Below are 144,179 nucleotides of genomic sequence, written 5' to 3' on the forward strand. Positions count from 1 at the left end.
ATCCAGGGGTGGCTTCAAAAATTGCAGCAATGGGTTCGTTGCCCCATTGCTGGGTGGCCATGGCCGGGGTGGGCATTGCCTGCTTGGCCTCCTGCACCATGGCGGGGAGTGGTGTTTTTCACCCTCCCCAGGATCTGGAGGCTTTCCTCGATCCTCTGGGAGGGTGAAAACCTCTTCCCTGGGCTCCAGAGGTCCCCTAGAAGCCAGAAACAGGCCCATTTCCGGACTTCCAGAACCTCCGGTAGGCCCGTTCCCTCCCCCTCCTCCCCAAGCATCCATGCAGGCCATACAATTACCGGGCATGACGAACGGGCCACATGGACACTCCTGGGAGGGGTGGAATGGGGGGAAAGGGGGAATGGGTGTGGCCAGCCAGGGGTGACATTTGAGCGTTCGCTGAATTGAGCAGAACCCTAGCTAGAGGTTTGCTCGATCCCATGCGAACCCCCAGCAGCCCACCCCGTGTGTATCTTTGAGTCAATGTTGACTCCTGCAGGCTTCCCCGACAAATCCATGCAGTTTCATTGGCAAGATTTCTGAAACGGCTTGTCCTGGCTTCCTTCCTAGGACAGAGGAGGAGTGACTGGACCAAGATCACTCAGTTGGCTTAGTCTAAGGCAGGACTAGAACTCTCAGTCTCCTGGTTTCTATCCTAATGCCTTAATCACTAAACCAAGCCGACTATCAATGGGGTGTTATTCTGGAGCAAAACCTGAATGAATACAGAAAGCTACCCACCCATGGGTTGAATGGCAAGAATCCCAAAAACGTATAGAGTATTGACAAAGGGGAAGGTTCACGTACAAGAAATCCCCAACCTGAGGAAGAGATGTTGTATCTAGGCTGAACAGGTTTGACATCACTTGAATGAGCTGCCCAAGGTGGCCTTAGGAGGGTGCAACAGGTATTTGCCATGGTAACGGAGGTAGCTACTAACTTGGGTTGTGATAAAAAAAGGATTGATGAATTCATGGAAGATAAATCCACCAAGAGCTATTGAAGGTGTCTTGCTAACCCCTACGCTGGGAGCAGTTTCCTGACATATACTTGGTGAAGGAAACAATAGTAGTTATATTATACCAAACTAGGTATTGTCATCGGTGTTCGAAAGGAACAGGATCTGCTCTTATTTTATATACTAATAACTTGCCTATAAAGGATTGAAATGAGGGGTCCTTGGTGCTCTCTGAACTTGTTTCCTTGCAGTCATTTCATTACCCAAACTAGGTAACATCAGTGCTAGTGACTTGGTTTTGTCAATGTTGGTGGGCGTGGTCTTGTTGGTTCCTTGATTGGGCTGTTGTTTACTGTTAGCTTGTTTGTCTGCAGTGGTGGTTCCTTGATTGGGGTATTGTTGTTTGATTATTAGTCTAGTGCCTATGTTATGTTAGAAGAGCCGAGGTGGCGCAGTGGTTAGGGTACAGTACTGCAGGCCACTTCAGCTGACTGTTATCTGCAGTTCAGCGGTTCTAATCTCACCGGCTTAAGGTTGACTCAGCCTTCCATCCTTCCGAGGTGGGTGAAATGAGGACCCAGACTGTGGGGGCGATATGCTGACTCTCTAAACCGCTTAGAGAGGGCTGAAAGCCCTATGAAGCGGTATATAAGTCTAACTGCTATTGCTATTGCTATTAATTTCTGCTCATTCAGGTGTTGATTGATAGTACGGTGGTGTTTTGGTTTTTTTTGTTTCCCTTTTAGCTTTGATTGTCTCTTTTGAGTGGTATGTAGATGTTGTTTATCTCTATGTGCCTGTCGATGGCTGATTAATCTGAGTGGCAAGCTTCCTGGAATTCTCTACCATTTTTGGACTTAGCTTGATCTAATGCGCGCAGTTTCCCAGTTAAAACCATGGTTGATTCTGTGCATGCTGTGAAATTAGACTTTTCAACAGGTCTTCTAATTGCCAGTTGGTGTTCATGGATGCACTCTTGTTTCTCCTACATAGTGACTGATACAGTCCTTATGCTCTATGTTGTATCTGAGGCCTCTTTTCTTCTGGAGCTAAGATAAATAGACAAAACCAATCAAGAAACTACCAATTTGGACAAATAAGCTAAGAATAAACAACAGCTTCATTAAGAAATCACCAAAACTACTCTCCACCAACACCGACAAGGCAAGTCACTAGTGTATAAAACAAGAACAAGCCCCACTTCCTTTCAGCACTGATGATGTTACCTAGCTTGGTAATGAAACATCTGCAAGAAAACCACAAAGCTCAGAGAGCACCAAGGACCCCACAGTTCAACCCTGAACTACAAATATCTCTTCTCTCAAGAAGTATACGATCATTGTGACCATTTTGAAGAGTATACGGAAGCTTGTGCAAATTTTCAGAGGTACTATGGCAGTATTGGCAAACCTTTTCGCACTGACTGCCAGAAACCGGAAGAGCAGCCGCCCGGTGAGCATGCGCATGCCGGGAGGTTGCTCTTCCGTGTGTATGGTCTTCCAGCTTCTGGGGCATATGTGAGCGTGAAGATCGCTGCCTGGTGCACACGCATGTGCCGGAAACCAGAAGAGCAGTCGCCCAGTGTGCATGCGAACGGCAGGAAGATGATTTTCCAGTTTCCAGCGTGCGCATGCGCATCAACCAGCTGGTCTTTACACGTGGATGTGTGCCAGAAACTGGAAGACCAGGTGGCTGTTGCATCTGTGCATGCCGGAAGCCAGAAGAGCGCTGCCTGTCATCCAGTGGTGGGATTCAAATAATTTAACAACCGGTCCTCTGTCCTAATGACCAGCTGGGTAGGTGTGGCTTGGTGGTCTTGTGACTGGGTGGCATGGCCAACTCAATGTCACTCAGGTCGATGGGCGCTTGCCTTAGCTGTTACAATGTAATAAGGGTTAACCGGAGAGGCAGTTTCTGTAAGCAGGGCAATGAAGATTAGGCTAGAAACAACACCAGAATGTTTCCTTCCTGCCTTCCTTACAGGATTAGCCCTGTAAAGTGGGGAAAAAACAAAAGGAGATTTCTTCCAACCGCCGGTTCTCCGAACTGCTTAGAAAGTTACCAACCGGTTCTCCCGAATAGGTGGAACTGGCTGAATCCCACCACTGCTGTCATCGCATGTACACCGGGTGGCTGTTTTTCAGTTTCCGGAACTCCTGCACGAGTTAAGACCACCAGAACCCAGAAGAACAATGACAATGGCTCACGTGCCCGGGAGATGGCTCTGTGTGCCACTTCCGGCATGTGTGCCATAGGATCACCATCATGGTACTATAGGAACCTAGTGGCTCATCTTGTGCACCTAAATTCCGAATGTTTCATGGGTAAATGGGGATTTTAAGTCCAGTCGTTTCCATCCTCATCCAATGCTTTAACATGACGCCCGGAAAAAGCACACCGTATAAATTGGCTTCTGTCATATAAATTCAGCACATCCCTTCTTGGCATGTTTAATGTTCTTTTCCTGTCGACTCAGTACTCGTTTTAGAAGTTTTCAATGAAATGGAAGTTAAACCAAAAAGCAGAAAGCCGAAGGTCACATCAAAAACATCACCAATGCCTTCGCTGATAGCATTCATATCACAACAAAACGACACATGGGATTGATACACAAACCAAAGAAAAAGGGGGGGGGCGAACCCCAGAGCTAGTCACACTAACTTTTTCCCAGGAGAAAAATTTATGCCCTGCAATAAACTGAAGCCTGGCACTTGGTCGTAACTCTTGAACAAGGCCATCGTTTGCATGCACCAAGCATGCCAAAAGAAATCCTTGTTAGTATCCTTTGACATTTTTTTCCCCAGCGTGTTGGCACCATTAAGTTGCATCCTGCATGGCATTTTTTCCTCTCTACCCCAAATGACAAGCATCTTATTTTTTCTTCTTCTTCTTCTTCTTTTTTACACAGAAGTGAACAGAACCAAACAAATGGAAAAAAGTCTATGGAGCAAAGACAACTAAAAATCAGTACACCCCTGGTGCTCATCCCTCAAGTGAATCCTATCTAGCATAGCACCTTGTGGTTATCCATAGTTCCACTCTGAATCTTAAGTGCACGGGAATTTCTCTTCCCCACTTGGCAGTATAGGCAAAAGAACACTTTGATTCAGGGCTGCCCAAATCTCCATGAAAAGACAACAATGACCTTTAACCATTTAAGAAGTTGCAGTTAATGCTTGAAATCTGCTCCTCCAACTTCTAGCTTTGGACCAGGCCAGTTTTAAAGGGTGTACCCTTTTCTTGAATCTCCTTGCAGGGGAGTCCTGCTGAGGATGTTGTGTCGGTAGCAATGTTTCCGCTTTTCTTCCAGCTTCTACAATCTTCCTTGCTTGCTAATGAGTTAATATCTCAATGCTAACCCTGTCTGTTCCTGTGTTTGATAAGAATCCATGTTGCTCCATCCACATACATGGAGAAAGCCCGCAGCAGTTTGGACTGAATCTGGAATATTGCACATTCGGTAACCTTTTAAGTTTAACCTGCGCATTAAGTTAAAACATATGGGGGAAAAAATTGTTTCAGAAGCAACGGAAAATGATCCAGAACATGTTACATTTATGCACATTATTAGATTGTCCCTTTGAGGTGCCACCCCGAGTTGAGTTTGGTCCTGTTATTAACTTTAAAAAAATTGATCAAGAGTCCAAACAAGACACTGCAGGTTCCTTAAGGCTATGTTTCCCCAGAACTTCTGGATGTAAAATATACATATTTTTTTTCATTTGTCCATGTACTGCAAAGCAGCTCTTGTCCATGGCAAATCGGAAAGCAGTTAACGAAAACCAAAAAGAAGGGGGAGAGAATTAAAATCTGAAGCCGAGGAAGATGGATGCAGCTTTTTACAGCTTCATCTGCAAGAAAGAGAAAGAAAAATATGAAATAATAGTAATATTTGGTCCCCTTTGGAAGAATAGCAATACCTTAATAACCTTAATATTTGTGAAAATACATTTATTTCCATTTCATTCCATACCATCACATGTATACTGTGCATAACCGGGGCATATAACATTGAATAATAACACAGCCCTCACTTTTATAAACAACACCCCCCAAAATACAAACCCAATATACCACCTTGACCCACCATACACCCTCTTTCACCCCCCTCCAACTTTCATTCTTCCTTCTGACATTCCCCTCTACCTACTTCCCCTCCCCCTCTAGCACTCCTCTCTCCCAATACCTTCCCTCCCTTCCTTCTCCTCCTGCCTCCAATCCTCTCTCCCACCCTCTCTACCCCTCTTAATATTGATAGTTCACCAACCTGTTGTTATTAAACAATGATACAATTCAGTGAAAACATTCTCAGCTGATTAGTTATATTTAGCAGATTCACTCCTAAAATCAGTATTTCTCAACCGTGTCAACTTAAAGAAGGTGTGGATTTGAATTCCCAGAATTCCCCAGACAGGGCATACTGTCTAGGGAATTCTGGGAATTGAAGTCCACACATTTAAGTTGCCAAGATTGTCAAACATTGCCTTAAATAAACCAACACTTATGTAAAAAGTCTTGAACCCAAAGTATCCTTTGATGTAGTCAAAATGTATGAATGCTGCACATAGAGGCCTTTACATATATTCTTTTTTCCCTGAAAGTAAATTTTCACTCAGCAATCCTAGAGTTTTCCAATATAGAAGAAAGCTCTGATTCTGAATGTTGCGTAAGATTTTAGTCAGATTTTAATCTTTTAAACAGACAAACCTATTTGCATATTACATACTCTCAAGCTACCTATGCCCATCTTTGCATAACCTGATCTAGTTACATCCTTTATTCTCCCATTCTTTGTCTTCACTGACTGCATTGTGTTGTATGATTAGATTAGTTATATTTGAATTATTGCACCGTACCATGTGTTTTTTATTGCCATTAATTTGACACTGAATGCTTTCTGAGTGGATCCCTCTCTTTTTAATTTGTTTTCATTTTGCAGAAACATACAAGTCTTTAGGAGACAAAACAGCCCTGGGGTTCAATCACTTTCAGTAGCCCTGAAAAGCTGGATGACTTTTAGGATGAAGGATCAGACAGGAGACCAAACAAAATTCAGAATAAGGAGCATCTCACTTTGCAAATGTTATTTTGCAGGGGTCTCTGTGGAATCAATCAGTCAAAATCAATCCATCAACCAACCACAATGCAGTTTCTCCCTTTCAAGAGGGAACTAAAAGCACTGGATTGGTTTCATATTTAATTTACTTTTTAATTGATCCCCATGTTAATCATTTTCAGCTACTTAAATCCTTTTGTTGGGGGGAAAAATCAAATAAACTTGAGCCTTGCAAGCTTCCAATTTGTCAGTATCTTAACTGGAAGCTTCAATAATTCTAATTGGCGCTCTACAACATATATCGTGCATGTATGTCACTTTGAGTTCTTGAATGAAATGAAGGATACACGTCCCATCAATCAATCGATGGATACAAGATGATGGCAAGAAAATTGGATGGGATCCCTTTTCCACCATTTTAAAGAAACAGGATTAACTTGTAACTTTCCAACCTGGCCTTTGGGAAGTATTTATTTATTTCATATGTAGGTATGTAGGCCAAAAAAGCCAACACAGTTCTAGGTTGCATAAACAGAGGGATAGAATCAAGACCACGTGAAGTGTTAATACCACTTTAATGCCTTGGTAAGGCCACACTTGGAATATTGCATCCAGTTCTGGTCGCCACATGTAAAAAAGATGTGAACTCTAGAAAGAGTGCAGAGAAGAGCAACCAAGATGATTAGGGAACTGGAGGATAAAACATGAAGAATGGTTGCAGGAACTGGGTATGTTTAGTTTAATGAAAAGAAGGACTAGGGGAGACATGATAGCAGTGTTCCAATATCTCAGGGGCTGCCACAAGAAGAGGGAGTCAAACTATCCTCTAAAGCACTTGAAAGCAGGACAAGAATGGGTGGAAACTAATCAAGGAGAGAAACAACTTAGAGCTAAGGAGAAATTTCCTGCCAGTCAGAACAATTAATCAGAGGAACAACTTGCCTCCAGAAGTTGCGAATGCTCCAATGTTGGATAACCATTTGTCTGAAGTGGTGTAGAGTTTCCTGCCTAAGCAGGGGGTTGGACTAGAAGACCTCCAAGGTCCCTTCCAACTCTGCTATTCTGCTCTGCTCTGCTCTCTACTCTACTCTCTACTCTTCTCTTCATGTTATATCCTGTTGGTTTTGAATTGACTTTCAAACTACTTAGAGTACCTTTCTTGGATAGAAAGCGGATATAAACAAATAACACAAGAGAAGCTTAAGCTCTTTAACTCACAACTGAATGAAAGTCCATTTGGGTGGACCCTTATATGCTTGTCCATCCTATGGCTCCCTCTGGTGGTGACTATCATGGAAAGGAGCCATCTCTGGTAGGATCTTTCAGCACCCAGAGCTTTTTAATGGTCCTTAAACATTTCAGGAAATTGCTTTGTGGTTAATTTGGCTGCTCATTAACAAATGCAAATCGACAATGTACTGTGTTAACACTTTCCTTTTTTTAGCAATGTTCACTGCTGTTGCTGTGCAAATGTTTTCTCTCACTTACTGGAAGATGTTTAATAGATTAGCTGTTTTGCCCCTAAGAAATGTAATAATGTAAGTATATCATTGTATATTGCTTTTTTTTGGTGGTGGGAAATGGAGTGAAGCAGGCTGCCTTGATGCAGGTTTCTGGTCTCTGCTAGGCATAGCAGAGTGTGGCAGCAGCCAAAAAAGGCAATGCAATCGTAGGCTGCATTAACAGAAGGAAAAAGCAACATCTGTGAAGTATTAGTACTGCTTTATAAACTTTAGTAAGACCACACTTAGAATACTGCATCCAATTTTGACCTTTTTTTAAAAAAAGTAGAAACTCTGAAAAGAGGGCAGAAAAAAAGCAGCAAAAGTGATTAGGGGGCTGGAGGCTAAAACATATGAAGAACGGTTGCAGGAACTGGGTATGTCTAGTTTAATAAAAAGAAGGACCAGGGGAGACATGATAGCATGTTCCAATATCTCAGGGGTTGCCACAAAGAAGAGGGAGTCAAACTATTCTCCAAAGCACCTGTGGGCAGGACAATAAGCAACGGATGGAAACTAATCAAAGAGAGAAGCAACCTTTTGTAGAAAATGTCTTATAGATGGCATCTGCCACCGGCACGATTGGCAAAGATGTTTAAAAACCAATCCGTTAAATGTTGGAAATGTCATCAGACACCTGGCTCGTAGTATCATTGTGGTGGACATGTGTAGAAGTCAAAAATACTAGGTGGTTGGAAAAGATGATACAACAACATATTGACTTGAAATCTGAAATATTCCAGTTGGAGATTTTACCAGAAAATTATAGCAAAGAAAATGTATATATGATTATCCATGCAATAACCGCAGCTAGAATTGTATTTGCACAAAACTGGAAAAGAAAATGTATATATTTATCCATGCAACAACCACAGCCAGAATTGTATTTGCACAAAACTGGGAAAGTGAAGAGATTCCCACAGAGGAGAATGTGATTAGGAAAATATTAGAATGTGCAGAAATGAACAGATTAACACTGGCAATTAAAGAGAAAGAACAAACTGATTATTATACTATATATGGGAATCATTTTATCGAGGGTTAGAGAATAAATATAAGAATCAGAAATAAAAGTAGATGAATAAAATAGAAAAGGTATTAATAGAGTTAAACAAATCAAGGGGAGGATTGTTATAGCATTAGATATTTATATTGGTATTAAGCTAAGAATAGATTAAATAATGAATGTGATTGTAAATTCTAACTGTTGTTACACAAAACAGTTGTACCCAGATGACACACTGTTTAATGGAAGATGGACTGTTTGCATTAAAATAAAAAAATTTAATAAATAAAAAGAAGAAGAGATGCAACCTAGAATTAAGGAGACACTTCCTAACAGTGAGGACAATTAACCAGTGGGACGGCTTGCCTTCAGAAGTTGTGGGAGACTGGACATTTATTTGTCTGAAATGGTATAGGGTTTCTTGCTCACGAAGGGGGTTGGACTAGATGACCTTCAAGATTCCTTCCAACTCTGTTATTCTGTGAAGGGCAGCCTGTAGCTAAGGTTAGTTTATGGAGTTTTACTGCACAAGCCCAGAACAGTATATAAAGACCTCGCAGTAATATTTATGGCTTTGCCGCAAGAATGAGCCCATGGGAAGACAACCAGCCAGGTAAAGGTTCTCAACTTACCACCTGTGACCTGGAATTATGACTTGCTGACATTCTCATATATGACATCGCTAATGCAAAACTGCTGTTTCTTCTTTAGCCACATCAGTTGCACACACTGGTGAATAAAATGTATTGTTCCTGTAGAGAGGAGAGAACCAAAAGACCTCCAGTCACCCATATATATTTTGATAGGTCCCCTGCTTCCCAATCCGTTTGGGCCGCTGTCCTTTAGCCAGTTTTATTACAAGATTTTTCATCTGTTTTCCTAGAATTGTCAGCACCAGAAACAAAAACAAAGCCGAAAAAGTATTGGCTTTATTCCCTCCAGAATTCAGATAGGAACATGACTTTTATGATTTCATTAATGCTCTGATCTCTTTAAAAAAATTTTTTTGTCAACCAGCATTTCCCAACCATAGCCATTTAAACATAGGTTGACTCAGGGGTGAAATGCTACCAGTTCGCCCGAACCGGTAGTAAAAAAAATATGCTACTAGTTCTGGTGAACCGGTATTTCCGACGATCAGTTGTGACGCACGATTTATATTAGCTTTGTAGCTAATCTTAAATCGTGTGGCACAGCAGATCCCGCCTCCCCCTCGCTGTTTGCTTAACTTTGCAGGCGTTGTCAGCTTCTGCTTCGCTTACTATCGGCTGCCATAAGAAACGGGGAGGATGGAGGTATTGCTGTTTGGGATGGCGCAGGATGATATGAAAAAGGGAGTTTTCTTCTCACCATCTTCTGAGCATGCTGGTGGCCGGTGTTTGGACTTGGTCAAGGCCAACTGTCCTGCATACCAACATGAGGATGCCTTTTGGAGATGCACCCCACATGACACCTAAGGGCGTTGCAGATTGGACACTGGGGTGGGGTCGTTGGAGGGAGGGGGCTGGGTTATCATTTGATTATTTGTTCGTGCCTTCCTGGCTCAGATCTTGCCTTACTTTCGCTGCTGACTTTTCATAACCAGTAAAAGTATTTTTTAATTCCACAAACAATGGAGTTAGTAGTTTTCTTTCTTGGTTATTGAGGGAGGCATGCTCTGCCCACCCGCCTGCACATCATCATGTCCACGTTTGATGCTCTTTGCATGCGCGCATGCTCACATTTGCGAACCGGTAGCTAAGATAAGTAGATTTCACCCCTGTGTAGACTTCAACTCCCAGAATACCCCAGCCAGCATTGCAAGATTTGCAGGACCATTTAGGTATTACAGTTTTGGGGGAACTTCAAAAAAAAAAAACATCCTTCAAAGTGCCCATCTACTCTTCGTGAGCTTACAACATTTGCTTCTGTTTCCTCAAGGAGGCTTATGGGCCACGTGGTGAACCAGGAGGATTAATTTCCCACTGTATAAAGAAACCTGAAACCAGGTGGAAAAAGAATGATGTTTGCTTTGCAGGTTTATATTGAAATGAATTCAGAAGAGCTCCTTTAAATTTGCTCCTTAAGGGAAAAGTGACATCTAGCGGCCAAACAGATGCGTTTTCACAGCTTGTTCTGGATATGGGAATGCATGCACTATATGCCTGAATAAATGGATGAAGAGGTTAGAACAGGGGTCTCCAACCCAGTCTGTGGACTGACACCAGTGGTGGGTTTCAAAAATTTTCGAACCTACTCTGGGTGTGGCCTCCTTTGTGGGAGTGGCTTGCTGGCCATGTGACCTGGTGGGAGTGGCTTGCCAGCCATGTTTCTCTCTCTCTCTCCTCTCCTTTCCTTCCTTTTTTCTCTCTGTCCCTTTTTCCTTTTTTTTTTTTATCGCTCTCTCACTTTTTTTCTTTTTTCCTTTCTTCCTTTCTTTCTCTTTCTGTGTGAGTGTGAGTGTGAGTCTGTGTGTGTGTGTGTGTCAGTGGTGGGTTTCAAAAAAATTTTGGAACCTCTTCTGTAGGTGTGGCCTGCCTTCCGGGTCCGCTGGTGGAACCTCTTCTAACCGGTTCGGTAGATTTGACGAACCGGTTCTACCGAACTGGTGCGAACTAGTAGGAACCCACCTCTAACTGACACCAGTCCGTGCCATGCCAGCAACAGGGCCCAGCAAACAAGCAGAGCGTCAGCTGCGGGATGCAGGCCGCACACAAAATCATGCCCCGTCCAGTCCACGGAAAAATCTCTTTCCATGGAATTGATCCCTGGTACCCAAAAGGTTGGCTGTCACCTTTTCCCATTTTGTGTTATTCTAGATTTAGAACTATCATATCTCGACTAGAAAAATGCAGATGACCAGCAGGTGGCAGCCAAGGAATACGTTACCCCTTTACTGCCATCACTTGGTGGTTCTGCATATTTGCAGCCCAAATCTGAATGGTGATCTGGCACTAACCGGCTGCGTTGCCTGCGTTGCAATTGAGCTGTCACACTGGGAAACAACTGACTTGGAATTGTTGCTGGAATGTGAGACAATTCAATAGGGCATGAAACAGAAGGGTTATCCAAAGAAACAAAACTCAGGAACAGTAAACCTGCACATCCTAGTGTTGGGAATACAACTTCCCAAATTGTAAGCTGTGATAAAGCATGTTTTTAAATCCCTTTCCAACTCCACCATAACTCTTCTTCTACTATTCCGATCCTAGCAATCTAACACATTGTATCCTGCTCTTTGGGGTTTCAAGCTGCCACACATTTGGGGCATTCAATAAGCCAGACCTGATTTGCTGAAGCATGACAGCACCCTACTGTGGTTGTGTGTAAGAAGAGAAGGAGGCAAGACATAACATGGTTTTGCCAGAGGAACAGGAGGTTTGACCAGCTGGCAAACAGCAGGGTTTTAGCATCCTTACAAAAGTTGGCAATATCTCATCCGTGGATATTTTGGAAGAAAGGTTAATCAAAGCAACTCAACAAGCAAATGGAAAATGAAGATATCTAAAGGGACCAGCATCAGACCTGACCTTCAAGGTTGTAACAATGACTTGGATGCATAATAAGGAACAGCCAAGAGAATTATTTTTGCAGAAGTGGAAAAGTACTATTATCCCACATGAAATACTGGATTTAAGGAAAGCTTCCCTTTTTTTGAAAAGGTTTTTTTCTAGTAATCAAAAAAAACAACAACACAATAAATTTCCTTCTGCTTTAGTTTTTGTAACTTTTTACAAGAACGAATAATTTTATGCCTAACTTAATACAATGTTATGAATATTTTAACGGATATATATCAATTTAGTATGTTCCCGTTTACTGTTTTTTTCCTATTTGTTTGTTGACTGTTTTTTATGCTTGATGGTTTTGTAACTAAACAAAAATTAATTTGTACTTAGTCGTTCTGTATATTGTTACCTCTGCATTTCTATTTTAAAAATGATAGTACAATTATTTCTTTAAAGAGCCGAGGTGGCACAGTGGTTAAACGCAGCACTGCAGGCTACTTCAGCTGACTGCAGTTCTGCAGTTCGGCTGTTCAAATCTCACCGGCTCAGGGTTGACTCAGCCTTCCATCCTTCTGAGGTGGGTAAAATGAGGACCCGGATTGTTGTTGGGGGCAATATGCTGACTCTGTAAATCGCTTAGAGAGGGCTGAAAACCCTATGAAGCAGTATATAAGTCTAACTGCTATTGCTATTTTAAAAAAAACCACTTGGATTACGATGCAAATAGCAATGTAAAATTGCTGATGGACTGTACCATCTCAGATTGCAGTTTGGTGGGGGGGAGTCATGTTTGAATTCTCCTCCTTGAATTCTCCCTCCGAAATTAATACATGAAAAGAACTGCACATAAAAAACAGCATGTCCAGGAGCTGGTTGTAGACTCAGTGTGTCTGAACTGTATGTCTGTCTCGGGGGGTGGGTTGTTCCTGGCATTACTGCCAATTTGGTGCACGCAAAAGTTTTGTGTGCGTGCTCACTTCACTCGCGCACAGACATGTGCTTTGCACGTGTGTGCATTTGCGCCAAAATTGGTCTCCGCATGTGCATAATGTTAAAAAGGAGAAAAATTTAATTTCTGCAATTACAATTGTTCTGCGCATGCACAGAACCAAGAATCAAGATGGCGGCCCCATAGGAGAACCAGTTCAGGGGCGTGGCAGGCCTGGGTCGCTACTGGTTCCAGTGACCCAGGCTGCCAAATCACTACTGGTTTGGCTGAACCGGTCCGAGCCAATAGGAGCCCTCCTCTGGTCTGTCTGGACATGCACCAGTGGTGGTTCCGGATCCTGTCGCAACTGATATGATGCAACAGGGCCTGGCATCCTCCACATGAATGCGTGCAGCGCACACATGCATCCTTACCTCCTGCAACACTCTGCGATGCTCCAGCTGATCCGCGACACTCCATCTGCTTGACAGAGCGCTCCGTGCGCGTGCATGGAAGCACCAGAGAGCTCAAATTTCTATGAAGTGTAGGCGGGCGGGTGGGCCCTCCGGAACACCGTACCAGAATGGTACCCGGTGCTCCCGGCCACCGGTACGCCTGTACCAGGGCGTACCAGTTGTAACCCATCACTGACATGCACCCACAGAGAATGGCCCAAGTCCACCTCAGTAGTGATATCTTTGCATGTTAACCCTTTGAGACAGACCAAGAAACAGGGCATGGTTCCTACCATGGTTTTTATAGTTGCAGGATAGAATAACAGAACCTTGAAAGGCTGCCAGAATTTCCTTCTGCACCATCTTATATTTCTTATTATACCAAATCAAGGTGGGGGTATTGAGCTTTTTTTCTCATGTTACCCTCTTTCTTAGGACTGAAAGATCTTTCTTAAAAGTTCACTCCTTCTGTCTGCATTCCTGTTCTGACCTAGGCTTCATAAAATCATGAAACGGACTCCTTGTCCCGAAAAAAAACCCCATTTTATTTGGCTAATGTGAATTCCTAAGTATTCACATACAGAAACATCTCGGCAATAAGCCTTTCAAGGGTGAACTGCAAGAACAGACCTTATCAGTCCTTGGATAAGTGCCAGCCCGAGCTTCCAGTCGCAATGCTGTAAAATGGCTCTTTGAGGCCCTAACTCAGATAAGCAAATCTTCACATTAATAAATGAACTCATTGTCTCCGGCAAACACCACTCCCCTTTTCCTCCTATTTATTCCCCATGGGAGGGACCATTCAGTGTCCACTTGTGCCTATATTCCCGAGTAAACCCTGTTCCTTAATTGTTCCCTTCTCCTGACAGCTCTGTGTATACCCGCATCTGAACAGGCTCCAGTTGTTCTTCTGCCCCACTTATCTCCGACTCCGAAGGTAGCTGATAACTGTCAGGCGGCCCTGGCCACATCTCTGCCTCCGATGCAGAGCCCTCGTCAGAGCCTTCCCCAGACTCCAGGACTGGCCCGTGTTCCTCCCCAACCTCCTCACTGTCCGATTCTGCTGCCAGCTCCACTGACTGCTGGTGGGGGGCACAACAATTCCCAAGACTAGGCCTACATTCCTTCCCACTGCGTGATTGAGGCTCTTTTCTCTCAGCCTGACCCACTACACAAGATTGTTGAGGCAGAAAGAGCTCTGTGTACATTGCTTTGAACTCCTGAATGAAAGTTGGGATAAATCTAATAAATAAATAGGCAAAAAAAGGATAGTGGCAATCTATGTTTGCACTCTCACAGATGTTCACCCTTTGTAGCCGCAGCTTTTATCTTCTCCTCCTGGTTTCAGTTCTTTCCATTTATGCTAGTTACTTCTTTTATAGTGTGATGCTCAATATTCTATACTTTCTAGTCATCATTCTAACCATTGTCTATCCACTGCAAGATGAAGGCCTACCATATTTTTCAAAATATAAGATGCACCAGAGTATAAGATGCACCAAGATTTTACAGAGGCAAATTTTTAAAAAGGTTTTGTACTCTGCAGGCCTCCCAAACCCTCTGCACACCTCATTTTTGTGAAAAATGTGTCATGGAGAGTTTGAGAGGCTTGCAAAGTGCTCCTAGGGGCTGGGGGGAGGGATGATCAAACAAATGGCCATTTTTTTTGCAAAAACAGGCCCATTTTTTGCCAAAAAAGGGACATTCATAGCCTTTAGGAGACTTGTAGAGTGCTCCTGGGGGCTGGGGGCAAAACATGAGCAAAAAGTGGCCCATTTTTCACTAGTTTTTGCCTTCCCCAGCCCCCCGGAGCACTTTACAGGCCTCCCAGGCCTCTCTGCATGTCCATTTTCATGAAGGCGGCGGGGTTTTAGGAGCCCAAAAATGCTGTATTCAGTGTATAAGATACACATAGATTTTTCACCCTCTTTTTTGGGGGGTGAAAGGTGCGTCTTATACTCCAAAAATACAGTATATGTTTCTCAGGAACCAAAGGGAAGCCCCAAACAAATAGATGAACCAAGCTGGCTATTTGAAACATGCATAAGTAAAAGTCATACCTCTGTCTGAACCATGGACATCCGATAAGACCTCATATCGGACACCATTCCCAATATATCTACAAATTCATGATCATGAATGTGTTGTAAAAGTCGGTCTAATGCTATGAAGGTCCCGGTTCGTCCTACACCAGCACTGTAAAACAAAAAAGGTTACACTCTATTGCTTCTGAGGTGAGAGATATGGTTACTTTGCATACTGTTCTGGGAAATCTTATAAACTGCATAAGAACAGAATATTGTCACTTTGAATGTACACTAATTGGCATACATTAAAATGAAGTTGCGTCACATAAAGCTCTCAAAGGGTCTCCACCTCTAATATAAACATAAACATGACAAGATAAACAAACAAACAAATAAATACAGAATTATGCATGGACCCAGGTATATTATATGACATGGAGAAACAACACATGCCATATTTTTCGGAGTATAAGACACACTGGATTATAAGATGCACCAAGATTTTGAAGAGGCAAATTAAAAAAAAAAGTTTTTGCATTCTGCAGATCTCCCAAAAATGCCCCCCCCTTTTTTTTGCAAAAATGGGCCTGTTTTTTTTTTCCAAAAAAAGGGCATGAATAGTCTTTAGGAGGCTTGTAGAGTGCTCCTGAGGGGTGGGCTACCAAAAACGAGCAAAAAACAGCCCATTTTTTGAAAAAAAAAAAAAAAAGGGCATGCATAGCCTTTAGGAGGCTTATAGAGTGCTCCTGGGGGCTGGGGAGGAGGGCAAAATTGAGCAAAAAATGGCCTGTTTTCCGCTCATTTCTGCCCTCACCAGCCCCCACAGCACCCTGAAAGCCTCCTAAAGACTACACACGGCCATTTTGGTGAAGGGGGCGGGGGGGGAGGCAAAAAATGCTGTATTCAATGTATAAGATTTCCAGCCTCTTTTTGAGGGGAAAAGGGTGCACCTTATACTCCGAAAAATATGGTAAATATCCAACATCACAGCATACCATATATCCCACCATCTAATGTTTGTTACTATTACAACGTATTCTTTGGTGTATATTGGGAAAACCTAAAGACGGAAGTGCTAATGATTTTTAAAGCATTTCTCCTAATAATATACAACAGAGGGAGAAAACTCTTCGTTTGATAGTGCCATGATTAAGGATGGGGTCTGGCCATGCCTATAAGAATGTGATGATTGGGCCTCTCTTCTATTTCCCATCACGTCTGAGGAAAAGAACAAATCTGGTTGGTTTGACCTCCAAATTTGTAGGTTGTTCCATGTGTAATTCCCTCATGGTTTTCTGCATGTTTTGGAGCAGAAAAAGATAAACTCCAGTCCATGCTGTTCAGTGCATTCTGACAACCAGTTCCCAAATCCATGGTAGGTTTTATTTTACATTGTTCATCCAACGTTCTACTGCAATTCAACACCATCTGAAGGAGGGCTTCGGCAGCATTTAAGTCTTAGAGTTAAATCCATGATCTACTAGACCAGTGTTTCAACCTTGGTGACTTTAACCTGTGGACTTCAACTCCCAGAATTCCCCAGCCAGCTATGCTGGCTGGGGGATTCTGGGAGTTGAAGTCCATAGGACTTAAAGTCGCCAAGGTTGAGAAACACTGTACTAGACTTTCATCAAACATGGCATGTATGAATCAGTGGGTTTCTTCTCTCACACAATCTCTTTCCTGACTGGATCATATATTTTCATCTATAGGTCTATGGGCAGGAACCGTTCCATTTTTGAATTTTGTAAGTTAACCTGACTTTCGGAGTCTCATGATGACAACGGTTTTATTTAAATGAATAAAACTGGAGAAAATGATATTCACACACTGATGGGCTGTATAGGATAATAATAAAACCAGACTGTGCTGGATTACTGTATTTTCAGGAGGAGGAAAAGGAGGAGAGGAGGGGGAGGCAGAAATCTATTTTTCTATTCAAATGGAGCTTACAGACTTAAGTTTAACCTGAAAGCAGAAGTGGCTAAAGACATATAGAAATAAAATTCTGGGATTTTCAGCATAGTGAAAAGATTGCTTTTATTTAGATTGCTTTTATTTATAGGCCGCCCTTTTCCCTGAGGGGACTCAGGGCGGCTTACAACCTATAGGAAAGATTGCCATGTCCACAATTTCTCCCAAAATAAGGAGCTATACATAACGGCACCCCTAAAATGAAGCACTGGTAAAGTAGGAAGAACTGAGGTGGCAAGACACAGCATGTAGTGAAACTCTCTAATCGAAGCATCTTAAAAGGGACAGAAACAGCCTGTCAGTGGAAGAGCCTTTTGACCAACAAGTTGGAGACTTCAGTGAATTCTCTATCAAACAATGCAACGTCTAAGGTGGCAGAGAAAATATATAGCCCTTCTCATTCCCGTTCACTGCACACACACACACAAAAAAAGCACATCTTTGGCACTGCGCAGGAAGCAACGCATCATTATTCTTCTGGTATGTTATGTCCACTTCTTCCACATCCAGCGGCCAAAAACATACCTGCAGTGTACAATCATGGGCCCCTTGCTTTTCGTTGCCTGCTGCCTGACCATCTGTACAAAGTGCAAAATGCTTTCTGCTGCGTTGGTGGGAGGAACACCGTGGTCAGCCAAGAGGTGTAATTAAAATGCATCACATCCTGCACTTCATCTGCCTGAGTGGAAGGAAAAAACGCAAAGGTTTCAGAATAACATCAGCCCATCGCCAGTGACGCGCTCACTTACACAGGTTAAAATATTAACGCATAGAGCTGGATAGGAGTAGAGTATCCGTCTAACTTCTACTGTGGCAAGAGGTGAGATTATTTATTTATTTTATTTACGTATTAGACTTGTTGGCCGCCCTCATTAGTAGATAAAGTTGCTGGCTAATTAATAAATGTGGAGTTTTTTTTAGCCGGAGACTAAACGTATGAAGAAACGGTCCTCAGGATGTTGGGTTTGCTAGTCCTAGAGAAAAGAAGGACTGGGTGGAATATAGCAGCATCCCAGTATTTGAGAGGTTGCCCCAAAGAGGAAGGGTACACTTATTTATCAAAGCATCAGAGGCCAAGACAAAAAACAATGGATGGGAACTATCAAGGAGAGAAGCAACCTGGAATGAGGAGAGTCCTTGGGTAGATCACAATTGGGACAGAATTTCAATTGTTAAGCGAGTTGTACCTCATTTAACAATCTTTTTGCCACGGTTGCTAAGTGAATCCTGCGCGCCCATTAATCAAATCTGGTTTCCCCCATTGATTTTGTTTGTCGGAAGCTCATTGGGAAGGTGCAAATGGTGATCATGTGACCTTATAACCATTGGGGCATTGGATCATGGGGCATTATAACCATTATAAATACATGCTGGTTGCTAGGCGTCCAAATTCTGATCACATGACTGCAATGTTGCAAGTGAAGGACCCATCATAAGTCCCTTTTTTTTGGTGCCACGGTAACTTTGAGCTAAATGAATGGTTGTAAGTCAAAAACTACCTGCCTAGGGATTTAAAATTAAGTTCTGAAGAACTTAAGGAACTATAACTGAATCCCAACTGGAGAGCGAGAGACGAGAGAGGTCAGAGAATGAGAAAGTATGGCAGAGAAGAATAAAGAGCAAGGTCAGGAATGGAGGGAATGTAATAGGAGGAGAGAGGGGAGATAAGGGAGGATGAGGGGAAGGGTAAAGGGGAGGAAGGGGAAGGAGAAAAGGGAAAGGAGAGGAGGAAGGAAGGAAGGAGAGAAGAAAGAGAAGAAAGGGGGGAAGGAGGAGGAAGGAGAAAGGAAGGAGAGAAGGAGAGAAGAAAGGAGGAAGGAGGGAGGGAAGGAAGAGAGAAGGAGAGAAGAAAGGGGAAGGAAGGAGGGAATGTAGGAGAGAAGGAAGGGGGGAAGGAAGGAGGAAAGGAAGGGGGAAAGGAAGGAGAGGAGGAAGAAGGAGGGAAGGAAGGAGGGAAGGAAGCAGGGAAGGAGCTGGAAGGAGAAAGGAGAGAAGAAAGGGGAAGGAAGGAGGGAAGGGAAGGAGGGAGGAAAAGGGAAGGAGAGAGTAAGAGAAGAAAGGAGGGAAGGAAGGAGGGAAGGAAGGAAGAAGATAGGAATGTTGTAAGATAAGATGGAGTTATGGATGGTAAGAAGCAATTTCAAGTATATTGTCAACTGTAGGGGGAAAATTGTTATAAATACTATTATTAATAACATGAGATCATATAATTGTGAATGTATATATGAAATTAATAAATTTTCAAAAAAAATTAAGTTCTGAAAGGTATTAATGGAGCAGATTTCCTCCCCATTAAAAGCTGCATGACACCATTTACATTGACCTACATAGCTGATTCTGAAGTTCCTGAACACCCAGTCGGCTTGTTCTTCTTCTAAAAGCATCTCCACTGTGATGTCCCCATAAAGGACGGCTCTTCGGCAAAAGGCCAATAATGGTCACATTTCACCTAGAAAGGGAGGAAAAAACAAAGCCAGGTTACAACAGGGAAACAAATCTCTTAAGAGAGTTTCCCTTTGCAACTATCAAGTTGATGCAAGACTCCAAGGAAGGAACGTGGAAATCTGGACATAAACACATTCCTTTTATCCAGGAGATCCTAATGCCGTGATGGCAAACCTATGGCACGTGTGCCACAAGAGGCACGCAGAGCCCCCTTGGTGGACATCTATGCCATCGGCAGCTGCTCTTATGGTTTCTGGCACACACATGCATGCCGGCCAGCTGGTCTGGAAAACAGCTGGAAAACGGCCTAAAACCAGCCAATAAACAGGCTGTTTTTGGGGCAAATGGCCCAGAAAATGGCCTGCAAAATGGCCAAAAAATAGGCATGGATGTGCCGGCCAGCTAGTCTTCAGGTTTCTGGTGCTCTGGCATGCATTCCGGTTTGGGTACTCGGTGCCGAAAAAGTTCGCCATCACTGCCCTAATGCAACCGCTTTATTGTGGTGGTGATTTTTGGGTTGAATAGGCAGCTTGTCTGTTTTGGATTAGGTACCACTGAGAAAAAGAAAGATGAGCAAATCTGCTTGCAATCATGTTTTTCCTACTCCTGCTCAATCTGCCTTAACCAGCACTGTCGGTGCCTTAAAGGAATTACCTTTCAGGTTGTGCGTAAACTACAATGCTTATTTATTGTATCCGGGCAAATTCTGCTTGAGAAATGCTCCCCCTCTGCCCATCTTTTAAATTACATATTATTGCTCTTCCATTGTTTATTGTTATTGTTTCATTCCTCTGCTATTGTTATGTTTACATTTTTAAATCATTTTGCCCTCTATTTTATTGCTGAAAGCTACCTAGGGTAGCCCCCAGGCAAATAAATTACAAACAAAACACAAAGAAAAAGATTTTTTTTTAAAATTTTGTTACAGGGAAGTTTAAAATGAAGGCATTTGCCTTAAACTGAATTAGCCTGCTGCTCTGTCTAGCTCAGTGTGGCCTATACCACACCAACCTTTCACACCTCACTGACAACTAAATCCATAATTTTAAATCCCGTGGACCACTAATCTGCCTAATGACCAGCTGGGTGGGCATGGCTAGGTGACCATGTGACTGGGTGGGTGTGGCCAACTCGATGTCACTCATGTCAAGGGGTGCCTCGCCGGCCTCTATCGCCACTCCCCTGCCGGCCCCTCCTCACCTTTCCACCCGGGCTCCTTAGGGCCCCAAAAGGAAGCAGTTGTTGGAGCTAAGCAGCCACCACGAGAAAGAGTTGGCAAAACAGCTCAGTTCAAATTGGATCTGACCAAGAAGGAGGCTCAGCAGAAGCACCTCACTGAGGACTACAGGCATAGGCTTTCCAAGCAGAGGAAAGACCTGCAGGAGTGCAGAACCAGGGACCAGCACCTGGAGGCTCAGCAGGCTGAGATGGTCAGCCAGTTCCAGGCCATGATGCAGTCCCACTGGAACAAGGCCCTCCGGCTCTTTGCCACCAGCTCTTCCTTCCATCCTTTGCCCAAAGCCCCGCACCAGCAGGCTGAAGCAGACCCCAAGTCGGAATTTCTTCCCCCCTTTGACCCACACAAAAAGACCCCAAAGGGGGAGACTCTCTGCAGCAACACAAATGTTCATTGCACGTATTCAGCCCAGGGACTATAGTTTGAGGACCCCTGATTCAGTACAATATAAAAATTGCAAATAATTTTTCTGCGGACCACCAATGGTCCACAGACCACCAGTTAGTGACCACTGGCCTATACTGAGCAAAGTGGCTATCTAAGATTTCTCTTTCAGTCTTGTTAGCCTGTATGATTAACTGGTCAAGATTAGCAAGATGGTTTATTGTGTGAGCATCCAAAAAGGGGGAACAAACCTAATTCATTAGTTCCCAAGGAATTAAAATCCACCTCAATCAGATTGACTTTGTATGCTAATTGTAGCTATCGCTGGAGTGGGATGTATTGGCACCAGTCATTTGTGCCTTTTTTCATCTCACAGTGAACTTACTGTAATGCTTTCTGCATGCAACGGCCATTGAAGACTTTCCAAAATCTACAGCTGGTGCAAAATATGGTTGCCCATATGTTAACTGATTGTCTCCAAGTTTAGCAATATAACATTATTGCTGGAGATCCACTGGCTCCAGCTTTATTTCCAGTTGCAATTCCTTTATTTCCTGGTTATAGTGATTAAATGCCCCAGTAAATTTGCTAAAAGCCTATTTCCAAAATATTTGGGATTGTACAGTAAAAGAACAGCTGTATCTGAGATCAATCAATTCCTTTAGTTGTGTTGCAGGAAGAGCTAATAAGGATGAATTGGTCTTCTACATATACTTAATCTGCCTCAGTGTGTGTGTGTGTGTGTGTGTGTGTTCTGTGTGTGTGTGTGTGTGTGTGTATGTAAGTGTAAATGGCTGTGGGTGTGTTCCAACAATATTCTGGTACCACTCGAGCAATTTCAACCAAATTTGGTACACAGATGAGTTTTTCTGGAAACAAATACTGGGGGGGGGGGGGGGAAGACACCTCTAACACCCCTTGGTGTATGTCTGTCTGTGTGTGTTCCAGCATAACTCTGGAATGCCTGGGCCACTGAAATGAAAAGGAATGAATTATATCTATAGTGTCAAATCACAGTACTTTTGACAGTAATAGTGTGCATTTTGGATTCAAGTTGGGGTGTGTGTGTATGTGTGTGTTCCAGCATTAATTTGACGACACTGTGTTTCTATGTGTGTGTATGTACGTGTATGTATGTCTATGTATATGTGTGTGTATGTATGTATGTATGTATGTATGTATGTATGTATGTATGTATGTATCAGTGGTGGGTTCTGGATCCTGTTCCAACTGGTACGGTTCGAACGGGCCTGGTGTCGTCCACATGGATGCGCGCAGTGAGCTTGCATGCGTCTTACTGTCCAGTGCCGCCTCCGCGAGCCTCCATGATGCTTCAGCTGCTCAGCGGAGCGCAGGCTCTATATGCATGCGTGGAAGCGCCAAAGACTTTAAAGACAGGTAAGGAGCTCAAGGGGGGGGAGCTTGGTGGTCCGGGCAGGCTCCGGTACACCCGTACCAAGGCGTATCATCTGCAACTCACCAGTGGTATGTATGTATGTACATGTATGTATGTATGCATGCATGCATGCATTCTTTCCTTTTTCTGTCTAATATAGGATTCACATAAATAAATAAATACTCGGGCAATCTTCCAACAAAAATGTTGGAGGAAACAACAGCTGAGGCAGCAAGAAGGTTAGCCTGTTTAATGTAGTAGTCAAACTGAGAATCTTGGAGTTCCAGTACAACCTTAGGCACAAAGCTTGCTGGGTGACCTTGGGCCAGTCCCTCTCTCTCAGCACTAAAACCACTTCCAAAATCTTGCTCAGAAGACTGCAGGAACCTGTGCAAGCATTTCCCAGTAGCCAAGAAACGACTTAAATGGACCTACATGGATAATGCTAGATGTAGAATTTTAGCAAGACTCCATGTTCCAAGAGAAAGAATCTAGAATGATAGAACAGGAAGTGACCTCAGATATCATTTTATTTAATGCCCTGCTCGGTCTACATACCCTTCTCTTCTCATTGCACTGAGTCAGCATAACAATGATTTGTGACTTCTGCTGGAGAACCATCTTCCAAAAGTCATTCCTTGTCTCAGGGAGTGGTCCTTGTGTTGCAATATACTCTTGTGGAGAGTTATAACCCTGCAAAAGAAAAGGCTTATTACAGTATTATTTTACTGGCATATCTTTCTAAATAAATGGTGCATTTCAAACCACATCAGATTATAGTTTCTTCCCAAGGATATCTGCAGAATGATTAATTCTTATGTAAGTGTTGCCCTTATATTTTGTGTGTGTTGCTTAAGCAGTCTGTCAACCATGAAGCTGGCCTGGCCGAAGCCATCTTGGAGCTTCAGTGCTGCCACACTAGAGCTTAGGGAAAGGATGGGGGGGGATTAGAGATAGCTGGGGCTATGTGGTCAAAATTGTTAGAATATTCATGACTGGGAGAGACATGGTAACAAGGTCAGCCAATGAATAGGCATAGCAACTAAGTCAGCCAATGGGAACTTAAACAGATCTGAGCCTGTGCTGAGAATTGAAACTGAAACTACTCTGTCTGCTCCAAACTCTGAGATGAAACTGTTCTCTCCTGCTTGTATTCTGCTTGTAACTTCTATCACGTTGAAAGAATCTACTATTGGCATTGTAAATTTATTCATCTGTTATTATGTATATAAAGAAGTTAATGAATCCAGCTAAATCAATTATCTCTGTGTACTTCTTGGATTTGATTTTTCTGCAACAAACTCTGACAAAAATAAAATACTTTCTCTTGGGAACCAAGGATGTTCTTACACCTGGCCAGAGGAAGGAGGAGTGACGTCACCAGACCAGAGGACACTGCCTTGATTGGGCCATGTGACTGATTGTTTGGGATTGGGGGGAAACTTTCACTTTTAATTAGGTGAAAACTGAGTGACCCTTCAGAGTCAGTTTTCACCAGATATGTGCCAATATGATATTTCCAATAAATCTATTCTTTGAGGGACCAACCTACCTTGGAGCTTTTGCTTACAATGGATCTATTACTTGGAATCCTGACATAAGCAGAATCATCATTCTTATGTTTAAGTGACCCTGTTAACTTTGGAGCTAATTGGCATGCCGTAAACTAGAATTGCTATCAGAAGTAACTGTTTTACATACATTACAAGAGTTGTGGTGGTGCAGTGGTTAGAATGCAGCACTGCAGGCTGATTCTGCCCACTGCCAGGAGTTCAATCCTGACTGGATCAAGGTTGACTCAGCCTTCCATCCTTCCAAGGTCAGTAAAATGAGGACTCAGATTGTTGGAGGCAATATGCTAACTCTGTAAACCACTTAGAGAGGGCTGAAAGCACTATGAGTCAGTGTATAAGTCTAGGTGCTATTGCTAGTACAGACTGGAGAGTATTTCCCAAGCTATGAAAATACAGCTGTATTTTCACTTATCTGAATCCAGGTTACTTACAGGGATGTAGTTGGCATTAATGTAATCGGAGCCTTCTTCTTCATTCATTGAAACCAACTGAACACGGCTGAAGTCATCTGCAAAAAGACAACATATCCAATGACAAATCCAACATAAATACATATCACAAATTTTGGAATTGAGTCTCTGAAAATTTATGAATGCATTTGGGGAAAAAATCAAGAGTCAATCAACTTTCAGTAGCTGATATTTCAATACATTCATATTTTTATATACAGGGGAGAGGAAGTACTTCATGACTATCACCCAGAAAAACCCTTCATTTCTGGATTACCAGGAACACATTAAAGTCCATTTGATAACCTTAAGCTAACCTTACTGCAGGGAGGGATGGAGGGAGGGAGAGAGAGAGGGAAGAAGGAAGGAAAGAAACAAGCAAGCAAGCAAGGAAGGAAAATATTCTATGAGTTAGATTTAAATATAGAAAAAGCTGATAGAAGGACTTTATAACAGTCAGATAGCCAAAGTTCTGATGAATGGAGAACTAACAGAGAAGATTGAAATAAAAAAAGGAGTCAGACAGAGATGCCCCCTCTCTCCTTTGCTGTTTATATTAACTTTGAAAATTTTATTAAATAAAATTTGGAAGGACCAGGGAATAAAAGGTTTAAGACTCAAAAATGAAGAATATAAGGCCCAAGCCTATGCCGATGACTTAGTATTTGTTCTAGAGGATCCATTAGAATCCAGACTGAAATTAATTCAAAAATTAGAAGAATATGGCGAAGTGGCAGGACTAAAGATCAATAAAGACAAAACAAAAATGATAACCAAGAACATGACAAAAAAGCAAGAAGAGGAACTGGAAGTAGCAACTAGAATGCAAATAGCTAAGAAAATGAAATACTTGGGGATCTGGGTGTCGGCAAAATGTTCCACAATTAAAGACAATAATTATAATAAATTAGTGACACAAATAAAGAAAGATTTAGAAAAATTGGAAAAATATTCAGCTATCACTCATGTGATATATAGCAACAATTAAAATGAATATTTTACCAAGAATCTTATTCCTGTTGCAAGCCGCAACTATTAATGCCGGTAAAACATTCTTTCAAGAATTAAATAAAATAACCACTGGGTTCATTTGGCAGGGACGAAAAGCGAGGATTAAACTAAAGTCAATGCAAGACAGCAAGGAGAGGGGAGGTTTAGCATTACCAAATTGGGAATTATACACATCAGCAGTAACAATAACATAGGTGAAGGATTGGATAGAATAAAAGAATAAAAGAATTTTGACCTTAGAAGGCCATGATTTGCAAACAGGCTGTCATACATTCCTATGGGATGATAAAAATAAAACGCACAAATACTTTCAAAATCATTTAATTAGAAGAGCGTTATTGCAAAATTGGCTCAAAATAAAAAAAATCCAGTATGTGAAAATCCCAAAATGGCTATCACCGACAGAAAGGACGATCCATCCAAATTTTATAGATATGAACAAAATGCTAAGATACAGAGACTTAATTGATAGACAGGGAAATTTAAAAACAATTGAAGAATTAGCAGAACAGAACATGAAAGTTGACTGGCTAACTTACCTCCAAATCAAAACTAAATACAATAATGATACTAAATTATATGACATCGAAACAGAACCACACAAATTGGATAAAATTATTCAAAGCTCAGATAGAAAGATGATAGGGAGAATATATAAATTTCTCCTGAAGTATAAAATGGAAGAGGAAATTGTAAAAGAACAAATGATAAAATGGGCGCAGAACTTTGGCTATAATATTGAATTAGACAAATGGGAAAAATTTTGGGGAACAAACTTAAAAATGACACTATCAGTTGCATACAAGGAAAACCAGTACAAAATGTTTTACAGATGGCACCTGGCACTAAACAGGTTATCTAAAATCTTAACAAACACCTCCCCAAAATGTTGGAAATGCGAATCAATACACGGAACATATTACCATTTATGGTGGCTCTGTGAGGAGGCTAAAATTTTTTGGAAAAGGATCAAAAATTGGCTGGAGGCAATAACAGAGGTTAAAATAGAATGGAAACATGAAGTTTTTTTTAATTAGGAATAATGTCTGCAAAATACAAAAAAGAAATCCAGTATTTAATACTAGATATAATTACGGCGGCAAGGATTGCCTTTGCCCAGAAATGGAAAAACTAATTAACTCCAAGCGAACATGAAATAATAAGAAAGGTTATAGACTGTGCTAAAATGGACAAACTAACTAAAGAAATCCAGGGAAAAGAAGAATCAGAATTCTACCAGATATGGGATAAATAGTATAGGTGGATGGAGGAAAGAAACAAGAATCAATGAAGGATTACAACAAAACTCAAAAATAATAATTATGAGTAAAATAAGAGGGTTAAGAATGGTGAAATCCAAATGAAATATAATAGAAGGGGAAATAATATAAGGTGAGCGGTATCGATTGATAATTGCTATTAGAAAGAACAGGAAGCTCCTGTTCATATTGTATTGTGTAAATGTGGTGTACGTATAAGTTTTGTGTCTGTGTATTTTACATGTTTGTAAATAAAATTAAAAAAATAAATAAATAAAAAGCTGGCAGGAACATAAGTCACAGGAGTGTTATGCTTTTATGTTCAACAAAAGGTAGTTGTATTAGTTGAATTAATAACATAATACTATGTGGTAAATTTACATCTTTCTGTAGTTCAGAAGGAAAAAAAAAGCGGGCAAGGAAGATAACAGAAAAAAACAAAATGCTCAGAATACATGAAAAGAATATAGTTGGTAGTTTTCCCAACAATGCTACCCTTTGGTGCTGGCATTCCATGTCATCTGTACAAAGTCTGGTGTTACATACAACAGCTCCCTCCTAAAATAACAACTTACAAGGAAGGATATTTGTGTAGCGGTTTTTGCTGCGATTCATGGGAAGATCCGCTGCAAAATGTGGGGTTTCCAGCCCAATCAGTTTCAGTTCCTGAGTGTGACAGACAAACACACCTTTATGCTTAATCATCTTTTGTATCAGCATCTTTATCATTAGGCAAGGTAACTCAATAAAAACATCATAATCAGGGCAAACCATTTGTTTTCAAAGAACAGCTGGGCTAAACCCCAACAAGGGAGGCAATTGCGAGAGTGGACCATTATTTTATGCTGACTTAGTATTTGTTTGATTTTCTTTCCTCCATGGGACAAAATGAACAACATGGGGGGGGGGGAGCCAAAAAAGGAATAATACAATTAAGTAAAAGAGGAATTCTGAGACTAAGAGAAATCATCTTTGCAAATGAATACTTACTTATCTGAATAAATAGATAGTAATGTTTTTATCCACATCAAACATTAGTGGGATTATGTGGGAAAGAAATTTCTTCATTCATCCTACCTACATTTGCAAAGTGCACACTACATTATGTTTGTAAGTGGTTGACCATTGGTGTCTTCTTCCTAGGCCTTGGTACCAGTGGTGGGTTTCAACATTTTTTAGAACCTCTTCTGTGGGTGTGGATTGCTTTGTGGGAATGGCTTGCTGGCCATGTGACTGAGTGGGAGTGGCTTGGCAGTCATGTTATTGGATGGGCATGGCCAACTTGTAAAATGTGGTGAAACTCACTTAACAATGCTCTTGTTTAGCAACCAAAATGTTGGTTCAGAAACTCTGGCATTTGAAGCACGCAAGTCTTAAAGCTGTCAAGTTAGAAGACCCTTGCACCCCCTAACCCTTTAGGAAAAAAAACTCCAGGGGTGTTCAAACTTGACAGCTTTAAGACTTGTGGACTTCAACTCCCAGAATTCCTCCTCTCGCTCTTCATCTTGATGATGTGAGGACGGGCGGGGGGGAGGGAGCTGGAACCGGTTCTAAACGGCACTGTAGATTTGTGGAACCTCTTCTATAGAAGAGGTTAGAACTGGCAGGAACCCACCCCTGCTTGGTACTCAACTGCTTTGAAACTCATTGAATTTGGTACTCAACACATTTTGACATGCATTTTCACCCTAATACTCATTGTTTGTTTGGTACTCGATGCACAAGTTAGACCTTGTTGGTTTCGGCTATCTTGTGACTTGCTACATTATTCTTTAAGGGAAAAATCTGTTTGATACTCATTGTTTTTAGTACTCATTGCGCCTCCCAGAACCAATTAAGGATGAGTAGCGAGGTACCACTGTATCAAGTCTTTTCTCCCATAATAAAGAAGAGATGGCTGTTAGATTATCTCCCTTCTTAAAGGAAAGTATGAGACCTCTCTTCTTCATGCAAGGAAAGTTTTAAAAAGAAATGGAAAAGAAAATGATATTTAAGAAGTAATAATCCCCCCACTCCCACCCCACTTTGAAGTGGAAAAGTCTAAATATACTATCTAGTCATTTACTCATTTACTTCTATAGAATTTAAATAGCCGATAGCTGAACTGGGATTACCTCAAATTGCAGAGAGAATTTGTAATCAGAGTCTTTGGCCATATCCTTGACGTAGCTGTCAAAATCATCCAGCTGGACAGGGCTTTTTAAAAAATGCATACAGAAAGAAGTAAAGAAAGTTATGTCATTCACAAAAGTCACCATCTGGTCATTGAACCAGAAAGCTGAAGGAGTAATTTATGTCTGTATCCAACTAACTTGGAACTGGATGAGAGAAACATCAATAAAATGTGATATGTCGGATAGGTATTACAGAAGTGAGGCCAGAATAGTCTTTAAAAATATATATATTCAAGAGATAGCTACACAATTACACTGTCCTCACTCACATGCATCTCTTCTCAGGTCATGTCTTATCTAGAATAAGATAGGATAACATAAATAAAAGCTAGCACTCCTTCCCACAAATAGCAGATGAGCTGATAGTATTTGAATTAGCTCATGTCATACCACAAGAAGGGAAAGGCCCCTCCTCACCTGACTGAATTCTTCACCCCTAGGCATCTGTCACCAGCCATAGTGATATCAAAAGTGGGCCATCACTCCACGATGCAATTTGTGTCACGACAGCTGATGAAAATCTTGTCTTTGCATGCAATGATATACCTGTCTATTGCACAATCTTGACTTTCCCTAAAGACATCTAAAGTATGTTTCTCATATATACTTGAAATCATAGAACAGGAAGTCTGAAATCCTTGTCCCCGATATTTTATTTTATACCTCAGCAATTGGCAGAAGATAAAGGCACATTCACATGTGTTAATTCTACTATCTGAAATACCGCAGTCCGGACCAGGTTTATTACCTCATTCAATATTAGGAAATGTTAATGTTTTGTTGACTATTTTCAGCAGGACTCAGTCCTCTAAAAAACTTCTTACAGGTGAGGATTCCATCCTGTTGTTCTAACCTCTTATTTCCTGAATACAGGTAGTCCTCAACGTACAACCTTAATAAGAGGCAGGAATTATGGTTGTAAATTGTTATGATTGTAAATGAAGGCATCATGGGATCAATTTTTTTATTTTTTGTGGTGGCCATTAAGCAAATGTCATAGCTGTTGGGTGATCGCTATGGTCATTAAATAAATCCATTTTACGGGATTTTTTTTTTGCCATAAATGATGCCAGAAGAGATGCGGTACCTCAGTGGCTAAGGCACTGAGCTTGTTGATCAGCAATGTCGGCAGTTCGGCAGTTCGAATCCATAGCGCCGTGTAATGGAGTGAGCTCCTGTTACTTGTCCCACCTTCTGTCAACCTAGCAGTTCGAACGCATATAAAAATGCAAGTAGAAAAACAGGAACCACCTTTGGTGGGAAGGTAACAGCATTCCGTGAGCCTTTGGCATTTAGTCATGCTGGCCACATGACCACAGAGACGTCTTTGGACAGCGCTGGCTCTTCGGCTTTGAAATGGAGATGAGCACCGCCCCCTAGAGTCAGGAATGACTAGCACATATGTTCAAGGGGAACTTTTACCTTTACCTTTAAAGTAGCTGTCAGAAACAGGCCAAAACATTGAAAACTGCAGTCATGTGACCACCAGAAATTACAAATGGTCATAAAGCTGTGCTGATTGCCAAGTGCCCAAGTTGTGATCATGTGACTGTACCAGAGGTGGGTTCCCACTGTTCAAACCGGTTCGGCCAAGTAGGTAGTAGCTAGGCCTGCCACGCCCCCGAATTGGTTCTCTCTGAGGCACCGTAGGCACCGCCATCTTGTTTTTTTTTTAAAGTACTGCGCATGCGCGTACGAGGGGGGCACATCCCTGTATGAACCAGCAGTAGCAGCAGCCAGAACCCACCCCTGGTCTGTGGGATGTGTGTATGTATCTGTGTGTGTATACAGCCATCATACCTTTGAAATCAGGTTGTCTTGGGGTGTGTCTGTGTGCATTATAACTTCAAATGATAATTAAACAAACAATTGTATGTCAAGGACCACCTGTAATGAAGAAAAGTCAGCCCCTCTTCTTGTCTTAATTTCTGTGCTCCAATTTGTAAAGATTGGAGTACACGTATGAGGTTCTTCTCCTTAAAGCAACCAAATCCCAAGGAACTTGTCTCTTATCAACAATTAATTACCGCTGTTTACCTGCTCTCATTAATGATACAGTGAATAATTAGCAACCGTGTTGAGTGATGGAACAGTTTGATAACAGGAATGTTCCTGGGCTCTCCCCCCCCCCCCTTCATTTCTTTCACGCTTTAAGAGAGTCAACCAAAGGCAAAACCCTTGGGGAATTGTTAACAAGAGATAATTGATTTTTCCCCAGTGCTTAATTTTCCATTTGTCAAGAACATTTTTTATCATGAAGGATCTGCCGTGAAAAGTAAAGGGAAACCTACAGTTCCTCATGATGGGATGTCATTTTTCAGCGATGCCTCCAGTTTTGGGGCAGTCCTTGAGCAAAGACAAGGCAGTGCAGGTTCCAAAATTGAAAGGACTCTTGCAGGGCTGATTATAGAAATTTTGGCAAATTATAAAGTCATAATATGGTGCCCTCTGTGGTGCAGCTCATCTTCTGATTTTGTTAGGGATTTAAAAAAAACAAAAACCTGTCCTCTTCATTCTTTTATTCCTCAAGTTTTTGTGCTTTATGCTTATGATTTGAAAACTTTTCCTTCCCTTCCCTTGGACACCTCCACACTAATATCAAACTATTTCTATAACTAAATGCATGGGGGGGGCGGGAGGAACTGACGCATTAATTAAATAATTGATATTTATAAAATGAGCATACTTGGTCAGCTTTCTCTTCTTCAATCCATTTTTACTCCTGCAAGAAAAAAAGACAGACACATTCCATAGTTATAGCACTTAGCGATAGCACTTAGGCTTACAGTATATACCACTTCACAGTGCTTCTACAGCCCTCTCTAAATGGTTTACAGAGTCAGCCTATTGCCCCCAACAATCTGGGTCCTCATTTTACCCACCTCGGAAGGATGGAAAGCTGAGTCAACCCTGAGCCTGGTGAGATTTGACCTGCCAAACTGCTGGCAGCCGGTGATCAGCAGAAGTAGCCTGGAATACTGCTCTGTAACCACTGCACCACTGCAGCTCTTCCTTACATCTCATTTCCAGTTCTGTAGCTATATATTTCTAATGCATCCTGGAGAAAATCTATCTATGCGGTTGCTAACAGTCAGCATTGTCAGGGTAACACACAACCAATCACAGAATCTTTCTAATAACAGAAATGCATCAATGCCAACCTTTTAATGTGCATGTGTGAACAGGAATCTAAGTATTGCTCATGGATTTAACTGGGGAATGAAAACTTGCTTATCTACCTCCGTGTTCCCATTGTCTGCTTCAGAACCAGACCTACATTTCTGCAGGATGAAACTCCCGATTTTCAGTCCCAAAGGAGCGACATCTTTACAGTCATATTTTTATTTATTTTATTTATTGCAATATTTAACTGCCTGGTAGAAGGGCTTAAAAGCAAACTGGCTCTTTCCCAAAAAACCGCAACAGTTCTAGAGCAGATTCTTGTCTCTAGCATGCCAAGAATACATTTGCTTAAACCAAGGTAGATGTTTAGGTGAAGAATATTATGTGCCCTATATTACAGTCATACTAAATCGAAGCACGTAAAGATCCAATGATAATGGATCCATGTAATGATGGTAATGACAATGATAATCCATGTAACTATATCCACATTTTCTTAAAGCAAAAATCTAGATCTGGTTTGTCGCAAAGGTGGTTTTTCAAGAGGCAACTGGACTTTCTGATTTTTCTTTTAGGACGTTTTGCTTCTTATCCTGCTGAAGAAACTTCTTGGATAATGTTCTAACCTAGGCTTCCCAAGAGCATGAAGCAAACCCCTTGTCCTGACAAAAAAAAACCTTTTATTAATTTACTGTGAATTCTGCTCATCCAGCAAAGTCTTTCAAGGGAGGATTTACAGTCACAGACCTTATCTGCCTTGGAGGTCTTGGAGAGTCATGAACCAATTAAGCGAACTAATTGTCTCCTGCAAACTCCATTCCCCTTTCGCTCCTCTTTTATTTCCTCTGGGAGGGGCCATTCACCATCCACTTGTGGCCTTACTCCCAAGTTGACACCTGTTCTTCAGCTGTTCCCTTCATCTGGAAACTCTGTGCATGGGCACACAGGGAACAGGCTCCAGCTGTTCATCTGTCTCAATGATGTCTGACTCCAAAGGCAGCTGAGAACTGGCATACGGTTCTGGCCCCCTCCCTGCCTCCGATACAGAGCCCTCATCACAGCCTTCCCCAGACTCCAGGACTGGCCAATGTTCCTCCCCAACCTCCTCACTGTCCGAATCTGCTGCCAGGTCTGCTGGTGAGCCACAACAGATAATAAGAGAAAGTCTTCAAAGAAAAACCAGAAAATCCAGTTGCCTCTTGAAAAGGCATCTTTGGAACAAACGTGACCTGGATGACTGTGAATCTCCGTAGACACTTAGATCTGGTTTGCAACACTTATTTCCTTTTTATTTCAAGGAATAAAATGCATTCACCCTTTGGAAAATTCAGATTAATTAGTCAAACCCACCAAGAAAGGAAACTTGTTTGTTCAGCCTGGTGTTCTCCAGATTCACATGTTTCTGTGCTTCCATTGGGAGCAATGGTTGAGCACATCTGGAGAACGACAGGTTGGGGGGAAGCTGGCTTTGATTACTGTTAAGCAGAAGAAAAGAATATGACTTACCAAGGGTTAATATAAAATGCCAAGAGATAATCAGTCCAAAGGCAGGAGGGTAACAGAGTTAGGAAAGCAAAGACACTCCTACGCCTGTGAGTATTAATAGATAACATACACAGATTTTTTTCATCAGAAAAAAGGCAAGATTATTAATATGGCAAACAGAAATCAATACAGCAATTTATCATTTGTTAGACTTGGGCAGAGGGGCTTAGAGGCCCCCTAAATTTGGCTGGTCCTGAACTCTTCATCAGGCAAAGAAGTCTGCAATTGTGATGAAAAAGAGAAAGAAAATGTGCATCCATTTTTTTTTTAGGATGCAGCTTATGTCTGCATTTAATTCATTTCTTTATTAAACAAATTTGAATGCCTGACCATTCCACCGAAAGCAACTCTGCGCAACCCACAACAATCATTTCTGTTATTTTCTGCGGGAAGAGAAGCTTAGCTAACAATTAAGTGAAAGGCTGAGAATCCTTGACTGTCCCAGACACTCCTGTATTATGACTTGCTAAAAGAAGGAAAGGAAGGAGGGTGGAGAGGAGAAGACATTTCATGAGCTCCTACATCAGATTGCCCAGACTTTCAAGCGGTACGTGTGGGGTAGTCATTGAAAAACATCTCGTGAGATTAGACGGGTATCTCAATGAAATCTCATTGAGATGTGAAATCTCAAACGTCATGACTCTGAGGGAGATGAAATAGATTCCCCCCATAATTTTTTTATTTCATTTGATAGAATAAGGGCACTACTTGAAGTCCAGTAGCTACTTTTATGCTCACATATGTAATATTAGCAAACTTTGAACTCTTTCGGATATGGAGGCATTCGTATATGTCTTAAGGAGACTTGGAATTGTTTCCTGGCCTAGGATTAGGGTCTTTCTCTCCCTCTCCCTCTTTCTCCCTCCCCCCTCTTTTTCATTTAGCTCTCATCTCTCTCTTTCCCTCCCTCCCTCACCTCTCTTTTTTTATTTATCTCTCATTTCTCTCGGTCTCTCTCCCCCTCCCCCTATCATCTCTCTATCTCTTATATCTTATATCTTATATCTTATATCTTATATCTTATCTATCTATCTATCTATCTATCTATCTATCTATCTATCTATCAATCATCTATCTAGCTATCTATCTATCTATCTATCTATCTATCTACCTATCTACCTACCTACCTACCTACCTTATCCATCCATCCATCCATCCATCCATCCATCCATCCATCCATCCATATCTATCTATCTATCTATCTATCTATCTATCTATCTATCTATCATCTATCTATCTATCTATCTAGCTATCTACCTACCTACCTACCCATCCATCCATCCATCCATCCATCCATCCATCCATATCCATCTATCCATCTATCCATCTATCCATCTATCCATCTATCCATCTATCCATCTATCCATCTATCCATCTATCCATCTATCCATCTATCCATCTATCCATCTATCTATCTATCTATCTATCTATCTATCTATCTATCTATCTATCTATCATCAATCTATCTATCATCTATCTAGCTATCTAGCTATCTAGCTATTTATCTATCTATCTATCAATCATCTATCATCTATCTAAGCTGGAAGGGATCTTGGAGGTCTTCAACTCCCTGCTCAAGCAGGAGACGCAATGCCATTTCAGATGGGTAACTGTCCAGTCTTTTCTTTAAAACCTCCAGTGGTGAAGCACCCACAATTTCTGGAGGCCAGCTGTTCCACTGGTTAATTGTCCTCACTGTTAGGAAGTTTCTCCTTAATTCCAGGTTGCTTCTCTCCTTGATTAGTTTCCATCCATTGTTTCTTTTCTTGCCTTCTGGTGCTTTGATACATAAGTTGACCTCCTCCTCTTCGTGGCAGCCCCTCAAGTACTGGAATACTTCCATCATGTCACCCACACTCATTCTTCTTTTCTCTAGACTAGCCATACACAAGTCCTGCAACTGTTCTTCATATGTTTTTGTCTCCAGGTCTTTAATCATCTTAGTTCCTCTTATTTGGTCTTACTAAGGATGTATGTATACACACCCACCCACCCACACACACACACATACAAACTGACGTGCGGGAACATGACCATGGAGATTGGTGGGTGGGTGGGACCAGAACTTCGACACTGGATCATAAGTACCCCTAGGAGATCCATTGCAACGTCAAATGTTTGTTAAGTGACCAGTAGTAAGCCAAGGAGTACCTGTATCTCTTCTCCCACCCCTAATTGCATTTCTCCTCATTTGAATTGTATATATGAATTATACTGTATATTGTAGCACTGGGCTGTTGAGTTTTTAGTTCTTCTTTAGATTCTTCATGTCTGAGTCTTTAATTAGGATTTCGTTTGAACTTCTGATTTTGACGCAGATTAGCCACCCAAAGGAGGTTAATGATTTCTGCGAACAGGCTTCTGCTTCTGGGGGGGCTCAAGGAGGAAGTGAAGGTTGATTAGTTAATTAGCTAGGTCAATATTTACAGGGAATACTGGTAGCCGACATTCAGTTTGGAAGTTCATTACCGAAGGATCAGCTTCAACGCCATATCAAATCAATTTAGCCATTTGTGCCAGCTGATTGCACACCATAAAACCCGGAGAATGACTTCCAAATTTATCCGGTCTTTAATCTAGCCATTAAATGGTGACACACACAGGCACACGCACACACACACATATACACACACACAATGCCTGGTGGAATTTTTCCTCCAATCAGAATAACTTTTCTCTTTCTCTCCGACAAATGTATCTGCCTACAGGGATGGGTGTGGCCTCTTTTGAAATCCTGACGTTTAAATAAGACGTAATGCAGAGACAGGCTAAAGAAATGAGATATTTGCCCGCAGACGTTATGTGAAAACTTTTTCTGCTGAAGCTGTATTTGTACAGAGAGGCTCTGGAGCAAATGCCAGTAATAGACAAAATCAGAACGAAACATGGGATGAGATTTAAAGCATGCATGGTTTCCCCTCTTTCAATACTTCTCTTTGGAGCATCTTCTCATTTTCCATGCTGTCCATATCCAAATCACTAGTTGACCCCCAGGCTGGATAAATTTTGGGTGGGATGGGGGCTTTGCTTTGCTTTTCAGGGGCCACAGTGGGCTGAATTGTGATGCAAAATGAGTGGAGGATATGTGAACAGACAGGATTTATTTTCCTGTTTCTTACACTCGATTTTTGTTTCTTTTAAATGATGTTCCCATGTTGGTTTTGTTACAATTTTCAGAATTTTCTCTTTCAAGCTCCCCCATCCGTTTTTAATCACTGGGTTTATTTATTTATTGTTCTAGTGATTTGTTTAATAACCATGGCAATACAAAGTTTGCAAAACTAGGCACAATTCATTTAACAGGTGCCTTGTTTAGCAACAGAAATTCTGGTTTCAATTGCGGTCATAAACCCAGGACTGCCTATATTTCAGACTAAGCTTGTAAACAAAACATACACAAGATAACACTATTTTTATTATATGATAGCAGTAACTGAATATTGTATGTCTGAATATGTTTCCTCCACCTCACTTTTTCTTTATGAGAATTAGGGAGGGTTCTGCCTGAGATACTTTCTCAAATTACATTTCTGCCCCAGGCTAAGATTTTTTTAAAAATCCAATCACTGTCTTGGTTGCATCTCTTCTTCCTGTTCTCCAGGTTATTCCTTCTTCCATTACAGGTACATTCCTCTAGCTTGGTCCCCAAAAGCATAAAAGAATTGCTTAAATGTAGTGGTTGTGAAGGACAAAATCCTCAGATTTAATTAATAACTTATATGTATTTGTCAAGATCCTATCCAGAAAATCATGGAAAATGAGATTCATGAAAGTTTGAAAGACCGACGATGCCCTCTTGAGGCTGAAAAATAGGACTCAAATTTTCTTCTCGATAAAAAGGTAAAAGTACCAGGATGAGTGGAGACAAGATGTGGAGACTCTAGAAAGAGTTCAGAGAAGAGCAACAAAGACGATTAGGGGACTGGAGGCTGAAACATATGAGGAACGGTTGCAGGAACTGGGTCTGTCTAGTTTAATGAAAAGAAGAACTAGGGGATGCATGATAACAGTCTTCCAATATCTCAGGGGTTGCCACAAAGAAGAGGGAGTCAAACTATTATCCAAAGCACCTGAGGGCAGGACAAGAAGCAATGGGTGGAAACTAATCAAGGAGAGAAGCAACTTAGAACTGAAAAGAAATTTCCTGACAGTTAGAACAATTAATCAGTGGAACAGAAGTTGCCTCCAGAAGTTGTGAATGCCCCAACACTGGGAGTCTTTAAGAAGATCTTGGATAGCCATTTGTCTGAAACGGTATGTAGGGTTTCCTGCCTAGACAGGGGGTTGGACTAGAAGACCTCCAAGGTCCCTTCCAACTCTGCTATTATATAGTATTGTATTGTAAAGATGGATAAAGACTGCTATAAGTTGTCACTGATATTCTTTTTTCTTAGTTAAAGTAACTCTGTATTTGCTATGCTTTGTGAGAATCTGAGCTCTAGAAAATACAGCACTGCTTCCTACAACTTTTCACAAAAACAACAGACCTCTGTTTCAGTTGGGTTGAAAAAGCATGATTTGCCCCAAATCACCCGGAACTTCCATAGCTGAGGACAGTCCTGAATCTTCCTGTTCTTAGTTGGTGCTCTTGCAACACAAAACAGGGAAATTTCTCCCTAGCTGTAGGTTGGTTCCCTCCTTGATTAGTTTCCATCTATTGCTTCTTGTCCTGAGCTCAGGTGTTTTGGGGTCAACCTATTCTCCAAAGCACCTGAAGGCAGACAATGGATGGAAGTGAATCAAGGAGAGAAGCAATTTGGAATTAAGGAGAAATTTCCTGACAGTGAGTACAATTAATCAGTGGAACGGTTTGCCTCCGGAGGTTATGGGGTGCTCCAACCCTGGAACACTGCAGTTGTCTGAAAATTGTATAGGGTTTCCTGCTTGAGAAGGAGTTGGACTAGAAGACCTCCAAGGTCCTTCCCAATTCTGTTATTCTGACAGCCCCAAATATCATTGAATATAATGCTAGGAGCTACACGTCCCCCATTCTCTCCCATCTCACAGAAATGGTCAGGTGGCTTCTACCACAAAACCGCGGACGACAAAATCGCGGTCGACGAAAGCGCGTATGTGACGTCATCACAGCGCGACGAAAAAGATAGAAAAAGATCGAAAAATGTAAAAATAAAGCTAAAACCTTCCCCTAACCCCCCCAAACCTAACCCTAAACCTAACCCTAAACCTAACCCTTAACCTAACCCTAAACCTAACCCTTAACGTAACGAAAAACCTAATGCTAACCCTTAACCTAACGCTAAATGTAACGCTAACTCTCTAACCCTAACCCTAACCCTTAACCTAACCCTAACCCTAACCCTTAACCTAACCCTTACCTTTATGTGAATCGGCTTGCTGTAATTTAATTTTTATTTCAATTTTTCGATCTTTTTCGTCGCGTTGTGATGACGTCACATACGCAATTTCGTCGACCGCGCTTTTGTGGAACGCGCTTTTGACGGGTCACGGGTCAGGTGGTTGGACTAGAAGACCTCCAAGATCTCTTCCTACCCCAAGTTGATTTAATTTAAAGTTCACTTAATAAATATAGTTTATTAATGGATAAACTTCTCAGGTGTTTAGTAATTTCCACCTTACACATTGCAACTGGGTGATAACCTTTATGGGAAGGCCCATAAAGAGTGCAGCCAAGATTTCCAGGAATTGTATGGAGTCCTTAATGTTTACCTAATGACTGCTGTTTTCGCTTAATAAGGCTGCATTCACTTAATGACCACTGCAAAATAAGGTCCTAAATTATGGCAATCATAAAGTGGATCATCACATCGGCCTTGTGATTTCTTATTTTTTAACTGAAGCTAAAATATATTAAATAATTTAATTAGATGAGTTAACTGATGGGGTCTAACACTTTGGGGAGCTCTCGTGGTGCTCATTTTTTTAGAAGCACCCATAAATAAGTTCATAGCACCCATTTTTAAAGAAGCACCCATAAATAAGTTCATAGTGCCCATTTTTTTAGAAGCACCCATAAATAAGTTCATAGCACCAATTTTTTAAGAAGCACCCATAAATAAGTTCATAGCATCCATTTTTTTAGAAGCACCCATAAATAGGTTCATAGTGCCCATTTTTTTAGGAGCACCCATAAATAAGTTTGTGGTGCCCATTTTTTTAGAAATACCCATAAATAAGTTCGTGGTGCCCATTTTTTTAGAACCACCCATAAATAAACACCCATAAATAATACATTTTACATATACTCCCATAAACAAAAGAAATTTCTACTTTTTTGAGTTCTGAAGCTGCTGTTCTTAAAACCTAACTATAACTGCCACAAACATTGTGAGGCCATTTTAATTAGGAAAAAAAACCACAATGCTTTCTGCTCCTTTAATAGCAAGTTTGGATTAGATGATAAAGATTTGAGATAGCCCAGTCCCTACATTCTATTGGACTGCCAAAACTGTTATGGAAATTAGAGTTGCACAGAAAGCTTCTCAAGTAAAGATTATTTCTGTAATTTGAAATGTTCTTATCTCGTGTCATAAGAAATCATACTCTATTATATTAAAGCAATTTTTTAAAAGAGAAAAATCACCAGGATCTAATGGCTAGACTTTTAATATTAATATCCACCTTAAAGGAGTCAAGGTAACAATTATACATTGCAAGAGGGGGGAAAAAAAACTATATTGCAAATCTTCTTATATATATACCTACCAGTTGTACGGTAGTTTCCCATCTCTTTCCAATGATGCAAAATTCACAAATGTTCCTGCTCCACACTCCCTAGTTTGGAAGATTCAGAGTTATTATTGACGGATTTTTTTAAAAAAAAAATCACATATCTTGGCAGAAAGTCTATCACTTTAAACCAGGGGTAGTCAATCTTTTTATACCTACCGCCCACTTATGTATCTCTGTTAGTAGTAAAATTTTCTAACTGCCCATCGGTTGCACAGTAATGGTGATTCTATGAAAACCTAATGAAAATGTTTTTAAATAATGCTATGAATTTTTTTTAAAAAAAGTCAATTAAATTTAAAAAAAGGAAAGTGCTTCAGTATCAGACAAAACCCCTACCGCCCACCATGAAAGCTGGAATGCCCACTAGTGGGCGGTAGGGACCAGGTTGACTACCACTGCTTTAAACTTAAACAAGGTAAACTAGACTGTTTTCCTTTTCTGTTACAAAGGGAAGAATGAGGACGATTATACCTGCTATTCTTTAGATGTTGTTGGTTTCAAAGAACAGTTCTGGTTGTCTACTTAGGATGCAAATTAGGATAGTATTGGTGTCCTGAAATAAATGACAGCCCACAGCTGCCTCACCTCTGCTGTTGTTCAACACCTTGGTTTAGAAAACAGTCTTGTCATAAACCAGAAAATTTCCCAGAAGCGACGCTGCTGCATACATGAGCTGCTTAATGGGTTTTTACTGAAAACTGTGAGGATACTGATAAAAGATCGGCATGGAGCTTAGGGACCTTAGCAACCAAAGATAGGCACAGATGTGAAACGAGTGCTGAAGTTGATGTTGCAACAGAAGGGCTGGATGGGAATTGTAAAATCACCAAGCTCAAAGTGTAAAACCAATTTGCTGCAGTATTGCGAGCAAGAGAGATGCAGTGGTCCACAATCTTTTGGGTATCAGGAACCAGTTCCGTGGAACAGGGGGTCTCCAACCTTGGCAACTTTAAGACTTGTGGACTTCAACTCCCAGAACTCTGGGAGTTGGAAGTCCACAAGTCTTAAAGATGCCAGGGTTGAAGACCCCTGCTGTGGAAAACAATTTTTCCATGGATTGGGGCAGTGGTTCAGTGGTGTTTCCGGATCCCGGTGCAACCGTTATAGTGCAACGGGGCCGGGCGTCCACCACAGGAATGCGCGCAGCATGCCCACGCATGCGTACTTACTGCCTGTGGCGCCCCAGCTGCTCGACAGAGTGTCATGCAGCCGGCGTATACTCCATGCACGTGTGTGGAAGCCCCAGACAGCTCAAATACAGGTAAGGAGCGCAGGTGGGCGGGTGGGCCTTCCCGAGCACTGTACCAGAACGGTACCTGGTGCTTCCAGCAGGCACTGGTACACCCATACCGGGGTGTACCACTCGTATCTCACCAGTGCAGTGGTTTCACATGCTTCCTAGCTCCGATTCAAACGCAGATGAAGTTTTGCTTCCTTGCACACCTTGGTTCCTAATAGGCTGGAGACCAGTAGCACTCCGTAGTCTGGGGGTTGGGGACTCTTGCTATATATAGTTTGTGTGTGTATATATAATATGGTATCTACATGTTGGAAATGTAACCCAACTCTGGGCACATATTACCACATGTGGTGGACATGTCCAAAAGGAAAAAAAATTGGACGAAAACACAAACATGGGTGGGAAAAAAAAGTTAAGACAGCATATAGATTACAAAGGAGAATCATTTTTTGTTAGGCAGAATACCAGAAAATTACGATAAAGGAAATGTATATTTAATATTACACTTAAAACACTTTAAAAAAACGAGGAGACATCCACAGAAGAAGAGATAATTAAAAAAAAAAATACTAGACTGTGCAGAAATGGACAGACTAACAATGAAGATAAAAGAAAACAAAGACTCAGGATGTTTTCAAAATTTGGAACTCGTTTTATTAATGGTTGGATAATAGAGGTAGAAATTAAAAGTTTAATATTGTTATGTAAACAAACTGACCCAGACAGTATGCTGTTATCTAGACGATTGGAGAATAGTCTTTATAAGAATTTCCTGGTCAGATGAAGTCTGGGGATTATTGGAGCAACATACAAATCAGTTACAGTTATATAATCCTAAGTATGATTTCTAAAAGAAAGCTCCGTTGAACATAATTTTTGGATTAAACTGGATGAGCAAATCAGATTTTTATTCAGGACTAATCTGAACAATCTGTTCATTGAATGACTGCCTTCTGATATTGCTAGATGTCTGTGGGATCAGAGAGCTTTGATTTATACTGGCAAGAGGGTAGTCTTAATCTTCAGATGAAGAGTAGGAATGGAAGGGGTAGGGACCTTAAAGCAAAAAGGTCTGCTAGAGAGGCAACATTGGGCTCGAAGGTATCTGCCTCAATCTGATGTCCTCCAACTGTGTTGGATTTCAACTTCTGCCATTATTATTATTATGCTAATGCTGAATGAGAATTCTGAAAGTTAAAGTACCTAGACTGAAGGAGACTAAATTGGAGAAAGCTAGTCCAGTTTCTGATTTAACATAGGACCTGCAGTCTAATAGTGCAACAGCAACTCTATAGAAGCAGCCCTGCCTCTACTTAAATTCCTCTCTTGCTTATTTGAGCAATTCATTTACACATATAGCAACAGAATAGCAATAGCACTTAGGCTTATATACTGCTTCACAGTGCCTTACAGTCCTCTCCAAGGGGTTTACAGAGTCAGCCTATTGCCCCCAACAATCTGGGTCCTCATTTTACCCACCTTGGAAGGATGGAAGGCTGAGTCAGCCTTGAGCCTGGAGGGATTCGAACTGCCAAATTGCAGGCAGCCGGCAGTCACCATGGCTCAGTGAGAAAGAGTGTACAGAAGAGCAACAAAAATAATAAGGGGGTCTGGACATTAAAGCATATGATGATTGGTTATGGAAACTAGGTATGCCTAATGAAGAGAAGGACTAAGGGAGACATGATAGCAGTCTTCCAAAACTTGAGGGGTTGTCACACAGAGAAGAGGCGGTCAATCTATTCCCCAAGGCACCAGAGAGCAAGACAAGAGATTATCAGGTCGGAGATTATTAAAGAGATCCAACCTAGAATTAAGGAGAAATTTCTTGACAGTGAGAATAATTAATCAGTGGAATGGCTTGTCTCTGAAAACCATGGGTGTTCCACAGGGGTGGATTCCGGCGTGGCACGACAAAACCGCGCTCGTCAAAATAGCGGTGATAAAATCGCGGCACTAAAGCCGCGACGTCATCACCGCGCGTCATCACTGCCGCGACAACAGTGTGGCAACAGAAGGTCGCTTTAAAACGGCGCTGCAGCAGAAAGCCGATTTCAATTAAGGTAAGGGTTAGGATTAGGTTTAGGGGTTTGTTTTAGGGTTTGTTTTAGGGTTAGGTTTAGGGTTAGGTTTAGGGTTAGGTTTAGGGTTAGGTTTAGGGTTAGGGTTAGGTTTAGGGTTAGGTTTAGGGTACTGAGTGCTTGGGAATGCGCGGATTTGCCCTCCGCGATTATGTCATTGCGGTAGGATCGCGTTTTTCCTTAGCGCTTCGAACGGCGCGAATTAGTCTTCGCGCTTATGTCTCCGCGGATAAGGGCTTCGCGGATTTGTGGTGGAACCGATTCCGGATCCCGTTGCAACCGGTACGGTGCAACAGGGCCGGGCGTCCACCACATGAATGCATGCAGTGCGCGCATGCATACTTACTGCCCACGATGCTCCAGCTGCTCAACGGAGCGTCATGCAGGCACCGTATGCTCCATGCGTGGAAGCCCCAAAAACCTCAAATACCGGTAAGGAGCATGTGCGGGCAGGCGGGCCCTCCAGAGCACCGTATTGGAATGGTACCTGGTGCTCCTGGCAGGCACCGGTACCCCATACCGGGGCATACCAGTCATAACCAACCACTGGTGTTTCATCACTAGAGGTTTTCAAGAAGAGACTGGAGAGCCATTTGTCCAGAAGTGTATAGGGTCTTCTGCTTGAGCATTGGGTTGGACTAGAAGACTTCCGAGGGCCCTTCAATCTTGTTATTCTATGTTCTGTATGCAAATGGAACTAATCTTTATTATGTACGTACTTCTGGGGTGAATCTACTGGAAGTGTTAAAGCCATCAAAAATCCATCTACATCTGCTTCCGTGTTACATATAGAACTTTTATCCCTTAAGAAGATCTTGATAATAGAAGGTGTTTTGTCCTACCTGGCCATTTGTAGATGTTTTCTCCGAAGAACCACCAATGTTATAAGCAAGAGCCCTATCAGAAGAATGCTCAGAATGGCAAGAATAGAAATCACCACCACGTTAGGATTCATCTCCACAACTGCAAATGGGAACAAGGGATTCCAGATTAGTGAAAGCAATTGAGACTAGCATTCCCATAGATTTTAGATTTCTTCAATGAACAAATCATGTGAATTAACCAGTAAGCCATAACTCATGCTTAACTCTGGCTCCCTTCCTTGAGAAGATAGAAGTGGATAGAAGACTGCAACCTAAAACTGACATTCTGGTATTGCCAATGTCAACCAGAAAACAAGTCTTTGCATAATGATTGAAGGCTATTAAATAAATGACATCCAAGGTCTCAGGACAACATCTGCATGATTTCATATTGGCAGGGTTCATTTGTTTCACCCTGATTTGGAACCCATAACTGTTCAGGCCAAGGCTTCCCAAGAGCATGAAGCAAACTCCTTGTCCCGACAAAAGCCCCTTTTATTAATTGACTGTGAATTCTTCTCATTCACATCCAGCAAAGTCTTTCAAGGGAGGATTTACAGTCACAGACCTTATCTGGCTTGGAGAGCTGCCAGGCCGATATCTGCAAAACTTGGCAAGGAGTCTCGGAAAGTCACAAACCAATTAAGCGAACTAATGGTCTCCTGCAAGCTCCAATCCCCTTTCGCTCCTCTTTTATTTCCTCTAGAAGGGGCCATTCATCGTCCACCTGTGGCTTTACTCCCAAGTCGACCCCTGTTCTTTAGCTGTTCCCTTCATCTGGCAACTCTGTGCATGCTCACACTGGGAACAGGCTTCAGCTGTTTGTCTGCCTCACTGAAGTCTGACTCTGAAGACAGCTGATAACTGGCCTATGGCTCTGGCCCCCTCTCTGCCTCCAACACAGAGTCCTCATCAGAGCCTTCCCCAGACTCCAGGACTGGCCCATGTTCTTCCCCAACCTCCTCACTGTCTGAATCTGCTGCCAGCCCGCCACTGGTGGGCCACAACAATAACAGCTGACATTGCATAAGCCAAAAACAAACAAACATTATATATGAACCCTAACACAGAATAAATAGATACAGGCAATTCTTGTTATTCTTGGTAGTAATGTTCTCTGAAAACGCCATGAAGAACCGAATTAATAATGCCGAGACCTCAGCTGCGGACACACACATAAGGTAATCCCAGTGTTTTGCTGCCCTACCAATAATTATGACAGCACCGCGATTTTGGACTTGCAAATGGCTTTTAATGAATAAGCAAATTTCCAAATGCAGAACTCATGAATAACGAGGATTGCCTGTAAATAAAGGACGATTACATAATACCCATTTCTGATATATTTAAAAGAACATCAGTGGTTCTTTTGGTGATTTGCTCTAACCCCTCTGTTCAAATTAGAAATGGGAAAGGGAAATCATTCAATCTCATTGTGTATTAGAGAGAGAGAGAGAGAGAGAGAAAGAGAGAGAAAGAGAGGGGGAGGGAGGGGGAGGGAGGGAGAGAGAGAGAGAGAAAGAGAGGGAGAGAGAGAAAGAGAGGGAGAGGGAGGGAGGGTGAGAGAGAAAGAGAGGGAGAGAGAGAAAGAGAGGGAGAGGGAGGAAGGGAGAGAGAGAGGGAGAGAGAGAGTGAGAAAGAGAGGGAGAGGGAGGGAGGGAGAGAGAGAGAGAAAGAGAGGGAGAGAGAAAGAGAGGGAGAGGGAGGAAGGGAGAGAGAGAGGGAGAGAGAGAGTGAGAAAGAGAGGGAGAGGGAGGAAGGGAGAGAGAGAGAGAGAGGGAGGGAGGGAGAGAGAGATGCTTAGTTGGAGAATTTGAGGAACTCGGCTCACCCATAGTGGAAACGGCAATATAGGTGGGGACGCTGGGGCTGTTATGACTGAAACTTGTAACACTGCAGTTGTAGGAAGTGGCGGGCAGAAGGCTGGAGACCGTCACAACATGAGAAGAAACGGTAACTGGTTCCTGTATTATATTGGCGAAAGAATAGAGTGCATGGTTAGGAATTCCCCCCCCACACACACTACTTTTGATTTTACGCAGGATTTGAAATCAAAGGGCCATGCACACGAACCGAGCTGTGAGCTCATTCTCTTATTTTTTGTTCCAAGGAGGAGGTTATGTGGGTGCATCATGGAACACCCATCTAGCCCACTGTTTATTTAGTTACTTACCACTTCTCTAAATATGAGGATATTGCAAGACCATCGGTCCACAAAAAAGGCATTCAATGACAGCTTTACCCTATTTCTACTGTGGGCTGCACCAACAATAAACCTCATCCTGGCTTATGCAACAGTCTCATATATTGATCCTTATGTTTATCAGCATGCAACGTGCGTCAAAGACAAAATGAGAGTTCAGGTCAGTGATGAAATTCAATTTTTTTTTACTACCAGTTCTGTGGGCGTGGCTTGATGGGCGGAGCAGGGGAAGGATACTGCAAAATCTCCATTCCCACCCCACTCTGTGGCCAGTCAGAGGTGGTACTTGCCGGTTCTCCAAACTACTCAAAATTTCTCCTACCGGTTCTCCAGAACCTGTCAGAACCTGCTGGATTTCACCCCTGGTTCAGGTGGTTCAATAATGAGTATGAGGAATCAGCCTGTCATTCTTTTCTTCATGGCCTTTTAGCATGATTTGTTTATTCAGGCAACCATTCGGCCTCCTTTTCTATGATTATATCCTCCTTCTTTAAAGCAGGTTCTAGGAAGTAGTATAATCCTACATTTTATCCTTGGCTGAAGGCAGCAATTGGGTATTGATATCTCTGGCATCCCTGCTTTGAGAAACTCTTTTTTCCAATATGTCTTCCATACTTATAAGCGCGAATAGTCTGAGATTAGGTAAGAGGCAGCCCAAACTCCTGTAGGAAGTTAGCAGTGGTGAAATTCAATTTTTTTTACTACCGGTTCTATGGGTATGGCTTGGTGGGCGTGGCAAGGGAAGGATGCTGCAAAATCTCCATTCCCGCCCCACTCTGGGGCCAGCCAGAGGTGGTATTTGCCGGTTCTCCGAACTACTCAAAATTTCCGCTACCGGTTTTCCAGAACCTGCTGAATTTCAGCCCTGGTTAGCACCCACCCAGTGGTGGGTTTCAAAATTTTTTTGAATCTACTCTGTGGGTGTGGCCCCCTTTGTGGGAGTGACTTGCCAGCCATGTGACCTGGTGGGAGTGGCTTGCCGGCCATGTATTCTCTCTCTCTCTCTCTCTGTCTCTGTCTCTCTCTCCTTTTGTCTCTCTGTCCCCTTTTCCTTTTCTTCTTTCATCTCTCACTCTTTCTTTCTTTCTTTCTTTCTTTCTTTCTTTTTCTTTCTCTTTCTCTGTGTGAGTCTATCTGTGTGTGTGTGTGTGTGTGTGTGTGTGTGTGTGTGGTGGGCTTCAAAAATTTTTGGAACCTCTTCTGAAGGTGTGGCCTGCTTTCTGGTGGAACCTCTTCTAACCGGTTCGGTAGATTTGACGAACCGGTTCTACCAAACTGGTGCAGACTGGTAGGAACCCACCTCTGCACCCACCCCTTTCCTAGGAAAATGAGATATTTTAGGAAATATTAAAAGAGCAGAATATTCCCACTAAAAGGGAGGCAGAAACTCACCCCACTCCCTTTGTCAATGGGCCATTAAGGCCTGAGCCAGTCTATTCTACATAACAAGATCTACCTCCTTCAGGCAGAGCCATAGTAGGAATTGCCGAAAACCCTTTCATTACATCATCACCCAGCAAGACTCAACCAAGCCTGGGACACAGACAACCTACATAGTTACCCCTGCATGGCCCCATGGGAGTCTGACTACCAATCACAATACAAGCTCAAATTCAAAAGCCCAGAGAGGGCATAAAACCAGGGACTTTAAGCATCTCTGCTCTTTGCTGTTCAGGAGCTCAAGTCATGTGATCCTGTCCACCATTAAACCATCTTTCCAACAAGCCACCGTGTTTCCAGTGTCTTTCTCCCCACTTGGAATTGAACCCAGATGGGCATTTCTTCCAACACTCCTATATAAGATTTCAGATAATGATGAGTGACATAGTACAAAAAAGAAAGATCTCTTAGCTCATTTTTGTATGCTAACAGAGAATAGTTCTCCAGTTGCTCAACCAGAGACTCCAACCTTATCTGAAAGAATAGTAAACTTCTGCATAGCTTCTCTCTTAACCCATTGCTTTCACTTGGAGTTATTCACTGCATTGGATGAGTGGGCTTAATTTTCAGACACACACATCATTACATGATATTTAAGATAGCTAATACAATAATGGGTTGGCTCAGAGTTAGTAATATTTAGGGTCCCCAGCCCCTGGCCCACTAGTGGGCCATAACCCATTCAGACTGGTGCTTGCACTCACACATGAAGCTCCATATGTGCGAACTTGAACTCCCCCCAATCCAATGCCAGGCTACCAAGCCAGAAAGGTTGGTGACAGCTGATTTATTTATGCCAGAGGTACTCACGAGAAGAGTACTCCACTCCTCTACTCACAACACAATCCCTTATGCCACCAGGCTTGAAATTTTGGGCTTATGGTCTGACTTAAGCATAGTACACAAAATTGTCTACTACAATGTCCTACCTGTCAATGACTACTTCAGCTTCAACCTCAATAATACACGGGCAAACACAATCGATACAAACTCAAGGTAAACCGCTCCAAACTCGATTGCAGAAAATACGACTTCAGCAACAGAGTGGTCAACGCCTGGAATGCTCTACCTGACTCCATTGTTACATCCCCAAACCCCCATAATTTTAATTTAAGACTATCTACTGTTGACCTCACCCCATTCCTAAGAGGTCCGTAAGGGGTTGTTCATAAGCGCACCAGCCTACCGTCCCTGTCCTACTGTCCCCGTTTATTCGTAACCATTTACTGTGTTCATATTTATGTTTATACTTAAGTCTGTTATCTTTTACATGTTTGACAAACTAAATGAACTAACTAAATAAATAAAATTTAGAGGAAATCATCTGAATTAGCTAGGGTTTGAAATCTTTCTGATTTCAAGGGTTCCATCCTAGGGACAAATTTCTTAGGTGCTCCTGGCTCTCCATTGTGGATAATAAGATATTAATGGGCTTTGATTCCAATTAAACATAGATTTTTTTTTTTACATCTACAAGCTGGAGATTTAGTTTGACATTAATTAAAAACTCGGAAATAGAATAGACGGTCAATGGGGGGAAAAAAAACCTAAATACAACTTCAGGAAAACGTAAGTAATTTTGTTCTCCTCAGAGCAGAAGAGTGTTTGCATGTGAAGAATGTTGCAAGAAGTACCAAGGTATTGAAAATGTTAACCACAAAGATACTAACAAGGGTGGTTGTGAAACAACAAATAGAACTGGGGAACTTAAAGCATTTTAAAAGCGCAGCTAAAGGAAGACAACAGCTTCAAATAGGGTCCCTCTAATCCTTCTGAGGTCTTGAAATTCAACATTTGTGACGATTTTGTATCCTGCAATGGGGAAGATCTGGATAATTTACTCTTAGTAAACCTCTTCCACATGTTGAAGAGAATCAAGATGTATTCAATAGTCATGACTCTTGTTAAGGTTCTGACACTCAGCCAAATGCTCTCCAGGATCCAACTGAATGTGGGAAAAGAGCCCACTTGAATCTAGCTATCTAATTCTGGGTAGAATGGAAACCTCAATGTTTTGAAGACTGGGATGGTGGTTAGCTGGCATAGCTCCATTTCTATCTTATATATGGTGGTATCCAGATGTGATGGCTCGGTGGCTAAGACACTGAGTTTGTCGATCAGAAAGGTTGACGGTTCGAATCCCTAGTGCTGCGTAACTGAGTGAGTTACTTGTCCCAGCAGTTCGAAAGCATGTAAAAATGCAAACAGAAAAATAGGGACCACCTTTGGTGTGAAGGTAACAATGTTCCATGCACTTTCAGCATTTAATCATGCTGGCCACATGACCAAGGAGACGTCTTCGGACAGAGCTGGCTATTCGGCTTTGGAACGGAGATGAGTACCGCCCCTTAGAGTCGGGAATGACTAGCACATCTGTGCAAGGGGAAACTTTACCTTTACCTTATCTGGCAGTTCCATTCCTTTACAGCATTTATATTACATGACACATGTAGGAAAGAACAGGGCTTGTATCATTATGCCAGTTTCTGTCTCCATATATTGCTAAGTAACTATTAGAAGTGGTAAGTGGCAACAGGAGTGGTTAAGTGTCTTTTGAATTAAATCAGTGCATCTACACAATGAGTAGCACCACTGGGTCAAGCTGTGTCTTTTCACTTAAAAGTTTATATTGCAGTGATTCATGCAAAAAGAGGCTGGATTTCAAAGCAGAGCCACCCAGGTTAAGTATCTCAGGAGCGATCCGAAATTGATAAAGGATAAAAAAAAACACATACCTGGATCTTTGTCTCGTGGTCTGAGCCAACCTGCTGGCAAAAAACCTCGAAGAAATCCGCCACTCCTTCTTCTACCCACAAGAGAGTCACGGAGGTCTGTGTTTTATTCACCGCGAAGAGTGATCTTGGAGGCACTGGATCTAGAAACAAGACAAGAGTCTCTTTGACTGCACCTTGTAGGCCATTGGGAGCACACATAAAGTAAAAGATTGTAAGGTGATCCAAAATCCTGAACTCTGCAGACCTACGGGGGATAAGTTTTCAGTCTTCCCTAAGTATTCTTGGCAATAACAGACAACTATAAAACAGGAAGGCGGTCTGAAGCAGCATGCTTTTGCTTCTCTTTTCAACACTTACTTCACTTCCTTTTTCAATTAACTCTTAGCTGCAGGATGAGTATATTTGTGTTGGCACAGGTTGGCTGCTGAAAATGTTTTTGTCCCATAAAGAACAAGGATGAATCCCAGAGTGTTGAATAATCTCACAATTGAAAACTCAACTGGTTTTCTATTCTCAAATGATTATAAAATCTTGGATGTTAAAAATGTTAATCTATATCACAATTGCGAAAGTTCATTTAAAATAATAATAATAATAATGAAGCAATCCCAAATCCAAAGAAAGCAAATTCAAACATGAAAGCTCATTTCCCTCCTGGCAAACTGACGATCACCTGTTTTTTCATCTTTGATCTGTCTTTGCATTTTATGGGGATTCTGACAATTCATCAAAGTCAGTGGTGAAATTCAAAAATTTTGACGACTGGTTCTGTGGGCATGGCTTAGTGGTCATGGCAGGGGAAGGACACTGCAAAATCTTCATTCCTACCCCACTCCGGGGCCAACAGAGGTGATATTTGCCGGTTCTCTGAACTACTCAAAATTTCTGATATTGGTTCTCCAGAGCTTGTCAGAACCTGCTGAATTTCACCCCTGATCAAAGTGAAAATGTTATGTGCCAATAACTTGTAACTACTTTGTCTTATACCAAGGTGGGCATGTGTGATAGATAGATGATAGATAGATAGATAGATAGATAGATAGATAGATAGATAGATAGATAGATAGAGATAAATAGGATGATAGAGAGATAAGATATGATAGATGTGATAGATAGATACAGTAGATATGATAGATGATATAGATAGATGATAGACAGACAGACAGACAGATAGATGATAGATGATAGATGATAGATGATAGATGATAGATGATAGATGATAGATAATAGATAGATAGATAGATAGATAGATAGATAGATAGATAGATAGATAGATATAGATAGGATGATAGAGAGATAAGATATGATATGATAGATAGCTATGTTAGATAGATATGATAAATAGATACAGTAGATATGATAGATAAGATATAGATAGCTAAGTAGCTAGGCAGGCAGGCAGGCAGGCAGGCAGGCAAACAGACAGACAGACAGATAATTTGCAACCATATGATTGGATCTAAAATTTGGTGGGAAACTCCTGGGGTTCTGAGAGTTACATGCAGACTATAAGTGGTAGGTTGCTCATTCAGATCTTCCTATAGGTAGTGTTTGATTTACAACAGTCCATTTAGTGACTGTTTGAAGTAACAAGGGCATTGACAAAGGCGACTTAGGACTATTTTTCACATTCATGACTGCTGCAGCATCTCCATGGTCATGTGATCAAAATTCAGACACTTAGCAACTGAATCACGCTTGTGATGGTTGCAGTGCCCCAAGGTCATGGGATCACCTTTTGCAACCTTCTGACAAGAAAAGTCAATGGGGAAGCCAGGTTCACTTCACAACCATGTTACTAACTTAGCAACTGCAGTGATTCACTTAACAACTGTGGCAAGAAAGGTTGTAAAGTGGGGCAAAGTTCACTTAACAGCTGTCTCACTTAGCAACATAAATTTTGAGCTCAACTGTGGTCATATGTCAAGGACAACCTGAATATGCCAGTCTCCAATGACTGTATGATTTCTCTACTCTTCCCAGTTTTCCAAAGGTAAATTTATGCCTTTAGTTTAGTTAGTATAAGATGCTTTCTTGTACCATCTTTAATACACACACACACACACACACACAATACACACAAACACACTGTGTGTTTCTTTGGCTATGAAATTTCTGCTCTGCAGTTTCAATCTGGTTCTTCTGCTCTCTCAAATGTTTACTATTTACTTCTGATTTACACATGTGTTGTCCTTACAACATGAGGATTCTTGCTTGTGAGTTATGTTTATTCCCATTGTGAATTTGCTGTTTTAATAGATTTGTAACGCCTGCCATTTTTGTCATCGGTGCCGCATCAGCAAAACACAGCTGTTTTCTTCTCATTTATACTGTCTGTCTCTGCTACTTAGTTCATGTTATTAATTATATTCTTATAAAAATACTGATAGATCTCGTCATTTTTGGCATTCAGTATGTTTCACTATTCAACAGTGAATAATGAAACTTAAGAGAGCAAGATCCTGAGCTTGTGGGAATGAAAGGTTAGGATTTACACCATTGAAAATGACCATGGCACGACAAAACCGCGCTCATCAAAATAGCGGTGATTAAACCGCGTCGCTAAAGCCACGACGTCATTACCGCGCGTCATCACCGCCGCGACACAGCGCGGCGACAGAAGGGCGCTTTAAAACAGCGCAGCGGCAGAAAGCCGATTTAAATTAAGGTAAAGGTTAGGATTAGGTTTAGGGGTTTGCTTTAGGGTTAGGGTTAGGTTTAGGGTTAGGGTGCTTCGGTAGGCGCGGATTTGCCCTCCGCGGTTATGTTATCATGGTAGGGTCGTGTTTTTCTTAGCGCTTCGGATTTGCCTCCGCACTTATGTCGGCGCGGATAAGGGCTTCGCGGTTTTGTGATGGAACCGAAAATGACAGAGAAATGCCCCCTCCCAGAGGTTTGAGGAAAGCCTCCGGAGCCTGGGGAAGGCGAAAATGCCCGCCCCCCCTGCCATGGTGCAGGAGGCCAACTAGGTCATGCTCACTATGGCCACGCCCACCCAGCAATTGAGCAGAGAACCCGCTACTGAAACTTTTGAAGCCCATCCCGGTATAGACCAAATTCAATAATTCACATACATTTAAATTTGCAGATAAGACTTATGGCTAAAGGGAAGCACACAATCTGTTATGCATTCAGTTGTATCATCTCATCTGTCAACGTCAATTTTTCCTCCAACCAAAATGCATCCCTGTAGTTCTGAGAAACATTTTCATTTTGTAGCATCATTGCCTTAAAGCCAAGCCAAGCCAACCCACAGTGTAGCCCCAGACCGAAGGATGGCACAACTAAGGCCTTACCAACTTTCACAAGCTGAACCGCGGATCTGTTGCTACCCCGCTCAGTGCAAGCCGTGACCGAGAGGTTATAGATGTCCCCGGCAGGAAGGCTGAGCATGGTGGTCATGACATTCCGGCTCACCTGAAACAGACAAAGACTGTTAAAAACTCCTTGCAGGGAAGATCAGCTTTGAACAGTGACCAGGGATTAGTGGGCTAATTGGACTTTTGTCTCAGCCTCTTTAGAGGATTTGGAATCAGTCTTCAGAGAAGGACAACTGGGCAGCTCTCAAGAAGGCTGGTCTTGTAAGTGAAGCCTAACCAGCTGGGAATGACTGAGGGGAGAGATAAATACGCAGAATGCAGCCATAAAGAGCTTTGGACATAGTCTCCATCCTTTCAAAAGCTGCTACTTTAATGTGACGGAAGAGGAATGTTATTTAAATTTTATTAATTGCACTAAATTAATTTCAGTCTGAGAGGTCTTCACCAGAGGTGGGCTGCTGGGGGTTTGCACGGGTTCGGGCAATCCTCTAGCTAAGATTCTGCCCAGTTCGGCGACCCCCCCCAAATGCCACCCTGGCTGGCCATGCCCACCCCACCCCTCCCAGGAGTCTCCACGCGGCCCATTCACCATTCCAGGGCCTGCATGGAGGCTCAGGGAGGGAGGAAAATGAGCCTACCAGAGGTTCCGGAAGTCCAGAAATGGGCCTGTTTCCGGCCTCCAGAGGGCCTCCAGAGCATGGGAGAAGCAGTTTTTACCTTCCCGGAGGTTCGAGGAAAGCTTCCGGAGTCTAGGGAGGATGAAAAACACCCTACACCATGGTGCAGGAGGCCGACTAAGCCACATCCCCCATGGCCACCCAGTAATGGGGCAGTGAACCCATTGCTGCAATTTTTGAAGCCCACCCCTGGTCCTCTCCGAGTACTAGCACTGATGATGTTACATAGTTAGGGTAGTGAAATGTCTGAAAGAAAACAAGCAAGCTTAGAGAGCACCAAGGACCCCTCATTTCAACCCTGAGCTACAATTATTCTCCCTTATTGGTAATTTCAAACTTATTTGAATTGTGCTTAATCATGGATGCCACACAATAAGGGAGTGGCCATATAAATTGATTAAGTAGATACATTTTAAGATTTATCATGATTTATCTATCATGGGGTATAGCTAGCGCTCAGGATTGGGGAATTAATCCATCCTGAAAGAGAGGATTAGATTAGAAACCTATCAGGCCATGTCCATCTCTATGAACTTGGAAGAATTAAGAAAATCTATGCTGGATCAGCAGACCTCAAAGCCAACTAGTCCACACAGGTAGTCCTCAAAATATGACCACAATTCCTTCCAAAATTTCTGTTGTTAAGTGAGATGGTTGCTAAGTGAATTATGCCCATTTTGCAACTCTTCTTGCCATTGTGGTTAAGTGAATCACTGCAGTTGCTAAGTTAGTAACATGGTTGTTAAGTGAATCTGACTTCCCCGTTGACTTTGCTTGTCAGAAGGCCACAAAAGGGGATCAAATGATCTCGGTATAGTGGAACCGTCATAAATGGTCTATGAGTCAGTGGTCGAAACATCTGGATTTTGATCATGTGACCATGGAGATGCTGCAGTGGCCATGTTGAAAAAAGTCATTTTTTTTCCAGTTGTAACTTTGAACAGTGACTAAATGAACTGTTGTAAGTCATAGACTACTTACAATATACAATAGCAGAGTTGGAAGGGACCTTGGAGGTCTTCTAGTCCAACCTCCTGCCTAGGTAGGAAACCCTATAAAAGCGATGGTGAACCTTTTTTGGCTAACGTGCCATAAGTGGGGGGAGCGCAGGGGGGGGTCGTGTGTGGGCATGCTGCACTCATAATACAATGTGTGGCCCGTCCAGTGCGCATGCGCGCACTACAGGTGCTCTCCCCCATTTCTTTCATGCTTTTTTCGCCCTCCCCAGGTTCCAGAGGCTTTATAGGAGCCTGGGGAGAATGTAAACAGCTTCCCCCCACCCGGACACCCTCCAGAGGCTTCAGGGACCTTCAGGAGGCTTCCCTGAAGCTTTCGGAACAGTCAAAACTACCCTCTGAGCAAATCAGAAGTCCGTTCCCGAACTTCTGGTTTGCCCGTAGGGCTGGGTTTTTTTGCGCTCCGAAGGCTTCACGGAAGCTCATGAAACCTCCGGAGGGGGCGGGAGAGGTTCTTTTCGTCCTCCCTAGGCTCCTATAAAGCCTCTGGAGCCTGGGGAGGGCAAAAAATGGCTTTAAAAAAGGGTGAACTTAGCTGGCCAGCGTGCCTCGCATGACCTGACAAATGGTTCCACATGCCACCTGTGGCACGCGTGCCATAGATTCTCCATCACTGCCCTATATCGTTTCAGACAAATGGCTATCCAACATCTTCTTAAAGACTTCCAATGTTGGGGCATTCACAACTTCTGGAGGCAATTTCTGTTCCACTGGTTAATTGTTCTAACTGTCAGGAAATTTCTCCTCAGTTCTAAGTTGCTTCTCTCCGTGATTAGTTTCCACCCGTTGCTTCTTGTTCTGCCCTCAGGTGCCTTGGAGAATAGTTTGACTCTGTACTTGTACTTCTGTTAACAAAATGGCCAACTAGAGTGAGAAAGACAAGTAATAAGAGTTGGCAGACTAAATGTGCTCTGTAAACTGTGCTTGCCAATTCTTGTTTCACCTCATTTAGCTATGTCTGCAGGAGTGATGGGATTCAAATTTGTTTACTACCGGTTCGATGGGGGTGGCGTGGCTTGGTGGGTGTGGCATGGCTTGGTGGGTGTGGCTTGGTGGGCGTGGCATGGGAAAGATACTGCAAAATCCCCATTTCCTCCTGGGACTCGGAAGGCAGAGAATAGATGGAGGTGGGGCCAGCCAGAGATGGTATTTACCGGTTCTCCAAACTACTCAAAATTTCCACCACAGGTTCTCCAGAACTGGTCAGAACCTTCTGAAGCCCACCTCTGGTCTACAGGTAGTTCTCGGGTTACAACAGTTCATTCAGTGACCGTTTGAAGTTACAACAGCACTGAAAAGAGTGACTTATGAGCATTTTTCACACTTACAATCGTTGCAGCATCCTGATGGTCACATGATTTACGTTAGGATGTTTGACAACTGGCTCACATTTATGACGGTTGCAGTGTCCCAGGGCTCACGTGATCCCCTTCTGCGACCTTCTGATGTGCAAAGTCAATGGGGAAGTCAGATTCACTTAACAACCATGTCTCTAACTTTACAACTGCACTGATTCGCTTAACAAATGTGGCAAGAAAATGGGGCAAAAGTCAAATTTCTCATTTAGCAACGCCAATTTTGGGCTCAGTTGTGGTTGTAAGTTGAGGACTACCTGTCTTCTCTACTCCTTGTTTCTATAAGGTGGCCTGCCTAAGACATAAGAGCAGTTGGAACACATGCTTGTAAAACAATTCCCGAGGAAAAGCTGAAAAGGAATCATTTGTCAATTGTAATGAAACCAATGTCAATGTTTTACTTCTTGTGGCCTGACAGTTGTTGGTCTGGGAGCATCATCCAATAGCAACATGACTCTTACACTCTTTTTAATCTTCTTCTTTCCTTCGGCAATAACCATCCAGTGCAACATTCTAGAGTGAGAAAGGTCTGTGTTGCCATCACCGTAGATCCAGCTGACATAGAGAAGGCTGTTGAAATATTCAACTGCAGTGATTTTAGGAGACACAGGAGCTACAAGGAAACAAAGAAACAAATGCTTTCATTATCATCACTGTCAACCATCATCGTGTTCTTTCTCCCCCAAATATACATTTGCATTAAGAGCACAGTCTTTTTTTTAAAGGCTTCTTCTTCACTTCATTTCACTGTTTGACATGGTGACTCAATGGTTAAGATGCTGGGTTTGTCAGCTAGAAAGTTGGCAGCCCAGGTTCAAGACCCTGAGTGTCATCTAACAGGGTGAGCTCCTATTCTCATCTCAGCTCCTGCCAACTTAGCAGTTCAAAAGCATGCAATGCAAGTAGATTAATAGATACCACTTTGGTGGGAAGGTAACCAAACCCTATGACATGATGCTGACCATAGAAACGTCTTCAGAAGGCACTGGCTCAAAGGACTTGAACCAGAAATGAGCCCTGAGGTAAAGGTAAAGGTTCCCCTCGCACATATGTGCTAGTTGTTCCTGACTCTAGGGGGCGGTGCTCATCTCCGTTTCAAAGCTGAAGAGCCAGCGCTGTCTGAAGACGTCTCCGTGGTCATGTGGCCGGCATGACTAAACGCTGAAGGTGCACGGAATGCTGTTACCTTCCCACCAAAGGTGGTTCCTGTTTTTCTACTTGCATTTTCACATGCTTTTGAACTGCTAGGTTGGCAGAAGCTGGGACAAGTAACGGGAGCTCACTCTGTTATGCTGCACTAGGGATTCGAACCACCAAACTGCCGACCTTTCTGATCGACAGCATCTTAGCCACTGAGCCACCCTTTAAAAGAGCCCTACTAGCTGAGTAAAATCCACATCAGAATTCTAGGAGTTTGCCAAACAAGTCATCGAAGGGTATCTGTTCCTATAATTGCAACATTTTTCAAACCAAGGACTTATTTTGCACTTGGGTGACATACTTGACACACCTGCTGAAAAATATGTGGGGACAGTACAAAAACTGAATTTTATTGTAATATAATACACACTTGTATTAAATTTGAATTAACTGAATTTAATAGGTTTAATTTTAATTTAAGTATCTTTACATACTTAATACTCTTCCTCTTCTTCACATGGATATTTGGCAAGTGTCTCAAAGTATTGAAGAATGATATATGCAATTTGGGGGTCACAGATTACACATCTTCATCTAATCCAGGGGTGTCCAACCTTGGCAACTTTAAGACTGGTGGACTTTAAGTCTCACAATTCCCCAGCCAGGCACCCCTAATCTAATCCAATCCCCTACCGATAGATGAAATCTTTGGTTATCTACTCCCCTAACAATGGTTGAGCTCAACATTTTCTGAAGCCTTGTACTATCCTTGAGTTCTTCCCAAGGCTAAATTAAAATCTACAGTAGTTGGCTCAAAGTGTCAGAAAGCAAAATTGTTCCATAATCTGACAGCTATGCAAATATTTGGAATTGACTGGCATATTACTTCTGAGGTTGAAATCCCAAGATTTTTCTATTTGGTTAAGCTTTTGAAGAAGCAGTTATGTGTATTTTATCAGATTGCAGACTCTTCTGTTTTTAAATCAGCTTTGTGCACATTTCAATAATCTGCCAAGGAAAATGGAAACAGTCTTCTATATTTTTTTGAAAGAGCACCTGCTAAAGAATAGTAACCACGGCTTCCTATTATATATTTCTTTAACTTTTGTCACTTCAGATTGCTTTCTTTAAAAAATAAAATAACAAAGCTATGTTTAATAGGATATTTATGCTAACAAAAGACTGGATTTATTTAAGAATTGTATCTCCCCTACACTCACTGTCTAGATTGGAGATATTAATGGAGTGAAAAAAAATTGCAACACACTAGCCTTCCAATTCATGTAATTCCGAGCGTGTTTTGCACTTATCAAAATCAAGGTGCATCAACTCCACTGTCAGAAAAATAATTAGATATTTGGATGAACGGTAGACTCTGAAGAATTCAGAAATACATCGAGCAGACTAAACCTTGGGGTGGCATTAGATATTTGAATGTTCTTTAATGGTTTGGTCTGTTTGGTCCAGATACAGTCATTTCACTTCAAATAACTTCATATGCCAATAAATTTTGGAGAAGCAATATTGCAGTGGGGATCTTAAGGTGATGTTGAATAATACTTCTGAATCATGGGGTTTGTCATCTCATGAAAAACTTTCCTCTATCAAGCCTGAGGCATGATAAAGAAGATAGGTATGAGAATAAGGCCAAGCTAGCTAAGAATCTGCTTCCTGCTCCCTCTCCTTCTCTAGTGTAATATAAATAGGTGACTGTAAGTTCTGCAATATTTTCCTCCCCTCAAAACCCTTTGAAGTAGGCTGCTGTGCAAAACAGAAATTGCTCTGTGAATTTTTGTGGCTGAGCTCTTGCTGGTCTTCACGCAAAACCGTAACTATCAATCCAACTGCTTTTCAATCTTTAACCGCTTATCCGAAAGATACGATATAAATCTTTCAAAGAAGCAAAGATGAAAGCTAAGATTCAAACAGTGCAGCTTCAGATACTTTTTTCCTCTGGAAAATGATGCTAAAATGAATTTGTCTCAGTCCAAAGCCTTCTTCAAAAAAAAAAACCCCTTACTGATGCCGTGAATATATGAGACAGGAACAAACAGAGGCATTTTACCGAACCCAAAGATGGCATCAGAATGACAAATGGCTGTTGTGCTGTTATGATGTATACTTCACCATTTATGTGCGTGCATATAATCTTACGACAAGCAGGGAGCGGTTTGCAATATGATGCACACACGTTGTTAATTGCTCTTCACTGTGGGGGAAATCCAAGGGGACAAATGATCTACAGGTAGTCCTTGGGTTGTAACTGTCAATCAGGACTGGAATTTCTATTGCTATGCAATGGAGTCACAAAGCACAATATTATGTATACACATCACTTAGCAAAGGCAATTCCTGTGCTACCATTGTAACCAGGGGTGGGTTGCTACTGGCATTACTGCTGGTTTGGCACGTAAAAAATCGCTTCACTCCTGCGCACGCCAAACGGGCGCTCCGCATGCATGCGCATTTACACCAAAAAAGGTCTGCGCATGCACAGAACGTTAGAAAAGGGGGAAAAATAACATTTCTGAAATGGAGATTGTTCTGCGCATGCGCAGAACCAAAAGTCAAGATGGCGCCACCAATAGAACCGGTTCGGGTGCGTGGGCAGCCGAGTTACCACCTACTCGTCCGAACCGGTAGGAACCCACTTCTGATTGTAACCTGCTGGCCTTGTAGGGCAAAGCAGACAAAAAATATGGCCAGAAGAACTATTTCTACTTTATAGTAAAATTACACTGACATAATCTTGCAAGTGTATATCTCTCTGTCTCCTTTACATCTGAAGAAACTAGAGAGGGTCTCTTCTGCGCTTCTTGCTCCAACCAATATTCAGCTGCAGGCTTCTTCTCTGACCCTTCCTGAAAGCCCGCCTGGGCCTTTCAATGAACATGAAGATTTACAAGAAGGACATCAAAAAACAGAAGTTTATCAAACTTTCCTCTTTACCAGTTATGAAACCAATAGTGGAAGTATCACAGCAGCTGAGTTCTGGTTCTCCCCAGGTCACCATCGTAACTCGAAAGTTATAGTACCAGGCAGGCAACAGGTTGTCTATTTTCTAAAAAGGAGAAAAAGAAACAGGATCAGCTTCCAATCCAGTGAGGTCTGCAACTGATGTCCTGATCTTAATGGGCCATAGGTTGCCAGGTACTTAACCGAAAAATGGTAAAAGTCCCTGCATGGAAGAAGGGAGTTGATAAAAAGTTGGATCAGTACCAGAGGTAATACTGATCCAACTCTTATCATCTTATCATGAGCCGCAGTGGCACAGTGATTAGAGTGCAGTACTGCAGGCTACTTCTGTTGACCGCTGGCTGCCTACAATTTGGCAGTTCAAATCTCACCGGGTTCAGCCTTCCATCCTTCCGAGGTGGGTAAAATGAGAACCCAAAATTGTTGGGGGAAATATGCTGACTCTGTAAACTGCTTAAAAAGGGCTGTAAAGCACTATGAAGTGTTACATAAGTCTAAAATGCTATTGCTATCATCTCCCTAATACTAGAGGTAATATTTTCTTCTGTTGTAAGTAACAGATTTATTTCATAAAAATTAAGATGCTTCTTAAAATAAAAGGCACAAATTTAGAAAGCCTAGCATTATGTCTTTTGACTGTGTTGGCAAAGAATTCTGGGAATTGCGCACACAATGTAGCTGAAGGACACCAAACTATGGGAAGCTAGCTGAGAAAACTCAGGTTGAACATGGTGCTGAAACATCTACAATGCAGGAATCAACCAAGCCCCTCTCTGAGGAGAAGAAATGATACATATCTCACTTGGCCTCTGATCCAGAAAAGGCCTCTGAGGGTGAAGATCCATGGAGACATGTGTTAGAGGAAAGACAATCCATAATTCTATCTCAAATTCATGGGGGCAGCAGAAGTGATTATTTTCTGTATATTTCCCATATAGAATAACATCGTATAGAGCACCAGACCCTCAATAAAATTAAAGAATGTCTTAAACCTCATCAAATGTCAGGAGATTGGATGACTTCACCTCTTTGATCCCATGTGAGAATTTCAACCTTCTCAGTTGAGATATTAAGGTAAAGGTTCCCCTCACATATATGTGCTAGTCGTTCCTGATTCTAGGGGGCTCATCTCTGTTTCAAAACCGAAGAGCCAGCACTGTCCGAAGACGTCTCTGTGATCAAGTGGCTGGCATGCCTATATGCTGAAGGCATTTGGAATGCTGTTACCTTCCTGCCAAAGGTGGTTCCTATTTTTCTACTTCCATTTTTACATGCTTTCGAACTGCTAGGTTGGCAGAAGCTGGGACAAGTAACGGGAGCTCACTCCATTACGCGGTGCTAGGGATCCGAATTGCCAACCTTTCTGATTGACAAGCTCAGCATCTTAGCCACTGAAATAGCTAATGTGAGAATGCCTGGTCATACTTTCCCAAGGGTGTAAGCAATCAGGAAATATTTCGACCAGTTCATGTATTTTTCTCTTTAATTTGGATGGTCATTAAACACCATCTTGAATGCCCTAGTCCAGGGGTGTCAAACTCAAGGCCCTCCGGCTGTATCTGGTCTGGTCTGCAGGGCTGCCCTGGAAATAACGAAGGACAGTGCCTCTGAAAGCAAAAACAGAGCTTGCAAGCGCTGCGGGCGGCCCTCCTAAGCTCAGTTTTCACTGGCAGAGTTTTGCAGGAGGCCGTCACAGCTGAAAACGGAGCTCGGGAGCCCGTTTTCGCTGGCAGAGCACTTTGGCGACCACAGGCGCCAAGTGACATCATGCTGGCCATGCTCACTCTGGCCACGCCCACTCATCCCCCTCCCCCGAGGTCAAACACAACCCTGATGTGGCCCTCAATGAAATTGAGTTTGACATCCCTGCCCATGTCTCATACTGCTTTTGGATAGCCCTAATAAATTGTTTTTTCTCTCAGCAATTATACGAGTTAGACTTTTATCGGATTATATAATCCCCATTGTTATGTGCAGTAGAATATTTTAGTTGGGTGGGGGTGGTCTGTTTAGAAATATTTGAATTGTACGTTGAATTCACTTTACCACTGAAGAAGTGAGCGAGACGGTTGCTGCTATTTCGTAGTGCGTGGTCCACTCGGAAGTCATGGTTGATGGATTGAAGTAAAACATCTCTACAATGTATTTCCGAAAAACACCAAGGTAAGGCCTGTTCCAGCTGAGGACCACAGCTGTGGGTCCCAAAGGATAAAGGGTTAAATCTTTGATCCCGGTTGGCACTGTAAAACAGAAATGGAGAGCTGTTGCACATGGAGAAATTGTCACGTATTCCAAATAAACATGGATGCGTCCCAGATTTTTCCAACTTGATGAGTTGATTCCCCCCAACCCCATCATGCCAAGATAAATCAGCAGATGGTGGGAGCCATCATTCAGAATTTTTTGAGGGCACTGAGTTGTGAAGAGTTATTCTACTTTTAATTTTGTTATATTTGTATCTTAGATAAAGGTAAAGGTTCCCTCGCACATGCGTGCTAGTCGTTTCTGGCTCTAGGGGGCGATGCTCATCTCAGTTTCTAAGCCGATGAGCCAGTGCTGTCCGAAGACGTCTCTGTGTCTTGTGGCCAGCATGACTCAACATCAAAGGCATATAGAATGCTGTTACCTTCCCACCAAAGGTGGTCCCTATTTTTCTACTTGCATTTTTACATGCTTTCGAACTGCTAGGGTTGGCAGAAGCTGAGACAAGTAACGGGAGCTCACTCCGTTATGCAGCGCTGGGGATTTGAACTTCCAAACTACTGATCAACAAGCTCAGCATCTTAGCCACTGAGCCACAGCATCCCTTACCTTTCTATCTTACCTTTCCTAAAAGAACATATGATAATATATACGAGAGACTGTCTGCCTTCATCTCTGACTTGCAACCTCAATTGGGAACAGAATTTCTGTTGCTAAGCAAGGTGGTTGTTATTTTTTTTTCCAGTGCCATTGTAACTTTGTATAGTTTCTGGGACAATGGTTGTAATTTGAGGACTATCTGTAAATTCTCCACTATGTGAAATAAATTCCATGCAGAAAAAACTAACTCAAAGATAGCCAGTGGCTAGGTTTATACCACATCCTTAAGTAGTCCGAAATTGACCAGCTGCAGTTTTATAAGATGCAATGCTTAGCTAGCTTTGTTAGCTTAGACCAGGGGTGTCAAACTGGATTTCTACGGGGACCAGATCAGCATTGTAGTTCTTCTCTGCAGGCCTGCTTAGGGGGTGGCAGAGATGGGATGTATGTCTCCTGAAGCACCTTGCAGGCCAAAACAAGGCATGGGGAGCACAAGAGTCCCCCCCCACCCCGTACCCCATTTTCAGCCTGGATGGGCTCCTGCAGCATCCTGCTGGCCAAAAGGGGGACAGGAGGGCCGCACGATCCCCCGTTCCCCATTTTTTGCCTGGACGGCCTCCTGCAGCACCCTCCCAGCAAAAACAGGGTGTGGGGGGTACATGAGCCCCCCCCCCCCCCAGTGCTCCATTTTGGCTGCCAGAGGCACTGCAGGCTGGTCCTTTGCTATTTCCAGGCCAGTCCCGCGGATCAGATTTAAGCACCCTGCGGACCGGATCCAGCCCGCGGGAGTTGAGTTTGACACCCCTGGCTCAGACTAACAGCCTTAGTTCCTTTTTTTTCAGCTTAATATGTTGCAATCTCAGACCATCTGCTTAATTGAAAATTTAGTGCATTGTATTGACCAAAATATCTAATTAACTCGGTAACGCGATCGTGTTGTGCCTTCAAAGCCAATTAATTCCTTCCATGACATGGCTCCTGGACATTAAAACTGACTTCCAAACTGCGAAAACAACCAAAGAGACACCTGTGCACAGACATTACCAATAGCAAACGTAACAGGGTCAGAAGGTGGCCCAACCAGCGGTCCTTTCTGTAGGTAAATGACCACTTGGTACTGAGCGCCAGGGACGAGGTTTTCGATGAAACCGCTGCTTGAATTCACCTAGAAAAATGAGAAAGAGTAGACGTAAGGACAGGTTAAAACCCTTGCTATGTGTTAAAAATAAAGCTGGTATTGCTTTAAGGTAGAGAAGAGAAAGAGCAAAAAAGTTGCTCGGGTGATAAGAGGGAGATTACTCATATAGTACTAAGGCCGGGATAAATCCACCTTAACATTTTCCAAATCTTCTAGAAAAGACACTTTAATTTTATTTCGTTCTTAGTCTGCTGGAGACATTCTTTCAAAATTTTAGGTAATGGTTTTGAGCTAATCCAAAGCATCCCCTGCGATTGTCACAGGACAGTCTGTATCAGTGGTGGGTTCCGGATCCCGTTCCAACCAGTACTGTTGGAACAGGCCTGGCTGCATCCACATGGATGCGCGCAGCGCACGCATGCATCTTAGCGCCTCCATGACACTCCAGCTGCCCAGCGGAGCATCACATAGATGCTGGAAGCGCCGAAGACTTAAAAGATTGATAAGGAGTTCGTGCGGGAGGGTGGGCCCTCCGGAGCACCGTACCAGTATCTGGTGCTCCAGACAGGCTCTGGTACGCCCATACTGGGGCGTACCGCCTACAACCCACGACTGGTCTGAACCCATGACCATTTTCTATAGCCTCCTTGGTTTGGATCTCCCTAAGTGTAGTAACATGAGAAGAATGAATGAATGAATGAATGAATGAATGAATGAATGAATGAATGAGGGCTAACGTGCAAAATAGCAAATGTATTTTTCCATAAAATATGGCCATAAGTATATTTATTTCTTTTGGGGTTTTATAAACTGAAAAATTATATAAAGTTATACCGTATTTTTCGGACTATAAGATGCACCAGAGTATAAGACACACCAAGATATTGAAGAGGTAAATTAAAAAAAGTTTTTGCCCTCGCTGTCCTGCAGGAGCACTCTGCAGGCCTCCCAAACCCTCTGCACGCCCTGCTTTTTGTGAAAAACAGGGCATACAGAGAGTTTGGGAAGCCTGCAGAGTGTTCCTGAGGGCCAGGGAGGGCAAAATTGTGATGCATGGGGGGGGGTGTTGGAGAGGCAAAAAATGGGCCTGTTTTTTTGCGAAAATGGGCCCATTATTTGCAAAAAGTGGTTGTGCAGAGGTTTTGGGAGGCCTGTAAAGTGCTCCTAGGGGCTTGGGAAAGCAAAAACACCCCCATTTTTGTGAAAAATGGGCCTTTTTTCACTTGTTTTTTCCCAGCCCCCAGGAACATTGTACAAGCCTCCCAAATCCTCTGTGCGTCCATTTTTGAGAAAAATGGAATGTGCGGGGCGGGGTTTCAGGAGGCCAAAAATGCTGTATTCAGCGTATAAGACGCACCCAGATTTTCATCCTCTTTTTGGGGGGAAAAAGGTGCATCTTGTACTCTGAAAAATATGGTATATAGAATGAAGGGTATGGGATTTTCTGCTGCAACTATTTAAAAGGAAGCATCAAGAGTTAGAAGCCCTCACTTAGAAACAACAGCACAATGGAATTTATCAGGCAATGCCTTGCAAAGAAAGACACTGATCTTCTTCTAGAGAGGGACTGTTGAAGATCTCCCCTTAATGAGATCATGGAAGATGGGACAGCCTTCCTGATTCCCATCATGGATACAATGGCTACAAAAGTTGATCAGTCAGCAGAGATGGCTAAATGGACTGTTTTGATCGAAGAAATGAATATAAGCACTGTTGCTTCTATTAGGAAACCATTTCTGGACTTTATGCTTGAGGTGGGGAAAGAATGAAACTTTGGTTTTGGGTTTTACTAATTAGATTGATTTGTCATTATAGAAATGTCTAGTTTATACTATTATGGAAAAGTAAAAAAAATTGAGGTTCAACATTAATGCTTTATTCTACTGTAGCAGAGGGAGTTGGAAGTTAACGCCCTTTCCCCCCCCCACTCTCTTCCACACTTCTTTCTTCCCTTTCCCCTCCTTTTTCTGTGCTATCGTCTGCTTTTGTATTTTATACCATGAACTAAGTTGAAAATATCTTTCTCCCTCCCTCCCTTTCCCCAAGGCAGGATATAAATACACGTGATAAATAACTAAAATAAATTTTGGACAATACTTAAGCAGAAGAAAATTGATCAAATTAAGAATGGGGTGGAGATGCATTCTTTCAATTAAAGAAATAAGCATAACAGTATCTTTAATTAACTGCCCATCTTAGCATTTGCTGCTAAACCGGAATTTGCAAAGAATTCTGGGCTAACTAGAAATGAGCGACATGTCAGGACTTACTGATCCATGGCTCCCACTTGCTATTCCTATCAGTGGGGGCAGCTAAATAAAGCTGGGTAGATTTGGCACAGGACCAAAAACTTTCTAGCTATTCTCGTAATTAAATGTAATCCAAGATCACGGGTTGTTCCTGGCTCTTAATTCCAACTTGTTTTGGGAAAAATAAGCCAGGGTTCCTTGTTTACATATAAAACTAAACAAAATATGGATAGGGCCATCTGGACTTTGTTTAGATACTCCAACTGGCAGAAGGCAAATGAGAGAAACAGATCAGCACACTGCTTTCTCCTACCCAATTCCATTGCGAAGACTTTTGCATTGTACAGATTTCGTGCCTTTACTACATGGAATTGTGCCAAGTGGTGAAAATGCCGTTATTTGCCTGCCCATTTTAAGCACCCAAACTTGCCTCTTTTTGTTATCTAACCACCGTAACTCTGGAGAGAGCATGGTGCCCTTGAAACCCAGGCTGATCTCTTGATGGAGAGATGTTGCTGGTTGAAGTGGATGCAGGTCAGATTCCAAAGAAGGAAGGATCGGTGAGAATAAAAGCCACTAACAATGCTGTACAGGTAGGTCCTCAACTTACAACCTGTTGTGGCCTGCCAGCGGCCAGCAGAGCTGGCAGCAGAGTCAAACAGTGAGGAGGTTAGGGAGGAACAGAGGAACAGGTCCTGGAGACTGAGGAAGGCTCTGATGAGGGCTCTGTGTCTGGCTGGGGAATTCTCAAAGTTGAAGTCCACCAGGCTTCAAGTTGCCAAGGTTGGAGACCCCCTGCACTATAGGTCATCTTTGCTGGACAAATTTTGAAGACCTTCATCCTCCCTCACCACCCTCCAACTTCTGGAGTTTCTTAACTTGCTTTGGAACAAAATAAGTGTATAATTTAGGCAACAGCAAGAGAAATTTACGCACAGTAATCAGAATGAGTGGCATTGTGAAGTGTCTAGCAAAGATTGGGCAAGTTAAGGTAAAAGCAGGAAATGACGATCATAGCGGGAAGCTCCTTATCACACGAGGCTCACTCAAAGCAAAGAGAGAACTTGTGGCTTTGTGGAGAACACAAGGAAGAGGCTAGTATGAGTAAGCACGTCTGGACATGCTAATTAAAGGGACAGTTCATTCACAGCATAGGTAGTTTTGACTTACGACTGTAATTGGAACCAGGAATTCTGTTGCTAAGCAAGGCGGTTGTTAAATGTGTCATACCCAATTGTATTACCAGGTTTATTAGGGTTGCTAAATGAATGTTCTGACCAAGGCTTTGCAAGAGCATGAAAAAAACTCCTTGTCCCAGCAAAAAACCCTTTAATTAATTTACTGTGAATTCTGCTCATTCATAGCTGGCACAGTCTTTCAAATGAGGATTTACAGTCACAGACCTTATCTGGCTTGGAGAGCTGACAGGCAGATATCTGCAAAACCTGGCAAGGAGTCTTGGAGAGTCACGAACCAATTAAGCGAACTAATTGTCTCCTGCAAACTCCACTCTCCTTTCGCTCCTCTTTCATTTCCTCTGGGAGGGGCCATTCATCGTCTGGCCTTACTCCCAAGTTGACACCTGCTCTTTAGTTGTTCCTTTCATCTGGCAACTCTGCGCATGCGCACACTGGGAACAGGCTCCAGCTGTTCGTCTGCCTCACTGATGTCTGACTCTGAAGGCAGCTGATAACTGGCATACGGCTCTGGCCCCCTCTCTGCCTCCGACCCAGAGCCCTCATCAGAGCCCCTGGAGTGGGGAAGGAATGGAGGCTTTGCAATATCCTTCCCCAGGAGTGGAGCGGAAATGGAGATTTTGCAGTATCTTTCCCCTGCCATGCCCACCAAGTCACGCCCAAAGAACCGGTAGTAAAAAAAAATTGAATCCCACCATCGTTTGCAATCCTGACAAGGTTACCTTCAGAGTACAGACACGAAATCAACAAAACAAATTAACTGTGTTTGAGTTAAGCCTATTTAAGTTCAGAAAGCCCACTCTGACGCTGATGAAATCTGCGCCCAGACCAATATCGGCAAGGTGACAGAAGAAATATGCATGGCACGACAAAACCGCGGTCCACTAAAACGCGCCCGATTAAAGCGCGTACCTGACGTCATCAGCAGCGCGACAAATACGACCGCGGAGAAAAAAGGGCACTTTAAAAAGCGCTTCTAAAGCAAGCCTATTCACGTAAAGGTAAGGGTTAGGTTTAGGTTTAGGGTTAGGGTTAGGTTAAGGGTTAGGGTTAGGTTTAGGGTTACGTTAAGCGTTAGGGTTAGGTTTAGGGTTAGGTTAAGGGTTAGCGTTAGGTTTAGCATTAGGTTAAGGGTTAGGTTTAGGGTTAGGTTAAGGGTTAGGTTTAGGGTTAGGTTTAGGGTTAGGTTTGGGGGGGTTAGGGTAAGGTTTTCGCGTTAATTTTAACTTTACCGCTCACAGCGTGATGTTTTCGTTGCGCAGTGATGACGTCAGGTACGTGCTTTCATCGAGCGCGCTTTAGTCTACCGCGGTTTTGTGGTGGAACCGAAATATGTGCCTCTTACCTCTGTGCAATAATGTTTCTCCAGCCTTTGGCTCTCCTTCTGCTTCTGGCACGTCAAGGAAACAATGGACACAATGGTAGTGTTGCTCCCAGAGGCCTCCTGGGAGGTTGTCCAAGACAGAGAGGCTGTGGTGGTGCTCAGCACGGTCACCGCAACGTTCTGAGGCTTTTCTGTCAGCTCTTCTATCAATTCTCCTGTAGGACCTAAGATACCATCAGAAGCCAGAAATGATGATGATGATCACTGTTAATAGTTGTGTTTCTCCCTGGCTGAAATAACATTAGTTGTCTCCAGTCTTAGCATAGCAATAGCAATTAGACTTATATACCGCTTCATAGGGCTTTCAGCCCTCTCTAAGCGGTTTACAGAGTCAGCATATTGCCCCCAACAATCTGGGTCCTTATTTTACCCACCTCGGAAGGATGGAAGGCTGAGTCAACCTTGAGCCGGTGAGATTTGAACCGCTGAACTGCAGAACTGCAGTCAGCTGAAGTAGCCTGCAGTGCTGCACTCTAACCACTGCGCCACCTCGGCTCCTTCTTAGCATGCCAAGAATGAGTGTTTTTTTCCGGTGAGATTGGTCTATTGGGGCAACCTAGTCTATCCAAATATGGGGTGCAGCATACTGCTACTGCTTCCGCCTTTCAGCCCCAATCCAGGAGGCTTCGCAGGCAGTTGCTTTCGTGAGAAATTAATTTTGTGTTGAATTTATATTTACCGTCAAAGAAACAAGGGAGACTAGTATAGATCTATTTCAAGCTACTTAGCTCTCATCAGCTAGCCATATCCTTCTGAGATTTGAATCCGGGCTGCTTGCATATTAGTTAGATGTATTAACCTCTAAGCCATGGGCTCTCTTTGCTTTGTTGGCTATACCAGGGGAGAGATTAGGGTATGTCTAGCTGATGAGAGCTAAATAGCTTGAAATAGATCTGTACTAGTCTCCCTTATGTCTTTGTCGGTAAATATCAATGTAACATGCCAAGAATGGTTACACAGAGGTGACCCACAAAGATCTGGAGTGAGAGGAAAGAACTATGGCTTCCATCCCACACAACATTACTACACAATCTTGGGTCAGCTACGCTACTCAATAAGACTTGCTCTGTGGAGTCCTAAAGTAAGACATTAGTTGTGTTTCCCCAGCATGCTTAACCAAATCAATTAAAATCACCCAACATTTACGTGAAAAACATTATTAGAGGTAGCCCTCAACTTATAACAGTTCATTTAATGACCATTCAAAGTTACAATGGCACTGAAGAAAATGACATATGATCAATTTTCACACATACAACTATTATAGCATCCACTCCCCCCCCATGATCACATGATCAAAATTTAGACACTTGGCAATGGACTCATATCTATGACAGTTGCAGTGTCCCAGGGTCATGCGATCATCTTTTACGACCTTCTGACAATGGCAATAGCACTTGGACTTATATACCACTTCATAGTGCTTTTACAGCCCTCTCTAAGCAGTTTACAGAGTCAGCACATTGCCCCCAATAATCTGGGTCCTCATTTTATTGACCTTGGAATCCCACCACACTCAGCCTTGAGCCTGATGGGATTTGAACTGCCGAATGGCAGTCAACCAGCAGTCAGCAGAAGTAGCCTGCAGTACTGCACTCTAACCACTGCACCACTGTGGCTCCTGGCAAGCGAAGTCAATGGGGAAGCCAGACAAATGTAACAACTGCAGTGATCCACCTAACAATTGTGGCAAGAAAGGTTGTAAAACAGAGCACAGTTCAATTAACAACTGTCCTGCTTAGCAACAGAAATTTGGGACTCTATTGTGGTTGTAAGTCAAGGACTACCTGTGTTTTAGCCTTGGTTTTGTTTGAAGATTTGGACTTAAGGTGTTATGTAAACCAAGCCCGTTCGATTAGCTTTGGGTTCAGGGTATTTTATATATATAAACCTGGTAAATTCAGTAGTAAAATTAAGGATATTCTGCAAGCATGCCCACAGGCAGATGCTGCAGCCCTTTGCAAAGTATACCTTCTGTTCATTCTCAGAGCAAGTCATGGAGAGTGTGTTAGAATGATAAGGTAAAGGTTCCCCTTGCACATATGTGCTAGTCATTCCCAACTCTAGGGTGCGGTGCTCATCTCCGATTCAAAGCCAAAGAGCCAGCGCTGTCCGAAGACCTCTCTGTAGTCATGTGGCTGGCATGACTAAATGCTGAAGGAGTACAGAATGCTGTTACCTTCCCACCAAAGAGGGTTCTGATTTATTCTATTTGAATTTTTACATGCTTCCAAATTGCTAGGTTGGCAGAAGCTGGGAAAAGTAATGGGTGCTCACTCCATTACATGGCGCAAGGGATTCGAACCACCGAACTGCCGATCTTTCTGATCGACAAACTCAGGGTCTTAGCCACTGAGCCACCACATCCCTTGTCAGTATGATAAGCCACTTTAAAGAGTGGTGGTTGGTTTGGGAGATGAAATGGGAAGGCAGCAGATGGCAGACAAGATCCAATTTGCCACTTCTCCTGCCCTGCCAGCTAAAGGAACTGCATCATTCTGATTGGAGGTAGAAGATGGTCCTTCAATCATTTCTCTGTGGTTCCTTAATGAGATAGCCATCAGAATGAGAATCCTCTAGCTGAGCAGAAAGGAAGGAAGGAAGGAAGGGTGTGTGTCTGTGTAAGAAAGAGGAGGATATATAAAGATAAAATCAGAAACTTTCCTTTTGGGTTTAATGGAAAAACAGTTGGGAAAAAATTGGAAGTTTGATGTTATATAGTGTTGACAGCAGCAAGAGTACTTTATGCACAAAAATGGAAGGACACTTTGATTTCCACCAGGGATGAATGGCTAGAAAAGTTTATGGAGTTAGCAGAGATGGCTAAATTGACTGCTTTTGATTAAAGGGGGGAAAAACAGAATTACCTTCGTTTCTAATTGGAAACCGCTTCTGGACTTTGTGCTTGAGGTGGCAGGGAAATAAAACTTCGATTTGGAGTTTTACCGATTAGATAGGTTATTTGTTATAGACATGGCTAATTTATACTATTGTATAAAAAGGAGAAAGTTGAAGTTTGATGTTATTATCATATTCTGCTTAATGAGCAGTGATGGCACAGTGGTTAGAATGAAGTACTGCAGGCTACTTCTGCTGACTGCTGGCTGCCTACAATTTGGCAGTTTGACTCTCACCAGGCTCAAGGTTGACTCAGACTTCCATCCTTCTGAGGTGGGTAAAATGAGGACCCAGATTGTTGGAGGCAATAGGCTGACTCTGTAAACCTCTTAGAGAGGGCTTTAAAAGCACTATGAAGCAGTCTATAAGTTTAAGTGCTATTGCTATTATTGTATTCTACTGCACTAAAGGAGTCAGAAATTAACACTTTTTCTTTCTTTTTTCCCTTTTCCCTATAATTTCCCTTCTTTCTCCCTCTCTTATTCTCCTACTATTTTCTTTTGTATTTTATATTATGAATTAATAAAGAAAAGAAAGAGGATGATATAATAGGGAAGGAGAGGCTGTTGGGTAGAAAGAGCAGACAGTTCTTTCGGAGATGGATCAGAGTAAAACAGTACCTTCCAAAAGTTGCTCCAATGCTATCCAGTATGATTACTTTTTAGTACCCTGTTTCCCTAAAAATAAGATCTTCCTGGATAATAAGCCCAATCGGGCTTTTGAGCGCATGCACTAAAATTACCCCTCCCACAAAAATTAGCCCTCCCTGAAAATATTGCAACACAGCAGCAGCCATGAGGTGACCATGCTCGCTTCTTCCTGCACCTCAAAAATTATAAGACCTCCCCGAAAATAAGGCCAAATGCCTATTTTTGGAGGGGGGTTTCAAAAGAAAATAAGACCCTGTCTTACCGTATATACTCGAGTATAGGCCGACCCGAATATAAGTCGAGGCACCTAATTTTACCACAAAAAACTGGAAAAGTTATTGACTCGAGTATAAGCCTAGGGTGGGAAATGCAGCAGCTACCGGTAAATTTCAAAAATAAAAATAGATACCAATAATGTTTTTGAATATTTATTTCAAAGAAAAACAGTAAACTAGCGGTGTATTCAATGAAATACTTCACTCACCTCATGATGCTGATGTCCCGCTGTGATGATGATGTCCCGTGCAGCCGCGGGAGCGATGTCCCGCCTCCTATGACACACGGCACAGTGATTCCTATCATTGGATCACTGTACCAGAGGAGGTGGGACATCGCTATGTGGCTGCTTGCCATAACAAGGAGGAGGTGGGACATCGTTGCAGAGCGGCAGGAGGGGGAGGAAGGGGAATCGTAAGACAGCCCTGCATTACATTAGAACGTGAGGAGGGGGGATGGTGCGGTGCGCGCTGCGCGGCAAACTCACACAGAGGGAGGGGAAACTCACAGGGGCACTGGGCCATTCACGAGTGTCACCCAGCGGCATGGCCCCGCCCCTTTTTCTCCTCCATTTCGGGCAAATTTTTCACTGACTCGAGTATAAGCCGAGGCGGCTTTTTTCAGCCCAAAAAGTGGGCTGAAAAACTAGGCTTATACTCGAGTATATACAGTATTTGGGGGGAAACACGGTACTTATTCTTTACTTGCAAAGAAAACAAATATTATAAAGATGCAACACATGCCAAGTGTTTTCTCATGCAAAGGAAGTTGCATCAGTTCATGTTGTTCCCAGGACTATTTACGGCTCAGGTAGATAGCAGGATGGGATGGAAATTAATAAATACCGAACACAAGCAAATAAAATAGAAAGAATATTTATCACCGATGAACCAGAACATTAACTAGCTATAGGTCATTTTTTTTATTAGTGATTTATAGTGTGTTACAGCATCATCCAACCATTGCTATACCAATAAATCATCATGAAGAGACACTTTATCTTGCCGCAAAGATAGCTGGATGAAGCTATAAGGTGTTGTAAATCACTAGTGAGAAAATGACTGTACTTTTTACAGCTACCCGTAGAGATCATACGAATATCTAAACTTACTAATATAAAAGCGAAGGGTTTGGGTAGACTGGCTTTCCCGCGCTTCGCATGATCCGGAGGAGCTAAATGTTGTAACCGTTAAGGTATATTTCCCTGGTTCTTTTAGATCAGTGACAAGTTCATGAACGTCTTCTCCAACTGTCAGGAATTCCGTGAAGTTCTCTAAATCAAGATAGGAGATGATATATGAGACTAAACTGCAATTGAAACAATTCTGGAAAAAATGTCTACTATTCTAAATGCTTAAGAGTGCTAATTTGGGGTTTGTTTTTGTTTTTTTTACCTTTTAGGATATCTCTCTCCAACAATTGGGAATGGCTGTAGCCAAGAGGCTACAAATTCTCAACTGAGCAAATTCCCTTGAACTAATTATCAAGGAATCCATTCAAGCTAGCATAAAACTGAAGACAATCGAACATCTGAAGAAGGCATTTTCCAACTATGGCCCAATTGTTTTCCAGATTAAAAAAGGGGGGGGGGAGAGTGTCTAGACTCCAAAAATAACATTTTAAAATATGACATATTTATGCCAACAAAATCACCCAGGTCAAAACATATTTTAAAAATGTTCATATTTAATTATACTTTTGAAAGAAACAAGGAACCTCTCAGTTAAGAACAGTAAGTCAAACTAAGACAATAGTTAAGTAGAACTTTGTTATGTATCAAAAGAAGCCAAACAGGTTTCAGGGCTGCCTTAATCAAGTTATTCTTAAAGTAAAATCCAATTATGTGGAAAGAAAGTCTCTACCTACATATCTTTGACAAACATAATTTGATATGTGCAGTCTAGAACCGTAAGGTAAAAGTAAAGGTTCCTCTTGCACATATGTGCTAGTTGCTAGATTCGAACAGCCGAACTGCCGACCTTTCTGATCGACAAGCTCAGCATCTTAGCTTAAACTTCCAGGGCCAGCATTCTGATTTATGTTGCTTGTAAAGTTACCTTCTCTCTTAATACGAATGTGGAAGCCATCAAATACTGTGGGCAGCTTTGGAGGTAACCAGCTCAACACCATTTGCACTGGAAGGAATGATGGAGTTCCCGAAGTAGGTTTTCCGAGTTCAACAGTTGGGATGAGGTTCTCATAATCCCTTGGCACTGCATTAACAAACTCATTCTCATCCTCAGATTCATTAGTCCACCAATCAGGCTGGGATGTGCTTTCATAATCACTGCTGTTCGCGGGATAATCAGGCCAAATATAGGAAGCGTTCACTGTTGGGATCTCAGATATCTCATCCGACATAGGAGTAACTTTTTCCTGCCCAATAACATTCTGGGTCTCCATGAAGGTTTGTTCTGGGGAATTCCCACTGTGCTCTTCTTCCCAGTTCTCATGGCTATTCTTGCGTACAATTTGTACAGAAATGTTTCGCGGTGGATAGGGAACTGAAAAAGATCAGGAGGCATATTACCAACATTCAATTATTGCCCTAAGTTTGTGGGATTGGGAGCAGGGGTGGGCTGCTACGGGTTTGCCTAGGTTCGGGAGAACCTGTAGCTAACATTATGGCCGGTTCGGAGAACCTCCAAATCCCACCTCTGGTTGACCCTGCCCACCTTGCCCCTCCCCTCCCATGTGGCCCATTTTAGATGCGAGGTAAGTGCAGGGCCCGCGCGGAGGCTCCGGGAGGGGGAAAAAGAGCCTCTTGAAGTTCCGGAAGGCCAGAAATGGGTGGGTTTCCGGCCTCCAGAGGGCCTCCAGAACCTGGGGAAGGCATTTTTCACTCTCCCAAAGGCTCAAGGAAAGCCTTCAGAGCCTGGGGAAGGCGAAAACACACACACATGCCGCCATGGTGCAGGAGGCTGACTAGGCCACACCCACCATGGCCACGCCCTCCCAACAACCAGGTAGAGAACCCATTGCTGAAATTTTTGAAGCCTACCCTTGATCAGGAGGGCTCATTGCCCAGGGGATGCCTTGCTTTAAGCAGCTAGTCAGCTTACCATCAAACTGAGGCAGTGATTTTCAAAAGCGATTTAAGGATTAATTTGAATTTGTCCTCTTGATTTTTTTTTTCTCTACAGAATCATGCCAGTACAACCTGCCCATTTCTGCATACGGGATTGAACCAAATGCAGCCACCTTTCCAGATATTTGCTAGAACTCTTAAGGGGATTAAGCGGAGGCTTGGTAGACTGTATAATCCAACCCTCTTTGTTCATTAAAATAAAAACAATAAAGGAAATGCATCACCTAAAAAGAAAGAAAGAAAGAAAGAAAGGAAGGAAGGAAGGAAGGAAGGAAGGAAGGAGGACACAGCTTTGATAAGAGTGGCATAGGATCTACCAAGAAGTACAACTTCAGAAAGATTTCCTATCATCTTTCTAATAACATTAGATTCTCAGCTTCCTTTCTACTTGCCACTTTGCCAGGCCGTTTCACGGTATAATTTACAGAATGGACAAACTTTGGGTAATTGAGAGCTGTACTATTCCGCTTTCTGAACTGAGATGAGGGCTTCAGCAGACAGCAAAAGTAAGCAAAGAGGATAAAGACATACCAAATGAAAGAGCAGGGCAGAGATTTTCTCTTTTTCTGGTTTTGAGTAGCTAACATTGTATTATCCAGAGGTGGTATTCAGCCAGTTTGGACCAGTTCGCGTTTACTGGTAGTGGAAATTTTGAGTAGTTAGGAGAACTGGCAAATACCTCTGGCTGGCCCCGCCCTCCCACCCCCCTCATTCCCTGTCCTATATTTCCTTGGTTTTTAGCTCAGCTGATTCATGCGGCAGAGTGGATCGCCACGCCTCAGCTGAGCTAAAACAGCAGAAAATTCTGCCTTAGCAAAAGTTCAAAGCCTGCTCAGATGATATATCCATAGCAACCTTTCTGCATCAGCCTGCCTTTTAGGTGGCTTGGATTTTAATTCTCAGAATTCCTAGATGCAGGCTAGGGACTCTGGGAATTATAGTCCAAACTATCTAGAAGGAGCCAGACTAGGAAGGCTGACCTAAAAATTCTGAGAAAATAAAATAAACATTTGATGGCAGCGCTAAGCTGACCCAGGAAATGAATCAGTGGTTGGGTTTTTGCGATAAAGAATGGTGAGATGGTGAGAAACTTTTAAAGAACATTCTTGCCTAACTTGGAAATAAAAATGTTAATATTGCAGCTTTATTTATGTCCTGCATAACCTTAAAACAGGTTGCAGATTTAGTCAAATTCATTTTCAATTAGATAGATATTATTCTATTCTATTTCTATTCTATTTCTATTCTATTTCTATTCTATTTCTATTCTATTTCTATTCTATTTCTATTCTATTTCTATTCTATTTCTATTCTATTTCTATTCTATTTCTATTCTATTTCTATTCTATTTCTATTCCTATTTCTATTCTACCCTATCCTACCCTATCCTAGTTTTAATTCTTCAAGGCATAGACTGATGAAGAGATGAGAAAGGAAATGAGGGTAGAATGGCATCATTTGTCACCTCCTTATCACATTATGTAAAATTGGTGCAGAGAGCATGATCAAGGGGCAGTACTTTGTCTTCCTTGAAATATGTCCTTGGTGAGATTGCTGCTAAAATGTAATCCTCTCTCCCAGACTGACCACTGGGAGATGTTCTTGTCAGAAAGTACAGTGTAACAGTTAGCAGACTGGAAATAGCTCAAATGATTCCTGAATTTGTATTGCCCATGAAGCATCTGATGCATCTGTGGGCTAACAGCCTGTCTGGCAGCTCTTTGGGAAGGACTTGGTCAGGAAATAGACAAGAAATACCTAGAACACTTTTGTTGGCCTGTTGAGTTCGTTCTAAAGAGAAGAGAAAGCAGGAGATTTTCTTGAAGATCCTGATTAGCAGTTAACGCCTGGTCTGCACTAAGCTGGGGAAAATGACCTACTAATCATAGATACCTGTTGTGGCCCAGCAGGAGCCGTTGGAGCTGCCACCAGACTCCGACAGCGAAGGGCCCTATGAGTCGGCTCTGGAAGATGTGGAGGACCCTGGACAGGGTTCCGACTCCGAGCAGGGCGCAGAGAGGCTGGTTGGCCACAGGAGGCACCTGAGCCTTGGACCAGTGGGGAGGAGACAAGGGAGAGTGAGCCGGAAGCCAGTAGTGAGTTGTTCCTGGAGTCACGCCATCAAAGAGCTAATAGGAACAATTATGCAATTACAGGAGGTAATTGCACTCAGCTGGTGGTCATTAGGCTCCTCTCCAGACTATAAAAAGCTACTTGTGCACAGGCCCCTCTTTGCAGAAGTCAACACAGAATCGAATGTCGGAGAACTTTGTATGAGCTTGGCAGGCTGGATTGCTGCCAAGCCTTATCTGTGTTTATTGCTGCCCAAGGTTGTCTGTGCTAGGTTGCTGCCAAGGACCTGTTTGTCTGTTAATTAAATGCCGTAATTTATCCCTGGCTCGGAGTGTGCTTTGGTGTGGAACGAGGGGGGGGGGGTCAGAACAGATACCCAAAGTCACCTTACCTGTCCGATGCTGCTTAGGTTCATGCTTAACCCCACTGTATTCCACCAGCGTGGTTTTATTGAATGTTGCTTCAGATACCAGCTGAAATGTGATATTGCTGTAACATATTCCAGGCAGCCAGTGATTGAAAACCGTTTTGCCTTTAAAGAAATCTGTGGAGTGGTAAATAAATGCCGCGCATTAAATCCGCTCATTCAAATTCACAGTTCCTGAGGAGAACTGCTTGTCACTGTCATGAAGATTTAAATAAGAATCTAAACTATTAGTAACATTTGAATCTCCTCTGCTCTTATTCCGCCTCTCTTTTTCTGGTTGTCATAAGTCCTTAGAAGCTCAAGGGAAAGAAACAAACTTGAAACCTGGCACAATTGTTACAACTGGCAACATGAACTGAGAGATAACAAATATTTCAAAGAGGAGATGATATAATCTTCTTGACATGATCTGCATGAAAGGGGTTCTTGAAAGCCAACTAGCGAAGGGACATATTTCACAGAGTATAAATAAGTCAAACATGTAAAACTGATTGTCAAGTTACTTCTGTCAGGAAGAGATAAACCTTATGCTTCGGGCTCTACTTTCTTTTTTGTTTAAAACCCTGAAAACAAGCCAAAACATTTCAAAATATAGAACAGAAAATTCTAGCAATATTCCCAGTGGGAAAATTCAGGTTTTTTCATATAAATGTTCATCCCTAGTTCTGTTCTTCAAGCCTCTTAATTGTTGTTATTAATAACTGGGAGTTAAGAAAATTTGGCTAACTTATTGCAAATCAATCAATGTATGTATGTATGTATGTATGTATGTATGTATCAGGGGTGGGTTTCTCGCCCCGTTCCAACCGGTTCGGTTGGAACGGGGCCGGTGGCGTCCTCGTGCACGCGCGCGGTGCACGCATGCATACTAGCGTCTGCGCGACACTCCAGCTGCTCCTGGAGGGTCGCGCAGGCGCTGTATGCGTCCTGTGCATGCGTGGAAGCGCAGAACTCGTCAAAACTGGGTAAGGACCGCGGGCGGGCGGGCGGGCCCTTCGCCATTCCCGGAAGTTACTTACTTCCGTGTTCGCCGACCAACCGGTTCGCAGGGACCGCCGCAAACCGGTTGAAACCCACCCCTGGCATGTATGTATGTATGTATGTATGTATGTATGTATGTATGTATGTATGTATTCATTCATTCATTCATTCATTCATTCATTCATTCATTCAATTTTTATAGCTGCCAATCTCAATCAACAACACTTTATAGTTCTAAAACTATAAAAATGACTTAAAAAGCAATTAAAACTTCCAAAATAAATATACACAACAGTTGAGATAGTCAATCAGTTAACAATAAAGCCAATGAATAAGACCCTTAATACATTTAGTGCCCCCAGGCTTGGAAAACAGCCAAATTTTTAAAGCCAAGATTTTAAGCCAATAGTATGGTGCAGTGATAAAGATGTTGAATGTGGACTAGAAGACCCAGGTTCAAATCCACCCTTAGCAAGGTAACTTTGAGCCAGTTCCTCTATTATGGTTCCACATAACTTGCAAGGTTTAGCTGCAGGGAAGATCACAGAAAGGGAAGGATGGATCTAGGAAACTAACATATTAACAAACAGCAAACAGAAATCCCCTATCCCAGGCAGTCCCTTAACAAAATAAAAGGAATATTTTTTGCAAGGCATCCTGAAAGATATGGGATAGAAAGAGGGGAAATGTTGGCCTTGAGGGCAGTAATCAATAACAGGAATTCTCGCAAGGCGCTACACAACGTCAACATGTTAGGTGCCAAAAATTACATTAAAATGTTAAATGTAATGTTAACTGTTAAAATGTTAAAAGTTATAATGTTAAAAGTTAACATTATAAAATGGCGAAAGAGTTAATGCAAGGAAAATGAGAACTTGCAAGAGTAGCTTTTTTATCTACTTATTGTACATGTGGGCAGACATACATGCGTGAATACAAATAATTGTCTCCTTTTAAATCCCAATAAGTAAATGTAAATGAAAGGGTTGTTTAAACATATACGCCACAACACACAAAGACATCCTCAATTGTTCTGGCATTGTTCTGGTCTTGATTTTAAGATGTATTTTCCACCCACCTTTATATAACATTGTCCGATACTCTCTTCCTTCCCAGTAACTTATGTTCACCCGAGTGAAAACATTATACTTCTCTGGATACTGGATTTCAAACAATACTTCTGTTTCAGGTGATGGTTTATAATCGTAGATGGAAACGTTGGTTACAGGTAGAGGTCCTTTGAAAGAGAGATAAAATGAAAAGATAAAGAGTGACTTGAGATATCCAGAAAATGCTATTGAAATCCAGTGCCATTTTTACAAAGTTTTGGGACTGGTTGTGGTACTGTTCTCACCCAGGCTTCCTTAACAAGCAAGAAGCAGAGTCTTGGTCCTGGAAAAAAAACCCTTTTATTTACACGACTGTGAGTTCCTTTCATTCACAGTCCACAAGGCTTAGCAAGCAATCTTTCAGAGGGTTGTTTATCAAATACAAACCTTATCTTGTTTGGCGAGCTGCCAAATAACTAGTTCCAGACGCAGGGCAAGGCAAAACTTGGCACAGAATCTCTTATAGTTACAAACAGAACTTTTATCTCTTGACACGACCACATGAACTTATTGTTTCCTGCAAAAGCCCACTTCCCGTTCGCTCCTCTTTTGTTTCCTATGGGAGGGGCCAATCACCTCCAAGGTGTGGCTTTATTTTTAAGTCGACCCTGTTTTCTTAGTCGTTCTTGTCTTCTGGCAGCTCTGTGCATGCCCACACTGAGAATAGACTCCAGCTGTTCCTCTGCCTCACTGCTGTCTAGCTCCCTCTCTGCCTCTGACACAGAGCCCTCGTCTGAGCTTTCCTCAACCCCCAGGACCGGCCCATGTTTCTTCCCAACCTTCTCACTGTCTGAGTCTGCTGCCAGCTCTTCTGGCTGCCAGCGGGCCACAAAAGGTACCACCAGCGGAAGGGGAGAGGGGCCCTCTATGGGGAGTAAACAGACATTCCAGCTTAGTGTCTGTGGGGGAGATCAATCCCTTAAATCTATAGCTGCTATTTCCCAAGGGAAGACAAACAGTCTAGTGAGATTTTTCTAATGTAGGTGATTGTAGAAGTGGAAGAGCCTGAGGGGGAGTCAAGCAAGTCATCAGCTTAGAATCTGTACATTGCCACAAATGGTCTAAGTCAGGGGTCAGCAAATTGTGGCTCTGGAGCCGCATATGGCTCTTTCCTCCCTCTGCTGCGGCTCCATCACCAGTCGGCACCACAATTTTGAGAGGAGCTTCCAGTGGGGGGAGCGGGGAGAGAAGCACTGTGCACCAGGAGAAGACTCTATGTCAAGGGGAGGGTTTTCCAGTTGTCTCCACAATTGACAGAGCTTTCGGTTATGACAGGTAGAGGAAAAAGTACACTGCACTAGGAGGAGACTCTATGGTGGCTCTATGGTGGGGGAACTGAACTTCCGGTCAGCTCCAGAATTGAAGAGGCGGCTTCCGATTAGGACCTTTGTGACTCCTGGTGTTTTCTGTGGGTCCAAATGGCTCTTTGAGTGTTTAAGTTTGCCGACCCCTCGTCTAGGTCCTCTTGTATTCTATTAACCATTACCTACTTTCAAAATAGTGCTAACCCTTAGATGACTAAATTCCTGTGCAGCGACGTGAACTATAAATCAATTTAATTGGAACCTTACAGTGGTCAACAATAAAATGTCTATTTGAGTGATTCTGGTTGCTTCCACCTGACAGGGACTTTTTCTTGCAATAAATAACTAACAATGATGGGTCCCATCAATTAAAAAATGTCATCTTGCATCTTTGGACCTTCCTCAAGATCTTATTGGCTCTGAAGTGGATCAGAGCTTTGAAAACATGCAAGTGTTCTTAGGCTTAGCAGGAGTTCGTATTTAACTGAGCTGCCTTCATAGGTTTTTCTAATGCTATTTATACCATATCTGAACTGTGTTTTGCATGCTAAGGAATTCCTGGAGTTGAAGTCCACAAGTCTTAAAGTTGTCAAGTTTGAACAGCCCTATTTTTTTTCCCTAAAGGGTTAGGGGTGCAAGGGTCTTCTAACTTGACAGCTTTAAGACTTGCATGCTTCAAATGCCAGAGTTTCTGAGCCAAAATTTTGGTTGCTAAGCAAGAGCGTTGTTAAGTGAGTTTCACCACATTTTACAAGTTGGCCACACCCACCCAGTCACATGGCTGGCAAGCCACTCGCACCTGGCCAATGGCCAGAAAACTACTCCCACCCAGTCACATAGCTGGCAAGTCACTCCCACCTGGTCACATGGCTGAAAAACCATTCCTACCCGGTCACATGGCCAGCAAGCCACTCCCACCCAGTCACATGGACAGCAAGCCACTCCCACCCAGTCACATGGCCGGCAAGCCACTCCCACTCAGTCACATTGCCGGCAAGCCACTCCCATTCAGTCACATGACCAGCAAGCCACTCCCACGAAGCAGGCCACACCTACAGAAGAGGTTCTAAAAATTTTTGAAACCCACCACTGGGGTGTGGACACACACGTGTGCTCACACACACACACACACACACACACACACACACACACAATTTTGGCACACGTGGAGAAAAAGTTAGCCATCACTGTCCTAGGCAATAAAATGAGCTTGCAAATTAAGAGTATCCTGAATGGGTACCTTCTAATGGATTTTATTTATTTTTTACATTGTTAGCACATTTTTAAACTACCCACCTACTTCACAGAGGGACTCTTAGCGGTGTACAGTAAGCTATTAAAATATAAAAATAATACATAAAAGCTAAAAATGCAAAAGGGGCAAGGATGTAGAAAACACCATTGAAAAGTAACTGAAAGTCAAAGGGAGAGGTTTCCGTAGCCCCACAATTGCATGCCCCTCTGGTTCCCCCCACCCCTTGCAAGCTTGCAGGGCCTAGTTTTCACTCCTTTCAAGAAGGCAAGGAGGCTGGGTGCCTGCTTACCGCCAGCGGGATAATATTCCACAGGGGAAATGGCAGAGATTAGGATTAGATCAAAGGATTAGGATTCAACCAGATCCTACGCAACTCTTCGGATTGGGGCAGATTTGTATGTTTAAAGCAAGCTTAGCGCCTGTGACTGAGTATGGATTTTCCAGCAGCTCGGTCATGATGGTTTCATTAGCCACATACTGTGTTTTATTCTCAAAACACATCCATATATCTGTAATGTACCTGCGGTGTTCAGAGAAGATGTACGTAGATTGTACTTAGCTATAATATGGGTTGAATCATTTTGAGCTAAACATTCTCTCTCAGCCCAGCATGCCTGGTTAGAGTATTATGGGCTTACATCCCATAAAAAGGGCCATCTTGGGTTCTTAAAGCAAAGATGAGATATCAACACAATCAATCAATAGTTAAGTAGTGCACCAATTGAAACAGCTGTTCCAAGCCTAACACCCTCCAGATGTTTATGACTAGGATTACACTGGGTGAGAATCCTGGAAGCTGCAAAATTAACTCATTGGAAAAGGTTTATTTGAGGTACAGTATTTGCCCATGTTACATACCATTATAAACCCTCCATAATCTTTGGTCAGGCACTCCAAGTAAGCCCAACCCTATCTCACCATGTTTTTCTGATGAATAAAGAACAAGAATTATTCCTGAGGAAATAATATGGGCTGAAGAAGGCTCTGCAAAAAATAGAGTCAATGATTACTCCAAAGAATGAAGAGCTGGAAAAATCAGCTCTTTGAACCTGTCTGGATAAAGGAAAGCACCAGAGATCACCCACAAGCAGGTGTGGGATTCAGTCAGTTTGGACCGGTTTGGGTGAACCAGATGTTAATTTTACATCTGGTTCCCCAAACCGGTAGTTGCAAGGACTCGCCAATAGTTGCAAGGAGGAGAATAAACATTCCTGGAGGCAAAGTAGGGTAAAAAAAGCAAGCCAATGTGAAAGCAAGGTAAGATATAGGATGAGATCTATGGATGATTTCTCCAGGGCTAAAGTGTAAAAGAATTCCTGATTACAGCCATTGCAAGAGAGCTTTGAGATTCCAGAGAAATGCTGCTGGCCACACGCTACTAGCCAAGCAAATCTTTCATTACTTTCTGCCTTGCACAGCTTTCCCAAGCTATAATAATCCCATCCCAATCTTCTAATTATGGCAACTTTATAGACTAAGTGATTACATTAGCCGGTTACTTCTTCCTAGAAGAAATTGAATAAGGAAGAGATGCTGTATTCATTTTTATTACAAATTTATTTTGTGCCTGATCTCTTGATTGGATTAGCTGATAATTAGATTCAGCCAAAGGCCTTGTAAATTGCCTCTTTCCTGCCATTTTCCTTCTGAGAGCCAGCAAATCAGGATGAGCCAAAGGAAGAGACTGAGAAGAAAGTATAGTGGGGGGGGGATTCTTCTCTGCTAAAGCCTACATTATCTTAAGAAGGGGAAGAGAAACAATAGCAATAGCAGTTAGACTTATATACCGCTTCATAGGGCTTTCAGCCCTCTCTAAGCGGTTTACAGAGTCAGCATATCGCCCCCACAGTCTGGGTCCTCATTTCACCCACCTCGGAACGATGGAAGGCTGAGTCAACCCTGAGCCGGTGAGATTTGAACCGCTGAACTGCAGATAACAGTCAGCTGAAGTGGCTGCAGTACAGCACTCTATAGCAATAATAGCAATAGCAATAGCAGTAGACTTATATACCGCTTCATAGGCCTTTCAGGCCTCTCTAAGCGGTTTACAGAGAGTCAGCATATTGCCCCCAACAATCTGGGTCCTCATTTTACCCACCTCGGAAGGATGGAAGGCTGAGTCAACCGTGAGCCGGTGAGATTTGAACCGCTGACCTGCTGATCTAGCAGTAGCCTGCAGTGCTGCATTTAACCACTGCGCCACCTTGGCTCTTCTAACCACTGCACCACCTCGAATTCTGGACCAAGCAAAAGCCCAATTGGTTAACGATACCATTTCCTCCCCTTTTTTTTTTCTTCCTCCTGTATGGTTTGTCTTTCCCCAGGAAAAAAATCTCATTAGAATCCTGGACCCATTTCTCATATAAGGTGTTGGATGAATAACTCCGAAAGCTTGAAACCAGGGCAAGAACTGTCTAGGATCCTACCTCCACAATCTGCCTATTTTAATGACTCCATGCAGGGGTGGGTTGCAGGGGGTTCCCCCCCGCCCCTCCCAGGAGTCCCCACGTGGCCCGTTTTGGATGCAGGTAAGTGCAGGGCGTGTGTGGAGGCTCAGGGAGGGCAAAAAATGGGCCTACCAGAAGTTCAGGAAGGCTGGAGGCCAGAGGGCCTCAGGAATCTGGGGAGGCCATTTTCACCCTCCCGGAGGCTCGAAAAAAACCTCCAGAACCTGGGGAGGGCAAAAACGCCTCCCCACCGTGGTGCAGGAGGCCGACTAGGCCATGTCCACCCAGCACCCGAGCAGAGAACCCCTTGCTAAAATTTTTGAAGCCCACCCCTGATTCCATGGGTGGTCAATGTTTTATCCTCTAAGCATAGAGGATACACACCATATTCACACAAAGAAATCCTGCATTGCAAGGCAGGCAGGGGGAGACCTAAGTGATTATTTTGCAGGAAAGTCAGCTTTCCGAACATACTCCGCAAACCAAGTCTCTAGAAATCGCTTGCTATCATCATCATCTTCTTCTTCATTTAACAACCCCTTAATCCCTTGTGGGGTGGGGTCTGAGCAACTGAATGTAGCTAAGGTAAAGGTTCCCCCGCACATGCATGCTAATTGTTTCCGGCTCTACGGGACAGTGCAGTAGTGGGTTTCAAAAATTTTTAAAACCTCTTCTGTAGGTGTGGCCTGCTTTGTGGGAGTGGCTTGCCAACCATGTGACCGGGTGGGAGTGGCTTGCCAGCCATATGACTGGGTGGGAGTGGCTTGCCAGCCATGTGACTGGGTGGTCGTGGCCAACTTGTAAAATGTGGTGAAACTCACTTAACAACGCTCTTGCTTAGCAACCAAAATGTTGGCTCAGAAACTCTGGCATTTGAAGCACGCAAGTCTTAAAGTTGTCAGGTTACAAGACCCTTGCACCCCTAACCCTTTAGAAAAAACTCCCAGGGGTGTTCAAACTTGACAGCTTTAAGACTTGTGGACTTCAACTCCCAGAATTCCTCCTCTCACTCTTCATCTTGATGATGTGGAGACGGGCGGGGGGAGGCAGCTGGAACCGGTTCTAAACGACACTGTAGATTTGTGGAACCTCTTCTATAGAAGAGGTTAGAACTGGCAGGAACCCAACCCTGGGGCAGCGCTCAACTCCGTTTCAAAGCCGAAGAGCCAGCGCTGCTCAAAGACATCTCTGTGATCATGTGGCCAGCATGACTAAACACTGAAGGCACACGGAATACAGTTACCTTCCCACCAAAGGTAGTCCCTATTTTTCTACTTCCATTTTTACATGCTTTCTAACTGCTAGGTTGGCAGAAGCTAGGACAAGTAATGGGAGCTCACTCTGTTACGCGGTGCTAGGGATTCAAACTGCTGAACTGCCAACTTTTCTGGTCGACAAGCTCAGTATCTTAGCCACTGAGCCACCAGGGTAGCAGAGTGTTTACTGGCCAGACGCCCTTCCTGACGCCAATGCGGAGATTTGTTCAGCAGATATATTCTCCTTGTGCCCAGAGACAGAAATATCTGCCTCTACCTAGTCTCAAACTCACAGCCTCCTGATTGTGAGGCCACCACACTACTCTCTAGAAACTGCTTGCTATCTATTATATTTATTTGTCTGCTTGTTTGTAAAAATTATTGGCTGCCCTTCTTCCATAACTCTGGGTGGCTTACAATCATAAAAAGTTTACAGGTCTTACAGATTCTTGTACTAAATAGAGAGCTCAGGGCTTAACCATAATAATTATAATGACGATCATCTAGTTTAATCTGAGTACACCAAATGGTTCAGCAACTATATTAAATATGTGGATGGTTCTTTGAATTATGTGGCAATAAAGAACGGCGGTTTTGAAATGAAAGTTAAAATTCAGTGAAATCTCAATGATTTAAATATATTTCAGGTGAACTGTTTTGCTCTTTATATTTTCTAGCATCCAAAAAGGGGGGAAAATGGTGCTCTTTATTAACTTGAAAAGAAACAGTATGTTTTTATACTAAATAAGAAGCAGAGATCAGAGGAAAAGCTCTCCCTGGTTTTTTCAAAGGCTTGCTCTTAAGGTGCTCTTCTTTTCTTCTTTCCTATCCTCAAAATAGTTTGCCCTTTGATATTAACCTTTAAATTCTTAGATGTTGGCATTAGAGCCTGCATCATACAAGGAGACCTCATGAGGTTGGCTGCAAATGGGGACATTTGCAAGACAGAGGCCAAAAGGAAACTACCCAGCATGTTTTAAATAGGCTTGTCTGTTAGTAAATAAGTACAATGTTGTGGAAGGAAAGACTTATAAACATTTACAACTTGTACCTGAAGTTGTGTATAAGGTACTATATTTCTTTGTCGGGAAATATTTGGTGTAAAATGAGATGATGGCTTAAGGAACATCATTTGGCTTGATTAGAACTGGGTCCAAATCAGGGGTGAAATGCTCTGAAGTCTGCTACCGGTTCGCATCCGTGCAGTTCGCCTGAACTGGTAATTTTAAAATGCTACCGGTTCGGGTGAACTGGTAGCTCTGACGATCAGCTGTGTGGCAATCAGCTGTGCCCAGGGGTGAAATTCAGCAGGTTCTGACAGGTTCTGGAGAACCGGTAGGAGAAAATTTGAGTAGTTCGAAGAACCGGCAAATGCTGGCCTGAGAGTGGGGTGGGAATGGAGTTTTTGCAATATCCTTCCCTTGTCATACCGACCAAGCCACGCCCACCAAGCCACCAAGCCACACCACACCCACCAAGCCACACCCACAGAACCGGTAGTAAAAAAAATTGAATCTCACCACTGGCTATGCCATGTGAGCATTTTTTTTACTACTGGTTCAGGCGAACTGGTCCGAACCAGTAGGATTTTACCCCGGGTCCAAATGGCCTTTCAAAATTCCTCCCAGGGATAGAGACAGAGGCGGTTAGTAAACAACTTCCCCAACTTTTTTGACATGAGGAAGGGAGGAAGCAATTTCTCAAGGATGCTTTTTAAAGATTCTCATTAGAGGCAGCTCCCGCCAGATGTCTTCCCTGGGTTGAATATAAATGTGGGAAGCCAGGCAGGCTATAAACTCTCTATAGAAAGAAAGGCTTGTACAATGAAAGACAGAACGTTCACAGATAATCCTTGCCCATATCCATCACTGTACATAAAAAGAAGTTCCATGAGAATGAAATAAATCTTGAATGCAAATTTTCCTTCAAACTGAACAAGAATTAGTACATTAAAATGCCGAAATGGCAGATTAATGATCTATCTTTTAATCAGATATAACCAATCTGATTCAGAATTAGGCAGCTTGCTATGGAATCAGAAATCAATCAATCTATCATCTATCTATCTATCTATCTATCTATCTATCTATCTATCTATCTATCTATCCATCCATCCATCCATCCATCCATCCATCCATCCATCCATCCATCCATCCATCCATCCATCCATCCATCTATCTATCTATCTATCTATCTATCTATCTATCTATCATCTATCTATGTATCTATCTATGATCTATATCCATCCATCCATCCAACACCCGTATCTGTCTGTCTGTCTGGCTATCTGTCTCTATCTATCTATCTATCTATCTATCTATCTATCTATCTATCTATCTATCTATCTATAGCAATAGCAATAGCAGTAGACTTATATACCGCTTCATAGGGCTTTCAGCCCTCTCTAAGCGGTTTACAGAGAGTCAGCATATTGCCCCCAACAATCTGGGTCCTCATTTTACCCACCTCGGAAGGATGGAAGGCTGAGTCAACCCTGAGCCGGTGGGATTTGAACCGCTGAACTGCTGATCTAGCAGTAGCCTGCAGTGCTGCATTTAACCACTGCGCCACCTCGGCTCTATCTATCTATCCATCCATCCATCCATCCATCCATCCATCCATCCATCCATCCATCCATCCATCCATTATCTATTTACCTACTTACCTGTCTTCTTTGTCTGTCTGTCATCTACCTGTCTGTCTGTGTCTGTCCTCTATCTGTCATCTATTTATCTGTCATCTATCAATCTATCAATCTACCTATCTACCTACCTACCTATCTACCTACCTACCTATCATCGTCTGTCTGTCTATCTATCTATCTATCTATCTATCTATCTATCTATCTATCTTTCTTTCTTTCTTTCTTTCTTTCTTTCTATCTATTTATTACTTGAAGGGGAGGCAGAGAAGCAAAACGTGATCTATAAAAGCAACAACAGATGGTAGAGATGACATCTGTTGGATGCTGTGAGTGAGATCCCTAGCAGGAGACTTAGGTTTCAAGGCTACACTCAAACCATTGTTTTCATATGTTCTGTAATTGCCCACACACTTCCCTCACACCCGAAAAATGAGACAATTCTGATATGCAGCCCTCTTGCAAACATCCCTAGACACTGGAGGACTGCTGTGAAATGGCAAAGGACTGCTCAGAGACCCACTGAGCTGTGCCACTGTGCATTGTTGTTGATGGTTTCATAGGCTCCCTCCCATCGCAGGATCTAATGACGGCTGACAGATGGAGCTGGAAAGCATTGTCCGTCTGGATCCAAGCGATGTGCCAAACATTAGGATCCAGTCGCATCCCAGTTAGACACTGACTTTATCAATACAATCTCATAGGGACTCAATGAAATATCCCAATGATCGTTAAAAAACAGGGAGCCATTTGACACAGAACAAGGAAAACAGTGCTTATTTCCCCCCCAAAAAATTGCTGCCATGGTTGCCATGACAACCAAGATAACTAAAAATTGCAGCAGTTATAAAAATGCAGCATTTAAATGGCGAATGTTTGCGAACACAAGCAAGGCTACGGGTTCTCCATTCGTACTTGTCCTTTGCGTTTCTTGCTCTCTTTTGCCTGGTCCCAACTTTTGAGCTAAGATAACATGACTTGCTTAGCCTGGTCCCTCTACGCCAGGGGTATCAAACTCAATTTCATTGAGGGCCACCGCAGGGTTGTGTTTGACCTTGGGGAAAGTAAGGGGAGATGCCCAGTGGGCCTGGCCAGGGTGGCGAGGGTGGGCCTGGCCAGTTCAACGTCACTTGTGTTGGGGGCACATGTGGTGGCCCAGGCAGGGCTGGGGGGGGGATCCACTTTTGCTAGCACTCTGCCAGCGAAAATGGAGCTAAGGAGAGTCACAAGTGGCCCTCCCGAGCTCCGTTTTCACTGGCAGAGGCATCCCGGGTCAGTCCATCACTATTTCTAGGGTGGCCCTACGGGCCAGATCTAAGCACCATGTGGGCCAGATCTGGCCTGAGGACATGGAGTTTGACACCCCTGCTCTAGGCCAAGCAAAGGGGACAGCTGGCGACCTCTCATTTATACACGCGGTTAGCTGAATAACTGGCTCTCGAATGCATGTTTTAATTTAACAAACAGCAGTTATTTTGCAAATGAGGATGAGGCACCTGAGCCTTTATAGCATCACATCCTAACAGCTGTTTGCACCACGGGTGAAATACTTTGATCCACTGTAGGAGGGAAAGCTTAAATGCTCTCGTTCTCTCTCTCTCTCTCTGCCGTGATTGTAATCCGGATTGACATGTACGACATCTGTATTCTTTAAGCAAGGGGGTGGGGGGGGCTGTTGGCAGTCTCTCAGTTATGTTCAACCAGTTCTTAGCTCTCTAGAAAGAAAATTTGGGGGAAAGAAACATAAAGTATTGAAACTGAAGTTTGCCAGTTTGTCTAGTGCAGTGATAGCTAACCTTTGCCGGACCGAGTGCCCAAAGCATGCGCAAGCACCCAAACCCCCCAAATGCAATGCATGCATGGCCCCTGTGCACGGGCCCAAGCCCCTGCACATGCACCCCCTCATATGCCCTGCCCATCACGCATGCATGCACGCCCATCGTATGTGCTTTGCCCCTCTCTGCATGCATGGCAGAGACCTGAAGTCCAGTTAGAGGTGCACGCGCATGTACGACTGGCCTGAATTGGCTTGCGTGCCCACAGAGAGGACGCTGTGTGCCACCTCTGCACACATGCTATAGGTTCGCTATCATGGGTTTAGTGGTTAAGGCACCAGTCTAGAAACCAGGAGGCCGTGAGTTCTAGTCCCAACTTAAGCATGAAGTCTGGCTAGGTGACTTTGGGCCAGTTATTGTAGGGAAAATAGGAGAAGGAAAGAGTATTAAAAATATTCGCCACCTTGAGTTATTTATAAAAATAATAAAGGCAGGATGTAAAAAAAAACCCTAAAATGAATAAAATAGTATCTTCCTATTCCCCCATTACCAGTTGCAAATTTAAGGTTTTTTAAAAAGGTGATCATGGTGATGATTGAAAAGAAGTCAGAGTAACTGAATTACAAGCAAGACAAGGCTGGCAATTTAGGAAATGTTTGATTTATTGGCAAAAAATGTTTATTATTTGAGAACTATCAGTAGCCACAGTGGGGAAGGTCAAGTGGACTTACTAAATTGTTTCTCATCTGATGAATAGACTAACCCAGGGGTGTCCAAACTTGGGAACTTTAAGACGTGTGAACTTCAACTCCCAGAATTTCCCAGCCAGTCATGCTAACCCTAACTCTAACCCTAACCCATGCTGGCTGGGGAATTCTGGGAGTTGAAGTCCACAAGTCTTAAGGTTCCCAAGTTTGGACACCCCTGGACTAACCAATCTGCCCCCATCATGAATAAGCAGCAGAAAGATATGCCACCCACCAGTGGTGGGTTTCAAATTTTTTTGGAACCTACTCTGTGGGTGTGGCCTCCTTTGTGGGAGTGGCTTGCTGGCCATGTGACCTGGTGGGAGTGGCTTGTCGGCCATGTGTTCTCTCTCTCTCTCTCCTTCCTTTTGTCTCTCTTTCCCTTTTTTCTTTTTTTCTTTCATCTCTCTCTCACTCTTTTTCTTTCTTTTTTCTTTATTTCTCTATTTATTTCTTCCTTTCTTTCTCTTTCTCTCTCTCTCTCTCTCTCTCTGTGCCAGTCTGTCTGTCTGTCTGTCTGTCTGTGTGTGTGTGTGTGTGTGTGTGTGGTGGGTTTCAAAAAATTTTCCACGCCTCTTCTGTAGGTGTGGCCTGCTTTCCGGGTCCACTGGTGGAACCTCTTCTAACCGGTTCGGTAGATTTGACGAACCGGTTCTACCGAATAGGTGCGAACTGGTAGGAACCCACCTCTGCCACCCATGTTTCAAACGGATCAAATCAACAATGTTTTAAAAACGTACTTACTAGTTAACACAGTGAGTGATCTAGTTGGCTTGGAAATCACATTGGCATTCACCACCATCAGGGTCACGATGTAGTAAAGACCATGGTAGGTGGCATTAAAAACCACAGGGGCAGGTAAAGTGCTGTTGAATTCATCAAACTGGAAAAAATAGTTCTTGGATTCGCCAGTGATCTTCACAACATACACCGAGGATGAGCTCACCACATCAGCTGCTTCCAGGGAAATAACGATGCAGTTGTCATCTCGCACAACCACTTGGAGAGGTGCCACATTCTGGGGGGTCAAGAAGCAAAAGGAAACGGTATTAATGAGGATCCTGAACAGGCTGTCATGATGTTCACTGTTAAGCATTTAGAAGCCTGGATTGTGTTTCTGAAGGCTTTGAGCTAATGAGGAACTGGGAGGATTTTCTGTAAAAAAAAGAATCAAATTAGAATGTAAAAGAAAGTCACCATGAATTCCTGTTGGGGGAGGATCTGAATTTGTCACAACAGGATAAACACGACAAGAAATGAAATCCAGATGGCGTTTTTTCTTTTCTTACAAGATTAATACCCAGCTCTCAAAATGTATGAAGAGGCCTGAACACTGAGGTTTTTTTTTCTTTATTTCTTTTTCAAATTAACAATAATTAATGACACCCAACTTCCAGTAACTCTGGAATATGACACTTATACCCAAAGTACAGTAGCTAATTTTGGAGCAGAGCTCGCTGATCCTTTGCACTACAGATAGTCCTCAACCAGTGGTGGGATTCAAATAATTTAACAACCGGTTCTCTGCCCTAATGAATGGCTGGGTGGGCGTGGCTCAGTGGTCATGTGACTGGGTGGCCGTGGCCAACTCAACGTCACTCACATCAATGGGCGCTTCGCCTTAGCAGTTACAATGTAATGAGGGTTAACGGGAGAGGCAGTTTCTGTAAGCAGGGCAATAAAGATTAGGCTGGAAATAAAACCAGAATGTTTCCTTCCTGCCTTCCTTACAGGATTAGCCCTGTAAAGTGGAAAGAAACAAAAGGAGATTTTTTTCCCCAACAACCGGTTCTCTGAACTGCTTAAAAAGTTAACAGCCAGTTCTCCCGAATAGGTGCGAGCTGGCTGAATCCCACCACTGTCCTAAATTTACAACAGTTTAGTGACGATTCAAAGTTAAAACAGCATTGAAAAAAGCGACTTATGACCATTTTTCACACTTACAACCGTTGCAGCATCCCCCCATGGTCACGTGATCAGAATTGACAACTGATTTGTATTTATGATGGTTGCAGTGTCCCGGGATCATGTGATCACCTTTTGTGATCTTTTGACAAGCAAAATCAATGGGGAAGTCAGAGTCAATTCACAATAGTGTTACTAACTTAACAACTGCATTTTAAATGACATGCTCTTACTGAAATATTATCACATTCTTATAATCAGGAACACATGTTTAAAATGGCCATTTTTCACTCACTGAGTGACACTTCATATCACCAACAGGAAAATAGTTTAGGATGAACCATTTGCTATGATGAAAAGAGCTGAGACTTTGATGTTGACTTTCAACCATTAATATCTAGTTACATTCGCAGATGTTCACTGTCATTTCTCTAGCTATATATAACCAACTGTATGGATCTAGGTATGAAGGGTTTTTTTAGCAACAGTGAGAAAGTGGTTTGCTTTCTTCCAGGAGTCTTTAAACTAGTTTGTTCCACAACCCTTAGTTTCGCAAATGATTTTCTATCCAGTGCCAACTCTGCTTGAGATTATATATTGATTATGTGCCTTCTATACACAACCAAACTGATAACAGGTACACTAACCAGCCTTAGAATTGAAAAAGGAAATATTGAAGTGGTAGATAGCTTCTGCCTTTTAGGATCAACTATCAAGAATAAAAGTTGGATCATAAGAAAGGCTGGGCAACAAAGAATGGAGGCCTTTGAACTATGGTGCTGGAGAAGACTCCCGCGAGTCCCTTGGACTGCAAGGTGATCAAACCAGTCAGTCCTAGAGGAGATCAAGCCTGACTGCTTTGGCCAGATATTGAAGATGAACCTCAAGTACTTTGGCTACCTAATGAGAAGGAAGGACTCACTGGAGAAGAACCTAATGCTGGAAATGATTTAGAGCAAAAGAAGACGGGGACAACAGAGAATGAGATGGCTGGATGGAGTCACCGAAGCAGTAGGCTTGAGCTTAAACGGACTCCAAAGAATGGTAGAGGACAGGAAAGCCTGGAGGAACGTTGTCCGTGGAGTCATGATGGGTCGGACAAGACTTCGCAACTAACAACAACAACAACAAATTAAGAATAAGGGAACACACACTCAAAAGTACTCTAGAGCAGGGGTTCTCAACCCCCGGTCCATGGGCCAACAGCAGTTCATGGCCTGCTAGCAAGCAGGCCATGCAAACAAGCGAAGCCCTATCCATGGGATGCAGGCAGCTGCAAAACGGCATCCCTCCGGTCCGTGGAAAAACCTTTCTCCATGGGACCGCTCTCTGGTGTCCAAACAATTGGGGCCACTGCTCTAGAGACTACACTTGGTAGAGCAGCCATAAAGGTCTTGGATAAGCTATTCAGATGCTGTGAAATATCTGCACCTAATAAAGTTCAAAATCATGTAAGCGGTGCTCCTCATGAAACTTTATGTAACTGAAACTTGGACTTTGAAGGACGAGGATAGAAATAGTATTGATACTTTCAAATTTTAGTGTTGGAGAAAACTACTGGGAATACAATGGACAGCCAAGAAAACAAATAAAGGGATCATTGAACAAATCAACCCAGAATTCTCAATCAAGGCATACACAACCAAACTCAAATTATTATAGTTTGGACACATTATACGAAGTCCTAACTCTGACTTTAATCCAAGGAAGGAAGGAAGGAAGGAAGGAAGGAAGGAAGGAAGGAAGGAAGGAAGGAAGGTGATCATCAACAAGGTGGATTAACTCAGTTATAGTGCCAATGACATTGCCAGCTGCCATCTTATGTGTGCTTGTGCTGCACTTCTATACAGTGACAAACTGCCATGAACTGTGGGGAGGGGGAATGAATGCTTTGAGGAACAAAAGTAAATGCTGTATCTCGAGATGCTGCCTCAAGGTCACCCAGCTGGAAGAAGGAGGGGACTGCATACCAAACTGTGCTTGGATTGACCATTATAAAAACCTCTTGTCTGAACCTGATTGGTTACACTAGGGTGAGCAATGAGAGACAGTTAAGGGAGGGAAAAGTAGAACTTGGGGATTTGGGCGCACAATTTCCAGTTCTGATTTACATTATTAGAATACACTGGATCTCTAATAAATGTTTCTCAATAAATGGAGCCAAGGGTCATTTTTATTCAGAGGTTTAAGCATACCTGGGGCAGGTCCAACAGGTATGCTGTTGGAAGACTTGAAGGATCAAGTTAGGGACAGAATTTCATGGAGAAAATCTATGATTTTTTACTAAGGGTCAACACTGACTGGACGCCACATAATTTAAATAGATGATGGATTGATAGATAATCATAAAATAGATAGATAGATCAATGATCATAGATAGATAGATAGATAGATAGATAGATAGATAGATAGATAGATAGATAGATAGATAGAAAGAAAGATAGATAGATAAATAGATAGATAGATAGATAGATAGATAGATAGATAGATAGATGGATGGATGGATGGATGGATGGATGGATGGATGGATGGATGGATGGATGGATGGATGGATGGATGGATGCATGCATGCATGCATGCATGCATGCATGCATGCATGGATAGATAGATAGAGATAGAGATAGAGATAGAGATAGAGATAGAGAGATAGATAGATAGATAGATAGATAGATAGATAGATAGATAGATAGATAGATAGATAGATATAGATAATCATAAAATAGATAATCATAAAATAGAGAGATAGATGGATAGATAGATAGATAGATAGATAGATAGATAGATAGATAGATAGATAGATGGATGGATGGATGGATGGATGGATGGATGGATGGATGGATGGAGATAGATAGATAACCATAAAATAGATAGATAATCATAAAATAGATATATAGATAATCATAAAATAGATAGATAATCATAAAATAGATAATCATAAAATAGATAATCATAAAATAGATAATCATAAAATAGATAGATAGAGATAGATAGATAGATAGAGACAGATAGATAATCAAGAAATAGATAATCATAAGATAGATAGATAGATAGATAATCATAAAACAGATAGATAGATAGATAGATAGATAGATAGATAGATAGATAGATAGATAGATAGATAGATAGATAGATAGATAGATAGATAGAGTGAGTTTAAATCCAAACAGGCAGACAGATAGATTATAGGATATATTATACATTAACAAATTTCTACTTTTAAATGTTGCCTCAATGACCACCCAATCCTTGATTCCTTTTATAAGAAGCATGTTTTCTTCCACACTCCATCTTGACAGGACTCTAAACACAACTGAAATCAAGAGAAGTATAAAATGCAAAGAAGACCTATTACCCATGGAAACACAAATCCTTCCTGCCCTTCTGTTTTATTTCATGTGAGCCTTTAGTTCTATTCCTTTTGGTTAACTCCATTGCTCAGGTGTCAGAAGAATGTATAAAACAGGTTAACTTTCAACCTCTCTCAACACCCCATCTCTCATGTGTTACCTGAATCTATTCGGCTGCTGCAGTAGGAAAACAGAATTATCTTTCTTCTAGTGACACTGAAGCTGTTGTCAGTAAAGACAACCACCATCTCTGCAGAAATTCCAAAATGCAGCTGTAATTAGATGGGAAATGGAACTACATTCAAGGCTGAAGCTGCTGTTCTCCTCCTCCTCCTTCTCCATTTAACTGGCTGTGTAGAGTTTAGATCTCCCTGTCTTGCTACTCCAAAAGTCAAGATAGCTGAACTCCACCGAACCATTTTGCTCTTTGATGATCCACAGGAGGGAAACTTCAGACATCTCATTTCTTTGCTTTCTATATCAGAAATATAGTAGCTTTTCTCTCTTAGTAGAGAAGCTATAAATAGTAGTTTTTCTCTCTCCGTGGGGCCAATAAAGAGTTCTCTACGCAGACCACATTTTCTGAATCTCAATAAGATGACTTCTTCTCAATTTATAATTTATAATTCAAGGGAATAATTCAAAAGCATTGTGAGCTCACGATATTTTCCCATAATTTACTAAAATTAATGCTCTGTTAGTTACCCAGTATTTAAGCAACTTTCCATGTGTGTCTATTAATAAACAACAGACTAACGTGCACACACATACCCCCGTGTTTCTTAAGACTTTCTTAAAATAACAATAGTCTCAGTAGGGGTCATTCACTGTAATCATGACATATTTCAGGAATGAAATTCCTTTCTACTGCAGTTTATTCATGCAATATATGGAGAGAAAAAGTGTTGAATGCCTTTTGCTTTACATCATCTTCTTTTAAAGACCCCGTAATCCCTTCGGGATAGAGTCTTGGGCAACTGAATGTAGCTGGGTGTTGACTGCTCTTCCTGTCGCCAATGCGGAGTTTGTTTCAGCAGATATATTCTCATTGTGCCCAGAGAGAAAAATAGCAATAGCAATAGCAATAGCAGTAGACTTATATACCGCTTCATAGGCCTTCAGGTCTCTCTAAGCGGTTTACAGAGAGTCAGCATATTGCCCCCAACAATCTGGGTCCTCATTTTGCCCACCTCGGAAGGATGGAAGGCTGAGTCAACCCTGAGCCGGTGAGATTTGAACCGCTGACCTGCTGATCTAGCAGTAGCCTGCAGTGCTGCATTTAACCACTGCGCCACCTTGGCTCTTAATATCTCCCTCTACCTCGGATTGAACTCACAGCCTTCCTGATTGTGTTCTCTCACCCAAATTGTCCAAATGGCACATTTGATTGTCCAGATATTTTTTTTCTAGAGAGGACCTCTTTGGCAAATGGAAACCTGAGTGTAGCTCAACAAAAACAATAGGTGATATGAAGGCACTACAAAGAGTGAACAATTTGGCAAAAGTAACCATTGGTTGCCTTCTAACACCACTGGATGACATCGCCAAGCCTTGCTGCTTTAGCAGAGTAAGGAAGATACTCAGAGATGATTCACACCCTGGTCAGTGTCTCTTCGCACTTCTACCATCGGGCAGAAGACATCGAAGCATAGCCAGCCAAACAAATAGGTTTAAAAACAGTTTCTATCCTTGGGCAGTCAGACTCTTAAACACAACCACAATCACTCCCCCCCCCACACACAGAAATGTATGACTAGTTTTTCTTTTTCTTTTTTTCTTTTCCCCTAATTACTTGCATTGAGATTATTCTTTATACTATTTATGTTGTTTATATTTGTTGTCATGGATTGTACCAGTGAGGCTAAAACCAATTTCGTTGTATTTATTTTGTACAATGACAATAAAGGCTATACTATTTGCCATACCGATGCTTCCAATAAATTACAACAACACTGGAAGAAAATTGTCAGCACTCAACAACACATCAAAGTAGCACCATAGGTCTGATAATGATGCCAAATTTCAATAAAGAGGGTAAAGCAAAGAACAGGGAGATAAAAAAACAGAACTAGTGGGGATTGATGTAGAATGTTTTTTCCTAAAATGATTTGTTTCCCAGCCATTTTTTCGAGTTGGATTGTAAGACTAAAACTAACAAATGGGGAAAAAGGAGGAATATAACAGAAGAAAATATCTGGGGAGGGGTTTTATTCCTTGAGTGGTTGCATGCATCAGGGGTACCGCTCTGTCTCCCCTTCCATTAAATCATAATTTTGCTTTAGAGTTATTCCCCTTCTCTTTCAGAAGTCTTTACTAGCTTCATTTAAGCTTCTTTTTGCAGAATGCTTTAATTTTCAAAGTATTTCCATTATAAAATAAATATATAAATGCATGTGGTTAGATTTCTATTATTTATTTGGTAATTACTCATAGGCCAGTCTATTGTGAACTGACTCCAATGGGGCTTATGTTACCAAAATTGAAGAAAAGATTAAAGCAATAAACCAACAGAACATCACAACAATTCATAATACATTACCTTCCCAGGAAGAAAACAAATAAAATTGTAGATGCATTGCAAAAAGTGAAGTCTTAATGTTGAAGGTGTTTATCCCTTTCCTTGACTCATGATAGCAATAGCACTTAGACTTACATACCGCTTTACAGTGCTATATAGTCCTCTCTAAGTGGTTTGCAGATCCAGCCTATTGCCCCCAACAATCTGGGTCCTCATTTTACCCACCTCGGAAGGATGGAAGGCTGAGTCAACTTTGAGCCTGGTGAGATTTGAACTGCCAAATTGCAGGCAGCTGGCAGGCAACAGAAGTAGCCTGCAGTGCTGCACTCTAACCACTGCACTCCGCAGCTCATGATGAATAGCAGGTTCTCAGATCAAAAGAAATCAAAATAAACATGTGTAGTGTGAATCCAGTTGAAACATCTCTATGCATTTAATGAAGTCACATGCAATTTTTTTTAATCTTTAATGTGTTAGTTGGTGCTATCAGATTCCTCCTCATTGTTTGCCACCCTAGACTAACATGGCTTTCCCTCAACAATATTCCCATGTATGTAATATGTTTCTTCTTTGGGACTGTAGCATCTCAATTTGGGTTCACATTTTGAGTTAGCTCAACTTTGATTGGAAGATAACCCCATGCAGAAAAAGAAAGAATTAAATTCAACTGCTATCTGCTTTTGTCAACTAAATGTTTTATTTATTTGCATCCTGCCTTTATTGTTTTTACAAATAACTGAAGGTGGCAATCATATACAACAAACCTTCATCCTCCTGGTTTCTCAACAACAAACTTAAGGATTGGGCTGAGAGAGAGAACGACTGGCCCAAAGTCATCCAGCTAGGTTTCATGGCTAAGGCAGGACTTAAATGCATGGGCTCCCACTTTCTAACCTGATACCTTAACCACTAGACCAAATTTGCCAATAGGCCAAACTACTAGAGAAACAAATATGCCAGGAATTTAACCAGAAATGTTATGCGACAGTTCTATAGGATCTGCCACTCAAAATTCTCTTCTTCACCAATTAATTGGATGGTCTCTTGCATACAGTTATTACTGCTCTCTTCCTCCCACTGTACTCCCACATACATTCACACTAATAATGTTGGGAATAATGTTTCTTGCTTCACAAGGCCATTATCAGGATTACTGTGATAACACACCAGAAGAATACTGGTAGCTCACAAAGCTTTTCCTTTTTAAATAAAATGTATTAATCTAGAAAGGTGCTACCAGCCTCCTGATTTTTGGCTACCATAGTTTAGCTCTCCTTCTACAATGAGACAATGCACGCAAAGTAGTTTGAATGGTTGATAACAATGGGTTATACAAATGTGAAAAAATTCAAGCAATTAAGAAAAAAATATTAAACTATAATGCCAGATCAGCCAAGGAATCTATCTTGAATGGAAACAATCCATTTGGGCATGATATCAGCTCTGTGGGCATCCACCTACTCAGCTACTTATGAAGCAATGACAATTAAAGTGAAGCTGTTCTTCAGTACATATGAATACACAAATAAGCACATGATGAATTATACAGTTCATCTGAAATGTTCCTACCCACGCAGGTCTTACTGAAAACCCAGGACAATACAAACAAAGAACAAAGATTACATCATCTAATGGATCGCCTTACTAGAACAAGAGTAATCCCTATAGTGCTGTTCTTGAGTCTGCTATCAGAACTGTATGTCAAGTTTATTCTTTGTCATAGTGTATCCAAGCGTGCATAGGTGTCTATCTGTACCTATACTAACCGAACACACATATGTAAATACTCTTGTAGATAAACCTAGAAAATCTACTCTTTCCTTGCTAATAATGAATACAAATTATTCAGTAATATAGTCATTTAATTCATGCACAAACAGTGTTGGTTGAGGCTTCCGAGGAATGGTTATAACACTGCAGCTTTCCTCTCTGGCCATTCCCAATAACTTCCAGGAGGAGGTTACTGAAATGCATCAGCCCACAATGTGTCGGAATATTTCAGCACCATGGACAGAGAACAAAGGTTTTGAATGGGATGGGAATATAGGCGAGTTCCAGCGGTAATTACTTCTAGGTGAGGCTCAGGTGTCTTTATGGTGCCTCATCCATCTTTACTTCATGCTGCATTCCTTTAAAAAAAATAAGAATCAAAGCCATTAGCTGCAACTCTGCTCCGAAACTCAGCACAAGGAAATTATTATGCTATGTTGCCAATACCAGCCTGACCCACCTCCAATCCCATCCAACTCCAGTACTGCATACTGGAAAACAAAGGCTTTGTCACTGAGCTGCACCCCAGTTCAGCCCTCCCACAATATTGATGATGGTATGCGATCACAGATGAGTAGCATTGATCCAGGAGTGGTATCAGAGCCCCACCTGGTCACTCCCATTGTCTTATATCAGGGTGAAAGGAAACACTACAATTTGTGATATAAATGTTACGCCTTTCACACCTGTGCAAGAACAATTGCATATTGAACTGAACTGTAATTATTACATCATCTCTTGGATATATATATATATATATATATATATTTTGCCAGGATATAATTGGTCCCTAAAGTGGGAATCTCCAGAGTTTCATTCAATTGTAATCTGTCCCCCTTTCCAACTTCTGTTTTGTAAAACTGTTCCCGAGCCAAATATCACTTTAGTAAGTACATATATATCGTTTTGAAGGCCTTGTTCTCACTCTGGTCAGCTCCATTTGCTCCAACACTTTTGTCTTCAGTCATACAGCGATACCTTTTAATGTGTAAGAACAGACTATTGTGTTAAGTCTGTTTTAAATCATCTTACTGACTCTGGGAGACCTTACCAAAAGTAAGTCAGAACATCTAAACAATTTTGCTTGTTTTTTTGGTAAAACAAACATTATTTAGACTTGCCTTGGCTGAAGTGATTTATATATTCATATTTTTTTAAAAAAAATACAAATCCAATGATAAACTTTAAAACCACCATGGATACCACTCAGTACTGCAACATCAGTCTGAAATAGCAATAGCATTTAGACTTATATACTGGCCCATAGCACTTTGTAGCACTCCTTTGGCGGTTTACAATGTCAAATAATTATTTGCATATTGTCCCCAACACTCTGGGTCCTCATTTTACCAACCTCGGAAGGATGGAAAGCTGAGTCAACCTTGAGCCAGGATCCAACTCCAGGCTGTGGGCAGAGTTAGCCTGCAATACTGCATTCTAACCACTGTGCCATCATAGTTCACTCCTCACTGCTTTGTGTAAAAATACAAGGATTGGCGCTGCTCTAAACTCTGAGAGAGAGAGATGTCTATGGAGATTCCCAGCCATCCAGGTCATGATTCTCCTAAAAATGGTTTTTCAAAAGGCAACTGGACTTTCCTTTTCCTTGAAGATGTTTTGCTTCTCATCCAAGCCAGAACTGAAGAAGCTTCTTGGGTGAGAAGCAAAACGTCTTCAAGGAAAAACGGAGTCCAATTGCCTTTTGAAAAAGCAGCTTTCTGAGACAGAATCTGTTCCTTAAAATATGGCCCAAAAACATCATATCCAATGCTCCCACCATTCTCATACGTCGATTCAACATCCCCAACCACAGCTGAATCAGTGGATAGCGATTGGACCATGAAATGTATTAATAATCACCTGATCACTTTCTGGCCAGCATCTGAAGAATTCTATGTGTTGCAGACCCAGAACTTTCTAATGGCACCAGATGGGGATGGCTAATGTAGACTCACATTAAGGATGGAAGTCAGGGCAAGAACATCAGTAATGGAAGAGTTATTCTGAGCAGGTGGCCTACAAATGTGATTAAGAAATAAAGCAATAAAAGAACATTTCCCTTGAGTCAAACTTGGGATTTAGTAATCGCATGGATGCATCCATGTTGTTTCCTTGCCAACACTATAGAAGCAGATTGTCAGGAAGAAAAATTCACTCTGCTAAAATAAGAATCATTTGAATTTCTTCATTAAGATACCTATACAGTGATCACTGGGCCCCAGCCAAAGTGAATTAGGAGTCCCAAGTTTAGATGAGGGAGGACAGCATAGAAACAGGAAGTGTCCTACTCATAATGCATAATTTGTCACATAATACAGCCCCCAATCATACATCACTAAATGAAACAAATACTTGGAGCCAAAAGTGGAGACTGGTATTTAATCTTTTATTTCCCTAGCCTGCCCCACTAAGAGGGAAGCTGGGCATTCTGTCTGCACCTGATTGAACAACCCATTTACTGTGATAAGTTGGTCCTACTTCATACTTTCCCTTGCTTGGCAGATTGAGTCTCATATCTCTTTGTACACTCCTTGCTTCAGAGACGACTGTAATTAATTGCAGCATCAGAAAGCATTCTGCATTCCTGGCTTGTTAGTTGTCTTACATGGGCGAATACGCTATATTAATATTAAAACAGAAAGGATCAATGTCTTGTTTTCTACCATATATTAGCTGAGAATAAAATTCAAAATTTCTAAACCAGCAGCCCCCAATGTTTTCCAGGTCGTGGATCGATTCTGCAGAGGGTGGTTTCTTTCTGCAGACTGGGGGGGGGGGTATGTGTTGTTTCATGTACTGCCTGAATCCCGCACATGTGCAGATGGGGCTTCGGTCATTTGCATGGCATGGTTCCTTAAGGGCCAGGGGCAGAGCCAGTCCACTCCTGTTTTAAAGCAGGGGTCTCCAACCTTGGCAACTTTAAGACTAAGTCCGCAAGTCTTAAAGTTGCCAAGGTTGGAGACCCCTGTTCTAAAGCCTACAAGATACCCACAAGATAGACCTTTCCCCATTTTTCTTAGCTATTCTGGTGATCCCCAATCAAATATGTCAGAGTTTGCAGCAGCAATCACATCCAGAAAGCACACACAGGTGACACAAGATTCATTAACTTCTCTTTATTTATAATATAACACATGAAATAAATAAACAACACCAAAAGCAGGTTTTCCAACGTGGTAGCAAATTCAAGCAAACACAAGCAGAGAGGGAACAGTTTCAGTTCAGAGCAGCAGACTAGTTTAGAAGTCAGCATAGACTCAGAACTGCAGAGTTAAGCTATGTCCAGGCTCCAAACTCAGGTAGTTCCTATGATTTGAAATGGAAGCAGTAAGCCAAAGCTATTAATAGAAGAACATGGATTTTTCTTCCACTGACTCGTCTCTTCCACACCCACTTCCTAGGTCAGAACCTTGGATCCAGGATGTCCCAAATGTGCTTTTTCAAGAGGCAACTGGGCTTTCTGCTTTTTCTTTGAAGACATTTCACTTCTCATCCAAGAAACTTCTTCAGCTTTGACTTGGATGGTGGGGAATGGAAAGGATTTATATTCCTTGCAGACAGATGGTCATTTGCATTCTTTTGGAGAGACACTGAGGCCACTTGGAGGTTTGTCTGTGTCCTCAGGATTATCTGTTTGTCTGTGTCCTCAGGGCTACCCTAGACGAGTTCAAATCACCAGGACTGGATGGATTACATCCCAGGGTTCTGAAGGAACTGGCAGACAAGATCTCAGAACCACTGAACTATATCTTTCAGAGATCCTGGAGCACCGGGGAACTACCAGAGGACTGGAAAAGAGCTAATGTGGTTCCCATCTTCAAAAAAAGGGGGAAAAAACAGATCCAAAAAACTACAGACCTATCAGCCTGACCTCAATACCAGGAAAGATTCTGGAAAAGATAATCAAGCAACGAATTAGCAAACACCTAGAAGCAAACAAAGTAATAGCCAAAAGCCAACATGGGTTTTCAAAACCGATCATGCCAGACTAATCTTATTGTATTCTTTGATAATGTGACAAAATTAGTGGACCAGAGGAATGACGTTGATATAGTTTACTTGGACTTCAGTAAGGCATTTGATAAGGTAGACCATAACCTACTACTAGATGAAGTAGAAGAATGTGGGTTAGACTGCATCACCACCAGATGGATTCGTAACTGGCTGACTAACCACACTCAATGTGTAATCCTCAATGGAACTGCATCTTCATGGAGGGAAGCATGCAGTGGAGTACTCCAAGGCTCTGTTTTGGGCCCAGTACTCTTCAACATCTTCATCAATGATTTGGATGAGGGAATAAATGGGGAACTCATCAGATTTGCAGATAACACCAAGCTGGCAGGAATAGCCAACACTCCAGAAGATAGGCTAGAGATACAGAAGGATCTTAACAAACTTGAACATTGGGCACTAATACAATGAAATTCAATGGTGAAAAGACTAAGATTCTACATTTAGGCAACAAAAATGAAATGCACAGGTACAGTATAGGTGGTGCCTTGCTCAACAGTAGTAACTGTGAAAGGGCAATTGACAGCAACAGCTGTCAAAAAAACCAACATAGTTCTAGGCTGCATAAACAGAGGGATAGAATCAAGATCACGTGAAGTGTTAATACCACTTTATAATGCCTTGGTAAGGCCACACTTGGAATACTGCATTTAGTTTTGGTCACCATGATGTAGAAAAGATGTGGAAACTCTGGAAAGAGTGCAGAGAAGAGCAACAAAGATGATTAGGGGACTGGAGGCTAAAACATATGAAGAACAGTTGCAGGAACTGGGTATGTCTAGTTTAATAGAAAGAAGGACTAAGGGAGACATAGTAGAAGTGTTCCAGTATCTCAGGGGTTGCCACAAAGAAGAGGGAGTCAAGCTATTCTCCAGAGCACCTGAAGGCAGGACAAGAAGCAATGGGTGGAAACTGATCAAGGAGAGAAGCAAATTAGAACTGAGGAGAAATTTCCTGACAGTTAGAACAATTAATCAGAGGAACAACTTGCCTCCAGAAGTTGTGAATGCCCCAACACTGGAAGTCTTTAAGAAGAAGAGGTTGGAGGTCCCTTCCAACTCTGCTATTGTATTGTATTGTATTGTATTGTATTGTATTGTATTGTGTAGTGCAAATGGGTATGAAGCCTTCCTGTATCTGCTGAAAGAGAGCTGAAGCTGTGCTTTCTGCAGGATTTTTTCTGCCCTGCGTCCATCCACTGTGGAACACGGACACAGACTGTTGGGGATGGTTCCTGTAGTCTGCAATTTTTCAGGAAATCCATTCATACTCCTGCACCATTCGAAGGGTGCTCATCCCAAAGTGCATAGCTAAATGTCTATGGAGAGATTCTCAGTCATTCCCAAAGCAGTGATGGGATTCAAATAATTTAACAACCGGTTCTCTGCCCTAATGACCAGCTGGGTAGGCAGGGCTCGGTGGTCATGTGACTGTTTGGGTGTGACCAACTCAATGTCACTCAGGTCGATGGGCGCTTCACCTTAGCTGTTACAATGTAATTAGGGTTAACCAGAGAGGCAGTTTCTGTAAGGAGGGCAATAAAGATTAGGCTAGAAACAGCACCAGAATGTTTCCTTCCTGCCTTCCTTACAGGATTAGCCCTGTAAAGTAGAAAAAAACAAAAGGAGATTTCTTCCAACAACCAGTTCTCCGAACTGCTTAGAAAGTTAACAACCGGTCCGGATAGGTGCGAACTGGCTGAATCCCACCACTGTCCCAAAGGTACTGTTTTTGAAAAAGCACCTTTGGGACAACTATGACCTGGATGACTGAGAATCTTCATAGACACTTGGATCCAGGATGTGCAAGGCAAGACATGAAAATAGCTCAATCTGTGGGCAATAATATGAATTTGGGAGATAGTCTTCTTTGTTCTGCTTCATTAAATTTGAGCTTGCAATTTCAACAGAAAGCTGACAATTTAAAAGGTTCTCTGATTCCTTCTGCTGTCCTATGACTCCTACCCTTGCCTACCTCTCCATGTGGCCTGTAAGAGATTAAGCAACAGAGCAGATAATTGGATTGAAGAAGAAATGAGAGGAGCCATATCTTCTTTGTCTTCCATTTTAACAGAATTGTAACACCTGGGAACTCTAATTAAATGTCTGAGTAGCCACAGGTTGCCTTTTAATTTTAGCTTACCTTTCTGCTCTAAAGGCATGGGGCAATACATGAAAAATATAGCATTAGACATCTCCAATTAAATAAAAAATCAACAGTACAGTAAAGTCACTGCAGTAACCTTATTATAACCACACAGACCAAGGTTTCAAATAGAGAGCCAGAATTGCATTTAAATGCTCCTGTTATATAAAAAGTATCTCGCTTTGATTACATGTTCTATACTAATGGCCAGAAACCAATATAAAATAGATATGAATTATCACAATGGGCAAGAGACAACTTCTTTGTATTGGCTTGCAATTGAAACATTTCTTTGTCAGAAAGAAAAATCGTACCACTTTCTATCAGTTTTAAATGTGTGGTGCCCATTTCCATCAAGGAAATCGTTTTAATAATAGGCTTGCCCTACATTCCTTGAAAAAAGAAGAAGATGCGAACCAAAAAAAAAAACAGGGAGAGGGCTGAAGAAATGTGGATTAATGGGATCCATTCTTTTCATAACATAATACAACCAATCTCTTTTAATAACCTTCAGACTCATCAATGAGGGATCCTCTCTTTGTTTCCCATACGGGGAAATAAATTTATTGTTATATAAAATAGGGAAAGGATAAACAACCTTGCATTAAAAAAATACTATAACCTTTGATAGCAAGGAAAAAGAATAGGTTTTTTGGCCATGCTCTTGTTTCACAAATGGGGGAGGAAGAGGAGAAACTGACAGTTCCCTAAGGCAAAATGACAACATCAGGCAGAGACATGGGAGTGTATATACCAACTCTAAGCCTGTAGAAGAGAGCTGGCAATTATTTCAAGCCAGAGATGCCTGGTCTCTCATCCTCATTCTCAAATTACACAAAAACCTTTGAGAACGTCAAGTCTCATAAGATCTTATGAGAACTTATGTGAGAATATTCACCTTCTGCAGGACTGGGGTACAGTTGGAGGTTGTTTTTAATGTTTTTATTACAAATTTTCCTTTATAGTACATCACAGTTTCAATTTTACAATGACAGTTCATCTCTTTCTACCTATTTGCTTTTCCTTCCCTCCCTTACCTTCTCCTCTCCACTTCACTCTCCTTTCTTCCCCTCTCTTCTTCTCCACTTCCTTCTCTCCTTTTCCTCTTCCTTCCCTATTTCCCCTCTCCTTCCCTTTCCCTCTTCTTCTCCCCACTTTCCTCTTCTCCACTTCCCTCTCCTTCTAGCTCTCCATTGTTTTTTAAGGAATGTATGGATAGCTTCTGTCTTTCCATTCTGCTCCACAAGGCTCTGACAATCCGTAAAAATAGAAATAACATCTGAAATCTTCACCCCCTGTCTATTGTGGGAGGAGAATTCTTGGGGCCATGTGCTGTGAGGCCCAGCCCCAAAACAACATAGAACAATCCAACCAAAGTTCAGTTCTTTATTTGCTTGTGCCCGATTGACAGAATCTTGCTAGACTAAACCAATAGATACTCACCTTAACAGATACACCCTAAGAGATTCTAGGGAGTGGCTATCCTAACTCTCTGTCTCCAAACTAGCTTCAGGCTACATTGCTGCTTGCCTCTCCCCCCCTTCCTTGAAATGTGCTCCCTCCTTCTTGGGAAATTGCCACTTCATTGTAGTCCATCACAACTTTTCCCCTTCATAGGACAATCTATCACAGGTGCAGCCTGAACACACTGTGGGTAACCCATCATCACTTTCTTCCAACTAGACCAATCTGATAACAGCTGATGGATGGATGGATTATTTCAATACACATAAAGTACAAATAAAGATAATATTATTACTCACAGTTATTACATTTCATTTTCATTTCATATTGTTTAAACATATCTAATACCACCAGTATTCAATTTCTAAAGTTCCCTTTTATTATTACATATATCTTGTTATGTTTATATATATATAAACATAACAATATATATTATTTATCAGCACAAATAAAAAACACAAATATAACAAAGGCAACAGTAAAAAATATTGGGTTTCTGTTGTGATGGACTCTTGTGACAAGCCGATTGACAGATGATGGAAGCAGTTAGCTTCCTCCCATAATTGGGGCTTACCAGGGGTTGTGACTCTAAATATACACCTTCTTCCCTGGCTTCAGCTGATAAGGAGGAGACCTGTGGCTTAATGGCTAAGACGTTTGCCTAAGATGCAATACAGCACAGGTTCGAATCCCAGTAAGGGTATGGCTAGCTGATGAGAGCTAAATAGCTTGAAATAGATCTATACTAGTCTCCCTTTATTTATCAGCACAAATAAAACACACACACACACAAACACACACACACACATATATTCTCCTCTATTCTAACTTTTATTCATGTCACCGTTGTATTCAAAAATATTTCTTTTCTGTCTTCCATCTTTCATCTGCTTTATTATTTGTATTTTCCTTATTTAACTCTTCACATCTGTATATATTAAAGTTTCATCCTTTATTATTTCATTGTTCAGTTTTTGAATATACAATTCTAATATCAATCACAATATCATTTAGACATATATATGGTAGATCTATTCATATTCCTTCCATTCATCCAATCCATGTAATTCTACTTTTAATACACATGCTTATATTAAAATATATTATTTCATTATCTAATTACTTAGTTTAATTTTATTGTTAATATGTCAACTCCCAATGTTGTCATAGTAAGAGAAAGGAGGGGGGAGTGCAGTCCCCGCATACTGTTGGCTGAAGTCGGATCTCAGATTACTGCAGCTGGCTTGGGAGGGGTGCATCTCATAGGGGAATGTGATTTATGACACAGAGTGAGAGGAGGGAAGGAACAGGGCTAAAGTGCAATTATAAATCAAACAAAGCTTAGACCTGACTGTGAAAAGATCTTGCCTATGGTGTTCCTAATAAATGACTAGTTTTGTATTGAAACTTGACTCGATATTCATGAATCAATTAGGGCATTTTTAGGAAACCTTACATAGTATTTATTATTATTAATTTTATTATTTCATTGTATTATTGGGGCATCTTAATAATACCACCATTCATTCTCTAATTTTCCAATTAATTCTTATTCAGAATTCCCATATTTTACTCTTCATATCTATTTTATTTCAATTTGTATGGAGCCCCATTTCAAACTCAAGACTCAGAGCATCTCACCATGAAACAACATTTAAAAAAAAAAAACAGCAAAAAAACCCCCACTCTTACCCATAAAACAGCAGCTAGGTAAAAATTATCAGCACAAATCGGCATAGCCAGACACACATAGAGATCTCCTGGCCCAGTTACAAAACTTTAAGTCCTTGGGAAACAGGACTTAACAGGATTGGAGCCAATCTAATCTCTGGGGGTAATAATGCTCCAAAGGGGGATGCAGCACCATAGAAAAGGCTGTTTTCCTGGGCCCTTCCTGCCAGAGGGCACTCAGATCATTTTATCTTACAATCCATCAGTACTGACATATGGGTAACTGAACTGCATCCTTCTTTCTCTCCCTCTCCCTCCCTCTCTTTCATAAAGATCCTAAACTCCCACTCAAATCCCCATCACAAATGAGAAATGGACACAGCATTGTTGAATTAAATCTTTGTTCAACTGAGACAAACATTCCATTTTCAGATGCCTTTAGGTAGCCAATGAAAAGTAAATGAGTCTAATAACTTTTGCGTTATTGCAAAATAACGTCTCTAATCTTCAGTTACTCTGTCTCCGAACATGACTTCCTTTCTTTTTTTTAAGAGTGTGTTTTCTGTTCTTCATGTAGCCGCTTGCTGGATCAGCTGGAATGCAATAACGATAATGCAAGCAAGACTTGCATTAAAATTGCATCAAGCTATAACCTATTAAATATTACACAACAGTGGATACATTTGGAATGCTAAATCTGCTATATATGTTCTTACAAATTGGCTCTTGAGGATGGGAGAGGCCGATGCCTTCATAAAATGGTAGTTATAGCACATGTGGCCACTCACAAAACATACATTCTCAAGTATTTTGGAAGGTCTATGTGATGATGATGTTATTATTGGAGAGTTAGAACCGGTGTTAAAGGAACCCTAGAGATCAGGGCCATATGAAGAGGGATGATTGGGGAAATTATATGATCAAGCCCCATCCCTTCAACATACACTTTGTATAAAATAAAAAAAAAGGAGAGGCAGAGTTTCAATCACACAGTCATGGGTGCCAACTTGACTACAACTCTGAGATGCTGGAGGCTGAAAAAAGTGCAACCAATGGAAGATTTGATTAAGGATCAAGGAGAATTCCTCCCAGCAGACACCAGCTGACAGCCTCCATTTTATTTCCTGCTGGAAGCCATCTAAAATAACAAAGTTGAGGAACTATGGCCCCTTTATGACTTGTGGACTTCAACTCCCATAATCCCTGAACCAGCATGGCAGGAATTCTGGGATTTGAAGTCCACTAGTCATAAAGGGGCTATAGTTCCCAACTTCTGCTTAATGGCATCCTTCCCAAGAGCTTTCTGGGATAAAATTAGTAGCTTGACTAATGCTATTGCTATGCCTCTGTTTCTCCACATTTTATCTCGATTTCATCAGCCATTCTTTGGGGGGAAAAATGCTCAAATGCCTCCCATTTATCATGCAAGAACAGGGCAATGAAACGGAAGGACATTTAATCTGAAGTCTTTTCCTTGAAATGCTTCCAATAGTGCCCTGAGCCAGTAACATTAATTTTCTTCACATAGTATGGCTTTTTCAGTGAATGCATTAAAAATGGGGAAACAAGAAAAAGAAATCTGGTGGACTTACCGGAGAATTCTAAGAATTGTGTTTCTTTAAAAATCTTACAAGAAATATGGCCAAGTTTAATGAAGTCCATGCTGAGAAAGGATCACTCATCAAAAGGTTGGTTATCAGAATAGATGGCAAAACACACTCAAGACGATCACATAGGAAATGGCACTATGTATGGTCTCTTGATTATTCAGGCCAGGCATGAAATCTTCCTATCCTCACTACCAGTTTGGTAGCAGAAGCGTGCGCATGCGCAGAAGGTCCATGATGACATCAGGCTGGGTGGGCGGAGTGCCACCGCCACTACCGGTTCACCCGAACCGGTGCAAACCGAAAGAATACCACCTCTGATTCAGACTTGATGGAGAAAATTGTTAAAATGGTGTTCGGGGGGGGGGGAAGGGGGCATTTAGATCTTTGGAATGCAATGCACAGAATCCAAATTCTGAGAGTTGTTGTTCTCCAACATATCTGGAATTGTTACCTGGGCTAGAAGATACAACAACTGTCAATCCTGAAGCTGACCTGACCGAGGCCATTTTGAGGCTTCAGTGTTGCCACACTGGAGCTGAGGGATAGGGAGGGGGAGAATAGAGATAGCTGGGGTTTGTAGCCAAAACAAAATACTTTCTCCTGGGAACCAAGGACATTCTCACAGGTGGACTAAGAGAGGAGGGGTGAAGTTATCAGGCAACCAGATGACACCTTGATTGGCCCATGTGACTGATTGTTTGAGGTGCAAACTGTGGGAATATTCAGTCGGTTTTCACCAGCCTGGGCCAATATGATATATTCAATAAAACTCTTATTTGAGGAAACCTACCTACCTCGGAGTTCTGTTTGCTATCGGTGTATTACTTGGAACCCTGACAACAATTTGTGAATTCCAGGGTATGAAACAATTCACCCCTTCTTAAGACTCCCTAAATTTGAGATGAGAAGTTCCATAATTAATCAAGACTAATATCCTCACTACAAAAACTCTTCTTTCATACTGGTTCTTTGTATCTCACACGCTAAAAAGGATTTACCTTGCCTAAGTTAGATTTGGTAGTAGAAAGTTGAACAGGGGGAGGTTCAAGGCTTGTTCAAGAATGTTTTGAATTGTACTTTTAGAAGCTCGTTTTGATACTATCCAAAGAGATTGAAAAAGTCCTTTCCTCTAGCTGAAAATATTCTTCCATTGCAAAGTCCAATTTGGGGGGGGGGGGAGACACAGATTTAAAATAAATCCTTTAATCCTGTTATTCTTTGGGCAAAAAGTATCACCACTGAGTACAAAAGTATAAGAATTGCAATCTCCTCTTATCCACCCCGTTGCCTTTGATTTTAAAGTATTTACAGATTTTACACTAGCTTTATGAGTTGTTTAATGGGAACAGCAGAATGAGAGAGGGAGAGAAATTGCTTGGAAAATAATTGACCAACCTCGCCATATTTCCACATATTGATCCTGTTCTAGGTCATGCTGTAGTGAACCAATGAGAAGGAATTACGGTGTTATGGGAACACAAAAACAGGACTTAATTGATCCTATCAATCAATTCACAGGAATTTGAACTTCACCTCACACATACCTATTGTGCACAAAGTAAATTAACTCCCCCAATCTAGATCTCCAAGAATAAGAACCAGAGAGACCAAGTAATTCAAAACTGCAAACTTCTCTATTGCAGAACTCACTTCCAAGGCCCCTACAGACCAGTTTCCAAATACTGATTGACCATAAAAGGCATCTCATTCCTACTGTTGCTAACCTATGTGGAAGGGACTGATGGTGTGAGATATCCTTGCCAGTGCTCTCTTGGTACAAGGATATATAGGATGCTTGGGAGGATTTCAAAAGAATGATTCTTAGCCCAGTTGGAATGTCTGTGTTAAGCCAGGATCAGCACTATGGACACGTGAGTGGTTGATGGCTCATTTGGGTAAGTATGAAACAACAAGAGATTGAGATTTGTTTTATTTATATGCCGCCCTATTCCCTGTGGGACTCAGGGCGGCGAACAACTCAAGTGGGAAAGGGAACACACAAGTACAAGACAAGCATTTAAAATAGCCAACAGGCACACAAGTCGAGAGGGGAAGGGAGCTCATCAACCCCAGGCCTGCCGACACAGCCAGGTTTTAACAAGGCCTTAGAGTAAATGCTTTTACATGTCAATTGTCAAAAGGACTAACATCAAATACAAATATCAACACCCAGCGGTGGTATTCAGCCGGTTCAGACGGGTTCACCCGAACTGGTAGTGGAAATTGCGGGTCACACAAGTTGTTGTAGTTTCATGAAAACCATTCCAAGAAAACCCTTTTTACTCTAAGAATAAGGTAGAAAAACCTATTCCACCCTGTTGCACTGTATGGCACTGAATGTTGGGCAGCAACAACAGGGACGAAAAGCTATCTCCATGCCATAGACATGTGAATGCTGCATTGGATATTGGGAATTTTCAACAACATTTTGGTGTTGAAGAGAAGATGAGAGAAGGACAATTCCGCTGGTATGGACATGTTTAGAGATCAGCACCTTCCACCATAGCCAAGACTGCCTACCAATTAGAAGTCAATGGCCGACAACCACACGGGCATCTAAAACAGAGATGGCAAGACACCATCAACAAAGATATGCAAGCCGTGGGCCTGTGCCCTGGAGACACAGCTGACCTTGCAAAGTGGTGTTGCACTTTGGAGGAGGAGGGGGAGGAGGAGGAGGAGGAAGAAGAAGAAGAGGAGGAGGAGGAGGAGGAAGAAGAAGAAACAAAGGCACTCTCTGAAGGACCAAAACATTTTTGAGAAACTGCAAGATCATTTTCAGCATAACATTAACCCAACATCTAAAGAAGGTTGAATACCATTGAGACCTGAGATTTACAAGACAGAATAATTGGAATCAAATTCTTCAAGACTGTTTCATGGGATAACAATTTCTGTTGGATTTGTGGCTCAGAAATGTACTTCTTGCTGGCATCAGAACAGACAGAAAAAAAAACAATACTAGAGCTTAGAGTTCAGTCCTATAGCAATTAACATTCAAATTATTCCCAAGAGGGAATATGTCCATTGTGTCAACACTGCCCTTTAAATGGAAGCTTTTAACTATAGACACTTTTTAAATTGGCACATGCCCTAGAGGGTATCCATCAATCTTCAAAACATATTACACATCCAGATACAATTCATTACATAAATGAGGTTCAAATGGAAAGTAGCTGTTTACTTTCTTCAAGACATCAATTTAGTGAGACCACATTTCCTCATTACCCCAAATATGATAATTGTCTGCGTAATTCCTTTAGCAAGTTAATTGCACACAGGTCTTCCTTTCTTTAGGAAATTTAGCTGTCAGCTTTGCATAATTTTTGTATTATAGTTTGTCAGCTATGGTTAACAGCACTGGGCTCGATCCACTGTTCACCACCAATTCAAACACAACAGAAACAATAACACAACACCCTGAAGTTATTAAGAATCTAGAAACATATTTTGGAGTGAACCCAATTCTGGCAAGAATAAGGTACAATGGTATGAGTTACATAAATAAAGATTCCTAAAGTATTTAAGAAAGGACTTGTGTGTATGTTTCAAGTATTTGAGAATATGCTTGTGTATAGGTTTGTTCACAAGTATGTTTTGCCGTGCTCAGTGAATGCTATATTCAGACTATTTTGCTGAGCTTTTTTTTCTGATACATAAGCATTGGATTGCAGCCCAAATTGGATCTCTGATGGAAATATGCTTTTACTCTACTGTAGCTCGATACCAAAGATCGAATTTGTTTCCTTGGTAAAAGGGGGGAAGTAAGGCCATATTTCTTGGCTGTTACATATGGTTTGAAAGCTGGACCATCAGAAAGGCTGAATGAAGAAAAATGATGTCTTTGAATTATGGTGATGGAGGAGATTATGGAGAAAAATTTGGAATGCAAGAAGAACAAATCACTTAATAGTAGAGGAAGTGAAAGGAGGCTGCTGGCTGGAAACACTAAAAACCGAAAGCCTGCAAAATCAAGTTGGAAAAGAGTCTGGTTTTTTTTAGGGGAATAGTCAAAGGGATTAGAAAGAGGCTAATAGAAGATGAGGCCAACTAGTGTGACCGATCACACATCTGTGAACTTGTTCCTGACAGACAGTCCTGGTATTGATGGGTTGGCTGCTTGTTGAGTTAGCCAAAGTCAGATACAATTGAGCAGCTGAACAACAATAATGAAGTGATTCAGGGCAGCCTCATTTGATTCATTATGTTCCCAAAGATGGATACCTTTGATAACTTCAGCATTAGTTAAGATAGTCTACTTCCTAAAATTGTGATTCACCAACTACCGTGTTTTCCCATAAATAAGACAGGGTCTTATTTTCTTTTGACACCCCCCCCCCCCAAATAAGCACTTGGCCTTATCTTTGAGGAAGTCTTATTACTTTTGAGGTGCAGGAGGCAGCAAGCGTGGTCATCTCGATATTGCTGCTGTGTTGCAATATTTTCAGGGTGGGCTTATTTTAGCGCATGCGCTCAAAAGCACGATTGGGCTTATTATCCAGGGAGGTCTTATTTTGGGGAAAACAGGGTAAATCAAGACACAAACACAGGGGTGATAACATGAAACAAATCAACACAAGATCAATTCTGTCTCTGCTCAGACCTTCTAATAATGTTGGCCACAACACTGAAGCTAAATAAACACACATGACATATGACACTATTAATCAACTAGAGGAACTCGGTGGCTCTTAGCAAGATGTTGAGCTTGTCAATCAGAAAGATCGGCGGTTCGAATCCCTAGTGCTGCAGAACGGAGTGAGGCCCCATTACTTGTCCCAGCTTCTGCCACCCTAACAGTTCGAAAGCATGTAAAAATGCAAGTAGAAAAATAGGAACCACCTTTGGTGGGAAGGTAATAGAGTTCTCTGCTCCTTCAGTCTTTAGTCAAGCCAGCCACATGACCACGGATAATGTCTTTGGACAACGCTAGCTCCTCGGCTTTGAAATAAAGATGAGCACTGCCCCTTAGAGTTGGGAACGACTAGCACATATGTGTGAGAGGAACCTTTACCTTATTAATCAACTCCGATGTTGCTTAAGAAAGGTTATTGAAGATTGTCTGGTTGCTGCCGCTGACTGGGGCACAGAACTAATAGACCAGCCTGAAAAATAATTTGATGCAAAGTAATACAAAACCCCTTCCCCCACTAGGGGAAATGGCAATATTCAGAAACTACTGTCGGCTTCCTCTGACATATTGTCCTAAATACTGCTAGTGCGAAACAAAAGAAATTCCGAAGGAAGTTGCAGTATATTGATTGCTTGATTACTATTTATCAAGAAGTTTGATTCCATCATTGGTAGAACTACAATTTATCTTTGGCATGTACTAATTGTCTAACGTCAGGAATTCTATAACATCGGCAGCAATGTTTGCAAATGGCATAGTTTGGCATAATGACCGTTGTCATTCATTTGCTCTAATCTCATTGTTTGTGATTTTTTCCCCTAGCCAAACACTTAGGCATTGCTCTATTTTATTTATTTATTCATAGATTAGTTTAATTTAATTGTCTGTTTTCTCATCAGGCCTCCAACAGAGAGGGCAGGGCTTAATTCATGCATTGTCCACCTTCTCTCCTCCCATGTTTCTCCTCTGTTCAGCTCTTCTTCTATATTGATAAAATGCTGCTAGGGGTTCACACTTAATCAGCATTTAAATCGGAATAAACAAGTCTTAAAAGACTGTTCTGTCCTGTTTATTTCTTTGTGAATAATCCAGGAGCTGCAGCCAGGAAGGATGTAATTGCATTATTTTGACATCAGAGCTTTGTCATGCTAACATACTGGGTTGCGCTTGTACAATATGCTATGTCCAAAGGAATAAACCGCATTATAACTCACTGTGATGTCTGATTATCATAACAGGCTAACACAATGGCTTGCTTTTCCACAACACATTCAGCTATAAACTAGTGCAGTGATGGCTAACTTTTTTGTTGTTGGGTGCCGAAAATGCGAGCGTGCGGGTGCGATAGCTTCCGTACGTGCCGGCACCCATAATGCAAAATGCGCCCCCACATGTGCATGCGCTCACAACCCCCCTTGTCCACCCCAGTGCGCCGCATTGCCGGTGCACTGCTCACCACCAAGCTGAGGTTAGCATTTCCTCCAGGGGGCGGGGGAGGCCATTTTCGCCCTCCCCAGGCTCCCGGAAAGCCTTGGGAGCCTGGGATGGGTGAAAAATAGGCCTACCGGAAGTTTGGAATTGGACTGTTTCCATTTCCAAACAAGGACTGTTTGTGCTAGAAGTGACACAGGGCAATGGCTCGCGTGGCCGCAGAGGGGCTGCGCATGCCACCTGTGGCATGTGTGCCATAGGTTCGCCATCACGGAACTAGTGGATCTGCAGAAACGTTTTGGAAATAATTTGAAAAAATGCTTTAGAGCACGCAGAGTATGAATAAAACATCTTTCTACAGCTTATTAAAACGGCTATGCTTTCTTTCCCGGGATTTGGCAACGTTCTCTGTACCTGCCATGGGAAAGAAGACATGGCTGTTTTAATGAATGGAAGGTGGAGGCTATCATAAATGAGATCAAAGCAACTTTTTAAAAATTAAATCCCACAGCCCTACAACTCAACTACAATTTAGTTTAGCCCAGCCTGTGTTACCAATCTGGCCTTCTTAGTAGTTTGGTTGGTTCTGATTGTCAGTTCTACGAAAACAGCCACGTTTTCCTACCAGACAGTGGTGTATATAATGTGTGGAGTTATTAGGAAGTTTCTCTGCCAAATTGTTCACCCAGGTACAAGCACTTCCACTCTTTCCTTTTCTTTCTGATAAGCCACTCTTGTTCAATATACAATGAATTGCCATTTAAAATGTCTAATTCGATAAGTAGAAAGGACATCAAATTTGTAGCATGACCTGGGACAATTTTCTCGTCTAGGAATAGATAATATTCCTTGGGCTTGTCAGCTACAAGTTCACCTGCAGTACATCACAAATTAATTTTGTCTCATAATGAAATCATTTTTGTACCTTTCAAAAAACTTCACGAACATTAATATTTCACAGGGAATTTTGTCTTGCACTTCATATACATCTTCCCATAATAGAAACATCTTCTATATGGCTTTTCTTCCCCTCCCAGTTTCAGGAATTGCTTTATATTTCAAGAATTGTGTGATCTAAATTATGGGCACCATCCAAAGTAATTATAGGCAATTTTGAGCTAACAGGCCTATAATTTGCCTCGGTATAATGTAGCTTCATGTCTGATTTTGCATTATTTAATGATTTATGGTGCAATCTGCCTTGAGTATAAAGTAGGTAGAAAATCCTCATTCAGGGAAAGAAGGCGGGGCTTAGCAGTGAGAAGATGGAGTTTCAGGCTACTCCTGAAATTCCTCTATACCGAAGGATTTTTGGACGGGTTCTTTGAACCCTAGCTGTCCCGGAGACGACAGTGAAGGTGGGGAGAGACCCTAGACCTCAGAGATACCCGCAAATCTCTGGGGGGGGGGTATTAACTCCTCATGCCAATTCCTTTCTGGATTAGCTGCGTGCTAACTGAAACTGCAGGTTGCCCCTAAGAATGCTAGAAGTGATGTCATCTGGTAAGCTGATTTTATTATCCAAGAGAGACTGTTCGCGTTAAAAACTTAAGATAACTGAAACCAAAGAACAAGGAAACTTAGCGGCGAATTGGCGTTCTCTAATGGATTTATGGCTGGTGGTTACTTTACTTCTTAAATGCTTCAAGAAACTCCTTGACACCCTCCCCCCTCTGAATCTCCTTAAATGGATCGTAAAATTTATTTTCTACTAATTAGCCCGTCACGACTCGACACTTTTATTACTTTACTACTCGGCTTTGTTTACAATCACAGCCTGTGAGAGACTAAGAAGTCTGTGGAAAAAAAAAAAAAGAGTTTGCAATTTTTAACTGCGACACACATCATGGCCTCCCAAAATACCTTTAAGATTTCATTTCAGAGACTTTTTTCCGCATGTAGAGGACTTTATAATTCTTATCAAAGATTGGAAAGAAAATTGGATCATCTGATTTCAAAATATGAAGCAAAAACTGAGATTGTTGAATGTTTAAATGCTCCTGAAATACAAACGGAAAATGTGAGAAATGGTGTCTGGTCTATCTCAGAGGAAGAAAGGAGGGGGGAAGCTATAAAGAAGACTCATTTAAAAAGACAATGTGCAGGAGGAATGGAAAATCCACCTTTGAGAATTAAAGTTAATTTGGAAAATATTACAAGCCCAAGACAACATTATTATTATTTCATCACTGATATTCAGAGTCCAAAGGTGCCAAAATATCTTTGTCTGGATTTGATTATGAAAACATTTGGTAAATTTATCCAACGTGTGGCAATTGGCTGGAGAGGATCTTGCTACTGGCTGATAGATGGAACAACGTAATTTAAAATCTAGCTAAATCTGATTACCTTAATGTGTAATAGATATAGCTGAAAAATGACTGATATGGATAGTAATATATATAATTTGGAACTGGCTGATAGATTGAAGAACACAATTGAAAACTAGTTAAACCTAATTGCTTTTTCTTGTAACAGATATAGTTGAATAATAATTGATATTGATAGTAATGTATATAATGTGGAGCTGATATGATAACTAACATTTGGAAGATTATACATAAAGAGTATTAAATACAATAATTATCACTATTAAAAACTAAATAAAATACATACAATCAAATGTTAATCAATACTGGGAAAATGTTATGATATATGATATAATTAAATATTATGGATGTCCAGCTAAAATAGGATATGAGGATTTGATGATAATAGAGGATTTTATAAATAAGTAAATGAATTGTCAGCATGTATTATGGATTAATTATGTAATGCATAGCTAAGGATGAAGGATGTTTAAATAACCATAGGTAATTAAAACTGGAGGTATAATGATGTTGATATGGTAAATATTCGAGTTAAGATATTTGAATTAATGAGTTAATGGAAGAGAAGCACCAAAGCATGTTGTAACCAGTTGATATACTTCTTTTTTTTTCTCATGATAGACACCTGTGTTTTGTTTCGTTTTCCTGCCTTGTCTCTTGTCGTTTTTGTCTTTTTTTGTATTATTTTTATTTTTTATTTTTTATTTTATTTTTTATTTTTTATCTGTCCCTTTTTTCCTTTTTTTCCTCTTTTTGATTTTTTCCTCTCCCACCGGTGTGGGCAGGGATTGGTCAAGATTATTACTTTTATCAATATTGCTAAATAATAATTACAGTTAAATGAAAATGGATATATAATAATGCCTTAGTTAGTATGAGTTATGTTGGTTGACTATGGAGGAGATGTACCAAAACTTATCTGTAACTGATTGATATATTTTTTACAGATGTAAAGAAAGATGTGTACCTGTTTTAAACTAAAATTAAAAAACATTTATTTAAAAAAAAGAAAATCCTCATTCAGATAACGATTAAAAGACGACTTCAGTTCATTTATTTACTTCTCCATCTCAAAGGAAAATATCTTACTTGGCACTAATGAAAGGACAGAAAAATAATTCATCCTTAGGGCAAAACGCTAGCCCAGTTTTGACCCTTTGTTGAATGTAGTAAATACATACATTCCAACTGCAGGCAGATGTAAAGAAAGGGAAAGGAAGGAAAAGAAAAGGAAGGGAAGAAAACACAATGTTTAGACCTCTAGTGACCTACTTACAGCATAGAAAGCCCTGGTGGGAATAGCGTAAGGAACAATATTAGCTTAATGCTGGCTGACACGCATTTGCATTTTAGACCATATGATAATCAATGAGACATGATTTCACCTCTTGTTCAAAAGAATAATGACAAAAAGAGATACCAAAGAAAGTATAACAGACAGTTTACATTGTCCCTTGTTACCTTTTACAGTGCAATTTTTAAAAAAAATATTTCACAGATGGTTTTGGACCTGTGAGTCAGCTTTCTAAACCTTTTGACATATGGGCCCCTTTCGTTACGAATATTAAGCTAGAAGACAAGGGGAACAGGACAGTGGTGGGATTCAATTTCTGTTAGTACCGGTTCTGTGGGTGTGGCTTGGTGGGTGTGGCTTGGTGGGCGTGGCTTGGTGGGCATGGCAGGGGAAGGATACTGTAAAATCAACATTACCTCCTGATCAGCTGGGACTCTGGAGGCAGAGAATAGATGGGGATGGGGCCAGTCAGAGGTGGTATTTACCGGTTCTCCAAACTATTCAAAATTTCCACTACCCGTTCTCCAGAACTGGTCAGAACCTGCTGAATACCACCTCTGGTACAGAATGACCCTCATGATTAGGTGAAGACTGGTATTTATAGGAAATCTGGCAATTTAATACTTTCTGCATTTTACTTGGCAGTGAAAGGGGTTGGATCAGGGATGAAATTGAGCAGGTTCTGACAGGCTCTGGAGAACTGGTAGAGGAAATTTTGAGTAGTTCAGAGAACCAGCATATATCACCTCTGGCTGGCCCCAGAGTGAGGAGGGAATGGGGATTTTGCAGTATCCTTCCCCTGTCATGCCCACCAAGCCACGCCCACAGAACCAGTAGTAAAAAAAAATTGAAATGGGCTGGATTTAATGGTCTCCTAGGACCTTGCCCTAGATATGCAGTACCAGTGTTAATTTTGCACACCTTCTCAGTTGCTCTAGAATTATGCTCCAACAAAAAGGAGCAAAATACTATGAAAGTTGCCAAAACTCACGCGAGTTCATGTTCGCATCTATACCCTTGAAATCTTGTTGTATTTAAAGTGCTCACAATTTTGTTCTCTTAATAACAGCAACTGTATTCTAGTAGTTCTAACATTACATTTTCCAGAAGACCTGAATATGGTAGCATCTGCCAGAAAATCATTTCAAAAGACACTTTTAGATAATTATGCATATAACATTATAACTATACATGTTTCAGAATATGCCAAGCAAATTTTTCTTTATTTTTGGGGGGAAGTGATTGTTCTAATTCAATCCAGCCCAGATATTTTCTGTGAGAGAAAGAGGGTGAAGACAGCCCCTTCTTAATAGTGCATAGAATATATTTTAGATGCAGATCTTCAATCTGGCAAGATAGTGTTCGTAAGTGTGAAACAATAAATAATTCAGCTTGGAAGAATCACCATGTTTTTTTTTTCTTGGTTTTGGGGCTGATAAAGAGGTGCAACAAGGAAGAGAAATAAGTTGTGTACAGATTCCATTAGATATCTGGATATCTATTGAGGGGACAGCACTAGAAACAGCTTGTAGCACACAGTCTGAAAGCGAACAGCTCAATATGGTCACCTAAACCAGTAGTTTACTCAATGGCAGCATTTACACAACATGCTTGATCAGGCCAGTTACAAATCTAGCAGCTGTATTTGTATAATCTATGAATTTTGGTTTGATTGCATATGTCTTTATTTGTCTATGTTATGAAGAGCCATCTTATTTGGAAACTTCTGGTTCAATATATTGCATGTATCCTTCACATGGATTAATTCAGAATCATGTTTGGTTCTCTATGCTAGAGAATGTAATTATTGTGTAGTGGGCTTCAGTAGGCAAGAACCAGACCAGCATAGCTACAACAGCATTTATTGACTCAAACAGGGACTGAGGAACAGCAGGTAAATGCCTGTAATTTATACCCTAGGCCCACAGGGTCTTAACCAATCATAATGCTTGAAAAACCTGCCCAAATGTAAATGTTCAAAGTTTCCTTCAAAACAGTTGGAGCTAACAGTGAGGGTCATCTAAAGGTTAGTTTCACTTTAGCAAGGTTAACAGTTAGGGTCATCTAAAGGTTTGTTTCACTTTAGCAAGGTTAACAGTTAGGGTCATCTAAAGGTTAGTTTCACTTTAGCAGGGCTTAACACAACTATAAACATTCAATATATAACAGTAATCTATGAGAACTTTAAATTAGAAATCTAAGATACCCTGAGTTAAGTAAGGGAGGATAAACCAATCATATAGAGGTGGCCTGTAAACCATCTAAAATCAATGGTGCATACAAACACTTAAGTGAAACTATTAAGATATTGACTGAGAGTAAGGACACTGAGGTCCGTTCCCATTCATCAGTTGACCTCACTAGATGTCTTTGATCCACTTGCTTTCAGTGTTACTAATCACACAAGATTGTTGGATATAAATCGAATGGAGCAGTGGTGGGTCCTGCATTCCGGTGCAACCGATATGGTGCAATGGGGCACGGCGTCCCCCACATGCATGTGCGCACATGCATGCATGCGTCCTTACCTCTGCGACCCTCCAGCTGCTCAGCGGAGCATCGTGCAGGCGCCATACACTCTGTGCACAGAAGCGCCGAAGAGCTCAAATACAGGTTAGGAGCTCAGGCGGGCGGGCGGGCCCTCCGGAGCACCGGAACAGTACCCAATGCTCCCGGCAGGCACTGGTACGGCCATACCGGGGCATACCACCTGCAATCCAACACTGGAATGGAGTCTCCCCATTAGTGTTAAAACTGGGCTAGACACTAGGCGTTCAAGTTGTGTCATCTTGTGCAGCTGGGTGGGACAGTCATTCTTTCTCAGCCCTAGGAAGAAGGTAATGCTAACTTTCAAGCACAACTTGAAAAAGTTGGCAAGTAAACTATGGCGACGTATTCGGACAGTTGCCAAGGAATCAAAACTGACTCCAAACCATAGAATTTATTTTTATTTATTGAAAATTATTCAAGTAATGAGCCCTTGTTCTCTTTGTCGCCCAAGTCAAACAGCAAGAAGCAGTCAAAAGGCCATAGGTTTTCCCCCTTCATGGGTTTAATTATTTATGCCATCCTTTGTGTTATTTTTATTTCTAAAAAATCTACTTTATCTGTAGTATATTTGCTTTAGACCTCAGGAGCACGTTGGCCAAATTCTTTGAAATCCTTTGCATTATTTATTCCTATTTACCATAAGTTGGGTAGACATGCTGTTTCGGTAATTAAATGTCAATGGTTCATACTGCCGGTTGAACTGTGAAAGATCAGTCATAATTCACTTCAAGGTTTGGATGTCTATCATGGGCCTTGAAGGGCTTATCACTTTTCCTTCACACCATCCAAAGACTAATCAATTAGCATCCCAAACTACAGCAGGATTCTGGAGAGAACCTCCTCAGATGTTTTGTTGTGGATGCAAAAGACGTGATGCTAGAGATTATACATGCCACCACTAAAACAGATAAATGTAAATTTAGAACATAGCTATGGGCCTTCCTGGCTAAACCAGACAGGAAACTTGTCTAAATGAGCTAATTCTACTTTATTTCAAGGCTACATTTGTTCTGACCCGGGCTTCCCCTAAAAGCATAAAGCAGATTCCTGGTCCCGACAAAACCCCTTTTATTAGACGAATGTGAATTCCTCTCATTCACATTCAGCAAAGGCCTGGCAAACAGCCTTTCAAATTATGACCACAGACCTTATCTATCTTGGAAAGCTGCCATGTAAATATTTTCCAAATGCAGTGCTGTGCAAGGAAAGACTGGGCACAGTCTGTGAAGTTCACGGACAGATCTTCACCCTCCTGAAATGAAGGAACGAATGAATGAACAAATGAATTGTTTCCCGCAAAAGCCCACTCTCTTTTCACTCCTCTTTTATTTCCTATGGGCAGGGCCATTCATCATCCACCTGTGGCTTTATTCCCAAGTCGACCCTGATTTCTGAGTTGTTCTTTTCTTCTGGCAGCTCTGTGCATGTGCACACTGGGAACAGGCTCCAGCTGCTCCTCTGCCTCACTGCCGTCTAGTTCCGAAGGCAGCTGAGAACTGTCAGACGGCCCTGGCCCCATTTCTGCCTCTGACACAGAGCCCTTATCTGAGCCTTCCCCAGCCTCCAGGAATGGCCCAACCTCCTCACTGTCTGACTCTGCAGCCAGCTCTGCTGGCCGCAGATGGGCCACAACATTATTAATAGAATCTTGCAAGCCTGAAAATACAAATTTCCAGGCCTCCACTTTTAACTGCTTGCTCCATTAAGGCAGGTCCCTCTTTAGTTTCTTCTTCTAAAAGTTAAGCAACTGTCTAAGTTAATTTAACTTTTGTATCTGTTGAACTGTCTTGTGGTGAGTTGTCCCAAGAAAAATGTCCTGCATTGTTGATGAGTTGATTGCAATGAGTTGGCTCTGGCAAGTTGTCCCACTCTATTCTAAGTGGTATCTCTTCTTGCCTTTCCTCAATGGACAGCCATGCCATCTATTTCATTAGCGCTATCCAAAGCTGCAAAATCATTTTAAGAATGTTGTAAATGAAAAGAACCTAGGATATCTTTTATTTGTGTCTACTGGGAGGATGCAATTATCTTGTTTAATTTCCTGTAGAACCTCAATAAAGGCCAATGAAGAATTCTATTCTATTCTATTCCATTCCATTCCATTCCGGTACTTGAGAGACCGTCTGCTGCCAATTACCTCCCACTGACCCATTAGATCTCACAGGGTTGGCCTCCTCCGGGTGCCATCTACCAGCGAATGCCACCTGGCTATTACCCGGGGGAGGGCCTTCTCTGTGGCAGCTCTGGCCCTCTGGAATGAACTCCCCACAGGGATTCGGACCCTCACCTCTCTCCAGGCCTTCCGAAAAGCCATCAAAACCTGGCTTTGCCGGCAGGCCTGGGGGTGATGAGTTCCCTCCCCTCTCGACATGTATGGCTGTGCGACTGTTGTCTACTTTTATTATTTGTATTTTGTCTTTTATGTTCCCCCTTTTTCCCCCCTTGAATTGTTCGCCGCCCTGAGTTCTCCCGGAGAAGGGCAGCACACAAATAATACAATACAATACAATACAATACAATACAATACAATACAATACAATACAATACATTCCATTTCATATTTTCTGTTCTGTTCCATTCCATTCCACCTGAGTTTGTCAATCTGGAGATTTACCAGCCTTTTCATTACTAACATCTTCTGGATTTATGGTTTAAGACAGTGGTAGTCAAACTGGTCCCTACCGCCCACTAGTGGCCATTCCAGCTTTCATGGTGGGCGGTAGGGGTTTGCTGTAACTCTGCTTTATAAATTTTATAAAGTAAAGTTACTTCCCTACTTTATCAATCACCATTACTGTGGAACCGGTGGGTGGTTAGAAAATTTTACTACTAACAGAGATACAAAAGTGGGTGGTAGGTATAAAAAGGTTGACTACCCCTGGTTTAAGCAAAGGAGGCTAACTGTGCTCTTCTGGCTATAGGTACAGGCATGTCTACTTCTACAGTCCTGTCAGAGAAGCAACAATCAATCGGAACTGGTCCAGTCTTGTCAACAGATAATCAGTGTTTGTTTGTCAGCCAACAAGGAGTGCCTGGGTTTCACACTGAACTATCAACCCATTTCCCACTGTAAAATACTTAAGCGTGCATCTGTGAGCCTGTGCTAGCCAAAACCCATCAATGATTGCTTGAAAGAAGGGAAAAAATTCAAAATGAAAAAAGAATCTTCTACCCTTTCAACACAGTGAATAACTTGCAAAAAAACATGAGCAACTTTGTTTGTGGAATAACGAGAAGAAGGAAGCAAAACAAACACTCGATGGTAGAGCTACCACTGAACCTCATGATGAAATTTCTTAGAAGCATTTCTGCAAAGGATAAAAACCAGGTGAGGGAAAAGGGGGCTTTAGATTGTCTCCAATTTTTCCCCCCAGCCATTAGAGTTGAAAGTATTTGAGCCTTCTCTAAAAACCAAAATCCCAATTGTGATGACAAGCCACCAAGCTGTGCATCGTGCTATATATTTTTGCCTTGTCACACAGGTCTAGCTGGCATGTCACAAAAGAAGGCATTAGGAGATGGGACAAACCAGGGTACCCATTTTATGATCCTATGGCACATCCAAAGGAAAAAAAAAACACTACTTTTTTCTAATAAATACCCAAAAAACTGCAATTGGGAAGAAACTGAGCCCTGTTCCAAATCTTTGAAGGAATCTGCATCCTGTCGTGAAATGGCCTTAGTTTGCAGAACATGCTAATTCATAACAGGATTTGGCTTAGCAAGCAATGAGTCAGCTTGCAATTAAGGAGAAATGCATTAAATGCAATCTGTAACAATGGCTTGGCTAAATATTCTGCAGACACAGTCCACTCTGTTACCCAAAGCTAAATGAACAGTTCGTTTATGGTTAGGTAAAACATCCATCCTCTAAGAAATGACAGGAGGTAATCAGGCTGAAATTCTAATTATATTTATGGGGGAAAAAATACATTGAATTGAATTGGATTTCTGGAGGCTATATGGCTATGTCCATACAATTTTCTTGGAAAGTATTATTTGCTACTGTCTTTTGACATGATGTTTTGATGCAACTTCCCAGATCCAGTCTACTCCTTTGAGATTCCTTGTGATCTTCTGTCCAAGTTAAGTAAAGTTCTACATTTAGGCAAGAAAAACCAAATGCACAGGTACAGTATATGTGGTGCCTTGCTCAATAGTAGTAACTCTGAGAGGGATCTTGGAGTCTTAGTGGACAACCATTTAAATATGAGCCAGCAGTGTGCAGCAGCTGCCAAAAATAGCCAACACAGTTCTAGGCTGCATAAATAGAGGGATAGATTCAAGATCACGTGAAGTGTTAATACCACTTTATAATGCCTTGGTAAGGCCACACATGGAATACTGCATTCAGTTCTGGTCACCACGATGTAGAAAAGATGTGGAGACTCTAGAAAGAGTGCAGAGAAGAGCAACAAAGATGATTAGGGGACTGGAGGCTAAAACATATGAAGAACGGTTGCAGGAACTGGGTATGTCTAGTTTAATGAAAAGAAGGACTAGGGGAGACATAGTAGAAGTGTTCCAATATCTCAGGGGTTGCCACAAAGAAGAGGGAGTCAAACTATTCTCCAAAGCACCTGAGGGTAGGACAAGAATCAATGGGTGGAAACTAATCAAGAAGAGAAGCAACTTAGGAGACATTTTCAGACAGTTAGAATAATTAATCAGTGGAACAGCTTGCCTCCAGAAGTTGTGAATGCTCCAACACTAGAGGTTTTTAAGAAGATGTTGGATAACCATTTGTTTGAAGTGGTGTAGGGTTTTCTGCCTAAGCAGGGGGTTGGACTAGAAGACCTCCAAAGGTCCCTTCCAACTCTATTCTATTCTTAAAAGTATGGTCAGATTTACTGAAATATGGTCTGACCTTGCTTCACTTTTTGAGATTAGTTTGAAGATTGCAAACTTACTTTTCAATAAATGAAAAGTACTTTGATGAATAATTTTATACTATGGAACCCTTAACTTTCAGATTGAAGAATGAGATATTTTGAACATCTATCTCTTTTGTCACATTTTTTCTTCAGTCATCTCCTTTAATCATCCTCCTGTCTTATTATTACAGCAAATACAACTGTAGTAATAATAGTAATGAACTTTCATTTCTATACACAGCTTTTCATCTTGAGTGACACTTTGAGAGCTGCAATGAGAATGCCCAAATATTAAGGAAACATGCAAATCAGCTCTTTCCCAACATAGGGAAGAAATTCAGGCTCTTGATCTGAGCAATTACTACGTTTGAAGGCTGTGCGTGTGATGTATTTTATAAGCTCTGCTAGTTTTCAATTTCTTTTTTTTTCTTTTTTTTGCTTTGACTTTGGATTGAAATGATGAACAAACTGCTTTTGATAAAGAGAAAAATAAGATGCGTGTTTGTGTACATATAATGAATTTCAGATGAGATTTGTCATCTGACAAACTGATAAGTTGATTCCCCGATACCCCAGAGATGTCTTTAGCATCCTGCAAAAAAGACTTTTTTAATGGGGTTTGTTGTATTTTTAACAGTGATATCTTATGCATCTAGACAGGCATGTATTGTGAGTCTGAACTGCATAATTGATGAAGCAGGGGTGGGTTCCTGCCAGTTCTAACCTCTTCTATAGAAGAGGTTCCACAAATCTACCGTGCCATTTAGAACTGGTTCCAGATCCCTCCCCCCCACACATCATCAAGAGGAAGAGCGAGAGGAGGAATTCTGGGAGTTGAAGTCCACAAGTCTTAAAGCTGTCGAGTTTGAACACCCCTGGGTTTTTTTTCTAAAGGGTTAGGGGTGCAAGGGTCTTGTAACTTGACAGCTTTAAGACTTGCGTGCTTCAAATGCCAGAATTTCAGAGCCAACATTTTGGTTGCTAAGCAAGAGCGTCGTTAAGTCAGTTTCACCACATTTTACATCTTGGCCACACCCACCCAGTCACATGGCTTGCAAGTCACTCCCACCCGGTCACATGGCCAGCAAGCCACTCCCACAAAGCAGGCCACACCTACAGAAGAGGTTCTAAAAAAAATTGAAACCCACCACTGTGCTGAAGGGTTTAGGAAAACTCACCCTGACCAATTCACTCTGGCTGCCTCACCCCAGCTGACTTGTCCCAGCCAACTTGTTGTGAGACAACTCATCATGGCCAGTTCCCGATGGGACAACTTGCCACTAGACAGCTCAACATGGAATAACTCGAGAGAGGGACAAGTGAATTTCAGCACGACTTGTCTTGCTTTAGGTTTGAACCTTCTCAAGTTAGAAGTCCTCGGAGCAGCAATTCTACTTGAGTTGTCCTGTAGTGATTTGGCTGTGGCAGGTTGCCCCACAACAAGTTGGCCAGGGCAAGATGACTAGGGTGAGTTAGCCAGGGCGAGTCAGCTGTGTCAGGTTGTTCCATTCTGACTGCTGAGGGGGTAGAACGTGATCATGGTGGATGTAGGAGCTCTTCTGGCTAGTTGCTATGGAAAATTCAGCTTTGTTCCTGGACAATAGGAAATTAGCCTCTGCATCTTTCGGTCCCAGAGAGGCAAATACGACAAATAAGCTTGCAAATCAACTGATGATGTCTCCGCAGCAATGCCAGTATTGGCATTAAACCAGTGGTGGGATTCAGCCAGTTCAGACCTATTCGGGAGAACCAATTGTTGGAAGAAATCTTTCTAATCTTACTAATCCTGTAAGGAAGGCAGGAAGGAAACATTCTGGTGTTGTTTCTAGCCTAATCTTTATTGCCCTGCTTACAGAAACTGCCTCTCCGGTTAACCCTTATTACCATTGTAACAACTAAGGCGAAGTGCCCACCGACCTGAGTGACATTGACTTGGCCACGCCCATATGATCACATGACCACCGAGCATCGCCTACCCAGCTGGTCATTACGGCAGAGAACTGGTTGGTAAATTATTTGAATCCCACCACTGCATTAAACCAAAGTTCAAACATTGGGCCAAAACATGGTTGGATGAATTTGAAAACCTGTAGATTTGAGCAAGCTGACTACAAGGATGAAATGAAATATAAACAGATAAAGCATGTTGATGTGGTGGAAAGCTAGCCAGAAACTTTACTTCTGAAGAAGCTTCAAAGAAATATCAGACAATACTTTCTACTATTATGATAAGGAAAGAGAATGTGAAGACAATAAATCCATTACATTATAGTGTATGGCCACTAATTTATTGTTTCATGCATTGTTTTTATTTTGAATAGAATGGAACCCCTTAAAATGGTTGTAAGACTTATTTTGGGGAGGGGAATAAGTATGTATAGTAGTTCTAATCATTTCAAGTAGAATGACAGATAAGTAATAGCAAATCTACCTGTTTTATGTTAAGATCTTAGATAGCACCTGCCCTCTGGAATGAGGTTCTCCATTCTGCTGTTGTTTAGAAGAGTTGTGAAGACCCAGGCCTTTGGTCAGGAGAGGGAGGCCCACCCCTTCATTGTGCTTGCCAACTTTTTAGCTTTTTATGTGTTATTGTAATATATTTGATCATTATGAGTCATTCAGAGTTGTTCTGAATCAGATGGCATAGAAATATAACAAATTATTATTATTATCATATACTTTATTCATTAAACATGAAACTCAGCCAACTGAACATTCAAAATGCATACAAATATCATTGACTGGTGCTAACGGTTGATACGGTTTCCTGCCAGCGTCCTAGATATCAAGCAAGTACCTTCTTAAAATATAAGATGTTCCAAGTAGCGCAGTTTTTTGCAGTTCCGCTGGTGTTATTGCAGGAAGCTGCAATTTGTTGATGTATCTTATAAAATTCTTGGACATGGTGCCAAGTGCCCCAATGACAATGGGTATCACTGTTACATGCTTCATCCATAGCTGTGTAGTTTCGAGGGCCAGGTCGCGATATTTCATTATTTTTTCTAGTTCTTTTTCTTCGACTCTGGCATCTCCAGGAACAGCGATATCAATAAACTGTACACTTCAGCCCTCTACAACCGTGATAGCTGGCGTGTTGTGCTCCAAATGACGATCCGTTTTTATTCGAAAGTCCCACAAGATCTTCACCTTTCGATAACTTTTTCAACTTTGTGCTCCCATGACTTTCTGGATACAGGTAAATCATATTTTTTTACATAATGACCAGTGGATTAATTTAGCAACTCGGCCATGTCTAGCTTTGTAATCAGTTTGTGCGATTTTTCTGCATTCACATATTAAATTTATTTATTTATTTATTTATTAGACTTATATACCGCTTCATAGAGCTTTCAGAACTCTCTAAGCGGTTTACAGATTTTTAGCAAATTGAGTCAGCAAATTGCCCCCACAGTCTGGGTCCTCATTTCACCCACCTCGGAAGGATGGAAAGCTGAGTCAACCTTGAGCCAGTGAGATTTGAACCGCTGAACTGCAGATAACAGTCAGCTGAAGTGGCCTGCAGTACTGCATCCTAACCACTGCGCCACCTCAACTCCTTATGTAAAAGTTTCAACTTTGTTATTGCAAAGTTGGCATTTTGGGTGGTTGTTGTTGTTATTGTTGTTGTTGTTATTATTATTATTATTTACAGAACAATGAGAAATCACAGCCACCAGTTCTTTAGCTGGTGTTGGCCTTCATTTGCAGTGAGTTCTTCCCAAGAACCTAGAATTTCATAATGTCCCAGCATAGTATTTGTGTGGATCCAAGCAGTGTGGCCTTTTGCAATCAAGAGATGGGAATTTTGCCAATGTGCCCAGGATGCTAATAATCACTGGGCCCACTATGGCAGTTTTATGCCATAATCATTCAGCTTCAGTTTTCAGAACTTAATACTTTGTGATCTTTTCCAATTCTCTGTTTTATATCACATCCTGGGATTGCCGCATCACTTATCTACACTTTCTTCTTAAATCCAGTGGGTTAGGTACCAAGATTTTATCACTTGCATTCAGAAATCCCACAATATTTTAACCTGCTCATTTTCAACTACTTTTCCAATCATATGTTCCCACTAATTTATTCATTCCTGGCACACATTTTTTTTTTTACAGATTTTCCACAATGAGTCACTTTGGCAGCTATGGTACATCATTGTTTATAATCAGTTTGTGCAATCTTTTCTTGCGTACGATCTACCATTTTTTTTTGTGCTACTTTGCACAATCTGCACTTTGAATCATTTGATGGTTTTTCAATTCCGGCCTTGTTCGCATTAGTTTGAATCACTTGCTCTTGAGCAGCTATTATCCTTCCAAATGTTTTTGCAAAGTGCTATTATTTGCAGGGTGGGGGTTGGGTTTTTTTACTGCTGTGAATGCCTCGGCAGCCCAAAGCCCCTAATTCCTGTCTTCTGTGCTAAGCTAAAACCTAACAAAGCTCACTACAGCTTAGCATGATTTATGTACCCAGACATACCATGGCAATAGTTTTACTGAAGTCCAATTCAGGCATTCAAATCAGGAAACATAAACGTGTAAAAGTTGGTGTTTAATTTAAGGCACTATTAATTGTTAATTACAGGAGGTAAATACTGTATTTTTTGGAGTATAAAACGCACCGGAGTATAAGATTTTGAAGAGACAAATTTTTAAAAAAATATTTTTTTGCGCTTTACAGACCTCCCCAAAATGGCCCGTTTTTCAGGAAAATTGGCCTTTTTTGTCAAAAAGAGGCATACATAGCCTTTAGAAGGCTTGTATAGTGCTCTTGGAGGCAAGGGGGGGGGCGAGCCTCTTAAAGGCTATTCATAGCCATTTTTGCAAGGGGTGGGATTTCAGGAGGCCAAAAATGCTGTATTCAGTGTATAAGACACACACAGATTTCCCCCCTCTTTTTTTGAAAAAGGTATGTCTCATACACCAAAAAATGTGGCAATTGGATGCTTGTATGAAATTCATCCTTTGGACTGCAAGGAGATCAAACCAGTCAGTCCTAGAGGAGATCAATCCTGACTGCTCTTTAGAAGATGAGATCCTAAAGATGAAACTCAAATACTTTGGCCACCTAATGAGAAGAAGGAAAGACTCACTGGAGAAGAGCCTCATGCTGGGAAAGATTGAGGGCAAAAGAAGAAGGGGCCAACAGAGAATGAGGTGGCTGGATGGAGTTACCGAAGCAGTAGGCGTGAGCTTAAAAGGACTCCAGAGGATGGTAGAGAACAGGAAGGCCTGGAGGAACATTGTCCATGGGGTCGCGATGGATCAGACTTCACAACTAATAACAAATGAAATTCCAACCAACAACTTCCTAAATCCTAGGCTCAGCTGTACCAGCTACCTGTTCGGAGCTGCTCCTTTTAAAATGTTTTGCCTTGTGATCAATATATTGCAGGGGCATTGAAAAGCCAAAATCCCAGGAGTCTGATTACTTCACAGCAGCCAGGACCCCTTGTCAAAGATCACCACTTAATCAGCTCTCGCAAGATCTGTCAAACCAATATGATTTACATTGGGAAGATGTTGCAGAACTGGTTGCGGAACCGTAATTCAGCCGAACTGTCATATCTTAACAGAGATGATAACGTGTAATTGTCTGTTATCTGCACAAAGGCACCTGCAACTGAAAAGCCTGACAGCTGCAGCCAAGATAAGCATGACTGCACACTGGGAATTTGAGTCCCGGTGGAATCTTTAATTGAGAAGCAGGGCACCTCCCACTGCACAGAGCAAAACTTGCTAAGTTAGTAGAATTGCCTCTGACTAGGAAGCAGTTTGAGGGCGCATTCATCTTTCATGCCTTCCTATATCATTGAATTAAGGGCCAACATAGATGGGAAGCTACATTTACCTTGGAATGGAAATGGCACATTAAAAAAAAACAAACGGGGAAGCAAATCGCGCGATCACCGAATCGGTTGTTAAACCAGGAGGATCCCACCACAAACACCTCTACTCTATAAGAAGGATGGGAGGGAACTCCCACATTGCAGATTGATAGCTGAGGCAGAAGTGGGTTCCTACCGGTTTGGACCGGTTTGGCTGAGTACATAGTAACTTGGCCGGACACGCGCCCGGACCGGTTGCATCCTTGGCGGTGCCATCTTGATTTTCAGTTCTGTGCATGTGCAGAAGAATCTCCATTGCAAAAATGTAATTTTCTTTCCTTTTCTAACGTTGTGCGTACGCACAGACCTTTTTAGGTGCAAATGCTGGTGCGCGAGCGAGCAAAGTGAGCAAAAAAAATTTACATGCCGAACCGGCAGTAATGCCAGCAGCAACCGACCAATGAGCTGAGGTTTTAATTCTTTCTTTTCCGATAGGTCATACTAGGAGGAGAATGAAAGAGGACCAGCCAGGATGCCATTCCATCTCTATGACACTATATACCATAACAATATAATTATTCAATTACATTTTTCAATAAGCTTCCATAAAATTTCACAGTAAGACTTCTAACCTGCAAAAAAAAAGGGGGGGGGCAGGTTCCCAACAGAAATAAAGTTTATTTTATTTTTTGGTCACCATTTAGTGGCTGCCCATATTTCTGCAGTCCTGATTTGGTAACACTACATATAGGTCATCCCCAATCTATGTTAGGAAACTCAGAGCTGGTTAAGATCAAGCAATCTATGTCACAGAGAAAATAGGTTTGTATTTATATGTGGTTCCTTATTTATTAATTTGTTTTATTTGTTTATTGTTTTATTTCTTTATTGTTTTATTTATTTCAATCAAATTTATATAGCCACCTCACCCATCTGGGCAGCCCACAACAATAAAAAGCGAGAATGCTTTCTATGCTTCGAAACATGTTCTAACATGTTATTTTAAGCCATAACATTGCTTGAGGCAAGGAATCCAGCCACTGTAGTTTGTAAATCATGGTTTATGGCTTAACAATGTTGAACAGTCTTAAACAATTGTGGGTTATGTAGCAAAACTCATTTGTTTATTTGCTTGCTTCTTTGTTTAAGTTGATTGACTGTCCAACTCCATATTCGTGTGTGAATGTGATGACTGCTGTATCCCACATACCCAAAGTTGCAAACACATTAGGTTAGGTTAGGTTAGGTTAGGTTAGGTTAGGTTAGGTTAGGTTAGGTTAGGTTAGGTTAGGTTAGGTTAGGTTTATTTAGCTTGTATGCCGCCCTACTCCCGGGAGACTCAGGGTGGCTAACAATAAGAAGGGAAGGGGGTACAAAAATAAAAACAACAATTAAAAATTCAGCAACAGTCATAACATCGGATGGGGCTGGATAATTCAACAGCCCCAGGCCTGCCAGAACAGCCAGGTCTTAGTTGCTTTGCGGAAGGCCGGAAGGGTAGTAAGGGTCCGGATCTCCACGGGGAGATCGTTCCATAGGGCCGGAGCAGCCACAGAGAAGGCCCTACCCCGGGGAGTCGCCAGCCGACATTGGCCGGCAGATGGAATCCGGAGGAGGCCTAGTCTGTGGGATCTAATAGGTCTTTGGGAGGTAACTGGCAGGAGGCGGTCTCTCAGATATATCATTCTTTAATATCCTGTAGCATTTTGCTTTGATTGCAAAAAAAGTCATTTCAGCATAACTAAGTTAATTTGTTTTGCTTGGCATCTTCCCCTCTGACATACTTTCTTCAGTTTTAGATAAGCAAGAAAGGAAATGAGAAAAAAGGAAAGGAAAGGAAGGAAGGAAGGAAGGAGGGTGGAGGGAGGGAGGGAGGGAGGGAGGGAGGGAAGGAAGGAAGGAAGAAGGAAGGAAGAACTACAACTTGGAGTAGAACATAATTACAGCACATAGCTCTGCACTTTGGAGGCACCAAATTGTAATTACTTTTTCGTCGGATCTGATTCATTGACAGTTCAAGCTCATCGCGCTTACAACAGCTGAGCTTCTTAATTACCCACCATGCTGGCAAAAAGTCTCCAATTTGCTTCTGAGAATCAAGGTCATTAACCCAAATCATTATTGGATGCAAAACCGATGTGGGTGGTAACTCTATCAGGGATGTGCATGGGAATTGAGGAGCCACAGATAGAACGGGAAGGCTACATAGTCTAGATGAAAAATAGACACCGAAAGGCTGTATTTCATTCCTCTAATTAAGAACAACAGTCTTGAATATTCTTGTGCTGGGAATTACTTGGGCTGAAAGCCAAATGATGCTGCTTAAGATTTCACGAATTTGGCTTCAGTTAATTAAAGGAACTTCATTTTTACTAGACAGCCCAGGAACAAAATCCACTCTAAGGAGTTGCTTAAGTTCAAGCTATTTTATAGAAGAAAAAGCACCAAGAGCCAGCTCATAAACTTCTTTCTGCTGTGTTTCCTCATTGTAAATGAGAAGAGAAGCAGGATGATCTTTCTCTTCCTGCTTTCATTAAATTTTAACTGTGAAGCCTACATATTATGGAGGAGTCCAATTTATTGCTGGGGGGGCATTTGCCCAGGTTCGCCTGGTGCGCCTGGTGCGCCAGTTGCGGCCCTACCTGAATCGGGAGGCCCTCACAACAGTCACTCGAGCCCTTGTGATCTCTAGGCTGGAATACTGTAATGTGCTCTACATGGGGCTGCCCTTGAAGAGCATCCGAAGACTTCAGCTAGTCCAGAATGCGGCCGCGCGAGTGATCGTGGGCGCACCACGGTTCGCCCACATAACACCGATCCTCCGTGAGCTGCACTGGCTACCTGTTGGTCCCCGGGTGCACTTCAAGGTCTTACTCACCACCTATAAAGCGCTCCATGGTAGTGGATCTGGCTATTTGAGAGACCGCCTTCTGCCAATTACCTCCCTGCGTCCCATCCGATCGCATAGAGTTGGCCTCCTCCGTATTCCATCCGCCAGTCAGTGCCGACTGGCGACTACTCGGAGGAGAGCCTTCTCTGTTGCGGCTCCGACACTATGGAACAATCTCCCCGTGGAGATTCGTACCCTCACCACCGTCCAGGCCTTCCGTACAGCCCTCAAGAACTGGCTAACCCGTCAGGCCTGGGGATAATCTTATTTCGCCCCTCCCGAATGCTGAGTGAATGTTGAGTTTTATTGTCTAATTTACTTTGTGCACATTTCTTTTTTTGTATTGTCCTACACTCCCCTTCCTTTTTTGATTGTAAGCCGCCCTGAGTCCCCTCAGGGAAAAGGGCGGCCTATAAATAAACTACAAACTGAATAAACTGAAACTGAATTGCTAAATCTGCCACCATCCCTTATGGCTCTGTTTCTGTAGTGTGACTCATATCTTCCGATAGATTTAATCCCTACTGCAAACTTTCATTTTATTCCCTTTATTATCTCTGCTTCCTCCTCAAAGCACACTCATTTTTTTTAATGCCTTCATAGTTTCCGATATATCATTTTCTTTCAGTATAAAGTAACTATGGCCAAGGTATTATTTCCAAAATCCTCTTAAATCCTTATGTCAAGAGCTACAGTTATAATCATGCATTGTTAAAGAGCAAATTCCGCTAAACACATAGAGATTTTCTTTCAAATAAAATAGGTCGGAGAAATGCTTTTTTTTTTTTTACAGCTGAGTTATAAACTGCATTGAAAAAATAATTTCAGGTTTATCTCTAATCAGCTAACGTTGACTTTCAATCTTTTTATTCTAATTTTAATAATTTTTAGCACTTTTTAACTTTATATTATATTGTAAAACATCCAAAGTCACTGTCTTAGTACGATGGGTGTCATAGAATGGTAATAAATAAACTAAACCATTCATTATTTTAATGAAAATACCAATATTTTCTCTGCAGTTTGCCACTGAAGAACTAAACTTTTTTTTTTTTAAGATGGGGCAACGTTTTGAATACTGCTGTTTTTTACCGTTCAAATCCCCAGGAAATAATAATGCATATTTCACTTAATCGTTCAGGGAAAGATTGAAGGCAAACGAGGTCTAGGCAGGAGAAGAACATGTTGGCTTCAAAATCTAAGGAATTAGTTTGGACAAAACTCAGCAGCACTTTTTCACGCGGCTATTGATAAAAATAGGATCGTCAACATGATCGCCAACGTTCGATGATGGATATGGCACAAGAAGAAGAAGAAGTCCCCTGAGGGACAATGATTTAGTGGCCGTTTTTATTGGCTTGACTTCAGAGGTTGTGCTCCATCATTGGAGGCTTTTAAGAAGACACTGGACAGCCACTTGTCTGGAATGGAATAGGGCAGGGATGTCAAACTCACATCATCAAATCAGTGTCACGTGACGCATCAGGACTTCCGTCCCATCACTAAACCGGGCATGGCCGTGGCCAGCGCATGGGTGGGAGTTTGACAACCCTGGTATAGGGTCTCCTGTTTGGACAGGGGGTGGACTAGGACAGGACTCTCCAAACTTGGCAACTTTAAGACTTGTGGACTTCAACTCTCAGAATTCCTCAGCCAGCTTTGCTGGATACCCTTGGACTAGAAGACCTCCAAGATCCCTTCCAACTCTGTTATTCTGTTCCTATTTTTTTGCTTCTGTCTCTGTTCCCCAAAATTATATCACCTTCAACTTACAAAAGGAATGGAACTCAGAATGGGTGAGTGGGTGGATGGAGTCACAAAAACAGAAATATTTTCCCTACCTTCATACAAAGGATAGTCCACAGAACCCTTGTGCTTATAAGCAGGATACTTCTGAAGACTGAAAGTGGAGCATCCCTGTTATGACTTGTTCTTAGGGGTTCCACGACAAATGCGCGCACAACAAAAGCGTGCCTGACTAAACCGCGGTGTCTAAAGCACTGTGACAAAACCGCGCGACGAATGAGCGACTAATTAGCCCTAAAGCACGGCGACAAAAGCGCGCCGACAGAAGCGCGCTGTAACGTAACCCTAACCCTAACCCTAACCCTAAACCTAACCCTAAACCTAACCCTAAACCTAACCCTAACCCTAAACCTAACCCTAAACCTAACTGTAAATCTTACCTTAAATGAAATCGCGCTGTTGTCGGCGCGCTGTTGTCGGCGCGCTTTTGACATCGCGGTTTTAGCACCGCGGTGTTGTCGGCACGCTTATGACGTTCGCGCTTTTGACGGGTCACGGTTCTTAGGCTTCTTAAGGACATCAAATAAGATGATGCTTGCTCCTGGGGAGGAAAGCTATGGCAAATCTAGACAGCATGCTAAAAAGCAGAGACATCACCCTGCCAACAAAGGTTTGTATAGTCAAGGGCATGGTTTTCCAAATTGCAATGTATGGCTGTGAAAGTTGGACCATAAGAAAGGCTGAGCGCTAAAGAATTGAGGCTTTGAACTATGGTGCTGGAGAAGACTCTTGCGAGTCCCTTGGACTGCAAAGCGATCAAACCGGTCAGTCCTAGAGGAGAATCAACCTTGACTGCTCTTTAGAAAGCCAGATCCTGAAGATGAAACTCAAGTACTTTGGCCATCTAATGAGAAGGAAGGACTCACTGGAGAAGACCCTCATGTTGGGAATGATTGAAGGCAAAAGAAGAAAGGGATGACAGAGAATGAGGTGGCTGGATGGAGTCACCGAAGCAGTAGGTGTGAGCTTAAATGGACTCCAGAGGATGGTAGAGGACAGGAAGGCCTGGAGGAACGTTGTCCAAGGGGTCGTGATGGGTGGGACACAACTTCTAACAAGAAAATAAGATGACTGCAAACAGAATGACAGATGAGATGGGCCCATTCTTCAACCCAAACGGGAATATTCATACTGTTTTGACACTTTGGTTTCTCAGGCTACTACAGTAAGAGACCAAGAAACTGCGCAATGACCCAACACTCGACCTCCTTTCACTGAGAGACCCAACACAATGCCTCAAACCCTCAGAGGCAGCCATCCATCTCCTTTACAAGGAAGAGGGGGACAATCTAGTCATTGGCAAACCAATTACTGGTGTTGAGATGGTTTTCAAACAAAGGAGGGGAAATTGCAGTGTGGTTTGTATATTGAACAGAGCTCCTTTGCTCGCCAGGATTATTCTTCGTTTACAGGCGTGTTGAATAGTCTTTTGCTGTTCTCTTTGTCCAGAGCAATCAGGTATAAATGAGAGTGAAGGAGTGTAAAGGAGAAAGAAGAAGCAAGCATTAGATACACATCAAAGGCAGGCACAGCTGTCTTGTGGGCAAATGAGAGAGGAGGGGAGGGGGAGAAAGCTGAAATGAAATGATGGAGGAGCTGTGGAAAGCTGTCCCTCCTCCCTCTCCTCGGATTGCTTCCACTCCATCTCTGCTAAGGACCTAATCCTGCGGAATGCTGAGTCTGCCAAAGGGATTGCTGACCAGGCTGGTGACATTCCATTATCTCCTTGAATGTTTGCCTTCAACCCAAGTTGTCATTCTGTGGGCCAAGCAGCTACTGCATGCAAAATGCTGTGTGATTAAACAGTGGCTAGGGGAGTTAATTACTTCTTATTGTCGGATCACTGGAGGAGGATGCCTTTAATCTCTTACAAAAGGCAGAAATGGCAAAATTCTCTCAAGCCACGTTGGAGGTGGAATGCAGCCTTCATAAAGGCTTCTTTTAATAGGCAGGGCAATCGTTTCCTGCAGCCAGATTTGTGGTTGTGCTCCGTATGTTGCTGCAGTTTGCTTAGCTACCAAGTCCACTTCATTTGCTTTGGTCTAGCAAGAGAGTTCCTAAACCAGGTTGCAAGATCAAGTCCTAATAAAGGAGAACGTTTGTAGCTCAGGGTTGGTATGAGGGGTCCTTGATGCTCTCTGACCTGGGTTGTTTTCTTGAAGACATTCCTTGCAAATAACCATGGACTTGATCTTGAGGGGTCCTTGGTTCTCTCTGAGCTTGCTTTTTTTCTCGCAGACGTTTCATTACCCAAACCAGGTAACATCATCAGTGCCAGTACAGAATGCTGTTTGCAAACTTCACTCCTTAGTGCAGTGTTTCTCAACCTTGGCAACTTGAAGATGTCCGGACTTCAACTCCCAGAATTCCCCAGCCAGCATTGAAGTCCGGACATCTTCAAGTTGCCAAGGTTGAGAAACACTGCCTTAGTGTGATGTTATTTGGGTAATGAAACATGTGCAAGAAAAAAAGCAAGTTCGGAGAGAACCAAGAACCCCTCAAGTTCAAGCCCATGGTTATTTGCAAGACACTGAAGTCACTATATTCTTCTGCTGGACCCCATCATGTAGCATTTATACCAGTGTGAGCCCGTAATCCAGCTCAGTTTCTTCACATCAGAAAACAATATGCATACCTGAAGGTATAAAGGAAGTGGAAAT

The 144,179-nt window shown here is 41.9% G+C and overlaps 1 protein-coding gene across 1 annotated transcript; it reads right to left on the bottom strand.

Moving 5' to 3' along the window:
• Positions 1-3,490: 3,490 nt before the first annotated feature.
• PTPRO (protein tyrosine phosphatase receptor type O) lies at positions 3,491-98,701 on the bottom strand. Its single transcript, XM_032221101.1, is given in 30 exon segments — positions 3,491-4,806; positions 9,152-9,262; positions 9,265-9,271; positions 15,451-15,586; positions 17,917-18,025; positions 18,028-18,070; positions 19,719-19,801; positions 19,804-19,840; positions 23,412-23,546; positions 24,859-24,935; positions 27,722-27,812; positions 29,261-29,342; positions 32,007-32,042; positions 33,950-34,033; positions 40,673-40,741; positions 44,863-44,983; positions 46,715-46,847; positions 51,262-51,401; positions 54,558-54,678; positions 58,091-58,242; positions 61,719-61,830; positions 63,792-63,985; positions 65,592-65,712; positions 70,476-70,678; positions 75,450-75,611; positions 76,396-76,842; positions 79,891-80,043; positions 81,986-82,144; positions 94,185-94,458; positions 98,645-98,701. Coding segments are annotated over 29 exon segments (3,633 nt in total). The 3' UTR covers positions 3,491-4,806; positions 9,152-9,167.
• Between the last annotated feature and the right edge of the window lie 45,478 nt (positions 98,702-144,179).

This window comes from Thamnophis elegans, chromosome 7, assembly GCF_009769535.1.
Source record: "Thamnophis elegans isolate rThaEle1 chromosome 7, rThaEle1.pri, whole genome shotgun sequence".
In the NCBI taxonomy this organism is placed as follows: Eukaryota; Metazoa; Chordata; class Lepidosauria; order Squamata; family Colubridae; genus Thamnophis; species Thamnophis elegans.